We start from the raw sequence: 141,251 nt of genomic DNA, 5'->3' as shown, positions 1-141,251 counted from the left end.
CACCTCCAGCAAGAAGACTTTATATGGTTCCCCTCATTCCTCTACCCATTTCATAAGCATTCTTATTCAAATGATTCACAGCTTTGAGACAGACAAAATGACCTGAGTCTCTATGGGATTTTGGTCAGGAATAGGGTACTATTAAACGGTGTTAAAAAAAAACAGTTCTCGCCAGGCGGTGGTGGCGCACGCCTTTAATCCCAGCACTCGGGAGGCAGAGCCAGGTGGATCTCTGTGAGTTTGAGGCCAGCCTGGACTACCAAGTGAGTCCCAGGAAAGGCGCAAAGCTACACAGAGAAACCCTGTCTCGAAAAACCAAAAAAAAAAAAAAAAAAAAAAACAGTTCTCATGGGTCAGCAAGGTGGCTTAGTGCATAAAGGTGCTTGCCACCAAGCCTGACAACCTGAGTTCAGTCCCTGGAACCTACACCTTTGAAGGAGAGAACCAATTCCTGCAAATTGTCCTCTGACTTCCGTCTGTCTGACTACATAAGCAGGCTGTGTGAAACCCATCATTGTACATCAACCAGGCCTCCCCCACTGGAGTCTTCTCTTAGCTGTTTTGATTTTGGTGTTGACTGTAGTGGGGACTAAACCCAGGGCCTCAGGCTTGCTAGGTATGTGCTCTGCCATGGAGTTAGCTCCCTGGCCTTGTGCACGCTTTCTACCCTGGTCATTGGTAGAACAGGCTGAGCTGCTGGTAGCAACAAAAGAGACAAGAGCAGCTCCAGAGTGGGAATGATGATCCAAGTCGTTCTAGGGGCAAGGGTAGGAAGGGATGTCCGAAAAGCTCAGAGGCTGGGCGGGAATCAGAAACCACAGGCTCCGGTCACCGGAAGAGCTCCAAGGAATTGCTGAGACTCAAAGGCAGAGAGTTCTGACGTCCGGGACCCAAGAACTCTAACACTCACATCCAAGGCCAGCTCAGAAGCAGAGATACCAGTGGATACTGCCCTCCCGTGCTACTGCCCCCCTGTGGCAGCAACCGGTGGGAGCTCAGGGGATGCAATAGCTACTACGTGGAGGGGTTAAAGCCCAGAGCAGAGGACCACCAAGCATGAACACCTAGAACCATCCCTGCTCTCAGTGTAGGGCTCTGAGCCTCGGCCTCTGCCCATCGGGCCTCCAGGCCTTAGGTACTCAAGGGGCCAGGATGGCTAGTCACCTACCCACAATTCCTATCTTCTAGGTAGAACAGAACCCCAGCCGACTCATTTATACCAGCCCATGTGCTTTACCTTATCGAGGATAAGCCCCACTCTGTCTCAGAAATACAGGGTCAGACAGTGAATGAGTGAGTGAATGAATGAATGGATGGATGGAAAGGCAACATCCTGCATCACATAAGCCTTCACAACACAACCTACCACTCAGCCACCCAGCTACCCTGTAATGAGGGAGACCAGGAATGAAGACGCAGGGGTCACAGTGCCCCCCTCTCCCCCCGCCCCATGAGGGGCTCCTGAAAGCCCTTCCAAGATCAGTGAGAATTTTTAAAAAGTGTCACCCCAAATCAAGGCATGGGCAGCGATGGCTGAGTCATAATGGTTATGTGATGGAGGCAGAGACAAATTCTGGGTTCATGAGTCCTTAGATGGTGGGATTGTGATGAGACAAATCACTGTTGCCAGACCCATGGCCAGATGGAAACATGTAGATATTCACAGATCAGCCTCTGCATATCAGTGTCCTGATACAGGACAGAGCGTGGCTCTGCTCCCCTAGGTCCTCCGTTGGGGGCCCTAGATACAAGCACACACCCCATCACAAAGACAGGCCACTTCTCTTATATTACCGGGACCTCACTCTCTAGATGACACCACCGGTCCTGGCAAAGAATGTTTTTCTATCCCAACAGACAGGGGCCAAGCTGAGCAGGATACGGGTGTTCCAAAACATCAAAGCCATGGGTTTCTGGAGTCATCGGGAGGAAGCAGGGAGAGGCCGAGTGCCAGGCAATCTCTCCCAGCCTTTCCTCCTGCTTTATCTCCGGCCAGTGCCAGCATACTCCCCCGAAGTCCCCCACCCCCACTTAGGGATTCAGGATCGCCTCTGGCTTTTCAGATCCCCCCCCTTCCTGTCTCCTGTTTTTACACTAGAGCAGGACAGTCAAGGTCAAGGGTTAGGACAGGCTTTCCCAGCCAAAGGAATTTTCCTAACAAGTGTGGGAACAAGTTTCCAGAAAGTTCCTTCAGAATGTACCCAGGAATGTAGTGAAGGGGGGGACTGTCCCCATCCTGCCCCCCAGGGACCAGTCAACTTCCTGGGCTCCGAATTGTGTTCTCGGACACAAGTGACCACAGTTTTCCTACATACCCAGGACAAGACCACAGACAAAGCAAACATATTGGTGGGACTGGACTCACAGAGGTTTTACCCTCCTGAAAGAAGCCAGCACGCCCTTGGGGGACATTCAGAATCCCTCAGTCCCACCAACTCCAGCTGTCCACTTCCCCTGGCTTGGAGGACAAGATTCAGGAGGGTCAGGGAGAGGCCATTCCTGAGGGGAGGCATCCCGACTTCACAGGGCATCCACCACCTGGGGCAGGGAGAGCATGGGGAGCCCCTCGTGGGCAACATCCCAGAGGAGTTTGCCATATAAGCTCAAGGCTATCCCTCCACACTCTGAAGCTCCAGGTTTAAAGGAGGAGCTGAGTATTTGAAGACCTTGGTCTCCTCAAATCCTACCAGGGTGCGTTAGTCACCGATCCTGGAAGGAATCCCAAGAGCCTCTGGGATACAGCACAGAAAGCTGCAAGGGAATCAGCCCAGGTGGGGAAATTGAGGACACTAGAGGGAAAAGCACGGGGGGGGGGGGGTGCCTAACCATTCAGTACCAAGAATAGAAAAGAAACACAATCCTTCTAGTATTTACGAAGCACCTACTGTATACCAATCCTCACATAGAAAATACAACAGAGATGTAGGAAGGGGAGAGGATCCTACCCCCATCTTCGGAAGGAGTCAAGGAGGACTTCTGGGAGGAGGAGATTTCCAAACTGACCCCAGAGTTCAACTCTCACCCTTGAAAAGAAGTGCCAGGAGCAGGGAATGCCCAGCTGAGCAGTTCTGAGTCACACAGGGCTACCTCCCTTCCCCATCTGGGACACATGGAAAGTTTGTGGTTCTTATGCCTCACCTGCCTGGGGCCTGGCCACTCCTGCCAGACGATTGTCACTTGATAATCCTGAGAGACTTGGGTTTGATTGTTCAGAGTGCCACCATTCCTTCAATTTGTAGTGCATGTGCACACGTGTGTGTACGTGTGTGTGTGTGTGTGTGTGTGTGTGTGTGTGTGTGTGTGTGTTGGGGATGGAACCCAGGGCCCTCGACTTATGCTTTCAATGTTTCTCGTTTGTTTATTCTGCTTTGGGGGAGGTAGGATCTTTCTATGTAACCCAGGCTAGCCTCAAACTTGAAACAATTTTCCTGCCTCAGCTTCTCAGACACAAGGATTACATACCCATACCACAATGGTCTGGCATGTCTGTACTCTGCTTTGCTGTTCTGCTCATCTATCCTGACTTCTCACTCAGTTAGACTTAGGAGCTCATCAGTGTCTCCCTTCCACATGGGATTTAACTTAGAAACAGGTTGTTGATGTGGAATTTCTGTGCTAAGGAACAAGTCTTTGAAGTGGTAATACCTGGGCACATGAACTAGCTTGTGCAAAATCTGTAAGACTGCTAATAGTAAAAATTAGGTCTGACTGAGGATGTAACTACACTGTGGAGCACCTGCGTAGAATCCCTCAGTGAGGGGCTGGGGTGTGGCTCAGTGGTAGAGCACCTGCCTAGAATCCCCCAGTGAGGGGAGGGGGAGCATGACTGAGTTCCGTTCCCAGTACACACAGAACAAGCCAGATGTGAAGGCACATGCTTGTAATCCCAGTGCTAGGAAGTGGAGGACAGGAGGAGCCCAGGGCTCACTGGCCAGCCACCTGAGCCAAATCTGGAACTCTAGGTCTCAGTGAAGAGACTCTGTCTCAAAAACTAAGGTGAGGAAGGATACCTAAGGCTGACCTCTGACTGCCACATGCATGTGCACACACACACACACACACATACACACACACACATACACACACACACACACCACACAATAAAATTAAAAGAAAATAAAATAGGGGCTAATAAGGGCTCAGCCAGTCAAGTGTTTAGTGCAAAAGCCTGGAAACCTGAGTGATCCTTGAACCCATGTAAAGGTGGAAGAAGACAAGAAAAATGGGAACAAAGTCACAAAACCAGAGATGACAAAGAAAAATAATGGGAGGCTTAAACCAATCATATCAATTATATTAGATGCTAATGGTCTAGAAATGAGGTAATGCATATATATGTGTACATGTATGCCTACATAGTAATGAACAGGATTAATATTTAAATTGTAGATCGCATCAACACATCAGCTCTATAGGAGACTTTATTGTATTAGACTTAAAAACCTAAAGCCAAGCCCGGGGCAGTAGTTCCCACACCTGTAATCCTAGCACCTGAGAGGCTGAGGCAGGAGGATCATGTGTTCTAGTAAACACTAGAAATAATGATGTAACTCAGTTGGTAGAAGTTGAGCATACATTGAGTCCTGGGTTTGGTCTCCAGCACCACATAACACAGGTGATGGTGGAGGCCACCATCTCAGCACTCAGGAGGTGGAGGCAGGAGGATCAGGAGTTCAAGGTTATCTATCCCCAGCCACATTGCAAATTTGAGAACAGCAATGGCTACAAGAGACACTGTCTTGATAAATAAAGAAACTTAAAGAAAGGGGAGAAAAAACACACAACTGATGTTGGAGGTCTCAATGGTCCATGTTGTGGACAGAGGATCCGAAAACTAGCAAGAATGCAAAATGGAGCTAGGGAGATGGCTCGGCCAGGAAAGGCACTCGCTGCCAAGCCTAACGACCCAGGTTCGATCCCTGCAACCCACACAGTTTAGCAGAGAACCAAATCCTGTAAATTGTCCACTGACTTCCACAAATACATCATGCACGGCACTCAAGCCCACACACACAAAATAAATTTTAAAATATAATAAAATTGTAAATCCAGGTGTGGTTGTTGCACACCTTTAATCCCAGCATTGGCAAGGCAGAGAAGCAAGTGGATCTCTGCGAATTCAAGACGAGTCTGGGCTACATAATGCTTCCCAGGACAGCCAGGACTGCATAGTGAGACACAGTCTCAAAAAATTAATTAAAAAAGAAAACAACAGGGCTGGAGAGATGGCCCAGTGGTTAAGAGTACTGACTGCTCTTCCAGAGGATCTGGGTTCAATTCCCAGCACCCACATGGCAGTTCACAACTATGTGTAACTCCAGTTCCAGGGGACCTAAGATCCTCATGCAGATATACAAGCAGGCAAAATACCAATGCAGATAAAATAAAAATAGAAAAAGAAAAGAAAAGAACACAAAACGCAATAACCCTGAGCTCTCAGAGCTGCAGAGTGCTCCACCCAAGTGCATGGGGAGGAGTGATGGGGAGGAGTTGCCAAAGCAACACTATGACCAGCCAGAAATCATTATGAATTGAATTGAAAAGGTGTGGAATCATTCAATGCTTTTGGACCATAATGAAGCCAGGCCTGAATAACAAAGATTTCTGGAAAATCGCCAGATATTGCAAAAATTGAACAAAGAAAAATGTCTAATGGATGAAACAAAGATTAAGTCTCCAGAGAGATGGAAAACTTCTTGAGCTGAGTAAAACAAGGCAGAAGAAACCCCCAGCACCAAAATGTGTAGAATATTTCCAAAACAGTAAATTGTGGATTTCAATGTTTCCTTTCAAAAAGAACTAAAGTGCTATTTTGACATTTCACCTTAAGAAGCCTTGAAAAGGATACAGCCCAATACAGCAGAAAGAAGGAAATCATAAAAATAAGAGCAACAGGGGTTGGGGATTTAACTCAGTGGTAGAGCACTTGCCTAGCAAGCACAAGGCCCTGGGTTTGGTCCTCAGCTCCGGAAAAAAGAAAAAAGAAAAAAAAAAAAAAAAAAGACTTGTCATGGTGAATAATTATTTGCCCGGCAGTGGTGGCGAACGCCTTTAATCCCAGCACTCGGGAGGCAGAGCCAGGCGGATCTCTGTGAGTTCGAGGCCAGCCTGGTCTACAGAGTGAGTTCCAGGAAAGGCGCAAAGCTACACAGAGAAACCCTGTCTCAAAGAAAAAAAAATAAGAGCAACAACATTAAATAGAAAAAAAAAAAAAAAAGGGATATGGAGATGGGATGAAACTAGCATGCACTTCCTTGAAAAGACCACTCAAGGAGCTAGAGCAGTGACTGGCTGCCCTTGCGTCCATCCAGTTCCCAGCAGCCACGTGGCAGCCCTCAACCATCTGTAACTCCAGTTCCAGGGGATCCAATGCCCTCTTTTGGCCTCCAAGAGCACTTGGCATGCATGTGGTGCACAGACATATAGGCAAGCAAAACACTTGTACACATAAAATAAACTTTAAAAGGAAAAAACTTATTAGAACTGATAATTTTCCAGACAAGCTGATTAATAACAACAAAAGGGGCTGGAGAGATGGCTCAGAGGTTAAGAGCACTGACTGCTCTTCCAGAGGTCCTGAGTTCAATTCCCAGCAACCACATGGTGGCTCACAACCATCTGTAATGAGATCTGGTGCCCTCTTCTGGCCTGCAGTCATACATGCTGTATACCTAATAAATAAATACATCTTTAAAAAAAAAATAAAAATAACAACAAAAGGCACTAATTATCCATATCAAGAATTAAATATGAGGAGGCGTGTGGAGAGATGCTCAGATGGCCTCCCTCGCTGCTCTTCAGGAGGACTGGAATTTAGTTCCCAACACCCACATCAGGTGGCTCACAACTGCCTTTAACTTTATAGCACCAAGGCATTTGACACCCTCCTCTGGCCTCCACAGACACCGACACCCATATGCATACACACCCACAAACACACACAGTACACATAAATAAAAATAAATAAGTGAAAAAATTTTTTTTTTTTTTTTTTTTTTTTTTTACAGTGAATGAAATTTGAGGCCAGCAAGATGGCTCACTGGGTAAAGGCACTTGGTGCCTGGTAAACCCAAGTGCTAGCCCATAACCTACACAGCTGCTTGGTTTTAACTACTGACTTGACATAGCTTAGAATCACCTGGGGAAAAGTCTCAATGAGGAATTGTCCTGATCAGGTTGGCCTGTGGGTGTGTCAGTGAAGAACTGTCTTGATTTCCCCAATTTAGGCAGGGAAAGACACACCCACTGTGGGTGGTACCAGTCTCTGGGTTTAGGTCAGTGGTTCTCAACCTTCCTAATGCTGTGACCCTTTAATACAGTTCCTCATGTTGTGGTGATCCCCCATCATAGAATTATTTCCATTGCTTCTTCATAACTGTAATTTTGCTACTGTTATGAATAGTAATGTAAATATCTGTTTTCCCATTGTCTTAGATGACCCCTGTGAAAGAGTCATTCAACTCTTCCCAAATGGGTCAAGACCCATGGGTTGGGAACTGCTGGTTTAGATCAATGAGAAGCCAGGTGGCCTGATGGCACAAGCCTTGCATCCTAGTACTTAGCAGGCAAGTTCAGTCTGCTTTACAGTGGAGTTCCAGGCCAGCCAGGACTACATAGTGAGAACCTGTAGCCCCATAAAAACCCAAAAAGAGTAAAGAAAGGTAGCTGAGCATTAAACATGCATGCATTCACTTTCTCTCTGCTCTTGGATGTGATATGATTAGCTGCCCCTCCACATCTGCATACTCACACACGCACACACACACTCACACTCACACACACAGAATACTGAGCAATCACACAATGAGCAATTATTGGAAGGGATGTCCCCACAGAACAGATGACAAGTAGAAAAACACACAAAATATAAAACTGCCACTGCCACATGGCCACACACATCTAAAGACTGTTTTTTAATAGCACAAGAGGGAATGGGGCGTGGGGACGGCGTGGGCGTGGCTCCGTTGGTAAGACGTTAGCTTCAAAAGCACTGGATTCTGAGTATGAATCCCTACTGCCCACGTAAAAAGCTGGGTGTTGCTGGATATGGAGGTTCACAACTTTAAACCCAGTACTCAGAAGGCAGAGGCAGGTGGATCTCTGAGTTCAAGACCAACCTGGTCTACAAATCAAGTGCCAGGACAGCCAAGGCTACACAGAGAAACCAGATCTTCAAAAACAAAAACAAAAACAAACAAACAAGCTGGGTATGACTATGGACACACCTGTAACCCCAGTTCTGGGGCTTGCTAGCTCCAGGGAGAGTGGAATTCATGCCTCTAAAGTAGAGAGTGATGGAGAAGGACACCCTACATCTGTTGGAGAGCACATGTGTATATACACCATAACAAACACACACATGAACAATAAGATTAAATAACACCTGGGGTGGAGGTGGGAAACTTTACAGGGTTTTGTATCTTCTCTCTAGTTCTGAACTTAATTTTTTTTTCTTTTATAGGCATGGATGATTTCATTTGTTTTTCTGTTTTGGTTTGAATTTATGATGTTTTCATAACAGAGTCTCCCTTTGTAGCCCAGGCTGACCTTGAGTTTTCTGGTGGTCCTGCCTCAGCCTTCTGAGTGCCGAGATGACAGGCATGTGCCAAGCCAGGTTCATGAATTATTTTTAAATGTTTTTGGGGGTGCTGGGAAGAAGGTCCAGTCAGTAAATGCTTATGGCTTAAGCATGAGAACCTGAGATCCCCAGCACATCTGTAACCCCAGCACTAAGGAGGCAGAGACAGGCAAATCTCTGGAGCTCAAGAGCCAAAGAGCCTAGTTGAATGGGTAAACTCTGGGTCGAGTGAGAAATCCTGTCACAAAGCAATAAATCAGAGAAACACTAAAAAAGACACCCAACATGGACCTCTGACCTCCACACACAGGTGCACACATCATAGGTACCTGTGTGCATAGGTGCACATGAACACATCACACACACATACTCTACACACACACAAATACAAATTAATTAAATAATTTAAAATATATTTTAAAGTGTTTGGGGAGTTGGCTCCATGGCTAAGAGCACTTACTGCTCTTACAGAGGACCACAGTTCTGTTCCCAGATCCCAGGTTGGGTGGCTCACAACGCCTGAAACTCCAATTCTGGGGGATTCAGCGCCCTCTTCTGGCCTCCAAGGCCACCTTCACTTATGTGGCATACACATGCAGACACATACATAGTTAACAATAGCAACAGAAATAAATCTTTAAAAAAAAAACATTTTTGGTAGGTTATGTTCATTTACCAAGTGCTATTGACTAGTTTGTTTTCAGAAATGGGAGCAGAGCCGAGGCTTTTCACAGCTATAGACCGGGGAACCACTGGACTCTGCCCCTGAGTCCCCCTCCATTCATGATGGATGAACTGTCTTAAACAGAACAAGGTTCATTCTTTTGAGCCAGGCACGGTAGTGCATGTCTGTAGTCCCAGCACTGAAGACCTACAGCAGGAGGATCATAAACTTGAGACCAACCTCAGCTACATAGAAAGACCCTGTTTCCAAGAAATGCACAACATGGACTTGAGATAGTTCAGCAGTTGAGAGTGCTTATTCTTGCACAGGACCTGAGTTTCATTCCCAGCACCCACATCTAGCGACTTACAACTGTTCATAACTGATACCCTCTCCTACCCTCCATGGGCACCATGTATGCATGTGGTACACAGACATGCACACAAGCAAAATACTCATATACATAAAATGAATAAACCTAAAAAATTAAAAACATATAATAATCAATAGTAGTAGTAGTTGCTTTGGGTCAGAGCTAGGTGATTAGAGGAGGCGCCCATGAGAAGTGTTTAACAACACATAGCTCACAAGTGCTCAAAAGCAAGCCTCCGCCTGTACAAGGCTCCTCACATTCTCTTCTGGTCTCCAAGACACTGGGACAAGGGATAGTTAAATGACCTCAGCAATACTCTGGGTGGAGAGATACAGTAAGGAAAGATGGAGCCACTGCCTGGGAGGGAAACAGGATACAGCAATGGATGGACTCATGCCAAGACTCCTGCTGGCCAGCCAACCCAGCCTGAGGAAGAACCCAGAAGAGGAGCTGGGGAACATTGAGGGGTACCATTCACAGAGGAGCCAGTCATGAGGGCCTCTGTCCTCAGAACAGTAGGGCTAGAGAGGTGAGGTAACGTGTGCTTATAACCCATGCACTCTACTGAGGCAGGGTTGTAAGTTTGAGGCCAGCCTGAGATACATAGTATTGCCTACCACAGAGAAAGAGAGAGGGAGAGAGGGAGGGAGGGAGAGAGGGAGGGAGGAAGAGGGAAGAAGGGAAGGAAATATGCTTCTCCCATCAAGCATGTCTGGAGGTGTATTCCTCCATCCATACTGCCAATCAGGCATGCAGATCAGCATGGACCTGGATTACACACACCCACATCACCTGCATGATCAAAGCTACTTGTCTTTAATTTATTTTTATATAGTGTGTGGCTATGTGTATGCCTGTGTGTGTTCATGTATGCATACAGGTGAAATGTGTGTGCCTGGTGCCTGTGAGGCCAGAAGGGCACTGGATATCAGGGGAGTGGAGTTACAGATGGTTACAAACCATCATGTGGGTGCTGGGAATTGAACCAGGGTCTTATGGAAGAGCAACTGGTGCTCTTAACTGTTGAGCCAACTCTTCATTCCCTTGCTGGGATCTAGGGGCTTGAAGATCGGGCTAGGCTGGTTGATCACCAGGCCTCAAAATGGTTATACCTCAGCCAGGCAAAGTGGTACAGGCCTGTAATCCCAGAAGAAAATGAGGCAGGAGAATTGCTGCATATATAAGGCCAATTTGGACTACAATGTGAGAGCTTCTCAAGGCATACACATAACCAGAACTCAACCCCATCTGCCTAGCCTGAAAACTGCCAGTGAACCCCACGGCCACTAACTAGGCTCAGATTCATAACTCCTGAACCACCATCCACGAGAGTTCTTGAGATTGTGAACCTCAAAGAAATAGAAGAAGGGATTCTGGGGCTCAAAGATGAACCCAAGGCCTAACAAAGAAAGGCCAGTCTCAGGTCAACTGTATCACTGGGGATGGAGCCCAGGGCCTCATGAATGGGGGGCAAGTGCTCTACCACTGAGCCACACCCCAGCCCCTCACTGGGGGATTCTAGGCAGGTGCTCCACTGCCGAGCTATGCCCCTAACTCCTCACTGGAGGTATACAGGTAAGAGCTCTACCACTGACTCATGCCCCTATCCCCTAACTGGGTGATTCTAAGCAAGCTTTCTACCATGAAGCCTCATCCCCAGCCCTGCTGCTTCCCATGGTCTTGACAAATCCTGAGACATGGGGACACTGCTTTCTTGGAATTCCAAGGGAGAACTTGAAGCAGCTTTGCCCAGGGAACCTATCAAGGGTGCTGAAGACACTGACCTTCTCCATCTTCTCGAAGTACTCCCGAAGGAACCGCAGTGGCCGGTCCGGCTTGGCAACACAGAGGTGCACGATGCATTCTTTGAGCACCTGCTGGATGCCATGCTTCTGCACGTACATCTCACATCCTTTCAGGGAGTCCTCGTCCTCCGAATGGAAGTATGATGGGGAGGCCATGGTCAGAATTTCTTTTACAGTCCTGTCAAGGAAAAAGTAAAATCAGCTTTAGGAGGTGCTGGGGAAGCCAGACTGTTCTGCTGTTGTGCTTTATAAAGTACACGTGGGCTGGGCCTGGTGGTGCAGGCCTATCATCCCAACTACTCAGAAAACTAGAGTGGGAGGATCATGAGTTCAAGGCTTGCCTGACCAGGACCAGCCTATACAACATAGTGAGAACCTGTCTCAAAGGAAACAGGCTGGGGAATGTGGTTTAGTTGGTGGGTATTTGCCTAGCATGCAGGTTTCATCCCCAGCAGCAAATAAACCCTCTGTGGTGATGTCTGCCTGTAACTCCAACAGGCAGGACTCAGGATGTAGAGGCATGAAGATAAGAAGTTTAAAGCTAGCCTTGGCTACCTAGCAAGTTGGAGGCCAGCCTGGTCTACATAGAACTTTAAGGGGGGGGGCATTGAGAGGGTGGGTGGCTCATTGAATAAAACACTTGTGGCCCATGCATGAGGGCAAGATGTCAGACCTCCAGCACCCACATAAATGCCAGGTGGGCTTGGTGGCCTACAATCCCAGCATGTGGGAGGTGAGCACAAGAGATCCCAGGAGCAAGCTGACTACCTAGTCTGGCTGAATTAGTGAGCTCTGAGTTCAAGGAGGAACCCCGCCTCAATACATAAGGTGGAGAGGGGTCAATGAAGGCACCCAACACCAACCACGGGCCTTCTATACACACACATGCATAATATGCATCTGCGCATGTATGTGAATATGCATATGCATGCATGCACACATATATACACACACAATTTAATTTTTAAAAAAACCCAGAGGGTTGCACATCAGTGGTAGAGGGCCTGCCCAGCGTGTAAAGTGTATTGCTAATGATTAACCCCAGTGAAGGGTATATAACACCAGAAGTTGTGTGTGTCAAAGGTCTTTCTCTGATGAGTGGGTTCATCCCTTCCTTACCTGTTGACAAATTCTTGCAGGGATGGAAAAAGATCAAGTACAATTTGTATACGGTCCGCTCTCCATTTCTGAGACATTTGAGGAGGAATATATCGTCGGTAGTTTGTCGCCCCCACCATGGGAACCATGCTGACGGATGGCTTCATTTTCATCCACCCCCTCCCCCTTTTTAAGGGCACCAATATAGATAGATAGATGTTGTCACGATCTAAGGCCTCAGCAGAGGTAGGTGGGGCGGGAGGGGGGGGAGGTGCTGTCAAAGGATTGGAGTGGCTAGTTTCATGAGGAAAGGAAAGGGGGCAAGGAAAACAATGGAACAGAGCTGGGGGGCTTGGAAGACAGTGACAGAGGCTCGAAGGCTCTAGAACGCGTCAGTGTGTGCCCTGCGCAGAGTTGAGTCACAATGTCCAGGTCACCGCCCTACCCCGCATGGATTGGAGTCACCCAGCCTAAAGGCCTCAGGGTTTGAAAGGACCCCATGCCAATGAGGTACACCTGGCTTCTGCAGGATGGGAATTCTCCCCGCCCCCAACCCCGTGACCCGGCCCCCGGGCCCTGGGCCCACCGGATGAGCAATTGGAGACGCCCCCAGTTCGTGATGGGTGCAGGGCGCCCCAGATCGTGGTGGGTGCAGGATGCCCCCAGACCCTGGCGGTGCAAGCACCCGCCCGACCCTGTCCTGGGCGCTTGCGCAAGGGCCTGGCTCCATATCGGACACCAGCAGCCCCCCACCCCCACCCGGGTGGCCCTGCGGCCCATCCTGCCGCTCCCCAAATCCCTCGTGTCCCAGTGAGTCCCCCAGTTCCCGACGAGACTCAGCTTTGGGTAGGGCCAGGTCCCCCGGCAGACCCCACCCCAGCCTGCGTACCTGTAGATGCGCGGTGCCTGAGGCCAGAGGCAGCTGCGCGCGGGGACGCGGGGACGCGGGGACGGCGAGCGGGTCTCCGCACTGCAGCGGCCCCGCCCTCCGCCCGCCCCCGCTGCGCGCCGCCGGCCGCCAGGCCCCGCGCACCGCGCCCGCGCTGGGTCGCCCACCGACCGCTGCCCTCCCCAGGGCCCGCCCCACTGCTACCTCTGAATGGGGACGACACACCGGAGGCCCGTTGCGCAGGCCCCGAGCTGCCGCCAAGACCTTCTGCCACCCCAACCCTCTCCTCCTAAACTCGCCCAACCTGGCTGGCGCAGCTCCTCTGGGGCCCAGATGCTCTGTTCAGGGCACACCACCCTGCTCTGTCTGAACTGTCACCCTGGAGAGGGGGAAGTAGCATTCAGTGCCTGCCCACTCTAAAGCCGAGGCCTGTAGCAAAAATTAGCCTCCACGCATCCTGTCCTGCGCCATCTGCTCCTGCGGCGACAGAGAGTCCATCTTCTAAGCGATCTAAGCGCAGGAGGAAGGATGTGGCTCACCAGTTGAAGAAGACATCTCCAGTCTTCACTGGCCTGCCTATACTCCCCTGTCCACCACCCATCCCCTGACTCATTTGTCCACACTCACCTGCTCCCCACATCTATTCTTCCATTCACCTGTCCCCTCCCCACCTGTCTACACATGCCTATTTTCCACATCTATTCTTCCATTCATCTGCCCCCTCTCTACATGCACCTGCTCCCCGCATTTGTTCCCCGACTCACCTGTCCACATTTCTGATCCTTCAGCTGCCTGCTACCTCTGGCCACATTCGCCAGGCCACCCTCTCCTGACACACATGCCCTCCACCTTGGCTTGTGCTCTCAGGAGGCAGGGCTGGCTGTGGTCACAGCTCTTCCTTCAAACGTGAAGGCGAACTGGTGCAAAAAGGACTTGCTGGCCTGAAATAGGGCTCTAAAAGTTGGTAGTGTGCTTGCCTAGCATGCACGAAGCTCAGGTTCCCATCACCAGCTCTGCACAAACAGGGCATGGGGGCACACACCGCCATCCCAGCACTTGGATGTTGAGACAGGAGGATTGATCCGCTCAAGGCCATCTTTGCCTACAATAGCAAGTTCGAGGCCAGCCTGGGGCTACACAAGATTCTGTCTTAAATAAAATGAAATCTAAAATTAAACTAGTAATGAAATAAAGCAAGAAGATATAATAAAATGAACAAAAAAGTAATAAAATAAAAAGAAGACGCAGCTCCCACTTCCCCAGTCTTTCCCTCCAGCTTGCCTTCCAGCTCTGTCCACATGACAGTCACACACTTATCGTGGGCACACCTATTAGGAAGGGGCCTTTTTTCAAGAATTGAAGTCCCATAAGTAACTCATGTGCTTCAAACTGCCTAGAGTTGCTAGAGACCAGCAATGGGTGGGGATAGCCTGCTTGCCTTCTACATCACTGCTCATTTCTCTCTCCTGCCCCAGCTCCTCTGGTCTCCTGCAAGGAGCATCGAGCAAAGTCAGCAAAAAAGAGGCATTTTTACTCTGGTATTCAGGTTGTGGAGTTGAATGCCCCAGGGCTGTTCCCTTCCTTCCTTCCTTCTTCTTCTTCTTCTTCTTCTTCTTCTTCTTCTTCTTCTTCTTCTTCTTCTTCTTCTTCTTCTTCTTCTTCTTCTTCTTCTTCTTCTTCTTCTTCTTCTTCTTCTTCTTCTTCTTCTTCTTCTTCTTCTTCTTCTCTCTCTCTCTCTCTCTCTCTCTCTCTCTCTCTCTCTCTCTCTCTCGCTCTTAAAAATACTAACCCAGGCTGGTCTCGAAAGCAGTAAGGATGGCCTTGAACTCCTGACTTTTCCCTCTACCTCTTAGGTGCTGAGTTTATAGACATGCATCACATGCTCAAATAAGGGCTGGGTTTTCTCTACTGGGGACCACCTCCCCCCCCCCCGAGTTTTCTGGAGCTCCTTGTAGAGACTACCCTTTGTGGTGTTCCTTGGGAGAGGAGAGGTGACCCTCTGCAGTAAACCTCAAGAACAGTCCTCAAATCACAAGGCACCCACACCAACAGACTTCTACTGGGGTGCGCCACCTCAGATGTAAGTCCCCTTGGACTGTGAATGTCCCGTCACATACAACAAGAACCTTCTAGGTCAGGGGCTAGCCATCAAGATTTATGAAATCAACCAGAAACTTGGTCCCTGGAGCTTACAGCAATGTCTTCTGCTGTGCCCCACTGTGAAGGCAGCTCCTGCCATCCTCAGATATTTCTGGAATACTCTAGTAACCTATTTCAGGGACCTCAACTTTTTGAGGCTTTCCTCCCAAGGCTGCCTCTGGTCCCCTGGCTGTGGCGCTGGGAAGAGAACCTAGATGGATGCCTGCAGTTCCCTGGCCAGTCACGCTAGCCTACTTGGGGAATTCTGCCAAGGCCCAATCTCAAATAATAAGGTAATTAGATATGCCTTTAGTCCAAGCACTGATAATATAGAGGCAGGTGGATCTCTGTGAGTTGGAGGCCTGGTCTACATGGTGAATTCTAGGCCAGTCAGGGCTACACAGTGAGACACACACACACCCCAAACCTCCACCAGCACCACCACCCCAAAAAAAGTTCATGTGGTAAAACAAGAAACTTGAGCCTGGGTTACATAGGAAGGTCCGCTAACGCGAATCTTAAAAGATCTTATAATTAAAAAAAAAAAACAACACACAGATCCAGATATTGGGGTGAAAGCTGAAAGATCAGAGAAGCAGAGCAAACCACAACCAACCTCACCTCACCAACTCCTCAGCTGATCCTGTTTTCTCAGACTGAAAGCCTCTGAGTCCTCACTGAAAAGGGTCTCAGCTGAACTGCTTTAGTTCCCATTTCCTCACACGTTATATACCTTTCTCCACCTTGCTGTCACTTCCTGGGGTTAAAGGCGTGTGTGCTTCCAGGTACTAGGATTAAGGATGTGTGCCACCATGTCTGGCCTCCATGTCCTAATCTAGTGGCTGGCTCTGTCCTCTGATCCTCAAGGCAAGCTTTATTAGGGTATGCAATATATCACCACAGTCCATAGGAACGCAAAAGAAAAAAGTCACTCAGATAACAGCTGATCTCATTTCTTCACTCTGCATAGTTTTGTAGAGTTCAGAAAGAAAGATGAGTCATTAAACCATGGTCTGCAGAGACTATGGAACACAGCTCTGTGACAAGGGGTCCTGCAGATGACAATGTGCATGTGGACCCCATCTCTGCCCTGAGCTGCTGTGAACAGAGCCTCTCCCAAAGGAGCAGGAAGAGATGATTGACACTCACTGGGCTGAGCCCTTACCTGGACGGTGCTGTGAAATGCTAATGCCAAGTCGGAGGGTGTGAGTGGCGGGGACATGAACTGAGGGGAGGTGCAGAAAACACCCCAAAACCCAGAGACTGAAAGAGAATAACCAGCCATTCCCCCATATAAAGTCTAAACTTTATATTTTTGGCATTGTGATACCGGGAAAGAAATGTGAACCCCATTAAATGGTACTTAAAAAAATATTAACCTCTTCTGGGCTAATAAAATGGGATGCAATATCATTTTGTTTATTTTGATATTTTAAGTATATGTTCCTGAACGTATATGGGTACATGCATGAGGAGGCCAGAGTTGGACCCTGTGTGTCTTTATCACTTTCTACTTTTTTTTAACATGTGTGTCCGCGCGCACGCAAGCATACATGTGGCAAGAGGGCATGTGGAGGTCAGAGAGATCAGTTTTCAGAATTTGGCTGTCTCCTTCCAGGGTCCTAGGGATCAAACCCAGGCTCATACAGCAAACTGGCTTACCCACCGAGCTATCTCCCCAGACCCGTTTTGGATATTCGGAGACAGGGTTTCGCTGTGCAGCCCAATCTAACCATAAACTCAAGATCCTCCTGTGCTCAGTCTCCGGGGCGGCGGGATCGCATCACCATGCCTGGCTCCTGGAGCTCTTTCTCCATGGGAGACAGCAGCAGCATTCTCAGCTCCGGATCAGCTAGCTCGGTGAGTGAGATGGAAGGCCACCGATAACTAGCAATCGGCTTGTTGCTCAGAGCAGTGGTGGTGGCTAGGGAATAGGTGTTATGTGCATTCTGTTAGTAAACCACAGGTTTCTCAGAACCTGAGTCCAAGGCAGTCAAGTGGCTTCTGTTCTACTAACAACTCAGGCCACTCCTTGGGAGTCACCTGATTCTTCTCCAGACACTTAAACAGGATGGTGGGTATGCAAATGAGGCCACTGGAAAGAAGCCCACACTGAGGCAGGAGAATAAGCACATGGGAGTAGGGGGAAGGATACCCTGACACGCCAGGCAGGTCATGTTTCCTATCAGAGCCAAACCCCTAGCCCCTCACTGGGGGATTCTAGGCAGGTGCTCTACCACTGAGCCACACCCCAGCTCCTCACTGGGGGATTCTAGGCAGGTGCTCTACCTCTGAGCCACACCCCCAGCCCCTCACTGGGAGACTCTAGGCAGGTGCTCTACTGTTGAACCATGGCCTCAGTCTCAGGCCTAGCTGGGTGCAGACTTTCTGCAGAAATGTAAACTAGTGAGAAACACTCCTGCAGGAGAGCAGATAAGACTCTGCTGGAGAAGCACTCTTTAGTATTTGAATTTTTTACATTGCCTATTGCATTCATCTGAGAAGTGGAGTCCGCTGAAGACTTCTAGACGTCAATCCTAGCGTACAGTGGCAGGCTTCAAGATAGTCATGAGCCTTTAATCCCAGCACTCCAGAGACAGAGGCAGGTGGATCTCTGAGTTTGAGGCCAGGCTGGTCTACAAAACCCTGTTTCAAAAAACCAAAAATGAAAAAACAAAAAAAACCCAGCCGCCTGAGTCCCCATTGGTCCCAGCCCCCAGCCTCAATCCCAGCCCCCTCACCAAGGGTTCATGCCTTGGGGTTCTTTCCTCTCAATGTGGACAGGACTTGGTTTTATTCTACCAAAGTGGTAAGACATCTACCCTGTGTGGATGGGTCGCTTACATGGGTCCTGATGTTGGTCTGGCTGGTCTCTCTCCCTGGATGGTTTTAAAGATGTCAGCAGCCCTGCTGTGAGCTGGTATACAGAGAGTCGTATGGCAAGGGACTGGGGCAGTCTCCAGCGACAACCAAAAGACAAAGGGCAGATCTAACTACCAGGAAGTGATACAACAATGTATGCGAACCCACCTTTTCTGGTCCAACTTAGGAGAGCACCCTGACCTGGCAGTAACAGGGCCTTCAAAAGATCCTGCCAAGCTATGCCTGGACTTCAGCCTTCCAACACCATGGCATAGGTGCTGCTTCACACCTCTAATTGGTAGTCATATGTTACACAGCTGTAGAGAACCAATTTAAAGGAGGAATCAAGAAGAAAAGCTGCTAGGAATGGAGTCTACCTAGAATCCCCCAGTGAGGGGCTGGAGGTGTGGCTCAGTGGTAGAACAATGACCTAGCATGTGCAAGGTCCTGGGTTCCATCTCCTGCACTGAAAAAAAACTAATAAAAAAAATAGAAATTCAACATATAGTTTGAAAGCAACTAAAAAAGCTATTAACATTAAATGGGATTCCTATGCCCTCCTTCCCCAGATAGAATTCAGGTGAATCAAAAAAAATTTTTTTTTTGTTTTTGTTTTTGTTTTTTCGAGACAGGGTTTCTCTGTGTAGCTTTGCGCCTTTCCTGGAACTCGCTTTGGAGACCAGGCTGGCCTCGAACTCACAGAGATCCGCCTGGCTCTGCCTCCCGAGTGCTGGGATTAAAGGTGTGCGCCACCACCGCCCGGCTGAATCAAAAATTTAAATAATCTTTAAATTATAAAAGTGACAAGATGAAGAAAATTCATAATATTGCACTAAGAATGTCTAAACTTATTACAGAAGTTCCAAGTGTAACACTTGGTAATCTTGTATATTAAAGTAAAAAGTCTTATGCATTAAAAAGGAATTACATCCACCAGGCAGTGATGTCACATGCCCTTAGTCCCAGCACTTGGGAGGCAGAGGCAGGCAGATCTCTGTGAGTTTAAGGCCAGCCTGGTCTACAGAGCAAGTTCTAGTGCAGCTGTTACACAAAGAAACTCTGACCTCCCCCAGAGAGAGGGGAGGAGGGAGGGAGGGAGGGAGGGAGGGAAGGAAGGAAGGAAGGAAGGAAGGAAGGAAGGAAGGAAGGAAGGAAGGAAGGAAGGAAATCACATCCAATCAGAGTATGGTGGCACATGTCTGTAATCTCAGCACTCCAAGGGTGGAGAAAAGGATCACAAGTTTGAGACCAATGTGAGCTAGAGTGAGATCATAAGTTAAAACAAACAAAACCTCCAAACATTCAAAAGACAAAGCAAACAAAACTATGTTGCTAGGCATGATGGCTCATGCCTATAACAGAAATAGAAACAGAAGGAGTGTGCATGCAAGGCCAGCCTGGGTTATATAAGATATTCTCTCTCAAAAGAAATGTTTTTATATACCTACATGTAAAATATACATCATTCAGAGGGGTTATTTCCATAGAAAGATCTTCAGACTTCCTGAACCCAAGAAAAACACTGATGAAATCTGCAAAGACGCCATTTTTAAAAAATATTTTATTTGCCGGGCTGTGGTAGTACATGCCTTTAGTCCCAGCACTCATGAGACAGAGGGAGGAAGATCTCTGAGTTCGAGGCCAGCCTGGTCTACAGAGTAAGTTCCAGGACAGCCAGAGCTACTCAGAGAAACCTTGTCTTAAATGTATTTTTCGTATTTGTATTAGTTATTTGTATTTTCTAAACTGTGTGTGTATTTGTCTGTGTGTGCATGTGCAAGCACACACGTGTGCAGTGCCCACAGAAGCCATATCCCCTGGATCTAGAGTTAACAGGCAGTTGTGAGCTTCCTGATGTGGGGACTGGGGAACTCAAGCCCTCTGCGACAGCAGTATGTGCAGAGACATCATTTTCACCTATTAAATGAGGAAAAAATAATCATTTAAAAACAGGCTGGGAAGATGGATCAGTCAGTACAGTGTTTGCCTTGCAAGCATAAGGATCTGAGTTCACTTAAGAAAAAAAAAAACAAAACACAGACATGGCGACCTGGTGAGAAGATGTCTCAGTACGTAAAGGCACCTGCCTCCAAGCCTAGCCATTTGAGTTTGATCCTTGGCATCCAAGGAGAGAACCGACCCCTGTAAATTGCCCTCTGACCCACACAGACACACCATGGCATGGGTGTACACATATCCAAGAACCTGATGATATGGTTTGGCAAGGGTGTGGGAGGCAGGACTTCATACCTGACATCTTTATGGAAATCAATTTATAAAAACCCTCTTTAAAGTCTGAATGCAAAGCTTGCCTTTTCTAGTGATCCTCATTGATCAGCCATCATGAGTACTACAATGGCTATTGCAGCCCTGCATCTTTTTGCCCATAAGCCAACACAGCCATTTATGTGTTTACATTGCTTTCTTGGCAAGAATTCATAAATCAAGAAACACTGGGTGGGTGCTAAATAACCATGACAAAGCTCGTGAGGTTATTGTACATTATTATGCTGCTGTTAAAAAGATGCAACAGTTCTGCATGAATTAAAATGAAGTCATCTCCAAAGTGTATTTTTTTTTCCTTTTTCTTTTTTGTGAGCTTCAACATTTTGGGATGGGTGATTCATTAAACAGTAGCGTTACATAATCGCCACCACCTACTTCAGGATCATTTTGCCCCCGACCAAGCATGTGCTTCCCCCTGCAGCCATGGTCATCTGCCAGTGTTTCTGTCTCTGTGATGGATTCCTCCATCTGTTCGGGATTGGCACTAGAGCCCGCCAGCTCTGTGGCAGCTTCCCTCCCCTTCAGTCCAGTTACCCACAAAATAACTCAGATATACTAAGCATCCCCACTCCTGGGTGAGTGGCAGCAGCCTTCATCCTACCCAACTTTTCCCGATCTCCATCCTCCCTCCACAAGGCTCTGCAGGAGCCACAGACCTTGCTCTCCCCACTCTACAGAGCCTGTCCTGTCCCCAGTGATCCTGCCTCTCTGTCCATTGTCATCTGTTGTGCGGCTTTACCCAGGGAGATGAACATATGTCTGTCGATTCATTCCAGAGAGGACGCCAATGACAGACAGACCAAACTATTTCATCCAAGTCCACTTCAGTGACTTGGTGGTTTAAATTGGGATTACATGAGCGTGGGCGACTCAGAAGCCGGGACACTATCACTATTACGTCTTAAGAGGATAATCCAAAACTGCCGTCAGCAATCTGTAAGAGCCTATAAATCCTCAGAAGGGGCGGGGCTACACGAGACACTCCCCTTAGCAATAATTGACTGCATATAAATCCTCACAGGGGCGGGCCCTCCTGAGCCCCTCCCTCCCTGCCTCAGGACTGAAAGTTGAGGATCTAGTCTTCTTGTTCAGGTCTCCTGGTAGTCACAATGCGGACAGTTGAAGAACGCAAGGGCTTTGTCAAAGCCAGAGGACAGTGGTCTGTATTGCCCCACCACTGGGCCCTGGACAGACAACTCTCCAAGGCAAGGAGCAGCAGTACTTGCTTTGTTTGGCTCACTGTGGTGGTTTCAATGAAAACGGCCCTCAGACTCAGAGAGTGGCACTATTAGGAGGTGTGGCCTTGTTGGGGTAGGTGTGGCCTTGTTGGGGTAGGTGTGGCCTTGTCGGAGAAGGAATCACTGGGGGTGGGCTTTGAGGTTTCAAATGTTCAAGCCAAGCCCAGTGTCACTCACTCTCTTCCTGCTTCCTGCCAATCTAGACGGAGCACTCTCAGCTACCTCTCCAACAGCATGTCCGCGCCTGCACACTGCACATGCTTCCTGCCATGATGAACGGACTTAACCTCTGAACCTGTAAGCCAGCCCCAGTTAAATGCTTTCCCATGGTCGCTGGGCAGTGGTGGTGCACGCCTTTAATCCCAGCACTTGGGAGGTAGAGGCAGGCAGATCTCTGTGAGGCCAGCCTGGTCTACAGAGTGAGTTCCAGAGGCGCAAAGCTACACAGAGAAACTCTTTCTCGTAAAACCAAAAAAAAAAAAAAAAAAAAATGAGTTGCCATGGTCATGGCGTATCTTCACAGCGATAGATGCTGCAAGTCGCAATAATATGCAGTGGGATTTCAGCTGACTATGACAAGATAATACCTGGAAGTAGCCAAGGGCCTTCCAGAGGTCAAGCTGAGGCTCAAAGAGTCTTGGTGATACTGGCTTTTGATTATCAGCTGTTTCCTGCTATGCATTTCTCATGTGCTATTGTAGCTTTTCCGTCATTCTTTGGGCACTATTTCCCCTCTACTAAAGGAATATTTAGATAACCTTCTGTGCAGTAACACAGCCAGGATCCCTAATTTCAGGCCTTTCTGTCAATATCGTCATTAGCAGCATCCGGCCAGGACCATCTTGGGACAGATGAAAGTATCTTATCAAAGATACCTCTGTGCCGGGCGGTGGTGGCACACGCCTTTAATCCCAGCACTCGGGAGGCAGAGCCAGGCGGATCTCTGTGAGTTCGAGGCCAGCCTGGGCTACCAAGTGAGTTCCAGGAGAGGCGCAAAGCTACACAGAGAAACCCTGTCTCGAAAAACCAAAAAAAAAAAAAAAAAAAAAGATACCTCTGTACTCTCTAAAAACAGGCTTAAGCATCCAGGCTACCTGTTTGAGAAGGCCTGGCGGATGTGCTAATTAAGCTTAACTTTCTCCCTTCCCAAAGTCTTATCTCTAGTTTTAGATCTACCTTTAACTATTAACTCAGAACTAAAGGGTCTTTACTTAGAGGTACATCAAGCTGACTCAGGCTGCCCAGTCACCGAGTACACTCCTCAGCCCTGTCAGAAAGCAGTAACCAAGATAGCTTGGACAGATAAGGGGCCAAGGGAAAATAAGGCAGTTTTATTTTCACTTGTCACTGATAGACAGGTCCTAACACTTTAACTAAACACTTCTAAGAATATAGTTGAGCACATAAAATCCCCTTTGCTCAGATATTAACCAAATTTAGCCCTCTGTTGATTCTATTCCCCATTAGTCACTTCCCTTTTGGGTTGCAGATGATGATGGTTGGCAATTACTGCTCCTTTGTGTGGATCTTATTGCCCCTCCTTTTGACCCTGAGGGAATTCAAGCCTGGTGACCTTGCCTTAGCCAGAGCACTACTATTGCATTGGTATATAACTGTAAACCTCAGAGACTTGGAAGGACGAGACAGAGAAGAGAAAAGATAATGGAAGAACTAGATGGGTAAGAACTGGAGAGGAAGGAACTTGATGGGAAGAACTAGATTGAAGGGCTAGAAGAGAGGACTAGAGGAACAAGATGGAAGATGAGGAAGAGCCAGATGGGGAAGAACAAGATGAGAGAGAAGGAGATGGGAGAGGAGCTAAGATGAGAAAGAACTAGATGGATGAGAACCTAGATGGGGCAGAACTAAGATGAGAGAATTAAGATAGAACTTAGAGGGACAGCAGATAAATGTAGAGAGAAATCAGGCAAGAAAGGAGCTTGACATGAGAGCAGAATAGAAGCTGTGCAGAGAGAGAACTGACTCAGAAGAATAAAGTGTATGGACTAAAGAGTTTCGTGTATGTAAGCTTCATTTCTTATCATCTAAGATTAGATTATCAGCTGGTTGTAGGTTCTTCCCAGACCCTGGGGAAGACTATCGAGGGGATGGACCCCAATAGTCCCCGTTAAATAGAAACCCTAAGACACTCATCTTTCACTCAATCTTAGCTGAACATCTGGAAGTGTCTCCCACAACCCACATAAATATATGTCGCAAAAATATGAAATAAATGAATGAATCTGAGTTAATTTTGCCAAAATCCGTTTACTGGTTGAGATGACATACTTCTTGGAAGACACTTGAAAACCTTCTTTCCTGATTTTTGAGGGTCTTTAAAATATATGCAGCCGGGCGGTGGTGGCGCACGCCTTTAATCCCAGCACTCGGGAGGCAGAGCCAGGCGGATCTCTGTGAGTTCGAGGCCAGCCTGGGCTACCAAGTGAGTCCCAGGAAAGGCACAAAGCTACACAGAGAAACCCTGTCTCGAAAAAGAAAAAAAAGGAAAAAAAAAATTAAAAAAAAAAATAAAATATATGCAATTCAGGGAGTTAAACAGAATAAATTTAGATGGTCTTACTATATTTTGGCTCAAACATAATTTAAAAGTTCCATATTTATGTTAAGATATAAACATAGCTTATATGTGTATATAAGTGTAGGACTGGTGAGATGGTCAGTGGCTAAAATGCTTGCTTCCAAGCCTGATGACTCGAATTTGAACTGACTCCAAGAAGTTGTCCTCTGAACATCAGAAGCATGCTATACCGCACACACACACACACACACACACACACACACACACACACACACACATATTTAAAAAAAGGAGGAGGAGGAGGAGGAGAAAGGAAGGAAGGAAGAGAAAGAAAGAGAAAGAAAGAAAGAAAGAAAGAAAGAAAGAAAGAAAGAAAGAAAGAGGAAAAGAAAAGAAAAGAAAAGAAAAGAAAAGAAAAGAAAAGAAAAGAAAAGAAAAGAAAAGAGGTGTAAATCCAGTGCCGACTCCTAAGTGTTAGAGGCTAGGAGGTCATTAAGACTTCATCAGACTTAGGAGGAAAACATTTGCCCTCCACAAGGCTGTACTACAGCAGCCGAGGGACAGAACAATCTGTCTGTCCTTCTCCTTCTCCTTGTGCCATCCCCTCCTCAGATGGCTGATCTGTCCCACAATGGAACACACATGGCAATTCAGGTGCCCAGTACCAAGTCTGTCATGCTGCCTGCCTCCTGTGAGTAGACTCACTCCTTACTCTTCTGTGCATGGCTCACCTATGAGACGGTGAGCCATCGGTTCCGAAGGTTGACTCATATTCTTCTGTGTGTCAGGTCACATTGTGTCTTTTTACCGACAGACATCTGAGTTGTTTTCATCTTTGGGCTACTGAGAAAATGGGCACAGGGGTGGGCATGCCTATGTGACAGAGCACTAAAGTAGTTTCTGAAGCCCTGGGTTCCATCTCCTAAGACCAAATCAAACAAACAAAAGATGGCTGTGCAGGTATCTGTTCAATTCCCAGGTTTCACTTCAGTTATTCAGAAGTGAGTTGCTAGAGGTCAAGGTGATCCTGTGGTTTTTGGTTTCCTGCATCTGTGAACTGATTACAGTGGTCCAGGGCTGCTAGACAAGAGCCCTAACAATGGTCACAACCCCGGTGCCTATGTTTCCTACTCTGGAGAGGACTTCTTCACAGCAAGCAAAAAACACAAGCAACCTATATCCCAACAGGTGAGCCAACCCACATAGTATGTTCCATTCCTACAGAGGACTGTGATCAATGCAGCCCCAGAGGAAAGCCAGGGCAGGCAGATCCCTCCTCAGCTCCCCAGCTCCCGCCTCCAAAGATGCTGATTTGGACTGCAGAGTAGGAGGCTAAGGGCAGATCCAGCAGGCTGCAGCAGTACTGGAGAGTTCCAGTCAGAAGATGTCTTCCTTGCAACCCCATTCTTTGGGGTTCCGATGCACCTGTTCTGATGGATGTGAAGGGGTTGCCAGGTCTCTTCAACTCAAGGGCTGCAAACGGCTGGGCACACTCTTTCCACTGCAGTCCACAGGTCTGCATGCAGAGAGGACTGTTGCTCGCTACTTTAGCAAGTTATGTAGATCTAACTTATCTCAGTTCCCTTCTATTTCTAATTACCTGGAAGTTTATTCATGTCAATTTCACCAAATGCTGCCAGCATCTATGGAATCATGTTTTTTTCTCCAACTTTTAAATTTAATTTTTTTGTTTTGTTTTTGTTTTTGTTTTTGTTTGAGACAGGGTTTCTCTGTGTAGCTTTGTGCCTTTCCTGGAACTCACTCTGTAGCTCAGGCTGGCCTCGAACTCACAGAGATCCGCCTGGCTCTGTCTCCCGAGTGCTGGGATTAAAGGCATGCGCCACCAACACCCGGCTAACTTTTAAATTCAAAAAAAGTTTTTTTTTTTCCAGTCAGGGTTTCATGGATTACAAACTAGCCTCAAACCTAATTTGTAGCTGAAGATGACCTTGAACTCCTGATCCTCCTGCCTCCATCTCCTAGGTGCTGGGATTACAAGCATACACCAGATTCCTAGTTTAAGTAGTGCTAGAGATGAAACCCATGATTCCATGCATACTCTACCATCTGAGCCACATTCCCAGTCCTGAATTATTTTTACTATTTGCATTCTCGGGATCAATTCAATTTGATTATGTCTTACCCCACCCCCTACTTTTCTTTTTTTTTTTTTCTTTTTCAAGACAAGGTTTCTTTGTATAACAGTCCTGGCTGTCCTGGAACTCAATGCGTAGACCAGGCTGGCCTCGAACTCACAGAGATCCGCCTGCCTCTGCCTCCTGAGTGCTGGGATTAAAGGAGTGCACCACCTCCCGCATGTCCCTTTTTAAAACTTCATTATCTCTCAGTTCAATTTGCTAGTATTTTCTTTAGGATTTTGTCATCTGTGCTCACTTAAAGAGGTCATCAGTACTTCACCTCTCACATCTTGTTACCCTTTGAGATCACAAGTGTGATGCTGTCCTTATGAAACGAATTCAAAGTGTCCCCTTCCAGCTTTCTTGAAAGACTGAAATTGTTCATTAAATGTTTGAACTTTGTGTGTGTGTGTGTGTGTGTGTGTGTGTGTGTGTGTGTTTATATGGGTGCTTTTTTGCTTGCACATATTTCTATGCACCAGTTTTTTTAAAGATGTATTTGTTGCCAGGCGGCAGTGGTGCATGCCTTTGATCTCAGCACTCGAGAGACAGAGGCAAGCGGATCTCTGTGAGTTCGAGGCCAGCCTGGTCTACAGAGCGAGATCCAGGATAGGCACCAAACCAACTCAGAGAAACTCTGTCTCGAAAAAACAAAACAAAACCAAAAAGAGCCGGGTGGTGGTGGCGCACGCCTTTAATCCCAGCACTCGGGAGGCAGAGCCAGGTGAATTTCTGTGAGTTCGAGGCCAGCCTGGGCTACCAAGTGAGTTCCAGGAAAGGCGCAAAGCTACACAGAGAAACCCTGTCTCGAAAAACCAAAAAAACAAAAACAAAAACAAAAACAAAAACAAAAAGAAAGAGAGAGAGATGTATTTATTATGTATAAAGTGTTCTGCCCAAAAGAGGGCACCAGATCTCATTACAGATGGTTGTGAGCCATCATGTGGTTGCTGGGAATTAAACTCAGGACCTCTGGAAGAGAAGCCAGTGCTCTTAACCTCTGAGCCATCTCTCCAGCCCCTGTGTTTGAACTTCCTGTCAGCAAAACCATCTGGGATGGGCCTGGAGAGATGCTCAGTGGTTAAGATCACTGGCTGCTCTTGCAAAGGACCTCGGTTCAGTTCTCAGCACCAACATGCCAGCCCCACAACCACTTGTAACTCCAGTTCCAGGGGATCAGGTACCCTCTTCTAACCTTCAAGGGCATTGCACACATGGTGCACATACGCATATACAGACAAAACATACAAAATAAACCTTTTGTTAAAAATCTGGGGTATGGTTGGGGATTTAGCTCAGTGGTAGAGCGCTTGCTTAGCAAGCGCAAGGCCCTGGGTTCGGTCCTCAACTCAAAAAAAAAAAAAATCTGGGGTATGATCTGCACTCTGAGCATCTTTTAAATTATAAATTCCATTTGTGTTTCTAGTCTTTTTTTTTTCTTTAGACAGTCTCACAATGCAGCTCAGGACACAATAAGGCCAGCGGCAATCCATCCACCTGCCTCAGCCTCTGAGCAGTAGGATCACAGTTGAGCAGCAACACACCTGGTTTCTTGTGTTTCTTGTGGAATTCAGGTCATCAGGGTTGGCAGCAAGCACTTTTACCTGCTGAGCCATCTTTGACGACCCATGTATTTTAATCACTGACACCAGTAGGCTAATTCATACAGAGCGGTATGAAGAGCTGCCCTTAAGATGACATCATGGTGACATGGACAAAAACATTTCTGGTTGTTGCTGGTACAACCAGTCACTCCTGGTTTGTGTGTGTGTGTATCCACACCTATGAAAGTCAGAGAACAACTTTCAGGAGTCAGTTCTTGCTTTCAACCTTGTGAAGGCAGCACCTCTCTGGTCTGTTTCTGTGTTGTGCACTCCACCGTAGCTGGTCCAGGAGTTTCTAGCTGACTCTCCTGTCTCCACCTCCCATTTTATCCCTATGGTTACAGATGCATGGTACCACATCCAGCCTTTTGTGTTAGTTTCAGGGATCCAACTCAAGCCATCAGTTTTGTGTGACAAGTACTTCTGCCCACTGCACCATCTCACCAGCCCCCTCCTGGTTATTTTCGTGCTTCCATGACGCACCTTTCCCATCCTTGCCCGCTGTCCACTACGTTCTTACATTTCAAGTTTCAGCTCGGAGCAGAACATCACACAGCCAGCACTTTCTAGAGTTCTACTTTGTAATGTCTTTGGGACGATCACCACTGTTAGGGGCCACTCTACAAATCACCGTGTTCACGAGTGATGGAGCTGCCTACCAATGTTAGCGTTTGCCCATGTGCAGGATGAAAAGCTCGATTTAACTGCCCTTTAACTATAACTGTAACTATTTTCCATAGGAACAACTACTTGGTGTTAATTGTTTTTTTTTGTTTTTTTTGTTTTTTTAACATTTTTGGGTCAGTGAGGTGGTTCCGCAGGGAAAGGCACCAAACACCAAGCTAGACGGCCCAAGTTCATTCCCCATGACCACAGTGAGAGAACTTAGTCCTGAAAGATGCCCTCTGACCTCCTCACATGCTTGCATGTACACACACACACACACATACACACACACAATTTAAACTTTTTATTAGCATTATACATCTCACTAATTTCTTACATGTACATGGTGTATTCCTATCAAATTCACCAAACTCCATTAGTCTTATACCCCTCCCACTCATCCCCTTCATCACCCCCAGTGTCGACATTTTTGCTTCAATTATCAAATAATTAAGCAATCACATGAAGATGGGGTGCAATTCTGTTGCCAATGACAGAAACTCATTTGAGTGAAGTCTGTACCAGTTTGGCTTATGAACCTGGAGGCTGAAGGGCAAGACATTGCATCAAATGGTCTTCTGGCCAGCAGAATCCTGAAGTAGCATTGACGTTACTTGGCAATAGGCAATGAGCGCTTCTGTTATGGTTTGGACATGCAATGCTCCCCACCCCCTCCTGTTTGAATATTCGGTCCCCAGGTGGGGGTACTATTTGGGGAGCTTCTGCAAACTAGGATGTAGGAATAAGGTGGAAGATCACTAGGGGCACAGGTCCTTGGACCCTTCCTTCTCCTGCCTCTATTTTCTGGTCAACAAAATGGTGAGCAATTTCCTCTACCACATATCTTTGCTGCCACAGTGGTCTTTCTGAATCCATGGATCAAGCACATATACACCCAAACCCCTAAAACCAGGGACCAAAACAGAGACTTTTCCTGTTCCTGTCAAGTTTTTGGTCATAGCAATGAGAACACAGTCATGTATGTGCAAACACATAAGTTGGCCTCTTGTGATTTAAGTGGGGGGGAATGCGGGGGGGAGGGGGATGTCCCCCGGGGGCTCTGATAGTTGAATACTTGGTCCCCAGTTGGTGGGACCATTTGGGCAGGCATAGTAGGAACCTTTCCAGGTAGTAGTGCTGTGAGTAAAACAGACTGCAAAGGCCCAGCTCAAGGGTAACTTTAAAAGTAAAGAAGAATTTCTTTGACAGAGGACATTTCAAGACAGCACAACATTGAATCTGTGGTGTGATTGTAACACTTATGCAGATCTACAATGAAAAAAATGAGTGGTGTAGAAAGAAATACATAATGTATGGTTTCAAATGGAAAAAGACTATTAGGATGCCTAGTGTTACAGACAGGCATTGTCAGGAGATAAGTGGCGTTCGGGAGAGGCCTGATCTGCAGGAGAACAAAGGGAAGGGTGCACTGGGGATGACTCCACCAGCTAAGCTTTCACACTGTGAAAGCTAAAGGCTTTTCTGCTCCTAGAAAGTAATAAAGGGGGCTGGAGAGGTGGCTCAGTGATTACGAGCACTGGCTGCTCTTCCAGAGGTCCCAAGTTCAATTCCCAGCAATCATATGGCGGCTCACAATGAGTTCTGGCGCCCTCTTCTGGCCTGCAGGCAGACATACAGGTAGAACACCATATAATTAACAAATAAATCTTTAAAAAAAAAGTAATAAAGGGCTGGAGAGATGGTTCAGTGGTTAACAGTATTGGATGTTCTTCTAGAGAAACTGGGTTCAATTCCCAGCACCTACATGGCTCACAATCATCCAGTTTCAGAGGATCCAGTGTCCACCTCTGGCCTCCCAGGGCACCAGGCATACCTGTGGCACACAAATATGCATGCAGACAAAACACCCATGCACACATTTTTTTTTTAAGCCATTGCAAATATAATTCAAAGGGGCCAGGGTTCGTCCCAAGCTGGTCATTGAACTTGGCAGTGTCCTCCAGGAGGTGCTCACTTTTGAAGGATGTAAGACTGAAAGGTCATGGATTCTTCCTCTGTGGTTTCAGCCATTCACACTAGGCAGTATGTGGCAGGGAAGTCTTGGTGGGAAGGCCAAGGTCGACTGCCTGGTGAAGCTGCAAACGTGAAACCTATGTTGAGGACCCTAAGATGTTGGGGCTGTCAGAGCCAAGGGCTACCTGACAAAGAGAGATGCAGAAAGAGAATGGAACCAGTCGAGGGGAGAGGTATGCTCCAGGCAGCAAAGCTGGAAGGGCCGGGCCATCTAAGCCCTTGACACCAGACATGGAGCTACAGGATTTGTGTTTGCCCTACCGAGTTCCGGTCTTGCTTTGGTCCAGTATTTCCTCACATTGCCCCAAACCCTCCTCTTTAGAATGGTAATGTATATCCTGTGCCATTATATGTTGGATGTATATAATTTGCCTTTTTATTTATGATTGTCTTGGGTCTCAGAAGAGGCTTTGGACTTAAAAAAAAAGTGTTGAAACTGTGAAAAACTATGGGGACTTTTGAGGTTGAACTAAATACATTTTTGCACTGTGTAGTCATGAGGCCTGTGGACCAGAAAGTGAAATGTGGTGGTATAAGTGAAAGACGTTCCCCCATATGTTCTGGTATTTGAATATCTGGTTCCCTGGTTGTTGGCAGTGTTTGGGGAAGTTTAGAAAGGTGGCCTTGCTGGAAGAGTCTGTTACCAGGGCTGGATCTGAGAGCTAAACACCTTGCCCTATTCACAGTCTGCTCTCTGCCTTGTGATTGCGAAAATGAGCTCTCAGCTTCCTGCTCCTGCCATCATGCCAGCTACTTGTTGCTATGCCTCCCCTCCATGATGGAATCAACCCTCAGGAATCATAAGCTCAAATAAACTCTTCCTTCAATAAGTTGCCTTGGTCACGGTGTTTTATCACAGCAATAGGAAAGTAACTAATAAACCTCTTCTCAGAAAGCCATCAAGGTCCAAGTTTAGGGACTCTTTCCTGGTGACCTTATCTAAGCCCCATCACTTTCCCAGGCTTTACCTCTATCCACCACAGTTGGATCATCCCCACTTCTCCGTACCCTACAATGGGAATTAAACTTCAACATGCGAAACTGGGGGGACATTCAAGTCAAATTCTATCTGCCACAGGTGGTTAGCTGCTACTCTTTAGCCATTCTACTGTGCTCCCCAACTATCTGGAAATCAGTTTTCTCCTGATTGCTTCCACTGTGCCTAGACAACTTCTGGTAGCAACATGTTCTATTGGTTTGTCTTTTTTCCTGAGAATGTCTGATTCCTCCGTCATTCCTGAACAATATTTTGCTTGACAGAGTTCATAGTTAAGTTTTCTTTACAAGCTTGAAGAATTCTATGTCCTTCCTTCTGGCTCCTGTAGCCCCAGAGAAGCAGCCAGATATGGTTGAGACTGCCTCTGAGACTGCCTCTTCTTTACCTGCAACACACCATTTCTCTTTGACAGGCAAGGTTTTTCCTTTTCTTTCATTGCCAAATGGCTAATTAAAGCTAGGTGTGATGGTTCATGTCTGTAATCCTAGCACTTGGAATCGGAGTGGGATTGGCTGAAACTCCAGGACAGTCCAGTGTGAGACCCTGTTTCAAAAGTACAGATAAGGTCAAGTGTACTGGTGCATGCCTTAAACCCCAGCACTCAGGAGGAAGAGGCAGGCAGGTGTCTGAGTTCAAGGCCAGCCTGATCTACAGCTCAAGTTCCAGGTTAGCCTGGCCTACAGAATAACACCCTGTCATACATACTATATATATATATACATATACATATATACACACACACACATAGTACAGATAATAAAGAAAAAGGTTATGATGTACCTTGGTATGGATTTTGGGGGGATTTATCGTATGAGGGCTTACTCAGCCTCTTGAATTTGTGTATTTTATGTCTTTCATTGATTTGAGGGGCATCTTCAGCCAGTACTTCTTGAATGTTTTAGCCCCACAACTCTTATTGTTCTGGGATGCTGATGAAATATGAATTATCCCACAAACCTCTGAGACTCAGGGAGTTTTAATTTTATTTTATTTTATGTGACAGGATCATACCATACAGCCCAGAACCTTCCATCCTTCTGCATCAGCCTCCTCAGTGCTACAATTTCAGGCATGCACCACCAAACTTGGCTTAGGTTCACACTTTGTACTATTTTCTTTGTGTTTCAGATCCAAGCAAGTCCTAGCACTCCATCTCCAGTCTACCACTATGTCCTTCTAATGATGGACAGTGTTATTCTGGTTGTTTTCTCAAATTCTATAATTTCCATTTGGCGCTTTACAATTTCTTTTTTGTTGCTAACTTAATCTTTTTTTTTTTCAATTTTAAACGAGTTTGTAATCACTTCTTCTTGTAATTACTTCTGAAAGCGATTTTCATGGCTGTCGACAAGTCCTTGGCAGATGGCTCATCTTGGCATCCACTTCAGTGAGCAGCCTTTTTACATTCACGTTGTGAATGTTCTTGGAATGATAAGCGGTCTTTTTCAAATGTATGCCGGACATTTAGGTTATTCCGTTTGGAGACTCCTGGTTCTATTTAAATCTTCTACGTTAGCAGGCAGCTGCTAATGCCAGTGTGCGGATGTATGTCACATGAACAGTCTGGCTTGACTCCGTGGCCTCTTGTTCCAATGCTGGCTGTGTCCCCAGAGTCCTTCCCTTGCTCTCCTGGTCTGCTTGGTGCTCTGGTGCTGGTGGGGGCACTCAGTTTCTGCTGGTTCCATCTGCAGGGTTGAAGGTACATCTCTGGGGTCCGCCATCCTGAGGATAAGTGTAATATGTTTCTGTGGGTTTCTGTGCTGATGGGCAGCTCCACAACACTGCCTACGCAGCCTACGCAGTCCCCCACTGGCAACCCTTCTGCAAGCAGGGTCAGACTGCCACTGTCACTGGGGACAGACTGTGAACTGGTACTGGAGTATTGTTCTACGTCTCTCCTGCAACTGGCCAGAGAGAAGGGGTTTTCCAGAAGACTTTCCTGTATCTGTTGGCCACTGTGTGGGCGAGACCTCTCTGGGGCCCTGCTCTAGAAATCTATACCAGAGAAAAAGGAAACCCAGGGACACAGGTCTAGTTCTGAGTCCTGGGCCAGGATATCTTATTTCCAACTCTCAAGTCCTTTCCTCATTGGCTGTTACTTATGGGGTACTTAGGGTGTATTTAGGTGAAGTCATTACTGCTCATAGGACTCCACATGCCATGCCTGCTGGCCCATCCCAACCTTCACAGCAGCCACAGTCATCCTCAAAAGTGTAGATCTGACTGCCCATGCTCCACTTAAAGCATCTTCCTTGGCCCCTGAAGAGAGACAAAGACCCTCCTGGCTGCCCTGCACACCCCTTTGCTCCCTACAGGACACTTCCATTTTTCTCCTCCCCCTCAAAACTCCTCTGGCCACAGACCAGCACCATAAGCTTTAGCTTCCAGGGTAGACCCTCACAGACCTGGATGCTGGAGTATGTGATGAGGCTGGAGGACTGCTTCCCCCAGACTTGATGGCTGCCCAACTCACATTCACAAAGCCTTGTCACAGCTTGCACACTTACCCTAACTCCCCTTCTTACGAGGACAGCAGCTAACTCCAATGCCTCAGTCTTGACATCTGCAAAAATCCTGTCTCCAAACAGTCACATTCTGATGTATTAGGCTTAAGATTTTGACATCTGAATTTGGAGGGACACAATTCAGTACATAACACCTAACACAGGGCCTTTGCTCAGTCAATCCCCTCTCTTTACAACTCTTTTACGTGGTCCCTCACCATATTCAAAACACCCAAGGGTCACCTGTTCACACCAATTTTCTACAAAACTTATGTCACAACCACACAGAAGGGCAAAGTTTGTTATAAAGTCCTACATCACAGGCCTGTTCTCAGATGTGAAGTGCCTGTCTGCCCAGATCTGGAAGCACCCCCCCCCATTCTGCTTACTGGGAAGGCCATGCAGCACTGAGTCGGGCTCAACACCAGCACTTGGAAGTGCCCAGCAGGCAATATCATGCCTGTCCTAAAACCTAAAACCCTCCAGCCAGCGAGGTTACAAGTCTAAACTGAGGGTAGGATCCGAGCACCAGACCCACACCTGCCTTCTCAAGGACCCCGGAGTAACCCAGTAAGGATCATCCACATCTACGCCACTTAAAATAAGCTTAGCTTGAGCTGCCGCCGCCTTAGGACAGATGTGCTCTCACCTGTGTTACCCAGGGGCCAAGGGGAAAGAGGAATGTGAAGGTTCAGACCAGAGGACGCTTAGTCACTCGGGCTGAGTTCCAGACTCAAGAGGAAAGGCCAGCCCCACCCTTCGCCCCGCCCTCCGCCATTTGCCACGCCCCAAAGCCTGCGCCCCACCTACCAGCCCTTGTCTCGGGCCCCTCATTCCTCATCCTTCACCCTACTCAGACCCCCACTCCACCCTCGAGGTTTATGCCCCTTCCCCAAGCCTGCATCCCGCCTACTGACCCTCGTCCGCGGCCCCCATGGTCCATGCCTCTCCCACCTCCCCCTTACCCAACCCACTACCCCCTGCCCCGCCCCCTTCCCTTAGGCCCCTCCCACAGAGGCCCGCGCTCCGCCGGCCGTCTCCTGCAACGCCCCCAAAGCCCACGCCCCGCCTACTTGGTTCCTACTCTTCCCATTACCCCTTACTCCCTTCCCTTTACACCACCCCGTTTCCCAAGAGGCCCGCGCCCCGCCTACCACCCCCTCCTCCCGCCCACTACCCCTTACCCCCAACGCCTCACCCTTCGCCCCTCCTCCCGAGGCCCTCGCCTAGCCCGCTGCCCCTTGCCCCGCCCCCGAGGCTCATGCCCCACCCTCGACCCCTGCACCCAGCCAATTACACTTTCTCTTCGCCTCCTCCCTCCTGCTCCCTACTCCGCCCCCTAAACCCCTTTTCCGCCCACTTCCCCTGGTCCCGCCCCCTGCCCCTTACTCCCTGCCCCTCCCCCCGCACCACTCCTCGGAGTCGCGCGCTCCGCCGCGAGCGTCCCAGTCAGCCGGAAGTCCTGCCGTAAAGCGTGCCGCCACAATCGTACTAGCGCCGGTTCCCTTGGAGACGGGCAACGCGCGCAAGATGGCGATGCCGGCGGAGGCGGAGGCGGCCGCGGACTTCGCGGAGGCGGCGGAGGCTGCGGAACTGAGCCGCGCGCTAGGTCGCCTGCTGCCAGGGCTGGAGGCCGACAGTAAGCTGGGGCGGCGGCGTGCGCTGGAGGCTCTGGAGCACGCACTGGAAGAGACGGTACGGCCCGGCGTGGATTCTGCTGCCTTCCAGGGCCCCTGGGCTCGCCTGCTGCTGCCGCGCCTGTTGCGACTTCTGACCGACCCGGCCGAGGGCTGTCGCGCGCTGGCTGCTCACCTGCTGGACTTAGGCCTGCGCCGCGCCGCGCGGCCCCGGGACGCTCTGCCGCGCCTGTTGCCTGCGCTCACCGCGCGCCTGGCCCGACCTGAGCCCGCGCGGCCGCCGCCGGAGCCCTGCGAAGAGCTGCGCCTTGCCCTCGTGCAGCTGCTCCGTCTGGCCGTGGACCTGGGCGGGGCCGCCCTCGCGCCCCACCTGGACGACGCGGTGCGCGCGCTGCGGGGCACGCTGCTCGACCCCTTCGCCGCGGTGCGCCGCGAAAGTTGCGAGTGCGCAGCCGCTCTGGCGCGAGCCACTCCCGGTAAGCGCCGGATCCCCTTCCGTGGGCACCCAGGTTTCCGGCAACTTACTTAAAGTGAGCTCGGATGATGATGATTTCGTATGGGAAGGGGCACGGGACAAGGTCTCACAATGTAGCCTGGGCTGGCATCAAACTTACTCTGCTTCAGCCTTCTGAGTGCTAGAATCTCAGACGTGTGCCACGCACCCATTTTATGCTCATTTTTATGCAGAAGTCATAGGACCCACGTGGAGAAGGACCACTCAAGTTTATGCACTTGTATTTCTCTACCCCAGTGTCTCCCGTGTCTCTGACTTGGATCACCAGCTTCCTAGATGGAAGGAGGCTGCTTCTCTCCACTTCCTTTTAGTTTATTCCCACCATTCTAAAAGCTCTGCCTGATGAGATCCTTCCGCTTTTTCTTTCTAAGCTAGGATTTGGGGGGAAAAATAATAATAAGAGGCCCTGCCTAGTGCTGATAGTTAAGCTGAAAGTCTGGACGGGAGGGAGCCAACCTTATGAAATATATATACATGTCCACCTCCATGCCTGGAGCATAGGCAGCGCCGGGACCACTGGAGAGGGAATGTGGGAGTTGAGGCTAGCAGAGGCTGGTTTACGAGAGTTCCTAGGAAGATGGCAGGTGTGGTGGTGACCACAGAACTGTATCTGATAACCAGCAGCCTCCCTGTCCCACAGAGCACTTCCACATGCAGTCGGAGTCCCTGATAAGTCCCCTGATGCAGACCATCTCCCACCAGCACTGGAAGGTCCGGGTGGCCGTCATCGAAGCCACAGGCACTGTGATCCAGTTTGGCAACGGGAGTTCCGTGGATGATGTTCTTTCCCACTTTGCTCAAAGACTCTTCGATGATGTCCCTCAGGTAATGGGATTTCTCTGCCTGACAGTCTTGCAACCATGTGCTTTTGTTAGTGGAAGTGTCTTCGCGTGCTCATCCACTGGAAGGATTTCAGTGCAGAGCCAAGGTGGAGGTTGAGTGATGGGGTAATCTGTGCTGGTGGGTTTGGAAAGCCACGGAGGATGCTGGCAGACAGGAGCCCTACAGATGTAGTGGTGTGCTGGCTTTAAGAAGGCAAAGTCCAGCTCACAGGCATGTCTCAGAGCTAAGGCTGTGTGTCTTATGGTAGTATCCCATAAAGAGAGGACTGGGTAAAGGGGGAGCACATGATTCTGTGAGGAGGAGGGACAGTGGCCAGCACCCCCTCAGAGAAACTGAAAGCTGCCCCCATCTTGGCCATCATATCAACCATGTCAATCAGCCAACAGAGTGGCAGGTTGTATCCAGGTGGCAGTGTCCCCGCCCCTGTGAATCAGGCATCCTCTCTCCCCTGCTATAGGTTGTATCCCTTGTGCAGGTGCCCAGCCTACAGTGGATCCATCCTATCCAAGTCCTGCCTCAAGTTCCCAGCTCAGCTTCATGTCTTGTTTTATTTGTATACCCCTCTATGGCATTATAATTCACATGCGTACGATTCACCCATTCACGATGCTTAGTAGGTTTTTTTAATATATACTTTTTAAAAATTTTGTAAAGCATATGATGTTTTGTTTTGGTTTGGTTTTTTGGGAGGTTTTTTATTTGTTTGTTTTTTCCGAGACAGGGTTTCTCTGTGTAGTTTTGATGCCTGTCCTGGATCTCACTCTGTAGACCAGGCTGGCTTCGAACTCATAGAGATCCGCCTGCCTCTGCCTCCCGAGTGCTGGGATTAAAGATGTGCGCCACCACCGCCCGGCAAGCATATAATGTTAAGTTTATTGTTTCAGGGTTGGGATTGTGGCTCAGGTATAGAGCACTTGCTCAGCATGTGCAAGGTGCTGTGTTCCTTCCCTACCACCACACACACAATGTTGTCACAATTGTCGCCACTACCTCAGGTCTCATCATCCCAAACAGAAACCCTGAGCAGCAAGCAGTAGTTCCCCATTTACATCTCCCCAAACCCTGGGGAGGTCTAATCTTTCTGTTCCAAGATTGCTTGCTGTAGATTTCTCATGGAGTCATGTCACATGCCAAACTATCATCACTACAGCCCATGAAACACCCTGGTACCATGGTGACACAGAAGACTGCAGACACGATGTATTACTTGGGGGAGGGGGACACAGTGAATCCACAGGACAGAGCTAGTGGGTGTCACAAGTTCTGGATCAGCAGTCTTCTGACTTGTCAGAGGGGTGGGGCCCAGCCCTGGGCCTAATTGCCTTACACCTGTTTCAGGACTAACACCCTCCACAGCAGGACTCCGAGCCACCCTTCCTAGACTCTTAAGCTTCTCTGTTCTCTTATGGCAGGTCCGGCAGGCAGTGACCTCAGTAGTGGGAGGCTGGCTTCTGAATCTTCGTGACCGATACTCCTTCTTCCACAAACTCACCCCACTGCTGCTCAGCAGCTTCAGTGATGAGATGCCTGAGGTCCGGTAAGTGTCTCACCAGGCAGCTGGGCAGTGTGGGCCTAGTGGTGTTCCCCTACCCCTCTGATTTGGAACAAGAGCTTTTCTCCAGTTACCACAGTGGTGGTTTCTCTGCTCTAGAATTGCCACAAGAAACTGCCCCATCTCCTTGTTATGTGTTTTTGTGGTCCTGTGCCATATGAACTATCTCTGATCACTAAGAGCTCTTTGGAGCTCTTACTTAAATTGGGTCTGTGGGTGGACCCTTGCTGGTATTGTTAGAAGGCTATTCCTGCTAAGTGATGCCTATTGCCTAACCCTATTCCCCAGCCCAGCAGGGATTCCCTGAGGTTTCTGTGGTCAGGATCTTCGTGGAAGGGGGTCTCCTGGCACCCAGGCCTGACTGCCACTCCTGTCTTGCTGTGTTGCAGGCAGACAGCCACCAGCCTCTGGGAGAAGGTCGGCCAGAAGTGGCAGGAGGAGAATGAGGCAGATCTAAAGGACAAGTTGGATTTTGCTCCGCCTCCTCCTCCCCATTACCCTGAACATGGTGAGTGTCCCTGCTAGGGAGACAAGGCAGCAGGAAGGTCCATGGGGGCATCTGTTCTTGGCCCCGAAGAAGGCACTGATATCTGAGGTGCTGCTGAGCTGAGTAGTTGCTGAGTCCCTGTTTGGAGCTCATGGACGGGTCCCTCCTTCCCTGGTGGCAGTGGAGGCCCGTGCTGTGAGCCTCTGCTCTGTCTCTCAGAAGCCGATCTTTTCCCAACTCTGGCCCAGCTCCATCTTAAGGAAGGGGAGGATTTCCCAGATATCTCTTCTGAGCATGTGCAGGGACAGGTAACTGGGCCAGGCCTCTGCAGCACTCCTGAGAGTTTCAAGAGTGGCACCATGGGGCCTTCATCCTTTGACCTAGAAGCAGCTGAGCCTGCAGGTCAGGGATAAGTGGCATTTCTCTTTCTATGTACTTTCTGCACTCAGAGGTAGGGTCTTCTGTTGGCACCTGCTTGTCCTCACATAGTCATGACCCAAGGCCGTGTTTGTGTCTGCCTAGCAAGTTCAGCTGTAAGAAGGTCTTTGCCCACAGCCCAGTCCCTGGCCCCATGGACTTTAAGACCTCCTGTCTTCTCAGGAAAGCGTATCTCTTAAAACCAAGCAGTAGTGCACCCTAAAAAGGACAGAGATGTGCCCAGTGGGAGGCACTGCCCCCCAGCACCCAGGTGGCTTCCTTCCTAGCCCCAGTGGAGGGATCTGGTGGGCTGTGGACACGGTAGTGACCCTGAGGCCACTCCTGAATTCTGTTCTGCTGAGATGCTGAATCCAGGCCTCTTGTTAGCCCCCCCCCCCCGCCCCCCCCAGTCAACTTCTCTGCCCCCAAGGTTCTGCCTTGTCCTCAGAAGCTGGCAGAGGAAAGTTCTCCAGTTCCGGGAAAGGTACAAACAGTAGAATAAGCTCGGTTTGTTACGGTTTGGTAAGTTAGGTTGAGAGCACAGTTTTCCAGATGTGGAACTGAGATGTGAAGGCTGTTTATTTGTTTGATTGATTGGGGTTTTTGTTTGTTTGGTTTGGTTTTGGTTTGGTTTGGTTTTGGTTTTTTTGAGAGAGGGTTTCTCTGTGTAGCTTTGGCGCCTGTCCTAGATCTCCCTCTGTAAACCAGGCTGGCCTTGAACTCACAGAGATCCACCTGCCTCTACCTCCCTTGTGCTGGGATTAAAAGGCGTGCGCCACCACCGCCAGGCAATTGATTCTTTATTGCACACGCACGTGTGTGTGTGTGTGTGTGTGTGTGTGTGTGTGTGTGTGTGACTCAGTTTCAAACTTAGGACCTCACATGTGTGACACCAAGTGTTCTATCACTGAGTTATACCCCCAACCCTTGGTTTCTTTGTGGCAGGGTCTCATTGTGTAGCCCAGGCTGGCCTTGAATTTATGCAGTCCTCCTACCTCAGCCTCTTGAATGCTGAGATTGCAGGTGTGCATCCCTGTATCCAGCATGCATTTATGCTAACTGTTCCTTTGTGGCAGAGGTGCAGCAGGATTCTGAAGGGCTGAAGCGGTTTTTTCCCTCTTGTTCTTTCTGCCTCAAGTTACCTGTGTCCTTTTGCAGAGCTGAGCAGGAAGCTCCCTCCAGCGCTGGAGTCGCAGCCAGGCTCTGAACATGCACTGGTGATGTTCTCTGTGGTGTGAGGGATAGTGTGTCCCCCTGATTAGCTCTGCCCTTGCTCTCGAGGCTCATCCCACACAGTTCACTGGTGGTCTAGCAGTATCGGCAGGATACAGACTGGCCTTGACTGCAACAGATCTTGCTGCCAGGAGCAAGGAAAGTGTGGGAGGCAGTTCTGTCTCAGGAAACTACCACACATGACTAAGTAGGGGCTTGTATGGAGGGACTTGGAGGCATGCTTGCATACACTCTGTCTGCACTGACCAGCTTCCTGTGTTCAAGGTCTGGAAGGAGATCTGGTCTCTGGGTATGTTTTGGATCAAGATGGCTTAGATCTAACAGGGCTTGTTTCTGACAGTAGTTATAGACATCTCAGTGTTCCGGTTCTGAGCGGTGAGAGCAGCTCCTACTCAGAGCTCATTTGTCATCTGAAATCTGAGGCAGAGTAGATTTAGAACTGAGTCATAGTAGTCAGCAACATGGCACTAGGTTTCATGAGTTTTTTGTTTCAGTGTAGGATTAGAATTTTAAACCTTAATTAAAATTTAAAATTTTAGAATTTTGCTGCATTTCAGCCATCAGGTCTTGCCACTAGTACTCAGACCCTCACCCTGGTCCTCCTCGATTGTTGCCCCTCCCAGCCCTGGGCCTGGCCTCTGCCTGCCATCCTGGGACCTATGTTGTCCTTGTCCAAGGGGCCATGTAGCTCCAACCCGCCCTCCTCCATGCTTGTCAGGTGGACATGTGCTTGAGTTGCCTCCACCCTAGGAGGCAACTGAGACAGTGTTCAGAGAAAGAGCAGCTCAGATGAGTAGCTAAGACACGTTAGGTCCTTTCTTCCTGCCAGTGCAGGGGACTCCAGTCCGCCAGGATACACTGCCTGACCGCAGCTGACCCACACAGCCCTACAGTTGACAGTTGCCACACACACCAGTGTCAGCACCCGGATCAAATTTAATCAAGTGCAGGCGTCCCCTTGCCTAGGACAGAAAGGTAGTACCACAGGGTTTACGTTCAACTTACAGACAAATGTTAGTTTCCTTTCACAACCCAGAAGAAGTCTCCACTTTTAGTTTCTGATTTTTAAAGTGTTGTTTTCAGGTTTATTTTTTATTTTACGTGTATGAGTGCTTTGCCTGCATGTGTGCATACTTCACACCTGTGGAGGCCACAGTTGTGAGCCACCTAACATGGGTGCTAAGAACCAAAGTCAATCCTCTGCAAGAGCAGTGAGTGTTCTTACCTGCTGAGCTCTCTCTCCAGCCTCTTGTTTTTATTTTTAACTTTGTATTTGTGTTGGGAGCGTGGATTTGTGAACATAAGTACGATGCCCTTAAAGTCCAGAAGAAGGTGTCATATCATCTGGAGCTGGAGTTAACATCTAATTGTGAACTCTCCAACAAACTCAGGTCCTCTGAAAGAGCAGCAAGCACTCTTAACCACTGACCATCTCTTCGGCACCTAAATCTTCACTTTGACTTCATATCTTTTAGCTTTATTAGTTTCTGTGGGTATGTACAGGATACAGTGCTGTATGTACAGCATTGTAGCACAGGTGGACTTCAGAAACCCAACTTTCTGGAGTTAGTTCTCTCCTTCCATCTTCACGAGGGTTCCGGGGATTGAACTCGGGTCTTCCAGCGTGCATGGCAAAGACCTTTACCACCAAGCCGCCTTGTTGGCCTCAAATCACCAGTTTTAAAATGGAGTGCTATGTGGGCAGCCAGGAAGATTGTGGTTGCCTTGTCTTCAAATCAGTTTTTACTGAACAAAGTGTCCTCCCGGTCCTGCACACCGCCAGTGGCAGGGCCCTGGTGACAACAGGTTCTAGGTTTGGGTGGTACTGCTGGTGGTTTTCCTTTGAAACAGCTTTCTGCTGGAATTGCTTGCCTGTCGTGCCCAAGTGCTGAGGGCAGCATGTCTTCAGAACGGTGGCCCGATGCCAGGAGGACACAGAGTCATTTTCTTTCTTTTCTTTTTCTTTACCAAAAAAAAAAAAAAAAAAAAAAAAGCTGGTCTGGAAATGAGTAGAGTTCCCTTTGAATATGTATCACTGTGCCCGTCCGTCTGTTTCTGCCCTGCCTGCATTCCATCAGGGTGTTTGGAATAGAAACTTGAATGGGAGTGGATGAGGAGAAGCTGGCTGGCAAACTGGCTAGCACCGTGGGAGCTTTTTCCTCTCCTCAAGGGCAGGTCATTCTGCCTTAGCAGCACACAGACAGGCCTTGTAGACAAGAGTAAGGTGTCAGGAGAAGAGGGAAATCACTTTCACAGAAGCCAGGTTTCCCTGATCCCAGAACCCCAGCATCTCTGACCCCTCCGAAAACTGAACTTTGACCTCAGCACCAGCTTCAACCTTCCACCCTGTCTCTCTCCCCAATCCCTCCAGGTGGAATGTTCTTTGCTTCACTGGACCTGACATGACCTTACCTTTTCCATTGGTTTTTGGCAGCTAGATGGATGGCTGCTTGTTGCCAGGGTGTCTGTCTTTGCAGATGTTCATGGCACTCCTGCTGAAGAGTCCATTGTCTCTTAAAGTCTCAGGGCACTTATCACCAGCACCAGAGCAAGCATGGCCCAATTAAGCTTCTTTTTCTGCCTTTTGTCACTGTCATGTTGCAGTTATTTCCTCAGAGAAGATTTATAAACAGTGCTGAGCTCTCTGGGCCTCCAGGCCAACACTTTTGGACTCCGGATTTGAGTAAATGATTGCTCAAACCCCAGGGCCTTCCTCCCTGCTTACCTGTGCTAACATGCTTCTAGACAGAGATACAGGACCACTGACCTCTAGCCTGCCCATAAATCAAGTGGCGGATAATCAAATCTAGGAAGGAATTTAGATGCTGAGAAACAAATATGGCCGGTAGACAGCCAGTGCCAGGACACTTGTAAAGTGGTTGCTGTTTCTCAGGATGTCAGCCATGGTGCTTACCACCTGTCCAAGGTAGACACTAGACAAGAATGCAGCTGGGCCTCCCCAGCAAAGCTGGAGATTATCTAACAACATGGAGAGCTCCAGAGGGAAGCAACCCACATGTGCCCGCTGGGGGAAACAAGGTATACCAGGTAAAGGTAAAATGGCAAGGTAGGCCATCCCTCAGCCAAAAAGGGGAAGGACACAGACATGTGCCACAGCATGAATGGATCCTGTTAAGTGAAAGAAGCCTGTTTACAGAGCAGTCAGTACACACACACACACACACACACACACACACACACACAAAAAAAAAAAAAAAACAAAAAACAAACAAACAAACCTGGAGACACATAGGCACCAGTGTCCTAAATAATACTCTCAGTCCAGCAGAGTTAGTCCTGCCATTTGGGGTGTTGGGAAGTGAGGGGGAGCTTCTGCATTCAAACATCTATAAGGTTGTATAGAAAGTGTTAAGTTACTTGGAGGTACGGCGTGAGAATTAGCTTTGTTTTTTTCTCACTGTTTGAATTTTTTACGTTTTATTTATTTGGGCTGTCGAGATGGCTCGGTAGGTAAAGGTGCCTACTGCCAAGCCTGGCAGCCTGAGTCTCATTCCTGGGCCCACGTGGTGGGGAGAACCGACTCCCACAAGTTCTCTGCTCTCCACGCATTTATGGCATGCACTCAAAAAATAAACAGTTTGGAAGAATTTATTTTGTATTTCACATGTTGTGTGTTGAAAGTACATGCACACAGAAGGCGTGGCACATGTGAGGGTCAAAGGACAACTTTGTGGGGGTGGTTCCAGCCTTCCACTTTGTTTCTGAAGCAGGGTCTGCGGTGTCTGCCGCCGAGTTAGTTACTCCAGTTAGTTGGCCCAGGGGCTTCTGAAGGCGACTCCTCTCCCTGCCCTTCATCTCTCCATAGGAGTGCTTAGATTACAGAAGCATGCCGCCACATATGGCCTTCTTTGTTTTTATTTATTTTTTTTTATTTTTTTATTTTTTTTTTGGTTTTTCGAGACAAGGTTTCTCTGTGTAGCTTTGCGCCTTTTCCTGGAACTCACTTGGTAGCCCAGGCTGGCCTCGAACTCACAGAGATCCGCCTGGCTCTGCCTCCCGAGTGCTGGGATTAAAGGCGTGCGCCACCACCACCCGGCTTTTTTTTTTTTTTTTTTTCCTTTGTTTTTAAACATGGGTTATGGGGATGGAAGTCAGACCATCAGACTTTTGCAAGTGAACAAACCCAGGCGTCAGGCATGCTAGGCAAGTACACTACCAACAGCCATGTTTAGACAGGGCCTGAGTTGCCCGGGCTACCTTGACCTTGTTGGTGGTCCTTCTGCTTCAGCCTCTGAAGCAGCTGCACGACAGGCCTGGGGGAAAAATCAGGCATTTTTAAGGAATGTGTACCCCACTCGTGGGAGAGTAGGTTGGTTAGTCCTGGCTGCATTTGGTGGCTCAGCTTGTGTTTGAGGCCATTAACATACATACGTGCCTTTTGACTCAGTGTTTCCATTTCTTAGCATTATCTAAATTCATCAGTCAGATTTGTGATATTTATATTTACAGATATTTGTTATAGTGATTGTAAGAAAATTAAAGTTGCTGTGCATGGTGGAGTTTGTTAGTCCAGTATTCAAAAAGCTCAGACAGGAGGATTGCTGTGAGTTTGAGGCTAGCCAGGGCTACATAGTTAAACCTTGTCTCAAAAAACACCCCCCATCTCCCCAATAAAGGTAAATGGAAACAACTGGGCCAGTGATTCCCAATACTGGATCCACATGGTGCTGAAATCATTCTGTGGGTTGGGTTCCAATATCCTGGGGCAGTGCAGACCAATGGAATGCTCCTCCATACAGTGGAAGCATCCACATCCATGCTGTCCTGTGTAGCATCCTCTGGCCACATGCTTATCAGGTGCTGAAATGCCATTGGCACAGTGGGGAGCTGAGGTATTTGTTGTGTGTAGACTACTTGCTGACAACTGCACCCACAAGGTGCATAGAGCCAGTGCTGGCTGAGCTGTGCTGGGAAGACTGGGAGTGTCATCCTCTCTGATAGGAAAGCAGGCTAGCCAGGCTTGGTAGAAATGCCTGAAGGCTGAGACAGGAGAGTTTTAAGTGTCCTAGGCTATGGAGTGCATTCAGAGGAAATTTAGTGAAGCCCTACCTCAAAAGAGGGCTGAGGGTATAGCTCAGAGTCACAACGTTCTTCTAGAATCCACCAATAAGGGACTGGACGGGGTATGGTTCAGCAGTAAAATTTGACTAGAATCCACCCTACCAGTGGGGAGCTTGGGGTGTGGCTTAGTAGTAGAGTGCCTGCCTAGCTCCCTATCAGTTATAGAGTGCTTGCTTAATAAATGGGAGGTGTAGGTTCAATCCCCAGCAATACACAGTGTTAAGAAGGTGGAAAAAAAAAAAAGTAATTATAACTTGTGTCCAGAATATACTGAGAACTTTCAGAGCTCAATAAGAAGAACAATTCAAAACTTTTTTTTTTTTTTTTTTTTTTTTTTGAGACAGGGTTTCTCTTGTGTAGCTTTGGAACCTGTCCTGGATCTCACTTTGTAGACCAGACTGGACTTGAACTCACAAAGATTCGCCTGGCTCTGCCTCCCAAGTGCTAGGATTAAAGGCATGTACCACCACCACCAATTAAAAACTTTTAAACAAACAATATTTGGAGAGATATCACCCAGGATGGTAATTTTTAAACAGCACATAAGCCTGTGAAGTGTCATTGGCATTGGGGAAACAGAAATCGGACCTCAGGGAGATGCCACTGTACCCTTCCAGGCTCAGCTAACTTGAAGGCTGGCCATACCATGGCAGGGAAGTTGAATGGTGCAGGTCCTGTAGAAGATAGACAGGTGCTTTTTTTCCTAAGTCAAGCAAGTACCTACAGTATGATCTGACCCCAGTAAACTGTGTACTAGGGGTTCAGCACAATGCCATTTCAAACAGCCCCAAGTCAGAGCTAAGCTCTCAGGAGATGAATGGGGAAACTGCTGTGTCCACTGCCTAGACTCCTCCAGCAGAGTTGGTGTTATTCAAGTCCACCGAGCAAAGATGTTAAGAGAGTACACTAGTCTATAACCAGGTCCATTGGGTGGAGGGGCGGGGAGCCCAGGAGCTAAGTTTACTTCAGGGTTTATGGTGATGGTTTGCAGGTGTGTCCCAGTGTGATTTCTTGTGTGTCATACCTCAGCATAGCCATGAGGAATACTTTATGACCCTCACTTTTCCCCCCTTTTTGTGGGGGGTGGGGTTTTTTGTTTGTTTGGTTGGTTTTTTGCTTTCTCTTTTTGAGATAGAGTCTCATTCTGCAGCCCATGATAACCTGGAACTATATAACCCAGGCTGGTCTAAAACTTGAAGCAATCCTACTGTCTCAGCCCTCCCTCCTGTCTTGAGAACTTTCAATCTGTCAGACTGAAGCTATCTCTGTGGGTTCCCATCTTCTCCCTCTAGAGAGCCGTCCTGGCCTGGGCTGCCGAGAGCTGGTCTTCAGGAACCTCTCCAAGGTGCTTCCTGCCGTCTGTCGTGACATCACCGACTGGGTGGTAGGGACACGGGTAAAGGCCGCACAGCTGTTGCCGGTGCTGCTGCTGCATGCAGAGGACCACATCACGCAGCACCTGGAGATCATCCTCAGAACCCTGCAGCTGGCATGTGCCGACGAGGAGAAGGCTGTGGTCAGCAGTGTGAGTGCCCCATCGTCTTGCAAGTGGCAAAGCTCAGCCCTGTACACATCAGTTCTGTGCTCATCAGCTGCCGCCTGCCCTTCCGCCCCCTCCATATTCAACCACTAGCCTGGCCCTGGTGGGCCATCAAAGCAGACTGTTTGACTTGAGCACACAGGACATGTGCAGAATGTGTACTTTTGTCCAGACCCTGCAGAACTCTGCTTCCAGTGACCAGGCAATCAGCAGTCAGTTTGCTAAGAGACCAGTTTCCTTAACCCAGGCACACTTACTTATGTCATTTCCACACAGAACTCGGAGAAGGGAGCATTGCAGTGTATTCATATGTGTTTGCATATGTATGACCATGTGGTGTGTGCACATTTGTGTGTGAGTACATGTGTAAGTGTATGCATGCTTATAGAAGCCCAAATTTGACATTGGGTATCAACTGCTGTCCAGTTGATTACAGGGCCTCTCACTAAACCAATTCATCTAGTCTTAACTCGCCAGCTCACCCCAGGGATCCCCTTGGCCTGTCTCCTAGGTACTGGAATGGCAGGAGGCCACCACCCCTTCCCTCCTTTTACATGGGTGCTGGGGATCCGAACTCTGGTCCTCAGGCTTGTGCAGCAGGCTCATTCCTTATTCACTGAGCCACCTCCCCAGGTCTTATCATAAAACTTTGAACTGCTGTATCTCTCCATGTGGATTTAGGAAGGAGAGGGGGGGAATGGTGAGAAGCACCATGTGAAGGTGGCTGTGTCCGTGTTTCCTGTGCCTCCCCTGTGTGCTGCCCGTGTCTGCTCCATGGTGCAGATGCAGAGCTGGCCAGAACCACGAGCATCACACCTCCCTCTCCTGCTGCACCCGCCCCCTTCCTGGGCAGCCCTCACTGCTGCCCAGCTCTGTGCTGTCGTCTGGGAGGGAAGTTCATGGAAACAGCAGTGAGGGGCCGTGGGCTGATGCGGCAATGCCCCACATCAGTTCGCGGTTTGGCATCTCGGCCTTGGCCTTGTTGACTTACCCAGGGTGTGGAGGCACTGAGTGTGTGAATGAGAAGCTTAGGCTGCTGGTGTCACAGGAGGCAGGAGAGCCAGACACACCACTTCAGAGCCCTTGGTCTCCTCCAGGTCCTGTACACCGTGCCCTCTGGCAGGTGGGAAGCCCTGTGGGGCAAGCCCAGGCACCACTGGGAGCCCTGGCTGTAGCCTTGTCTCCAAAACTCTGCTTCTCCCTGTCTTCCTTACAGTGTGTAAGAGCCGCGGAGCTCATTGGCACGTTCGTCAACCCAGAAGTGTTTCTGAAACTAATCTTAGCAATGCTGAAGAAGGCGCCCTCTGCCCCTGGCCTCTTGATCCTCTCATCTGTCATCCAGGGCTGCCCCCAGAACACCCTCCAGCCGCACCTCAAGGTCATAGCCACAGAGCTGGCCCAGGAGCACATCTGCCAGGGGTCTGAGAATGTAAGTCTGTGCCTGGAAAGGTTGGCACCAGGACATCCTGGTGCTGGAGAAGGGAGGTAGCCCTGCTGGCCACTCTGTCAGTGTAGCTGCTGATGGTGGCCAACCCGAGGGCAGCAGCACACCCAGGTGCCAGTGGCTTGGACAGTTCGGGGCACATCCGTCTCCCAGGAGACTCCAGTTGGCCTTGCTGCTGTGGGTGGTCATAGGTCAATGGCATGAGTCTGAGGGAGTCTTGGGTCCTGCTCTGGAGACAGAGACTACACATAACATCAAGGTTGGTATGAGCAGCACATCCTCGGGGGTGACCAAGAGCTCATTCTGTCGGTGACACATCAGCACATGAATCCTATGTTTGAAGTAACCATTTGTGACCTGACAGACAGGTTCGCTTTAAACTGAGCCAGAGCAGTCCAGCCCTCAGCTTTACCACTGGGATATGTTCTGGTTGCTTCTGCTGAGGGCAGAATGAAGGTTGCTGTATTGAATTGAGTTAGGCATACCCCCATATCAAGCACCCAGATCCTCTTGTTGGGAGACTTGGTTCTGTTCACTGGCCAGCCAACCTGTTTGGGCCTTGGTGCACCTAGAGATGGTTCAGCTCTGGCAAAGCTGGGCTTGAGGGAGGGACACTGGCTGACAGAAGTCAGCCCTGGTCCTCTGTCCAGCCATTTCTGTCGTTGGAGTGAGAGACCCATGGGTATAGTGCCATACACCTGTCGTCTTAGTTACTTTTCTAATGCTGTGATACAGTACCATGACCAAGGCTGTTTATACTATTATGTTTGGAGGATTATCGTTTCAGAGGGTTAGACATCATGACAGGGAGCACAGCAACAGAAAGGCGTGGCTCCGGAGCAGTAACTGAGAGCTTATGTCTTGAGACAAAACCACAAGTCATAGAGAGCTAACTGGGAGTGGTGTTAGCTTTTGAAGTTTCAAAGCCCACCCCCAGTGACATACTTCCTCCAACAAAGCCACACCTCCTAATCCTTCTCAAATAGGCCCACCAACTGGGGACCAAGTATTGTTGGGATACTAGGTTCTGCTCACTGGCCACAGGTTCAAGAACAGCCTGGGGGTGGGGGGTGGGGGGATACTGTAAGACATTTTATTTTTAGATAACAAAAATAATAAGGGAAACCCATGGAATAGGACTGGAGTCTTGGGAAGGAGTGAGGACAGGCCATGCTTATGGACGAGTCCACATTTCCCAGAACTCAATTCAGAAAAAACACTGCCATGCTTATTCTGTGTTCTGTGGAACCTGTGGAATAGGCATGGTAGAGGAATAATAAAGAATATGAATTTTTGCCTTCCTACAGCCCATGGCAAGTTCTTCACAGGGTCCCACTGGTCACCCAGCCATGGTTCTGTAGCAAATGCACCTGAAGCCAGAGGAGCAAGTATGGGCAGGTTAGCCTTCGGTGCCTACATCAGTCAGAAAGCTGTGGTGTAAGCTGGATGAACACTGCCAGCTAAGCCCTAGCCTCAGCTCCACTCTAGGTACTTTAAAGTGGGTCCAAGACATGCAGTCATTTCAGCATGGGGGTATCACAATCTATGTTCCTGGCACAAAGTTGTTAATGCGAGCTTTAGGGGGTTGTTTTTTGTTGTTGTTTGGTTTGGGTTTTGGGGGTTTTTGGTTTTTTTTTGTTTGTTTGTTTGTTTTTTTTTTTTTTTTTTGAGACAAAAATCTTATATAGTACAGGTTGAAATAACTGCTATGTAGCTGAGTTTGGCCTTGAATTTCTGATTCCCCCTGCCTCTACCTCTTTGATCCTGGGATAACAGGCCTGTGAATGAAAAAAGAAATAAAAGGAGAACATGAGTGCTCCTAAGAGGTTGAGGCTTTTGTTATAGATGTAAGGGAGAGCACAGGCACAGGCAGAGACATCTGAGAGAGTCCAGAATGAACATGACTGCAGACTGAACCAGGTGATGTGGGTCTGGGATCCGGGAGCCAGGAGGCCAAGAGGCCATCGTAGTCAAACTGGCCGGGTTATCTAAGAATCAGAGAAGCTGGGGGAAGGGTAGCCCAGCCAGTCTCTGGACTGGAGAGGGTAGGGTAGGGGCAGGGTATGCCAGCCAGAATGTCTCAGAATGCCGAGAGAAGGTGCACTCTCCCTCACCTCTGGCACTCTCCCCTAGGAAGGCTGAAATTCCACAGGCTTCTTTGTGCATTCATGTCCTTTATCATTCCTCTACCACATCTATCCACAGGTTCCAGAGAGCACAGAACAAATAGGAACAGCATTTTTAAGTTTTAAGATACTAGTGAACATTTCACAAAATATATTCTTTCTTGCGAGGCGGCGGGGGGGAGGGGGGGGGCGGGGGGTTGAGACAGGGTTCTTTTATGTAGCCCTGACTATCCTGGAATTTGCTCTGTAGACCAAGCTGGCCTCAAACTCAAAGAGATCTGCCTACCGCCTCCTCCCAAGTGCCCTGGCTCTGGCTCTCAGAGAATATGCCCCCCCGCCCCGCCCCCCTGGAGCTGAGGACCAAACCCAGGCCCTTGTGCTTGCTAGGCAAGCGCTCTACCACTGAGCTAAATCCCCAACCCCGAGAATATGTTCTTAATCCCTCTGTCGCTTCCCTTCTGGCCCAACTGTGCCCTTCTCCGTGGGTGTGCTCTGGTCGAGGCCTGGTAGCCCTGAAGTGGGCGCAGCGGCTCTTTTGGCTCTCGGTACATGTCCCACACTGGCAGTGGGCTGCGGAGGGGGGGATACTGACTCCCACTGGTCTCTTGCAGAATCTCTACCTGGAGCATCTGCTGCTGTGTGTGCAGGCTCTGCTGTCTGTGTGTCGGGAAGACTGTCGTGCCGTCAGCCTGCAGCTCATGGAGGTGCTGGTGACGATAATGGCAGTCTCAGGTGCTGCGGGCCTTTGGAAGAAGGTAAAGCCGACAGCACCCTGCAGCTACAGTCTTTCCGCAGGAGATGGAGCTGTCTTCTGTCAGTCTCCAGCGTGGGTGAATGCCAGGCCTGGGGCAGGCCTGACTAGCAAAGCTGAAAGAATCAGAGCATTTAGGAGTCACTCACAAAGTGGCCTCAGGTAGTCTCCCCCAACCTACTGACCTGTCTTTTGTCTAGGAGTGAAGGCTGTTCCTGAACCCCCTACCCCCCCAAAAAAATTCTCTTGAGGCTTCAAAGCATTCCTGTGCCGCCAAACGCTGGTGGCCGTCCTGTGTTAATGGCAGCCCAGCATTTGGAGGGTTTTTCTGTCCCCTTGACATGTATTTAAGCTTTAAATTTTTCTTTTTTAATTTTATTTGGGTTTTTTGTTTTGTTTTTGAGACAGACTTATTACATAGCTCAGGCCAGCCTTGAACTTCTGAAGGCAAACTTCCTATCAGAAAATAAGGTGGAGAATGACTGAAGTAGACACTTTATGTCAGCCTGGTCTCCACATGCACATGTGCATACACCCCCACAGATACACACACATACACACACAGTTACCAAACACCACACACACACACACATCACCAAACACCCCATAGACACACACATACACACACACACACACACACACACACACACACGTCACCAAACACCCCATAGACACACACACATACCCACACACCCCACAGACACCAAACACCCCATAGACACACACACATACCCACACACCCCACAGACACCAAACACACACTCACACATCCCTTAACATCCCTGTGGGCCTCAAGCTCATGGGACCAGATGCTGCTGCTTCAGGGTGGAACCAGAGCAGGGCTCTTCACCACCTTCATGGGCCTGCAGGATGCTTAGGTGTCCTGTGGAGCCTGCCAGAAGGAGCCTTTCCCCTCTTTTGTTAGGGACTTTCTCAGTTCAGATTCTTCTCTTTGAAGACAACCTTTGCAGAAGGTATGTGTCATATGTCATCAAGACAGCTTGTCACTGATAGAGCTATAAATTCTAGCAGGGCTGTGCCTGCAGGCCACAGGAAGGAAGCCAAACCCATCAGGTCAGGAACAGAGAGATACGGCCGACTGCCTAGGCCCCTGATGCCGAGGAATGTCAGGACTGCCTAATGTATTAAATCCTAGGAGGTGGCTGCAGCTCTCTCCTTAGCTGCAGCGGGGTCTTTTTACCTTGAGATCTGGTCTCAGTGGGAGAGCTAAGTGGTGGAGCGGGAGGGCAGCCCTGGTTTTATGGTTTTGGAGATTTGGGTAGTTTTGTTGTGTGTGTATAGGATGGAAGCGTAGTTCTGGGATAGGCCCAGGGCCTTGCTATATTAAGTGTGCACTATGTACTGACATGCATTCCCAGCCCCGGTTCCCTTTAGTGTTTTTTGGTGTTTTGTTTCTGTCTGGTCTTTTTTTTGGGGGGGTGGGGGGGGTTGTATTATTTTAGTTGTGTATGTATGTGTGTTTGCATGTGTGTATGAGCACAAGTGCCCTCAAAGGCCAGAGACATTGACTCCCCTAGAACTATAGTAACACATGTTGTGAGCTGCCTGACATGGTGCTGGGAACTGAGCTCAGGACCTCTGTAAGAGCTGTACATGCTCTTAGCTGTTGAGCCATCTCTCTAGCCATGGGTTTTTGTTCTTTAAACAAGGTCTTGCTATATAGCCCAGGCTGACTTTGAACTCTTGATCCTCCTGCCTCAGCCGTCTGTGTGCTGAGTCACCGATAGGACTGTAAATTGTAGCCATTTCTTTTTTTCTTATTTTGTGAGTATGTGCATACAAGTGCGCAGGTCAACTCATGTGCATGGAGGTCAGTGCCATTCCTCTGGCACCATCCACTTGATGAGTCTTTTCTTTCTTCCTTGGTCTTTTATTTTACTCCTTTTTTGTTTTGTTTGTTTTTATAGACTGTGTGGCTTTGGTGGCTGTCCTGGATCTCGCTCTGTATTCCAGGCTGGCCTCTAACTCACAGATCCACCCGCCTCTGCCTTCCAAGTGCTGGGATTAAAGGCGTGTGCCAGCACCGCCCAGCTATTTTACTTTTTTTAAAAGGTTTTTAAATTTGTGTATGTGTACATGAGTGCAGTACCTGCAGAGGACAGAAAGAGCTTCAGATTCCCTGGAGCTAGAGTTATGGGTGGATATGTCCTAAGTTCGAGTCCTCTACGAGAGTAGTATGTGCTCTTAACTGCTGAGCCATCTCTCCAGCCCCAGCTTGTTTTTTGTTTTTGTTTGTGTATTTGACAGTCTTACTGGCTTACCAAATAGGCCAGGCCAGCAAGTCCTAAGGTCAGCACCCCCATCCCACCCCGTCTCTGCCTCTGCATTGCCGAGATTACAGGCATACACCCCCACGCCTGACTTCTTACGTGGGTTCTTGAGATCAAATTCAGGTCTTCATGCTTGCAAATGACTGAGCCACCTGCTCCCCCTCCCCTGCCCCCAACCCAATGTCTTTAAAACTACTTCCCCTTTGTCCGTGTGTGGTCAAGCTCCTGCAGCTCTCAGGACCCAACAAAACACTCATATACACATGTACACGTGTACACACCCATGCACACACACCTGGACCCTGATCTCCTGAGTGGATAGGTTTGTGTCTGTTACTACCTGCTGTACAAACAGCACAGACGAAGGCAAATCCGTGTATGAGAGTGTTGTAGAAGGGCATCAGCCCTGATGTAGACCTGCTGCAGCCCTGCTGCCTGCTCTTTGGGGGGCCTCTGTTTTATAGCACTTGCCTCCTGGTCAAGTGTTTTCTGTTTAGCTGATGGTTCCTTTAGGTCATAGACCTCAAATGACAAGAAAATCTCTAAGAATGTTAACCTTCGCCGGGCGGTGGTGGTGCACGCCTTTAATCCCAGCACTCGGGAGGCAGAGCCAGGCGGATCTCTGTGAGTTCGAGGCCAGCCTGGGCTACCAAGTGAGTTCCAGGAAAGGAGCAAAGCTACACAGAGAAACCCTGTCTCGAAAAACCAAAAAAAAAAAAAAAAAAAAAAAAAAAGAATGTTAACCTTCAAAAAGTAAACTTTAGCCGGGCGGTGGTGGCACACGGCTTTAATCCCAGCACTCGGGAGGCAGAGGCAGACAGATCTCTGTGAGTTTCAGGCCAGCCTGGTCTACAGAGCAAGTTCCAAGAAAGGCGCAAAGCTACACAGAGAAACCCTGTCTCGAAAAACCAAAAAAAAGCAAACTTTAGCCAGGCAGTTGTAGTGCACGCCTTTTAATCCCAGCACTTGAGAGGCAGAGCCAGGCAGATCTCTGTGAATTAAGGGCAGCCTGGTCTACAGGGGGAGATCCAGGACAGGCACCAAAACTACACAGAGAAACCCTGTCTCGAAAAAAACAAACAAACAAAAAAGCAAACTTTAGCTAGGCGGTGGTACATTCCTTTAATCCCAGCACTCCAGAGGCAGAGGCAGACAGATCTGTGAGTTTGAGGCCAGCCTGGTCTACAGAGAAAGTTCCAGGATAGCCAGGGCTACACAGAGAAACCATATCTCGAAAAACCAAAGAATAAATTAATAAATAAAAAGAGGACTCTAGGGGGCCAGTGAGGGGACTCAGCAAGTGAAGTTACACCAAGCCTGACGACCTGAGTGTGATCCTTGGAATCCAAATGGTAGAACAAGAGAACTGACTCCTTCAAATCACTTCTGACTGTCAAACGTGCACCGTGGCATGCATTGTCCACCCCCCCAAAGTAAACCAGCAAATGGAAATGAAAAGAGAAATTGGCCTCTAGAGCTGGTGCTAGATCTCAGTTGGTAGAGTATTTACCTAGTATGATACAGCATAAACTGGGTGTGGTGGCACATATCTACAATTCCTACACCCAGAGGGTAGAGACGGGAGTATTAAGAATTTGAGGAGATCTTTGGCTATATTCTAAGTTTGAGACCAGCCTGGACTACATAAGATCCTTTCTCAAAAACCCTCCTCAAAAAAAGTATTTTTAATTTAAAAATTAGACTAGTCTCAACTTGCGTTTACCTTTTTAGGCCCAGAAGACCATGGACACACTAGCCGAGGTGGAGGACATCCCCAGCAGTCCGGACCTCTACCGCAAGCATGTGGGTGCGCTCCTGGAACGGCTGACGGCCTCGCATGGCGAGTGGACAGTGCACTCGGTGCAGTTGCTGAAGTTCACTGTGGTCCTCACCCAGGCAGGTGAGCCTCAGCTGCACCGTCCTCACCATCCTGAGCCCCAGGACCCGGCCCTGACCCAGGCATAGTTTTTGTTTGTGTGACAGGGTCTGCTGCATGGCTCAGAATGGTCTCAAACGGTTGTGCTGGGATCACATGGCTTCCTTCACAGCTTGTATTCTTCAGATACTTCTGTTTTACAGTAACATTAAGCATCTCCAGCCTCATTGGCATGTGGCCCTGAGTTTCCCCTTGGAGGCTCTCTGGAAGTGAAAAGCATTGCTTTATAATCCTTACTGGGTTTTTATTTTACTTTGTTTTGTTTGTTTGTTTGTTCTTTGTTTTCAAGACAGGGTTTCTCTGTGTAGTTTTGGTGCCTGATCTGCAACTCACAGAGATCGGCCTGGCTCTGCCTCCTAGGCGCTGGGATTAAAAGGTGTGCACCACCACCGCCCGGCCTTACTTTGTTTTTTAACATTCTTTTTTTTTTTTTCCCCGAGACAGGGTTTCTCTGTGTAGCTTTGCACCTTTCCTGGAACTCATTCTGTAGACTAGGCTGGCCTCAAACTCACGGAGATCTGCCTGGCTCTGCCTCCTGAGTGCTAGGATTAAAGGCATGCGCCACCACCGCCCGGCATTTTTTAACATTCTTAATGCCAAGTGGTCCAGCTCCCTTCACAAATCCCACTTGAGGCCCCAGCTCTGGGGAGGAGAGGCTGTAAATACATCAGCAAAGGCCCTTCCCGTGCTCCAGCAGCCCAGCGTGCTCCAGCAGCCCAGCATGGCAGGTGGCACGGTGTCTCTGTGTTTATGCAGAGGGAGTAGTTTGCCGCGGTTGTTTAGAATATGAACAGTTCAGAAGACAGATGGCCCCGCGGGACTGAGGAGACAACTCAGTCAAGGGCTTGTTGCACAAACACGAGGACCTGAGTTCAGTCCCCAGAGCCAGTCACAGAAAGCCAAGTGTGACATGGAGAGATGGCTCAGCAGTTCAGAGCACCTGCTGCTCTTGCAGAGGACATAAACTTGGTTTTTAACACCCACATGGTGGCTCACAACTGCCTGTAACTCCAGTTCCAGGTGATCCAGTGCCCTCTTCTGGCCTCTGCAGGCACCAGACACACACATAGTGCACATACAGACCTTCGAGGTACAATAAAATAAATCTTTTTTTAAAGGCCAGGTGAAGCGTCATGTTCCTGTAATCCTGGCACTAGGGAGGCAGAGACAGGAGGATCTGTGGGGCTTGCTGGCTGGCCCGGCTAGGTGACTCAGGGGGCCCTAGGTGCCATAAGACAGGCTGTCTTGAAAAATGAAGTGAAGAGCCCTTGAAGAAGATGCCTGATGTTGAACTCTGGTTTCCACATGTGCACACCCACACAAAGAAATGACAGCAGAAATGGTGGGCTTGAGCCAGGCATTGGTGGTGCACACCTTTAATCCCAGCACTCAGGAGGCAGAGCCAGGCAGATCTCTGTGAGTTCGAGGCCAGCCTAGTCTACAGAGCAAGATCCAGGACAGGCACCAGAGAGAAACCCTATCTCGAAAAAAAAAAAAAAAGAAAGAAAGAAAGAAAGAAAGAAGAAGAAAGAGATAGGCTCATACAGCAAGCCATCCCACACCCCTGAGAGGTCCTGTTGTGCTGAATGAAGTTGCCTCGGCCTGTGTGTCCACGTTATGGGAAGGTTCTACCACATCCCTCAAGACCCAGAACCCTTCCACCGTTGGCCTGGGTGGGCTGCAGTGAGGCCCTTTGTACTCAGTTTGGCTGTGAACGGTGGCATTATTGTAGTTCTAGTGTGGTCTCCAGCTCTGCCACAATCAATATGGTATGTGCTCTCCTTCCAGGTTGCCCCAGATCCCTCTGGGGGCCATGTCCCACCACCCCCCAGGCCCTCAGCTTCTGGGCCTGTTTGGTGCCAGAGAGATGGGGTATAGGCATGAAAACCTACACATTGGGAGCCTTTGGAGTCTTTCTGCTTTGACTTACTGAGATATAAAGACCAGAAGTACAAGGACTCACTTAGGACAGTAGTTTCTCCCATCCCTGTCAACACTGGTGATAACAGCACTGTGATGGCCTGGCACGCTTGTTGGCATTGACCAGTTACAGGGTAATCCCAAGCCAGGACCAGGGGCAGAAGCAGGAGCTGAGGGTGCAGCTCTATGCCCTGCTTCCAGTCCCCATCCCCCAGAAAAGTTGGACCTGCACTACTATGGAGCACATTTCTCAGGATGGATTTGTTTTGTTTAGAAGACAGGGTCTCATGCAGCCAAGGCTGGCCTCAAACTGGCTGTGTAACAGGATGAGCCTTGAAGTCATCTCCTAAGTGCTGGGATTGTAGGTTTTCACCATCATGCCCACGTTACACAGTGCTGGACTGGAACCCAGGACTCCAAGTGTGCTAGGCAACACTCTTAACCGTGGAGGTATAGCCCCAGCCCCTCACTAGGTAGATCTTTATCTTGGAAGGCAGTTTGCTTCTCACTGAAATGCAGGTGGGAGTGACACCTTCCCTCTCCTGCAACCCCTTTCTTTGTGAATGAAATGATGCTGAGTTTTTATTCTGAGGGCTGGCTCATCAGCTGCAGGGTTCCAGACATCTCTCCTTTGATGTTGACGGAGTCTGAGCAAACCCTGGCAGTTGCCTGTGCTGCTTGGAGCAACCCTCTGGCACTGCCCAGTGCGGGAGGGATCCTGCTTGTCTCGTCAGGCCAGCAGCTGCTTTTCCCATTGTGGTCAAACCTGTTGCCTCCTTAGCCCCATTTCCACTGCACAGACCCTGGACACACAGGAGATTGTGAAACCACATCTTGAGGCAGGAGATTGAGGTGACTTGGCTTGTTGTCCAGTTGTAGAATTAGCAGACTGTGCCTGGGTTTATGCTAAATACAAAGTTCCACTTGGGGCACAGGGCACAGCTGGGAAGTGTTGGGGGACATGTTCCGGCGTGTCAACTGTATGTGACCCACTCCAGAGGCTCTACTGTTCCAGTCACAGGCAGTGAACGCTCAAGTAAGAGGTTGTGACCTGGGGGCTGTGGGGTGAAGGGAGCAGGGTCCCCTCTCTTCTCTTCCATACCGTAAGGCTTGAGCAGATGGTGGGCATGCTTTGACTGATTGTGGTGCATTGTTCAGATATTTCTTGACTTGAGATAGATGTAAGCGTTTGGTAAGGAGGCCTGTGAAGTGCTTGCCTTGCAAGCCTGAGGGCCGTCACCAGGCTCTTGTAAAAAATGCCAGGCATTTTCTTGTTTATTTGAGAAGGGGTTTTTCTGTGTAGCTCGGGCTGTACTAGAACTTGATGTGTAGACCAAGGTGGCCTCAAACTCGGATCCATCTGCTTCTGTCTCCTGAGTGGTGGGATTAAAAGCTACCACACCAGGTAACCCCAGCCCATGGAGATATATTAACAGGCCAGTCAGTCCCTAAGGTTCAGTGGCCAGCCAGGCTAGCCTAATCCTCAAATCTTAGGTCTGTGAGAGACCCTGCCTCTACAAGAAGGTGTATGGCCATGAAGGAGCAATTGGAGGCCAAGGTATTATCTTGAGTTCAGAGCCAGTCTGGGCTATAGAGTAAAATCTTGTGTCAAAAGAAAAAAAGGGCTAGAGAAGTGGCTTGGCCGTTAAGACCTCTCCCAGCACTCAGGAGGCAAAGGCAGGTTGATCTCTTGAATTCGAGGCTAGCCTGGTCTATGTAGTGAGTTCCAGGACAGCTAGGGCTACATAGTAAGACCCTGTCTTGAAAATAACAATAACAAACAAACAAACAAACAAAAAAAAAAAAACCAGAAACTAGAGCTGGAGAGATAGCTCAGTGGTTAAGAATACTGGCTACAGTTCCAAAGATCCTGAGTTCAATTCCCAGCAACCACATGGTGTCTCACAATCATCTATAATGTGATCTAATGCCCTCTTCTGGCATTCAAATATACATGCAGACAGAGCACTAAAAAAAATACATTAAAAAAAAAAACCTTCTCTATGAAGCATAAATATTGTGGGGCATGATGGCACACACCTTTAATCCCAGCACTCAGGAGGCAGAGGCAAGCAGATCTCTGAGTACGAGACCAGCCTGGTCTACAAAGTGAGTTATAGGACAGCTGGAGCTGTTACACAGAGAAATCTGTCTCAAAAGAAAAAAAGGCCTCTTACCACTCTTGCAGAGGTCTGAGGTTGGCTCCTAGCACCCATGTCATGTGGCTCTGAACCACCTGTGACCTCGGCTCCAGGGAGGTCATGGCTTCTGGCCTCCAGATACTGCAGTTATACACACGTATCTTCAGGCACACATGCATGTTATTAAAAATAATGGAGAAAAATTTTTTAAAGAAAGAATTTGGAGGCCGGGCGGTGGTGGCGCACGCTTTAATCCCAGCACTCGGGAGGCAGAGGCAGGTGGATCTCTGTGAGTTCGAGGCCAGCCTGGGCTACAGAGTGAGATCCAGGAAAGGCGCAAAGCTACACAAAGAGACCCTGTCTCAAAAACCAAAAAAAAAAAAAAAAAAAAAAAAAGAAAGAAAGAAAGAAAGAATTTGGAGGTTGTAAAGAGAAGCCAGATTTGTGTCTTGGTCACATGATAAGAGCATTCTGGGGTTAATCTTCTGTTATTGTCCTCAGCAACTGGGAGAGCAGTGTGGAAGGAAGGGGAGCCCCGGCACTGTGGCCTGCAGGGCAACTCTCCCACCACGCCTGCTCCTGCCCCCTGCCCCATCAGAGAAGCCTGGCAAGCCAGCAGCTTGCTGCAGCCCTCCTCTTTTTTCCAGGCCCAGCTGTGGGAGAAGCGCTGCAGCATGTGATTCCCACCCTCAGGACCTGTCTCCAGCCCACCACGGACCCACACATGCGCCTGAAGCTCTTCTCCATCCTGTCCACGATGCTGCTGAGACCTAAGGACACTGTTGACTCTCAGGGGTAGGTCAGTCCTCAAGTCTATGCAGAGCCTACATGAGTGTTGGATGGGTCCCCATCTTCCCATGCTACCCTGGGCAGGGCCCCCGAGGGCTAAGGTGCAGGCTTCTTGGTGGTCTGTATCCCTAGCATCCGCCCTGCTAGGTAAACAGTGGGCTTGGTGAGTGCACCACAGAGACACAGACAGTAAATCAAAGTCACTCTAGGGGAGTCATTAAAATTCCATTGAGTGAGAAAGTTTTAGGGCACATTAACTATTAATGGCTTCTGTATCAGCTGTTCTGTTCTAAAAGCCTTTTGGTACCTTGCAGACCTAACAGACCTGACTGAATTAGCATTGATGGTGAAGGCTTAGGGGTAGCTTTCTGTTATCTCAGAAGAGCTCGGAGGCAGCATTGTAGCCTAAGAGCCTCCAATTTTATGGCTTTGAAGTAAAGGAAAAGTCGAACAAAGAGCTTAGGAAAAGAACAGGCTCTGGGTGGGTGGGTAGCAGCCCAAGACCCAGGAGCTCATCCTGGGAGAGGACCTGTGAGTGTGGCAGAGGATGTAGAAAGTCAGAGCTGCCCTGGAAGAAGACCACACACACACACACACACACACACACACACACACACAGTCTTAAAATACTGCCTTCCTTGCTTCCTTGGGCAGAATATGATTAAAACCATACTGGGACCTCCCAAGCCTTACCACCCATGGCAGCCCTGGGTCTTGAAGATGGAGACCTGAGCACTTTGGCCCCATGTGAGCAGGGGGACCTCTCTTCCCCCACCTCTCCCATCTCCACTAAACAAATCTGTCATCACAAAGTGTGGTCAGTCAGGAAGTCTAAAATTCCCTGTGACTTGGTCATTCTAACCTTTCCTCTTCAGATGCACTCCTAGTGTGGGGCTGGCTGCCAGCCTCTCACACTGCAGGAAATTCTATTTCCTGCTATCTGCAAAAGCCTCAGGGTTGAAAAGGGACCATAAAAAGGTATTAATGAGCATCTTGGCAGCAGGCCACTGAGCAGGCGTATACACAGGAATGGAGTGAGTGCATGGCACCCTAGCTGCTACTGGGCTGTGGCCCTCTCCACATGTAGCCCAGTGTGCTGAGGAACAGCAGCCACCCCTGACCCACAAACACAGCTGCCAGGTTTGGGCCAGGTTCCCAGAGACACACTTCAGACCTCTCAGGGGATGAAGTCAGTCTGGAGAATCTAATTATGCGGATGAGTTACTGAGAAAATTGCTACTGTTTGGGTAGGGATGGCTTGAAAATAGCATTGTCTTAGGGTTTCTATTGTCTTGATGAAATGCCATGACCAAAAGAAATTTGAGGGAGAATGTATTTGGCTTACACTTCCAGGTAACAGTCCATCACTGAGGGTAGTAAGGGCAGGAACTCAAGCAGGGCAGGAACCTGGAGGCAGGAGCTGATGCAGAGACCATGGAGGGGTGCTGCTTACTGGCTTGCTCCTCATGGCTTGCTTGCCTGTTTTCATATAGCACCCAGGACCACCAGCCCAGGGATGGCACCACCCACAGTAGGCTGGGCCCTCCCCCATCAACCACTAATTAAGAAAATGCCTTACAGGTTTGCCTACAGCCAGATCTTATGGGGGCAGTTTTTCAGTTGTGGGCCCTTTCTCTCAGCTGACTCTAGCTGTGTCAAGTTGACACAGAACTAGCCTGCATGAATATCGTTTGGTTTTGATTTGTAGATTACAAAACGATAGAGTGAGAGGTTATCTAGGTGGGGCTCAGTCTGGCAGTGTGAGCCCCTGCTAGGGGTTAGGGTTCCCTACCTAGAGAAGGCAGTGCTCAGAGCAGGCCATAGTGGTGGCACCACAGCAGCCCACCTGGCCCCCTTGGCCTCTCACTCTTGCTTGGGCTTCTGTTAAGAAGCCTGTGAGGGAGCAGGGAGGAGCTACAGAACGCTCTACCCAAGCCACTGCCTCTGCAAGTGGCCTTTGCTTCAGCCCCTTTGGCAGCCTTGGAGTAAAATTTCATGTAAAAATTCTGGACTAGGGGACTAGTTGGAATGATTCAGTGAATAAAGGCATTTGCCTCCAGACCTGCTCACCTGAGTTCAATCCCCGGGCCCCACGTGGTGGAAGAAGGAACCCAACGCCTGTAAATTGCATGTGCACTGTGGCACATGTACCCCACCCCACCCTCACATACAATGAATAAGTAAAGTGTAATGTCAAATTTAAAACTGAAATCACAGATTAGGGCGTAGGAATGTGGCTCTGTGGGTACAGTGCTTCTCTGGCATGCAGGAGGCCTTGGTTCCATCTCCAGCACTGCATTAGCCAGGAGTGGTGGGGCATGCCTGACATTTCAGCACTCAGGAAATGGAGACAGGGATGAGGGTTCAGGCTAGCCCAGATTATATAGCAAGATCTTGTCTCAAAAAACAAAATATTGAGCTGGGGGTGTAGCTCAGTTGGTAGAGTGTTTGCCTAGCATATAGGGTTCAATCCCCAGCACTCTACAAATTGAGTGTGGTGGGATATGCCTGCAGGCTCTCTACTCAGGCAGAGGGATAAGACGTAAGAAAGTAGGTTCGAAAGCAGTGGTGAGGGAAGAACTCCTGAGGAGTTGGTGAACTCTGTCTGCTCTCTGAAGCCGCCCTGAGCAGTCTGTTAGAGAGGGTCTGACAGACAGTCTCCCCGATGGAGCCTCGCATTAGCAAGACCTGGTGGGCATCTTCTGTAGGAGAGTATGAGAGTTCTTGTTTTAGAAGCATTTGTCTTCAAAAAATAAGTAAGCCAGGTAGTGGTGGTGCACGCCTTTAACCACTGCACTCAGGAGGCAGAGGCAACATTGATCTCTATGAGTTCAAGGCCAGCCTGGTCTACAGAGAAAGTTCCAGGACAGCTAAGGCTACACAAAGAAACGCTGTCTTAAAAAAAAAAATTAATAATAATAAAATAAAGGTGGGTGTGGGTGTGTGAATGTGAATGCCGCGTGTGTGCAGGCACCTGAAGAGTTCCTTAGAGGACATTGCATCTCCTATAGCTGAAGATACAGGTGGTTGTGAGCACCTGATGTGGGTGCTGGGAACTGAACTCGGGTTTTCTGAAAGAGCAGCAAGTGTTGTTAGACACAAGCCATGTCTCTAACCCCACGTCATTTCTTTTTCCTTTCTTTGAATGGTGTAGATGGAAGATTCAGTGGTTGGTGAGGAGACAACCATGTGACCCAAATGGCTGATCATAGTGATACAGCACTTGAGCACAGAGCCCCCCAAGCCCACCACTTTACCAGGCCACTTGATAAGGATCATCTTTGGGAGGGGCACAGGATCAGGTCACTAAGGAGTCTTTGCCAGTCCCTGTGGCCCTGGTGCTCTTTTCTTGAACCCTGGAGCACATGAAGAACTGGGATGTCGTCCTCACCTAGCATGCCAAGCTCTTGGATTCTATCCCTAGTCATAAACTAAAGAAATTGAGCTGCGCGGTGGTGGTACACGCCTTTAATCCCAGCACTTGGGAGGCAGAGGCTGGCGGGTCTCTGTGAGTTCGAGGCCAGCCTGGTCTACCAAGTGAGTTCCAGGAAAGGCGCAAAACTACACAGAGAAACCCTGTCTCGAAAAAGGGAAAAAAAAAAGAAAGAAATTGAAATAGCACCGAACCTTTGTGGTTGTTTGAATATAACTAGCCCCTATAAGCTCATAGGGAATGGCATTATTGGGAGGTGTGACCTTGTTGAAGGAAGTGTGTCACTGGGGGGCAGGCTTTGAGGTCTCTTTTGCGTAAGCTTTGCCCAATATCACGGTCTGCTTCCTGTTGCCTTCTGATCAAAATGTAGGCAGCACCATGTCTGCCTGCACGCTACCATGTTCCCTGCCATGATGATAATGGACTAACCTGTGTAACTATAAGCTGACACCTCAGTTAAATGGTTTCCTTTGTAAGAGTTGCCGTGGTCATGGTGTCTCTCACAGCAATAGAAACCCTAACTAGGACAACCTTGGTTGAATATGTGCAAGCCAGGCCATCCTAGTTAGCTTTCCTGGTTCACCTGCTCCCCTTCCTTGCTGGGCTCACAGATCAACCTTCAGAAGAGGCTCCCAACTGTTTCTGGGAATTTCCCCCTGAATTGGTGCTCTTTAGCCCTGGGTCTCCTCATGTGCCTCTAACCTGGCGTCCCTAAACATCAGTTCCATTCCCAAACTGCAACGTGTCCTTCAGAGTTGTCTGTGTGTCCTTCCTCACTTGCCCTCTTATTCCAGACAGTTCCATGGCTACTTGGAGATGGTAGTGAATGACATCCTAGCCCCCAACCTGCAGTGGCATGCAGGAAGGACAGCTGCAGCCATCCGGACGGCTGCCATATCCTGTCTGTGGGCACTCACCAGCAGTGACATCCTATTGGCCAAGCAGGTAAGAACTTCTGGGACCATCCCAGTTGCCTGACCATGTAAGTCCCACGAGACCTTGTAGAGATGTGTCAAGTAGCAGCAGGGGAAATGCTAAGGGGCTGAGACCTGGGGGTCAGGTCGGAGCAGCTAGGTCTCGGTGTCCTGGTTGTCACAGGCACCATCTCCTTGAAGGATCTGGGATCTGGTCCCTGCCTTAGGTTTACAAACTCTTAGTTTCTTGCCCTGTGGCTGTGATAAAACACCCTGACAAAGGCAAATCAGAGGAGAAGGCTTTATTCTGGCTAACAGGTGAGGTTCCAATCCGTCATGGTGGGGAAGCCAAGGCAACAGGAGCTTGAAGCAGCTCGTCACATCCACAGTCGAGAAGCAGATAGTGCATGTGGCAAGTGCCTTTAATCAGGAGATAGAGGCAAGCAGCTCTGAGCTGGAAGCCAGCCTAGGCTATGTAGCCAGTTCCTTCTTTGTGTAAGCTGACTGTGTGCCAGCCAGGGTTATATAGTGAGACAAACAGAAAACAGAAGGCAGTGAATGAATGCACACTGCTGCCCAGCTCACTTTCTCCATTTTAGATTGCCAGGACCACAAGACCAGGGATTGGTCCTGTCCACAATAAAGATGGGTATTTCCATGTCAAATATTCTTTAAGTTTTTTCCCTAATATGTATGTATTAGTACCCAAAACATTATAGACCTTGAGACATTCCCTCTTGCTTGTTTTCTGCTGGATCTTCAAAATCCAATATACTTTACAGCTTCAGTGAATTGTGATGTGATTCTGATTGGCCACTGCCCAGTGCTCCTAGCACATGGCTTGTGGCTGTTGTATTGGACAGTGCTAATGGGGTGGTTAGCAACAGATCTCAGAATCACAACTTGGGTTTGAATCTTGACCCACAACTTAACTTCTCTATGCTCTAGTTGTCTGTCTAAATGCTCCTTTGACCCTTATGGCTAAGGTGAAGAGTAAATGGGACTTGCCAAGTAAAGCCTCAGCACAGTGTCTGATACAGTGGGAGCTGGGCCCCCGTGTGCCAGGCACTGTTACATAATTTACATAGTTCATACCTAGGCAGCTATAGTGTCAGGGCTGAGGAGATGATGTGCCATCCTGAGCACCTGAGTGTGGTTCTCCAGCATCCATGTGTTTTTAAACAAAACAAAACAGGCATAGTCACATGGGTCTGTAACCCTAGCACTGGGAGGGCAGAGACAGAAGTGTGTGTGTGTGTGTGTGTGTGTGTGTGTGTGTGTGTGTGTGTGTGTTGATTCCTGGCCTCTGTAAGCACATGTACACACATACAACTGGACACATTATGTAGCGTGTATTATTAAAGATTGATGCCAGAGCAAGTTCCCACCCAATATTGGTTCAGTGGTCTCCTAAGTCAGTTTCTATCAGATGATCTTCACAAAATTACAAGCTTAGGATTGGGGGTGTCCCTGTCAGTTTCTAGCAGCACACGGACAAACTAGCTGGGGTGGAGGCCAGATCTGCACTGCTGTTAGTATGGCTAGTGAAATAACTGTAGAGAACTGATGCGTTTGCTCCTGCCCAGGAAATGTGCATTTGCAATCCCAAAACTATGACAGTCCTCTCTGCCAGCCACTCACAGTGTGTGAGCGCCCCCTGCTGACAGCAGGAGGTTGTTACCTAACTTTCACATGCTGCTGCACTCCATATGGGTAGGTAGGGTTTGAGGAATTCAGCTGATCAAATTAAAACAGAAGTGATTAAGACGATCTGAGATTCAGAATCAAGATCTGGGCTAGGGAACATTTGTTCATAGAGAATGAAGTATTTCTGATCCTAAGTCAGCGAAGGAACAATTACTGCAGGCAGAACCCTCACTGTGATCCATCCCTTCTGACACGGACCTCCCCAGTGGACCCCCACAGGAGCCCTACTCAAGCTGCTTACAGACCCTTTCAGCCTCCTTTCAATGGCTCATGCCTCCCCGATTCTCTTGTCCTATAAAACCTTCTGTATGCATCTAAATGTGTTTTTCTCTCTCAGGCCTATCCCCCATTACATGCTAGACAGGTGCTCTACCACTGAGCCACACCCCACCCCCTCACTGGGGGATCCTAGGCAGGGCTCTACCACTGAGCCACACCCCAGCCCCTCACTGGGGGATTCTAGGCAGGTGCTCTACCACTGAGCCACACGCCCAGCCCCTCACTGAGGGATTTTAATCAAGTGCTCTGTGGCTAATTTATGCTCCTGACCCTGCTTTTACTTGACACAGTCTCAGTAAGATTCCTCAGCTAGTTTTGAACTTCCTCTGTTGCCCAGGCATACTTTGAACTGTGAATCTTCTGCCTCAGCTTCCAGTGACAGGGCTGCTGTCACTTTGCCCAGCTTTTCCTACTTTGAAAACACAATTCCCTGTCACACCTGCAGCTCCCATCATCTCCTGCCTCTTCTCTCCACCCCTCCTCATCAAGAACTGCCACACTTCACATTTTACTTTAGTAGGGCAAAGGGTTCTTTTGTTTTAGCTGTGTGTCTGTCTGTCTCTGACTGTGTGTCTGTATGTCTGTGTGTTCATGCCAGAAGTCAACTTCTGAATATCTACACTGGCTAGTTTTATGTCAACTTGACACAGCTAAGGTTCTCAAGAAGAAGAAACCACAATTGAGAAAATACTTTCATAAGATCCAGCTGTACGCAGGCAAGCTGCTAGAGCATTTTCTTAATCTGTGATTGATGTGGGAGGCCGGCCCACTGCAGATGGGGACATCCCGAGCTGCTAGTCCTGGCTTCTGCCAGGATGAAAGCAGACTGAGCAAGCCAGGAAGCAGTACTCCTCCATGGCCCCCATGGATTAGCTCCTGCCTCCAGGTTCCCTTCTGTCTCGGCTTCCCTCAATGGATGGTGATTCAGGATAAGCCAAATAAACCCTTTCCTTCCCAAGTTGTTACGGTTATGACGTTTCATCACAGCAGTAGTAAGCCTAACTAAGACAACATCAGAAGTCATGCCTCATGCTGCCCACTTTGTTTTTTGAAGCAGGGTCTCTTACTGGCCTTGCACTGGCCTAGCAGGTCAGCAAGGCTGACTAACCACCAGACCACAGGGACCTTGGTTATTCACTTCCGTAGCACTAGAAATACAGATGTGTATCACCACATCGGGCCTTTACATGTGTGCTGGGGTTGAACTTAGATCCTTGTAAGCACTTTACTGTCTGAGTCCTCTCTTCAGCCCCTCTTGGGTTTTCGGTTGGTTGGTTGGTTGGTTGGTTTGTTGGTTGGTTGGCTGGTTGGTTGGTTTTCCCCTAGAGATGGTTTTCTATAGGCCAGGCTGTCCTAGAACTCACTGTGTAGCTGAGCCTTCCCTTGAAGTGCTGAGATTACAGAGGAGCTGAATTGTCAGTACTTGACGTGGTCTGCTTGCCTTGCATGGCCTAGCCTATCCCTCAGGACTCTCAGCCAATAATAAATAATTCAACGGCCAGCAAGGTGACTCATCAGATAAAGGCATTTGCCAGCAAGCCTGATAGCCTGAGTTTGATCCCCTGGACCCATGTTATGAAAGGAGAGAACTGACTCTTGTAAGTTGTTCTCTTGACATGTCGTCTATATGTGTACTGTAGAACATGTATGCCTCCATATGTACACACATAGAGTAAACAAACTTTTACTGAAAAAAGTAAGAGCTTGGCAGAGATGATGCACACCTTTAATCCCAGCACTTGGAAAGCAGAGGCAAGAAGATCTCTGTGAGTTAAGGCCAGCTTGGTCTACAGAGTAAGTTCCAGGACAGCCATGGCTACACAGAAAAAAAAAACCCTGTCTCAAAAAACCAAAAAAAAAGGAGAGAGAGAGAGAGAGAGAGAGAGAGAGAGAGAGAGAGAGAGAGAGAAGAAAAGAGAAGAGAAGAGAAGGGGAGGGGAGGGGAGGGGAGGGGAGGGGAGGGGAGGGGAGGGGAGAGGAAAGGGAGAGGGAAAGGAGAGGGAGAGGAGAGGGAGAGGGAGAGGAGAGGAGAGGAGAGAGATTTGTGTCTACTTCCGGGCAAAATGTGACAGAGCAGTGCTGGTTGCGGTGTGTTGTAGCCAGGAGTGCCTGGTAAAGAGCACTGACGAGTTCTACGGCATGGGCAGCCCCAGATGTCCTCTCACCCATCGGTGGCTTTCAGGTGCAGGAGGCGCAGGAGACCCTGATGCCACAGGTGCTGGCCACTCTAGAGGATGACTCCCAGACCACACGCCTGGTCTCCTGCCGCATCATTAGCGTGTTCCTCAAGAACTCAGGAGATACCATGGAGCCAGAGAAATTCCTCAGGGTCTATCCTGGTAAGACACTGGGGCACAGGGGTACACAGAGTTACTCAGTAACTTCTTTTGTAGTCAGACATAGAAAATACTTCTTTGACTCCTGATTGGGTTGATGCTGGGTGTCCGTATAATAGTGACAAATAAACCAGTCCTGACTGAGCAGTCAGCACCAGAAGCAAGGAGAACCACTATAGGCATTATTGGAGATGGGTCCAGATCCTGTTTCCAGAGCCACTGGGGTGTAGCCCATAAGGTTGGAGAGCCTCCTCAGAGCGGGAACTCTGTCCAAGTCCCCAGTCCAAAAAAAAAAAAAAGGTGTGGAATAAGGCTCTGCCTTCCGTGTGCTGGAGATAGCAGTCTGCATCGAACCAGGCTGGTGGGACATGATTGGGACAGCCCTACCACCTGTCTAGAACCAGCCTGAGCAGCAAGCAGATTATAGACAGAGATAATGAGGATGTCAGAGCCAACAAGATCCCAGACAGTAGAAAGGGGGAAGAGGTCTGGGGCATCCATTAGGAGCTGGCCAGGGACAGTGCTGAGCAGAGCACTGGGCACACGGGAACAGATACACCCCGAGAAGAACAGTGTGAGGGAGCAGTCACCAGGCAGAACAGCAGGTGTGAGGGAACATGGAGGAAACCGGTGCAGAGGTGATTGATTCTCAGAGTTAGCTTGATAACACAGCTCCCCAAAAACGAGGACATTGTAATGATGATAGATGGTCTTCAGGATAGGTGACACTAGAGAGGTTTGTATTTAAAGTGGTTTAATATTGCCAAGGAGCTAAAATAATAACATCCTTTAGAATCAAGTTAAGATCTGTCCATTCTGGCAGCTCCTCTAATCCCAGCAGGTGAGAGGCAAAGGCAGGGAGAATTGTTGCAAGTCTTAGGCCAGCCTGAACCACATAGAAAACTCCAAGCCAGCCACGGTCTACACAGTGAGACCCCGCCTCAAAACAAACAAGAAAGCCAGGTGTGATAGCACACAACTGTAATCCTAGCACTTTGGAGGTGAAGGCGAGAGGATCAAGAGTTTGAGGCCAACCTTAGCTACATGAGCCCCCATCTCAAAAAAGCAAAACAAAAAGTCCTAGGCTAAGCATGGTGGCGCACAGCTTTAATTCCAGCACTTAGGAGGCAGAAGCAAGCAGATCTGAGTTCGAGGCCAGCCTGATCCGCATAGCAAGGTCTGGGCCAGCCCACTGGGCTTCTAAGCGTCTTGTAGCCAGAGCGTAGGACACTGGCAGGTCCTGGGTATCCCCCATGAGTCAGTCATTCCAGCAGATCTCTGTCCTAATGTCCTCGCAGGAGGCCTTGCACTCGGTGTGTAGAAATTTTTGCATGCCTTCAGTGAGCCAGGGCTAGCCTGCTCATGCCTGCCCTGGCCAACACTCAGCTGCTATCCCACTTGCCCGTTCTCCAGAAGGTTCATGCTGTGCTGTAGCAGTAGGTTCCAGAAATGGCTTTTCACCTCCTTTGGTTGAGATACGTTTAGCCCAGAATGATTTAGAACTCTGTCTAGCCTAACTGGACCTCAGACTTATAGCAGTCCTCCTGCCTCAGTTTACAAAGTGCTGATATTGCAGCTGTGTGCTCACATCTGGCTCCAGAGAGGTTTGTTTTGTGTTGTTTTCCAGGTCATGGGGAAAGCCTATGTTTAATGAAACTGTTACCCACTCACTACTTTAAAGGTTTCTGCCTGTCAGGAAGGCTAGATCTGTTTTTGACAGCACACAGCCTGGTCAAGGAATTCCCACAGAGGCAAACCAAGGCTGGCACAGTTGTCATGTTACTGCTGGCCTCAGGCTCTTCAGCCTGCAGCAGTTGTGAGGAAGGCTCAGCCGCATGGCAGCTGCCGGTGTCTGGTGTGCATCTAGGTCGTCTTGGTGGTCTCAGGACTGTGGAGACTGAACAGCTTCAGGGAAGTGAGGCGCCATCTGTTGAAGATGCTCACTGCTGGAGAGTCTTCCTTTGAGGGGTGGGTTCTCAGGCCCCCAGAGCAAAGGCCATCCACATTGGCAGGTTAAAAGCCCTACTATAAATCTGCATGCCTGGCCTCTCACCTTTCCCCTTCCCACAGAGCTCTTGAAGCGCCTAGATGATGTCTCCAACGACGTGAGGATGGCAGCTGCTTCTGCCTTGCTCACCTGGCTGAAGTGTGTACAGAGCTCCGACGGGAAATCTGCTTATCAGAGCAGCGTTCAGTTCTTGTACAGGGAGTTGCTGGTCCATCTGGATGACCCTGAAAGTGCCATCCAGGACACTGTCCTAGGTGAGCTCTCCAGGGCCCATGGGATACAGCTGCCTCTGGGTTCTGGTACCCTAAGTTACTGAAGCAGAAATTAGTTGAGACCTGGTGTGTGTGTGTATGAGTGTTTGCCTGTGTGTGTGTCACATGCATGCAGTACCCATGGAGACCAGAAGAGGGCATTGGATCCCCTTGAGTCTGAGTTACAGGTACTTGTGAGCTGCCATGAGATACTGAGAATCAAATCCAGGTCCTCTGGAAGAGCAGCCAGTGCACTTGTATTTATTTTGTGTGGGGGGGAGGGCACATGTGCCAGAGCATCATGTGCATGGAGATCAGAGGACAACTTGTATTGGGTTGTTCTCTCCCTCCAGCATGTGGGTTCCAGGGGTGGAACTAAGGATGTCAGACTAGGCAGCAGGCACCTTTACAGTCTCAAAAAATAAAAATAAAATAAAATGAGGTGGAGAATAGTAGAGGAAGAAACTCCAGCATTGGCCTCCATATACATGCACATGCACACACATATATATGCTACATACATATGCACATAGACAAAAAAAAAAAGAATAAAAATAATAGGGCTGAAGAGATGGCTCAGCCATTAAAGGCTAGGCTCAGAACCCAAAATATAAGAGTTCAGTTCCCAGCACCCACAGCTGTCTCTCTCTAACCACCAAAAAAAAAAAAAAAAAGAGAGAGAGAGAAAAATACTTTTGCAAAGGCCTTAGTATGGTACCGGACACTTTGTGGACACTGCTGTTTTAGAAGGAAGAAGACTGGGGCTAGTCATTGCAGGGGGTGAGGGAAGACTGTCCTCACTGCAGCCTCCCCTAGCTTCATTGGCTTAAGTACCTGCTGGAAGAGATGTGCCATTTGTTCCCAATACATAATCAAAGCACCCTGCAAGGCCAGCGAGAGGGCTCGGCAGATAAAGGCACTTGCTATCAAGCATGGGACCTGAGTTCAATTCCCAGACCCACGTGGTAAAAGGAGAGAACTGACTCATAATACTTGCCCCTAGAGTTCCACATGAATGTACACACACACACACACACACACACACACACTTAGGGGGGAAAAAGCAGACACTGTAGACTGTGATGCTTCCAAATAGCCCCTGCACTGCTACATCCTGGGGCATGAGACCTCACCCCTCACCCTCTGAACATTGTGCCCAAGGCTTCAGGAGGGTGGTTTTCAGCCCCGGGGAATCTACCCAGCAGCTCTAAGAAAGCTGCCAGCTCTGTACAGCGTGGGGTGAGGTCCCAGCCCACTGCTGCTGGATCCAGGGTTCTGTGTTCTCTTGTAGAAGTCCTCAAGGAGGGCAGCGTCCTGTTCCCAGATGTGCTGGTTCGGGAGACTGAGGCCGTCGTCCACAAACACCGCTCATCTGCCTACTGTGAGCAGCTGCTGCAGCACATGCAGGCCATGGCTGCTGCTCGGTGACCATGTGCAGCAGCCGTGGAAGGGCCCCAGCTCTCTGAAGGGCACCACGGTTGGCCTGGAGACCTTGCATTTAAGGCAGCCGCGTCCACAGTCCAGGCATCCTTGGGACCCCACCAACCACTAGAGGGTGCACTGGGCAGCAGCCTCTGTCTTTCCGAAGCAGGTTCTGGGATTTTGTGACATGCCTACTATACAGAGACCTCAAAAAGCTAAAATTAAATGCCCCGCCTTTACCAGCTCCCACTAGCTGCCTGAATGGAATGTTTTTTAAGGTTTCCTTCCAAGCCCCAAGGGGTCCTGGCCTGCTTCTGTGCTCACCAAGAACGCTCTTCATGTTGCAGGAAAGCCAAAGAGATTGTAAAAACAACCATCCACTTCCTTTGGGCTCTGTCTCCTCATCCTAGGCTGAAGAGAACGCCCAGTCTTGACTCACCGATGAAGTTTCTCATGATTTTTTGTTTTGTTTTGTTTTTCAACAGTTTCCCTATGTAACCCTGGGTGTCCTGGAGCTCGCTCTGTAGACCAGGCTAGCCTTGAACTCACAGAGATCCGCCTGCCTCTGCCTCCTGAGTGCTGGGATTAAAGGCGTGGGCACTACCACCCTGCTTCTCCCAATTTCAAATAACACTGGAACTTGCGGTGTGGGTGCACCGTCCTGGCATTTCTGTTTCTCAGTATTAGTGATGCCCACGGATAAAGGATAGACTAGGAAACCAGACCTCATCCTTACCACTCGCTTATAGCATTCAGTAACATAGTCATTCCCCCATGTCTTTTCCACCAAGTGCCTAAAATATTTTAAAGTGGATGTTTATCAACAGACAATATTTTTGTTAAGACAATGGGGGGGTGGGGACATTTCCAAAAACTTTTAACATTTCTGCTTTGCCATTTGTGGAATTAAATTATTTATTATAGTTATTTTGTGTGGCCATCTGTGTGATTTGACTGATTACATTGTTACAGACAGCTTCTGTCTCCATATATCAGCCTTAGGGACACTGGCATGGGCTCCATGGTCCCCTCTGGTAGTCACCACTGCCTGTGATGTGCATTCTGACACGAGGTGGTTGGAGTGCCCAACAAGACTGGGTCATCATAAGGATTAGCAGGGCATCCCAGCATGGCCCTGAGTGGGGCTGGGCATCCGGGTGAGTGAAGGTTTGTAAACAGGCGGATTTCTCTTATCTTGATCGCCCAGTCCCAAATAAATACACAGAAGCTTATATTAATTATAAAAGCTTGGCTGATGACTCAGGCTTATTACTAACTAGCTCTTACATTTAAATGAACCCTTTTCTATTAATCTGTTTATTGCCACGTAGTCCGTGACTTACAGGTCCTCTGACATCTTGTTCCTTTGACAGGTCTTCCCAATTCCGCCCCTCTTCCTCCAAGTCCTCAGTTTGATTGCATGCATAACCTTATCCTGCCTTGCCATAGGCCCAAACAGCTTTATTATCAGCCAATGAGAGCAACACGTATTCACAGTGTGTATAAGGACCGTCCCACAGCAAAGGTTGGCCTCAGAGTCCCTGACCCAGTCACTACAGCCTGAAGCTGCATGTCTGTCGTCCCCTCTGCCCTTGCTGCCTGGAGCTCCATTACTCACTTGGGAACTGACCAGTGCTCTCTGCTGTTCCTGAGGGGTCTTAAAGTTCCACCCACCCATCTCTCCCATGACAACAGAAACAGCATCAGCGGCACATGGACACTTGTTACCAGTTCATGAAAGAGACCCAGTCAGACCCACCTAAGTCATGAGCACCAAGCATTTTTTTAAATGATTATTCACTTTTTTATTTTAATGACTACATTCCTTTATCTGAGAGGGCATGGGCTACAGTGTACATGTGGAAGTTTGCCTGAAGGAGTCAATTCTCTCTCCACTGTATGCATCCTGAGGATTGAAATCAGGATGGCAGGGTTGGCAGCAAGCACCTCAACCTGCTGAGCCATCTTTTTGGCCCAAGCACTAGGCATTTTATTTTCTCTATTTATTGTGTGTTACTGAATATAGAACTCAAAACTTTACAAATGTGTTTTACCCCAGAGCCATGCCTCCCAGCTCCTCAATGTAAGATTCTAGGCAGGTGCTCTACCGCTGAGCCACCCCCCAGCCCCTCACTGGGGGATTCTAGGCAGGTGCTCTACCACTGAGCCACACCCCAGCCCCTCACTGGGGGACTCTAGGCAGGTGCTCTACCGCTGAGCCACCCCCCAGCCCCTCATTTAAGGCAGGGGTGTTACTTGCTGAGTCACTCCCTGCAGCTCAGCATCTTTGCAGAAGCATCCACAGTAAGTATTTTAGGCCTCGTGGACCTTCCTGTTCAGCTGTTTCTGGGGCTCCAGCTGCACACTGAGGCCATTGTAGACGAATTGCTCATGGTGTGGGCGTGTTTCCCAGTGCTCCAAACAGAAAGGCTGGGCTTGGATTCTGGGAGGTGAGTCCCAGAGTGGTTAGTTGGTCAGTGGTGATGTTGAGCTGCTTTATTGATCTGAAGTTAGGGTGGGCAATTGGATGAGTATAGGCAGGCGCACACACCGTGGAACCACCTCCGTCAAGGCGGAGCACTTTCTCAAGCCTGTTCTCTGCACCATGGAATTTTATCCAAAAGCACTTTTCCCCACTGAGCCATCTCACCAGCTGCCTCCTTTTGGAGGGAAAATGCTAAGTTGGAAGAGATGCCTCCTGGGGTGGAGGTGAGAAAATGAGGACAGGAGCCCACTTCCTTCTCCATGCCTGCCATGCCCCCCACTTCCTTCTCCATGCCTTGCCTGCCATGCTCCCCACTCACTTCTCCATGTCATGCCCCCCACTTCCTTCTGAAAATCGAAAGCCCTGAGTCAACCACGTGTAAACAAATGGGCTTCTCTTTTGTTTGGTTTTTGTTTTTTGAGACAGGGTTTCTCTGTGTAGCACTGGCTGTCCTGGAACTCTCTCTGTAGACCAGGCCGGTCTTGAACTCAGAGATCTGTTGCCTCTGCCTCTGCCTCCAAGTGCTGGGATTAAAGGCCATCACTCACAAACGGGCTTCTTAGCATGTCAGAGCCAGTGAGATGGCTCAGTGGGGAAAAGCACTTGCCAAGCAAGCCCAGTGGCCGGAGTTCAATCCCCAGAACCCATGTAAAGGTAAAGGAGAGGCCAGCTCCATAGGGGAGTCTGCTGACCTCCACATGTGCAGTAACGTGCCCACACACGATGACACACAGAAAAAATGGATAAAAAGGAAAAGGCTGACAAGATGTCTCAGGAGTAAAGGCACCTGTCACCAAAACTGACAACCTGAGTTCAATCCCTGGACACGTGATAGAAGGGAAAGACTGACTGACTCCACCAAGCTATCCTATGACCTACCCCCTCACACACTGACTGGCATGGGCATGTTCCCCTAACACACAAATAAATGCAATTTAATGTTTTTAAAAAGGAAAAATGTTTGAACTAGTAGCATTGTAAAATTCCTGTAATCCTAGCACTTGGAGATGGAGGCTGGAGGATCAGGAGTTCAAGACCAGCTTTGTAGAACCTTGTCTTTTTTTTTTAAAAAAAAAAAAAAAAAAAAAAAAAAAAAAAGGTTTGGGATTGGGAGAGAAACCTAGCTCCCCCTGGTGGCCAAGGCTGGAACAGCAACAACAACAAAAATTACTGGAGCCCAAATAACTCAGGCTGGGGATGCAACCTCATCATGTTTGCTTAACTTGAGCAAGAACCTTGTTTCCATCCCCAGTACTGCAGAAGAATGGAAAGTAACACACAAGATCATGGCGATGCAAACAAGGCAGGCCTAGCAGTGCAAGCCTTAGACTCACTGGGGACGCGGAGGCAGGTGGGTTAAAAGTTAGAGACCAGCCTGGGATGCAGAGCGAGTTCAAGACCAATCTAGACAATGGTAGACTTTGCCTCAATATAAAGGGTAAAAAGGGCTAGGTGAGCCCAAGAGACAACTGGCAAAACCACTCAAACCTGATGACCTGAGTCAGTCCCCAGGGCCCATGATGAAAGGAAGGTGTCCTCTTACCATCTGTCCGCTTGCACACAGACACACACAATCTAAAATTTTTAAAAAGGGGCAGGGGAGGCTGGAGAGAGGGCTCAGTGGTTGAGAGCATCTGCTGCTCTTGCAGAGGACCTGCTTTTGGTTGCCGGTACCCACATAGAGGCTCACAACCACTCACAATTCCAGTCTCAGTGGGTTGAGTATCTTCTTCCGACCTCCACAGGCACCAGTCACACACATGGTACACATACCTACATGCAGGCAAAACACTCATACACATGTAGTTCAATAGTAGAGCACCTGCCTAGAATCCCCCAGTGAGGGGCTGAAGGTGTGGCTCAGTGGTAGAGCACCTGCCTAGAATCCCCCAATGAGGGGCTGGAGTGTGGCTCAGTGGTAGAGCACCTGCCTAGAATGCCCCAATGAGGGGCTGGGGTGTGGCTCAGTGGTAGAGCACCTGCCTAGAATCCTCCAGTGAGGGGCTGGGGTGTGACTCAGTGGTAGAGCCCTTGACTACCATATGCTACTGGTGAAACTTTGGTTCAATCTCTGCTTCCACCAAGAAGTAAACATTAGCCAGGTGGTGGTGGTGCACACCTTTAATCCCAGCACTCAGGAGACAGAAGCAGGTAGATCTCTGATTTCAAGGCCAGCCTGGTTTACAGAGTGAGTTCCAGGACAACACAGAAAAAAAAAAAAATTTAAAAAAGGTAAACATTAGGGAAACAATCACCGCAGTAGTGACTACAGGAAGAGCTTCTAAGACTACTAAAATGTGGGCAGAAGAGATTATTTACATAGTTTCAATATCTCCCTTAGGATATTTGTTAACAACAAAAGGAGAGATAGTAACTTCTGAGTGGAGAATCTAGGCAGCACACTTCAGCAATGTGTTCACCTGGTGAAACATACCGACTTCATGTCCCCACATATCACTTGCTGACATCACATCACATCTATGGTATTTTGCCCAAAATGTATAACCTCAGTCTAACTGTGGGGAACGTCAAACAAACCAGTCAAATGCCGGGCGTTCTACAGTAGGGCTTTTGGGCTTTTCTAGTTGCTGAGAGACTGTTGTAAGAACGATGGGAACTCAAGGAGACTTGAGAACTCAGGGCAGCATGGGATTCTGGAGTAGCCTGCTCTACTGGCTGGTTTTGTGTGTCAACTTGACACAAGCTAGAGTCATCAGACAGGAAGGAGCCTCAGTTGAGGAAATGCCTCCATGAGATCCAGCTGTAAGGCATTTTTCTCCATTAGTGATCAATGGGGGAGGGCCCAGCCCATGGTAGGAGGTGCCATTCCTGGGCTGGTGGTCCTGGGTAATATAAGAAGGTGAACTGAGCAAGCCATGGGGAGCAAGCCAGTAAGCAGCTTCCCTCCATGACCTCTGCATCAGCTCCTGCCTCCAGGACCCTGCCCTGTTTGAGTGCCTGTCCTGACTTCCTTCAGTGATGAACAGCAATGCTGAAGTGTAAGCCAAATAAACCCTGTCCTCCTCCACTTGCTTTTCGGTCACAATATTTCGTCACAGCAATAGAAACCCTAACTAAGATAGCTGCACCAAGGAAACATGTAAAAACTGGTGCACAGGGCATGGTGGTACAGGTTTGTCCTCTCAGTTTCTCAGGAGGCTGAAACTGGAGGATCACAAAATGAAGGCCAGCCTGGGCTACATATGAGTACAAGACTATTAGCCTGGGCAACGTAGTGAGACCCTTCCTCAAAAAAAGAAGTGCTGGGCGGTAGTGGCGCACACCTTTAATCCCAGCACTGGGAAGGCAGAGCCAGGCGGATCTCTATGAGTTCAGGGCCAGCCTGGTCTACAGAGCAAGATCCAGGACAGGCACCAAAACTACACAGAGAAACCCTGTCTTGAAACACCAAAAACAAAAAAAAAGAAAAGAAAAAGAAATAAAAAGTGAAAATGAGGACTGGAGTGTAGCTCTGAGGCAGAGCACTTGCCTAGCATTACAAGGCCCTGGGTGCCGGGCGGTGGTGGCGCACGCCTTTAATCCCAGCACTCGGGAGGCAGAGCCAGGCGGATCTCTGTGAGTTCGAGGCCAGCCTGGGCTACCAAGTGAGTTCCAGGACAGGCACAAAGCTACACAGAGAAACCCTGTCTCGAAAAACCAAAAAAAAAAAAAAAAAGAAAGAAAAAAAAAAAAAAGGCCCTGGGTTCAGTCCCCAAAAGAAAAAAGGAAAAAGGAAAACAGCCAGGGAGATGGCTCAGCTCAGAAAGTCCCTGTAGCACAGCATGGGGACCTGAGTTCAGGTCTCCAGTACCCACATAAAAGCTAGTGCAGTAGTTCGTCCTTTCCCTGATAGCCCCGGCACTGGGGGGCGGGGTTACAGACAGGAGGATCTCTGAGCTTGCTGGCCAACCAGTCTAGGCAAATCTGTGAGCTCAAGATTTAGTGACAGGCTGTGTCAAAAATAAGATGGAGAGGAGTTAGAGAGATGGCTCAGACTAAGAGTGATGGCTGCCCTTCCAGAGGAATCTGGTTTGGATCCCGGCACCCATGCCGGGCATCTCACACCCTCCTGTGACTCCAGGAGATCTGACACACTCTTCTGGGCTCTGAGGCCACCTGCGCTCACATGTACAAACCCACGTGTAGATGCAGACATATACGTAATTAGAATGTTAAATAATAAAAATCTGTTTTTAAAACGTGGATATTGCCGGGCGGTGGTGGTGCACGCCTTTAATCCCAGCACTCAGGAGACAGAGGAAGGCAGATCTCTGAGTTCGAGGCCAGCCTGGTCTACAGAGAGAGTTCCAGGACAGCCAGGGCTACACAGTAAGGCCTTGTCTCAAAAAAACAAAAAAACAAAAAAAAAAAAGGGAAAAAAATGGATATCAATTAAGATGATATCTGACTTCGACCTCTGGCCTCTATAGACATTCACATTAGGGTATGCGCACGCGTGCACACACACACACACACACACACACACACACACACACACAGGAAGGAAGTCATCAGCTCTGAATTGCATCTGTCTTTGTCAATTGTCCTGTGGCCAAAATTATATTCCTGGTGTCTGTCACTTCTTGTGCCTTGGTTATGTAACATGTTAATATTACAAGAAGCCAAGCAGAATAGATGGGAAGACTCTGTACCAATTTTTGCTATTTTTGTGTTTTAAAAAAATCCTAAACTATTTCAGTGTAGAGTTTAAAATACATACACAGATGGGCGAGAGCGAATAGAACACTCATCTCTCCCCTAAGTGGGTGAGCAAGCAGCGAGCGCAGTTGGGCCTGACCTGGCCCATGTCTCGGGGAAGGGAAGACCCATGTGTGCTCAGGGTAGTGGATCCCTTTGGTGGGATCCCAGCTGCCAGTTCTGTGGGTACCAGCTGAGTTAGAACAAATGCCCTGAGCAAGAGCAAGCTTGGCATGTCAACACTAAGGAGGCTGCCCTGCATGCCTCCATGTGGCTTAGAGGGAGAGAGTGGGAGACCAGCTTGGGTAAGTGTCAAGAGTGGTGTGTTGGGGCTTCAGATGAGGGACACTCACCCCCACCTGCTTCTGTTAACATCTCTTTCCCTTCTCCCTTCCTTCCTTTTTTTTCTTTCCTTGAGAGGATCGCTGTGTAGTCCCAGCTGTCCTGAAACACACTACCTAGACCAGACTGGCCTTGAATTCATACTGACTCTGCCCCCAGCATGCTGGGATTAAAGATGTGCATCACCCCCACCCAGCCATTTGTTAACCTTCCTCAAGGGCCTGTGTCAAAGTGAGTAACACACATTTGTGTCCTACCCCCATCCTCTGCCTCCCCACAACCTCCCAACTCCATACAGACAGCCTTTCCTTTCCATGATCAAAGTCACTTCTTATAGTTAGAACATGTGGAAAGTTTACATTTCAAGGGTGTGGTGATATATTGTGTACCCTAATAAAATTTGCTTGAAGATCAGAGAACAGAACAAGCCACTAGATTAAACATAGATGCCAGGCAGTGGTAGCACACACCTTTAATCCTAGCACTCGGGAGGCAGAGATCCCTCTTGATCTCTGTGAGTTCAAAGCCACCCTGGAATGAGATTGACCCAGTCTAGGAGAGAAACAGAGCCAGGCAGTAGTGGCACACACCTTTAATCCCAACACTTGTGAAGCACACATACCTTTAATCCTGGCACTAAGAAGAAAGTGATGGCTGGGCAGAGAAAGGTATATAAGGCGTGAGGAGACAGGAACTAGAAGCTTTTCAGCTGAAGCTTTTTAGGCTGGAGCCTTTCGAGTGAGGACTCAAGATTTCAGCGAGAGGACTCATGGAGTTGACAAGGTGAGACATGACAGTTGCTTGTTCCTTTGTCTCTCTGATTTCGTGTTATACAAGGGTCCCTGTGTAAATCAATTTCAAAGGCTACAGCTTGACCCAGCATTCAGACCCTCCTCTATAATCCCAGGACTCAGAAGCCCAAGACAAGAAGCTTGCAGTGAGTTCAAGGTCAATTTAAGCTACCTAGGCCTTGTCTCAGAAGAACCCAGAAGATGGCTCAGCAGGGAAAGCACCTGCCACAGAAGTTGGTGGCCTGAGTTCTGATCGGAGGAATCCACAAAAGTGAAGCTCTACTCTGTGGCACTTGTGTAACCTCAGCACTCCTAGGATAATATGAGAGGGAGATCCAGGAGAATCCTCTACAAGCTCACGGGCCAGCTGGCCTGGAGTACTTAGTACAGCAACAACCAATACCCACAGACAAACTAGAAACGAAATATACTGAGGAGCTGATGAGATGGCCTCACGGTCAAAGGCACTTGAACCAAACCTGACGGCCTGCCTTACATCCCAGGGATACACATGGTGGAACAAGGGAACTGACTCCTGAAAATTGTGACCTCCACGTACACACAGTGGCACTAACACACCCATTCACATAGGCTATACCTCTGTCAGAAACATTTTCTGCTTGTGGTTCATTTATTATACAACTAGTAAAGTAACATTTCTCTTCCACTGAAGTGAAATGTCCTAAAATTAATTATTTTACATATTTTTTTCTCTGTGATGTTCTCAAAATAATGTAGTTTGGTTTGTTGCATTCATTCATATTTGTATTTGTTGTTTTGTTTTGTTTGAGACAGTCTCATGTAGTCCAGGCTAGAATCACACTTGCTAGGTAGCTAAGGCTGACCTTGGACTCCTGATTCCCCTGCCTCTGTTAGGGTCCTAGAGTTGTTCCACAAAAGACCACCATCCACGTATGCAATCAACAAGAGCATTTATTATCTCAAGAATAAGAGTTCCAGCATGCTGGGGCCACACATCTGACACAAAGGCAAAACGGCGACCCTGAGAAAAGCTTGCAGGCTCCTTTATAGACAGCTAAAGAAATTCTAAGGTCCTTCTGTCTATGATTGGCTTAAGCAAGTGGCAACTATGTTAGTATATTTCTAATTGGCTAGGGAGGGCTAGCAGGGGCTGGCTAGTTACAGTTTTACCATCTTTGGGCAAGTTTGTTCAAGTTCCAAGGGAGGCGGGTGGGAAGAGGATTTGTCCCTATTTGGTCATTGCCTTGAGTTACTGTAGGGGATGGCCAAGAAGTGACGTGTTCAGTCTCAAGAAACTGAAACTGAGGCCTGATCTCTGACAGAAGACTGAGCAGCCTGTTACGGCGGCGTCTGCTCGGCTCTCTCGCCTCCAGCTCCCAAATGCTAGAGTAATGGGCGTGTGCCATCTTGCCTGGTTTCTGTGGGGCTGGGGATGGAACTCAGGATTTTCTATATGCTAGGCAGGTGCTCTACCAACTGAGCCATATCCCCAGGCCAGGCACATAGTAGGTGTTTGTTTGTTTGCTTGCTTGGTTTTGGAACAGTCTCACTATGTCGCTCTGGCTCTGGCTATCCTGGAACTCACTACATAGACAAGGGTAACCTGGTCTACGAACTCACGGAGCTCCCTCTGCCTCTGCCTTCCAAGTGCTAGAACTAACAGACTGTGCCACCACACTCAGCTATTCATGGGCTTTTAATTTATATTTCCCTTAAGACTGTGGATCCAGCCAGGCGGTGGTGGTGCACGCCTTTAATCCCAGCACTCGGGAGGCAGAGCCAGGCGGATCTCTGTGAGTTCGAGGCCAGCCTGGTCTACAAAGCGAGTTCCAGGAAAGGCGCAAAGCTACACAGAGAAACCCTGTCTCGAAAAACAAAACAAAACAAAACAAAACAAAAAGACTGTGGATCCATCTTAGTCCCTGGACCCTTCCTGCAGGGTCCATGGAGTTCCCTATTTAGAAACCAGTGGTGCCCTGGTTTCTATTTCAGTTTCCCTGCCAAGCCTTTCTCCAGAGTTCAGTATCCAAGCAGACTCTCTTGGGTATCATTCTTGCAAGATGTTGGGACCTCCTTAGGGGCCACACTCAGGAATCAGCTGCTTGGGAAGCCTGTACCTGCTCTGAGAGCCTACGGGGAAGGATGCCCATTCCTCTGCAGAGGAGGACCCAGATCTTGGCTCTTGGGCCGGCGCATCCTGCCAGTTGCCCGAGTGTGAGAGGGCACAGTTGCTTCAGCCCAGAGCTCTGCTTAATCCCTGGGACGCCAGGCATGCCCCTAGCCTCACCCTTCCTCAGTCCCATGCCTATTCTGGGATGTTCTTCCGCCACTCTGCCCACTCGACATTGTACAGCTTCCGGCCTTCCGAAATTTGCCTAAGCCCTGTGGGGTGCTCCCCTCCTCTCTCCACCTACATTATCCACTGTCTTCTCCGCTTCGTGGGCACAGCCTTTTGAAATGGGGATGTTTGCCTAGGACGTTTCTTCTTCCTCTCTGCTGTGCTGACAGGGCACACACTATTAGGTAGAAAAGCAAAAGTCTGACAGAAGTCACAGACTCCACCTGTGTTAAGGATGGACCTCACATGATTACAGGAGCCAGGCATGGTGCCAAATGCCTGTGAGCCTCATGAAGGGGAGACTAGGGCAAGAGGACAGCCTGGGCTACATAAGATCCCATGCAAAATGGAGACCAAAAAGTGCCCAAAAGGAGTTCCTTCTGAGTGGGGAGCTTAAAGTGACTTAATTTATTCCTTTCCTTCCCTTCCTCCCTTCTTTCTTTCTCTTCTTGAAAAAAGAATTTTAGGGGCTGGAGAGGTGGCTCAACATTTAAGGGCACTTGTTGCTCTTTCACGGAACCCAGGCTCAATCCCCAGCCCCCACATGGTGGCTCACAGCTATCCGTGTCTCCATGCTCCTGACCTTCAAGGGCACCAAGCATGTCGTACGGGAGTGCATGCGCCATGGTGCATGTGTGGAGGTCAGAGGACAGCTTGCAGGAATTGGTTCCCTCTTTGCACTGTGTCTCAGGGTCTCAGGGATGGAGCACGGGCTGTCAGACTTAGAAACAAGCTTTTTTTTTTTTTCTCTTCGAGACAGGGTTTCTCTGTGTAGTTTTGGTGTCTGTCCTGGATCTCACTCTGTAGACCAGGCTGGCCTCGAACTCACAGAGATCTGTCTGGCTCTGCCTCCTGAGTGCTGGGATGAGAGGCGTGTGCCACCACAGCCTGGCTATTTTTTTTCTTTGAGACAGGAGTTCCCTATGTAGCTAAAGCTGGCTTTGTAGTCACAGCAATCCTCTTGTCTCAAGCTCCTGAGTGCTATATTATAGCCCTGTACCACTCACCCTGCCCGGCACTGGATCTGGCACAAGGGATGCCAGTGCTTGACCTGTGGGAGGGGCAAAGGTCTTTCGGATCAAGGAGTGGGAGAAACTGGTTTTAACTGAGTGCTGTGAAGAAAACCCCAAGAGGAGAGGGCAAGGTGAGCCCAGGAGTTCAAACCTGGAGGGGTCAAGTTGGGGATGCCAAGAAGATCAGAGAGTGACTAGGAGCCTGTATGGAAGGTAGGGAGGAGCCTGGCGTGGTGGAGAGCCAGGGAGCTGCCCTCAGTGATGTAGCTGCCCAGGTGCTAACGGCACAGAGAACTGAGGCACACCGGTTTCAGACAGTCCTAGGGCCTTGGCCTCTGGAAGCCTACTGCAGCAGCAGCTTGGTTAGCAAGAGCTCTGGCCAGGGGCTGGGGGAGGCCAGGTACCCTTTCAGAGGTTTGCCAAACAGAGAAATAAGGAAGTCGGCAGGGCTTGTTCTGTTTCTGGGACGCAAACCTTTTGTTGTTGTTGTAGCCTCATGAATTTTCTTTCATTTCATGTGTATGAGTGTTGGGCCTGCGTGTATATCTGTGCACCACCGTGTGCTTGCTGTCTGCAGAAGTCAGAAGAGGGCGTCAGGTCCCCTGGAACTGGAGTTACGGATGGTTGGGAGCTGCCATGTGGGTGCTGGGAATTGAACTGGGTTCTTCACAAGTGCTCTTAACTTCTGAGCCACGCTTCTCGTTCTTGCTTGTTTTTTTGAAATTTGTATGTGTGTGTATGTGTGTGTGTGTGTGTGTGTGTGTGTGTGTGTGTATGAATTTATTTTATTACTTTGTGTCTGTGAGTGTTTTGCCTCCATGTACATTTGTGCACCACGTGAGTGCCTGGTACCTGCTGAGATGAGATGCAGGTATCCAGATCCCCTAGGACTGGACTTAACAGATGATTGTGTGCCGCAATGTGGGAGCTGGGAATTGAGTCCAGGTCCTCTGCAAGAGCAAGAGCTTTTATACCAGTGAGCCATATTTACTTTGTCCCTCTGGCTAGCCTGGAATTCACTGTGTAGACTAGGCTACCCTCCAAGTTTCAACAATTCTATTGCCTCTACCTCTCCAGTGCTAGCAATACAGGCATGCACCATGACACTCAGCTCAAGTGCAATCCTTCTACAAAGAATCGGGGGGCCCCTACGTGTTCCTCTGTGGGTTTTATCAACACAAAATCAAAACACTTTTACAACATATTGGTGGAGCTGAGTAGAGTGGTACATGCCTTTAATCCCAGCACTCAGGTGGCTGAGGAGGCAGGCAGATCTCTGAGTTCAAGTCTGAGTTTGAGGCCAGCCTGGTCTACATAGTGAGTCCCAGGCCAGCTAAGGCAACATAGCAAGGCCTTGTCTCAAAACCCAAAACATAATATAATATAATATAATATAATATAATATAATATAATATAATATAATATAATATAATATAATACAATACAATACAATATAATATAATATAATATAATATAATATAGTGGTGAAAACAGATAAGAGGGTTATGGCAAAGTGGGGACATCTCTATTACAGGCCTCAAATGTTATCTGGTGACATTCTTAAGCTTTGGATTGGGTGGAAGCCAGGGGTCTGTTAGTCCATTTCAAAAGGATTTACCTAATAACTGTAGGATGTTAGGTCAAATACAGAGGTGAGTAAGAAATGTCTATTAAGGGGCTAAAGAAAGCACGGGATGATTTGGGTATGGATCTGCAACATCCCAACTCTCTGATCATGGAAGTTCTAGTCAGCCTTGTAGAATCAACATAAGTGTGACTTTTTTCTTTAAACTTCGGTTTGCAGTTTGCTAATGTGTCACGATGGGTTCATACCTGTAGTTCCAGCTACTGGAAGGCTAAGGTAGGAGGCTCACCCGTTCAGGGCCTGCCTGGGATTCAGAGTGAGTTCTAGGCCAGCCGAGTAACCTAGAGAGACCCTGTCTCAAAATAAAAAGTGAAAAGAGAGAGTTCTGTGGCTATAGCTCCCTGGCAAAGGGACCAACCTAGAATCCTCCAGCCTGTGAGACAGCTTAGCAGGTAGAGGTGTACAAGCCTAGGAAGCAATCAGCTCCTTTTTGTTTGTGGCTTTGTTTTGTTTTGAAACTGGATCTCAGTCTGAAGTCCTGGCCATCCTGGAACTCATTACACAGAGCAGGCTAGCATGGAACTCAGAGTTCTGCCTGCCTCTACCTCCGACTGCTAGGAGTAAAGAGTGTGCTACCGTGCCCTGGATGAATCAGTTCAACTGGAATTCTCGTAAAGGTAGGAGAGAAACAAGTCCAACAAGGGTAATGGTAAAAAAAAAAAAAAAAATTTAAAAACGAGAATAGGATGTGTCTCTGTAGTGGGGCACTTGCCTAAAATCGCCGCTGATCCTCCTAATTCCTCCACCCAAGTCCTGGGATTAGAGACGTGTGCACCATCACACCTGGTTTGTGGAGTATTGGGAAGGGAACCCAGAACTTCTACCCTCCCTCTACCCAATGCTCAGACCCACTTTTTTGTAATTTTGTTTTGCGTTGAAGAGCAGGAAAAAAAAAAAAAAGAGGGCGGGAGTGTGGCTTACACCTATCAAGGGCTTATGGGAGACCCTGTGTTCCATCCCTAGCACAGCAAACAAAGAAAGCCCCTTGTCAGTCAAGATTATTGGCAGGTGGGTTTTGTGTGACTTTTGCTCTGGGTGCTAAGAAGGATGGAACTCAGGACCCTGCTGTTCCTCCGTAACCACCAGTCTGTGTGGGGTTCCACTGTCGAGGCTAGGCTCCTCTCAACTGACTTGTTGCTGTGCCCCTCCCTGCCACACCCAGAACCACACTGGGACTAGGAAACGCCCTAGACCTCTGCAGGGAACCACCAAGGGCAAGAGAGAAAGAAAAAAAAAAAAACCAAAAAAAAAAAAAAAGCAAACCAACCACTTCCTTTGCGGTACCTCCTGCCCCAGCCAGCCAGCAGGGAAGTCCAATTGCTTCCTTAAGAGAAAGGGCTATCCTGGGCTAGCTGACCTTCCTTTCAGGTCTCTGCCCGCCCAGCTTTCTGATCCCCTTGCAGCGCTGCCTCCGGAGGCTGCAAGCCTCCAGCTTGGGTTTCTCAGCCTCCTTGCTATTGGAGTCAGGTTCTGTTTACAACTGAAATACTGATCTGGTGCCAACGTGGAGGTGTGAGCTCAGAGGGACTACCCTCACCAGTCAGCAGTGTTGGGCTAGGAGAAGCTACTCACAGGCTGCTGCTCTTCAAAGCAAAACAAAATTACAAAAAAGTGGGCCTGAGCATTGAGTAGAGGGAGGGTAGAAGTTCTGGGTTCCCTTCCCAATACTCCATAAACCAGGCGTGATGGTGTACACATCTCTAATCCCAGGACTTGGGTGGAGGAATTAGGAGGATCAGAAGTTCAGAGTTATCCTTAGCTTCATAGCAAGTTCAAGGCTAGCCTGTGCTGCATGAGACCCTGTCTCAAAAAAAAAAAAAAAAGTTGGTTTTGGCTATGGCTACAGTTATGGCAGCAGGAAGTGGCAACAGGGGACATCCACTATTGCATGTCACACGGATGCTGGATAGCAGGGTCCTGGGGGCTATAATTATTACAGCTCTTTCTGGTGTTATTTTGCCTTTCTGAAACGAGAGCTTGTGTAGCAGAGGCTGGTCTTGAACTCCTGACCCTCTTGCCTCTACCTCCCAAAGGCTGGGATTCCCAGTGTGTGGTCTATTATAGCTCTCATATACACCTAAGAAGTTGGGATTCCTCTGTCCCCCTGGAAGCAGCTGGGGTTGTAGTTTCTTAGGAGGGTCTGGGAGCTGGGATTCTATAATCCTCCACAGCCAGAATGATAGCTCCCAGCTTGTGGTGTCAGGGACCCTTGGCCCTACCGGCTTGGCAGCTCTCTGGAACATTTCCTGCTACTGTGGCCTGTGGGTTCCCTTCTTTGGTCACTGCAGGCTTCTGTCTTTCGGCCTCTGCTCCCCACCCGTCCTTTTCCTTCCTGCCCTGGCTGCACCTTGCCCTGCGGTTCAGGTGCCTCTTAATGTTGCAGCTTCTGTCATAGTTACAGGCGGTTTGTAGCAGCTTCTGCCAGTTTCTGTAGCCATGCTGCCCACTCTGCTGCCTCAGGGGCTCAGTGCATTGCCAAGCTCTCTTGTCGCCACCGCCGATGCCACTCCACTGCTTCTGCTTCCACCACTCGTCTTCACGCTCACCCCATACTATATACAGCAGACGAGAAAGGACCAGTGGGAACAGCTTTTTACTGGGTCTACTGCGGCATCACTGGACATGGTAACACAGGACCATGTCCTAGGCGGGCCTGCCACGTGGGTCCTACAGCCTACTTACGTGGCCAGAGGAAGGGTATTTGCACCAATCACAGGAAACCGCTCATGCAAATGAAGATTGGTGTTTGGACCAAGCGCGGCACTGCCGTTAGCACCCGTCTCCAGGTCTCACTAAACTGCCCGGGCTGGCTTTGAATCTGGGATTCTCCTGCTTCAGCCTCCCAGATTGCTGGGATGACAGGCCCCAGCCACCAGATGCAGCTGCTAATAAAGAGCCAGAATTGGCTGGTGGTATAGAGCTAGCAGAGTGTCTGCCTAGCATGCCCAGTGCCCTGAGATTTTTTTGTTTTGTTTTGTTTTTCGAGACAGGGTTTCTCTGTGTAGCTTTGCGCCTTTCATGGATCTCGCTTTAGAGACCAGGCTGGCCTCGAACTCACAAAGATCCGCCTGTCTCTGCCTCTCTAGTGCTGGGATTAAAGGCTGCACCACCCCACCGGCCGGCTCAATGCCCTGAGATTAATCACCGGCAGTGCTTAAATTTAGGGTAGCAGAATATCCCTTTAGTTTCAGCACTTCAGGCTAAAGGATGAGGAGTTCGTATCAAATTTAAGGCCAGCCTGGGGTATATAAGACTCTTGTCTCAAAAAAAAACAGAAAAATAAGCTAATTAAAAAAAAATAAAAGAACAAAAAAATTGCCAGTTGTGGTGGCTTACTTACACTTGTAATCTCAGGACTTGGGAGGTAGAGGCAGAAGGAGGAGGATCATGAAGCCAGTCTGGACTACAGTGTTGATTCCCTATTTGATAATAATAATAATAATAATAATAATAAGGCCAGGTGTGGTGGTGGTATATGCAGGTGAATCTCTGTAAATTGAAGGCCAGCATAGTCTACACAGCAACTTCCAGGGCAGCCGGGCTACATAGACCCTGTCAAAAAAAAAAAAAAAGAAAAAAAAGAAAAAACAAAAACAAAAACAAAAACAAAACAAAAATCCTGGGCTAGAGTTAATAGCATTTACTGCTCTTGCAGAGGACCCACAGTGAGTTCCCAGCATCCACAGGGTGACTCACAGCCATATGTAACTCAAGTTCTAGGGGATCTGATGCCCTCTTCTGACCTGTGTGGGTACCAGGCACACACATAATGCACACACACAATGCAAACAAACACACACATAAAATATGAGTAAAAATAAAACAAGCCAAATTAAAAAAAAAGACAAAACTAAGCCAAATCTTCCACACAGACTCCTGCCTCTGAATGCACAAGTGTTTCTTTTATAACAGCGTCTACTGACAAAACCCAGATGTCCAGCGGCTGGCCTAGGGCTCAGCTCTGGCCTGTGGAGCCAGCCAGCTGCCCTGCCAAACCCACCCACTTTACTAGTAGTGGACTTAAATGCTTGCCACAAATATCCTTGTGGCCTGAAATCCTCCAATGTCTATTACTTACAGAGAAGTCCCTCAACTTACCAATGGAACACATCAACACGTTGTCAAACACTTGCCATATAAGGAGGCAAGTGTATGCAGCATGGATGACTATCAACAGCCAGCAGCAGGCTGGATGTGCCGGTGCATGCCTGTAATCCCAGCACTGGGACAGAACATGAGACATTTCAAGACAGCCTGGGCAACAGACTGAGGCCTTGTGTATGTGTCGATGTGTGTGTGTGCACACGTGTGTGCACTAGTGCCATTCCTCAGGAACCATCCGCCTTGTTTTCTGAGACAGGATCTCTCACTGGGTTGGTGCTGACCAAGTAAGTTAAATTGGTGGGCAGCAAGTCCCAGAGATCCCGGTCTCCATCTCCAGTCATAGGACTGATTACAAGCACACAGTGCTAGACTTTTGTTTTTCCAAGTCAGGGTTTCTCTGTGTAACAGCCCTAGCTGTCCTGGAACTCACTTTGTAGACCAAGATGGCTTCAAACTCAACTGAGATTGGCCTGCCTCTGCCTCCCGAGTGCTGGGATTAAAGGCGTGCGCCACCGCCCGGCTTAGACTTTTTTTTTTTAATTTGGATTCTGGGGTTGAACTCAGGCCCCGGATGCTTTCACTGCCAGCACTTTACTGATCCACCTCCCCAGTTCAAGACTGTTAACTTGAAAAAAAAGTGTAAAAGCTAGCCAGGCATGGTGGTGCAAGTCTTTAGTCCCAAACAGAGGCAGGCAGATCTGCATAGCGAGTTCCAGGACAACCAGGACTACATGGAGAGACCCTGTCAAACAAAAAACAAAAATAATAAATAGAAGTGTAAAAGCCAAGGGTTGGAAAGATGACTAAGCCGTTAAGAGCACTTGCAGCTGGGGAGGGGGCGGGGGCGGGAAGAGCACTTGCTGATCATTCAGAGGATTGGGGTTTGGTTGCCAGCATCCACTTTTGGCACCTAGCAACCTACAGCTTCAGGGGACCCGGGGCCTTTGCAGGCGCGCGCGCGCGCGCACACACACACACACACACACACATTTAAAAAAAAATAGTAGAAGCCAGCTGTGCTGGCACTTAGTAGTAATCTCAGTGCTTGGTAGGACAAGGCAGGAGGATTGCTGCGAATTGGAAGTCAGTCTGGGCTACACAGTGAATTCCAGGCCACAGTGAGACCCAGTCTAAAAGAGGAAAAAGCAAGTGGGGCGTGGTGGTGCACGCCTTTAATTCCAGCACGCCGCCGTAGGCAGAGGCAGGCTGATCTACGTAGCAAGTTTCAGGCCAGTCAAGGTTACAGAGTGAAATCTTATCTATAAACAAAACAAATGCAATGAACAGTATTTGCAAAACTGCGCAAGAGGGCCCCCCGGCAGGCGAACTCCCAAGGGCAGGGCGTCGGGGGCTTCCTCCAAACACTGCACCTAGGCAGCAGAGGAGAGGAGGTGCCCGGGAGCCCACCGCATCTTCATCAGGAGTCGGGTCTTCTGGGTCCACTGAAGCGCTGCCTGGAACTCAGCGCGGACGCCTCCGCGGAGAATCCTGATCCTAACGTTACTCAAGAGGCTTCTCCTCTCTCTAGGCGCGGCCCCTCCTGTCCCGGCGCGCCTGCCCCGCCCACTGACGCCATACGTCCCGCCCTTTTCCCCGCCCCTTGCGGGCCAGTCGCCTTCCGATTGGTTTTGAATTTCAGCAGACGCGCCTGGGATTGACGGACGTTTGCGTCACTCTCTCCTCGATCCCGGCGCGGCGCGCGATTGGCTGTGGCTGTGGAGAGTCTTAGGTACCCGGCCTGGGCGGCGCGGACGAGGCCTGAGGCGGCGGCGCGAGGCAGGTGAGCTGCGGCGAGCGGGCTGGGCAAGAGCGGGAGTGGGCGGGGGTACGGGGGGCCAGCGCGGTAACGCTGCGGGCACTGGGGGACTGTCTGAGGACCGGCGGGATGTAGGTGGCAGGGACGGATCGAAGTGGGAACCGTCAACCGGCCACGACGCGCGCGACGCCTTGCGCGCTGCCAGGCCGCGCGCCCGGGCGCCCCGAGTCTGGTGTCCCGTGTGCCTTGGCACTCTGGTCCCACCTTGCCCCGGACCCCTGGCGTGTTGGGTTCCGGGGTCTTCTGCTACCCGTCGCGGCGCGCAGGCGCAAGCGCCATCCCGGGGGCGCGCCCTGTCGGGGCGCAGGTGCTGCAGGTGCGGGGAGGGGCGCGGGCCGAGTAGCGAGTGCCTGGCCTGGGCACCCTACACCTGCTGGTTATCCGGAGCCAGTTGCCTTTGCCCCCAGCCCGGCGCGCAGGACAGTACCAGGCTGGCCCGCTGGAGCTTTGTTGGATGCAGCCTTTCGGGGACCCGCGGGCATCAGCTAGGGGAACTTTGCTGCTCCCCGCTCAGTGGTGTGAAGTGCAGTCCTTCGACGTGCGCTTCGCGCCTCCGGGACAGATTCCTAATTAGATAACTGTGGCATTTTAACTTGACTGACTGTTGCACGTTTTAGATCTCTCTAGAACTCTTCTCCCTTCTGAGCCCCAGCCTCATGTTCTTTTTCTTTCCTTTCGTCTCCCTCCTCCCTCCTTTTTTTGATTTTTTTTTTTTTTACGAGACAGGTTCTCACTATGTAGTTTTATGAAAGATCCGCCTGCGTCTGTTTCCTGGGTGCTGGGGTTAAAGGCGTGCGCCACTAAACTGGGCATTGTCTATCTGTCTGTCTGTCTATCTATCAATCAGTCAGTCATCTATCTATGGATCGGGCCTCAGGTAGCCCAGGCTGACCTAGAACTTGCTATATAGAAGAAAATGACCTTGAGCTCCTACCCCTGCCCCCACCTCCCAGTGCACAACCGCCCTGGTCAATGGTGCTAGGGATGGGGCTGGAACCCAGGGCTTCCATGAGCATAGTCACAGTACCTTCTGGCTCTTCTATGGCTCCTGTTTTCCTTGGTCAGGCACGGCGCCTGGGTCACTTTTTTTTTTAATTTATCGAGACAGGGTTTCTCTTTGTAGCAGTTCTGGCTGTCCTGGAACTTGCTTTGTAGACCAGGCTGGCCTCACAGAGATCCACCTGCCTCTGCCTCCCCAATGCTGGGATTACAGGCATGCACCACAACTGCCTGGTTGGGTCACTCTTACAGTGTGCAGGTTATGGTGCTCTGCCCAGACTGTGGGTGACATGCTTGAACCCTTGCTCCAATCACGTGAGGGTCTGAGAGGACTCTTCTGCGTCACCTTTTAGTCCTTTTGTTTGTTTGTTTGTTTGTTTTTGTTTTGGCCAGGTCTTTTGTAGCTCAGCCAGACCCAGAGTTGAAACCCAGATCCTTGTGCTGTGTGTGTGTTGTGAAAATTTCCATTTTAAACTGTATACAGTGTTATGCAACCATCACCATTATCTTCTAGTTCCAGCTTTTCATCACCCTAAGGGAAACCCAGTACCCACCAAGCAGCCCCTCCCGTTTTCCTCCTCCCTGTCCGTTAGCCTCAGCTCTGCTTACAGCCTGTAGATTTGCCTGTTCTGGATATCTTATTTAAGGTTCGTCCATACTGTGAAGCATGTGCCTCTATTCTATTACTTTCTGTGGCTGACTAGTTTTCTTACTGTGTGGACCTATTAAGTCTTTAAAAAATAATTTGCCTGTGTATGTTTGCTGAGGTTAAAAGGACAACTTGCTGGAATCAGTTGTCTTCTTCACCTGTGTAAGTCAAGTTTGGTAGCAAACAGGTCTGCCACCTGAGCCATCTCAAAGGCTCTGTTAAATCTTGTTTATCCACATCATTGGACATTTGGATTGTTTCCACCTGTTGGGTTATTTATCCAGTGTTGCTGGGATCATGGGAACAAGTTTGTACTTGAACATGTTTCCAAATGTGTGCATGTATGCTTTCCTGTAGGCCCAAGGTTGATGATGCTGGGTGACTATCTCAGTCATAGTCTACCTTTGTTTTTTGTTTGTTTTCTTCAAGACAGGGTCTCACTATGTAGCTCTGGCTGTCCTGGTTCTGTAGACTAGGCTGGCCTCAGACACAAAGATTTGCCCGTCTCTGCCTCCCAAGTTCTGGGATTAAAGGCGTTGCAGCATCATGCCCAGCTACCTTATTTTTTGAAACAGTGCCTCTCACTGGGACCCAAGGCTCACCAATTTGGAATAGACTGACTGGTCAACAAGCTCCAGAGATCCTCCTGTCTCTGCCTCCCTGATGCTAGGATTACACTTGCAGGCTGCTGTGCCCAGTTTTGTTCTGTGGGTCCTGGGGTCAGACTCAGGTCTTCATGCTTGTGTTTCCAACTCTGTACTGGCTGGGCCATGACTCCAGCCCCTGAGCACCTGTTTTTAATTCTTAGAATATAGATCTCAGAGTAGAATTGCTAGATCACATGGTAATTCTATGTTTAACTTTGTGGGGAGCATCCAGACTGTTTTTCCACAACGGCTGCATGTTTTACACTCCCACCCACAATGTGGGAGAGGCCCACTTTCTCCACATCTTTGCTAATACTTGTTTTCCTTCCGTCCCTCCGCCCACCCACTTACCCCTCATTCAGTGGCTGTGAAGTATATCTTTGGCTTTGGTCTGCATTTCCCAGATGACACAAGTGATGTGTGTGGATTGTTGCTTCAGGTCTATTTCTCTGTAGACCAGGTTGGCCTGGAATTCACGTCCACCTGCCTCTGCTTCCCAAGTGCTGGGATTAAAGATGTTGGTCCACCATGCCTAGCCTTTCTCTGTCTTTTAATTAGGTTGTCTTGTTGAGTTGTAGAAGTTGTTTATACATTCTGGACATATATGACTTGCAATACCACCCACCTCTGTCTCTGTCTCTCTTGGAGACAGGATCTGATTATAAATCTCATTCTGGTTTCAAACTCGTGGTCCTCCTGCCTCAGCCTCCTGGTTTGCTGATGTTTGCTACCATGATTTGCTTCACCTTTTCCCCCTCCCCCAATTTTGTTTGTGTGTGATATGTATGAGCATGCATGTGTATGTGGAAGTCAGAGAACTTTGTGGAGTGAGTTCTCTTCTTCCAATTTAGGTGGGTCTTGGGGATTGAACTCTGGGCTTCAGGCTCATGCTATAAGTGCTTTAGCCACTGAACCCTCTTGCCAGCCATGGCCATCTTCTCCCCCGTTCCCCGAACAGAGTATCTCTGTGTAGCATTGGCTGCCCTGTAGACCAGGCTGGCCTCAAACTCACAGAGATCCATCTGTCTCTACCTCCTGAGTGCTGGGATTAAAGGTGTGGGCCACCACCAACTGGCCATGGCCATGGCCATCCTTTTGATAAAGTGTTTTTGTTGTTGTTTGGAAATAGGGTCTCACTAGATGGCCTAGAACTCACTCATATGTAGACCGGGCTACCTCAAACTTAAGAGATCCACCTGCCCCTGCCTCTTGAGTATTTTTAATGCTCAAAGTGAGAATCCAGTTTATCTGCTTTTTTCTTAGGGGGGCATGTTTCTTTCTTTTTTTTTTTTTTTTTTTTTTTTTTTGGTTTTTCGAGACAGGGTTTCTCTGTGTAGCTTTGCGCCTTTCCTGGAACTCACTTGGTAGCCCAGGCTGGCCTCGAACTCACAGAGATCCGCCTGGCTCTGCCTCCCGAGTGCTGGGATTAAAGGCGTGCGCCACCACCGCCCGGCTTTTTTTTTTTTGTTTGTTTGTTTGTTTTTCAAGACAGAGTTTACTCTGTGTAGTTTTTTTTTTTTTTTTTTAAGATTTTATTTATTTATCATGTATACAGTGAGTGTTCAGCCTGCAGGCCAGAAGAGGGCACCATATCTCATTACAGATGGTTGTGAGCCACCATGTGGTTGCTGGGAATTGAACTCAGGACCTGTGGAAGAACAGCCAGTGCTCTTAACCTCTGAGCCATCTCTCCAGCCCCCTCTGTGTAGTTTTGGAGCCTGTCCTAGATCTCACTCTATAAACTAGGCTGGCCTCGAACTCACAAAGATCCGCCTGGCTCTGCCTCCGAGTGCTGGGATTAAAGGCGTGTGCCACCACCACCTGGCTTTTTTTGTTTGTTTGTTTTGTTTTGTTTTTTTTTCGAGACAGGGTTTCTTTCTGTGTAGTTTTGTGCCTTTCCTGGATCTTGCTCTGTAAACCAGTCTGGCCTTGGACTCACAGAGATCCACATGCCTCTGCCTCCCGAGTGCTGGGATTAAAGGCGTGCACCACCACCGCCCGGTGGGGGCATGTTTCTTTAGGTCACAAAGACTTGTCTGTATGTGTTCTTTTGAAAGTTTTGATAGTTTTGTGGTTGTATTTATGTCTTTGATCTGTTGTGAGTTCATTGTGGGTTATGATGTTTGAGGGTCTGACTTCATTGTTCCCATGGAAGTTCAACTGTTCTAGCACCATTTGCTAAAAGGAATCGCTTCCCTTGTCAGTTGGCGTCAGATGTAAGGTTTACCTTTGACCCTGTATGCCATTCTGTTGGAGTACGTCTGCCCATACGCCAGTAACACTTTGGCTTGCATTTTGAAGACGTGATTCCCAAGCTCTGTTCCTTTTTCCAGACTTACTTGCTCTCTGGAATCTTCTGCAGTTCAGTGTAAATGAGGGATGGCGGGGCTGGAGAGATGGCTCAGTGCTTGAAAGCAGTGGCTGCTCTTCCAGGGGACCAGGGTTCAATTCCCAGCACCCACATGGCAGCTCACAGCTGTCTGTAACTCCAATTCTAGGGGATCTGATACCCTTACACAGACATACATACAGGCAAAACACTAATCACTGCTCATAAAATAAAAATAAGTTATTTTTTAAAATGAGGAATGTTTTCTCCAGGTTTGCAGAAAGGGCCTTTGGGGTATTGACAAGGGCCACAGTGCATTTGTGCAGCATTGCTTTTCAGGACAGTGAGTCTTTCTGTTCTTTGTGGGCCTTTTTACATTTCCTTGTAGCTTTTAGTACCCAGGTTCTGCCCTTGGGTAGTTAAATTAATACCTAAGGCTTTGCTTTTTTTTTTTTTTTTTTTTTTTTTTTTTGCCTCTGATGCTGTTGTGGAATTCTCAATTCCGTTTGACCTTGCTCATTGCTAGCGTGTGGAAGTACAGCTGGCCTTGTGTGGCTGTGTACCCTGCAGCTTTGCTGAATTTACCAGCCATCATTCTGGGTTGTGCTTTAGGATGTTCTGCATATGAAGTCTAGTTGGCTGAGAGTAGAGGTTGCCTACTGTTACTGCCTTTCCGGTCTGCACACCTTTCCCTCACTTTCCTTGAGTAATTGCTCTGGCTCGAACTTCAGGACAGTGTCAGATAACACTGCCGCCTGTCCTCTTCTTTCTCGATCTTAGGGAGCACCCTGTCTTTTCACCTCTGGGTGTGATGTTGACTGTGGGCTTTTCATGGATGCCTGTTTGGAGTGTTGAGGACCTCGTTTGTTGAAAAACTGTTTGGACAGCCTTTAGTCCAGACTGACCTGGCTATGTGACTGAGGACAACCCTTAACTTCTGCTCTTCCTGTCTCTACCTCCCGAGTGATGGGTTTACATTTGCACCATCTCACCTTGTTTATGCAGTGCTGGGAATGGAACCCAGGGCTCTGGGCATGAGAAGTATGCATTGTACTAGCTGAGCCACACCCACACACTTTTAAATTTATTTACTTGTTTTTGTTTTGTTTTGTTTTTTGAGACAGGGTTCCCCTGTGTAACAAACAGCCCTAGCCGTCCTAGAACTTGCTTTGTAGACTAGGCTGACCTCGAACTCACAGGGATCCACCTGGTTCTGTCTCCCCAGTGCTGGGATTAAAGGCATGTGCCACCACCACCCTGCTATTTTTTATTTTCTTAATTTTGCAAGGTGAGGTCTGCTTTGTAGCTCAGACTTGGAGTTCTACTTTCCAAGAACTGGGAATACAGACGTGAGCCACCATACCTAGCTTAATGAGTGCATGAAGGGTGTGGGGATTCTCCAGTGCACTTCCTGTACCCACTGCTATGGTCATGTGGTTTTGCTTGAGGGCATCTCCAACAGACTTCCACCTCCAGGCTCTTCCTTTCCCTGACACCTTCACTTCCAGGTGTTAAATGATTACCACTTGTTCTTGAGTCTTTGGGGTTCTTGATGAAAACCGGGTGCCTTCTGGCATTCTTCATTGCAAAAGCTCTCTGGGCCTTTTCTGGCTCAAGTTGGCTCTCATTCATCTGGGTTCCAAAAGTTCCTTTCCGTTTGGCTCTTCCTTTCTGTTCCATGCATACTTGCCTTTCCATGGAATCTGACATCTGTGTTCAACACTTTATTTATTCTGTGTGTAGGTGTAGTGCCATAGCACCCATTTGGAGAGTAGAGGACAGCTTGCCTGAGTCCGTTCTTTCCTTGCACCTGGTTCCTGGGATCCAACTCAGGTCGGTAGGCTTTGTGGCAAGTGCCTTTGCCTACTGAACCATCTTGCTGGCCCTGTGCTCATCTGTCATAGGGACAAGCTGGCTGGAGCTTACTGAGTGACCTATTTCCAGAGAACCTGGGTATTTAATGGAGTATGCTTCACCCTTCTGGGTTTGTGAGTCTCTAGTACTCTCCTAGATACTCTGCTCCTTTTGGGGTCACATCCCATAAACCAGGCCAGTCTGCATTTTCTCCCAGTAAACAACGGTGCATTTTTAGAAGTCAGCCTCAGGCCTCTTGCCCTGCCTTAAAGGTCTCAAGTGAGGCAAGATAGTCCCAGGGACTGGCAGGATGCCTCCCAGGGCATTTATCCCTTAGGCTGCTGCTCCTGAGTGCCTGGAGAAGGGAGTGCCCTGTTGCTCTGGTGAATGCTCAAGGGGCTGGTCCTGTACACTGGCTGGAGGGTTGCCATGCACCTTCTTGATTGAAAACGTGCTCTTGTTTTCTCCTCCCTACTCCCCAAATTTGGAACTCACTGCCATTCTGGACCGCCTGCTCCACTAGATTTTCCGATGGCGAATCTGAGAACGCTACTCTGCATCTGAAACCTTCACGGGTGACAGAGGAGCAGCTCTCACTGCAGTGCTGGGTCTGATGGGCTCTGCTCATCAAGCAACACGGTCTGTGCTGGTCAGGCGGGCGCTCCCCATTCTTTGGGAGGTGTGGGTCATAGGTTGGAGACAAGATCTCTGTGACAGATGCCTTTTGACCTCTGCAGAATTAAGCTGCAGGTCACAGACAAGCGGTGAGAAAGGACTTCTGGAGCAGTGGTTCCCCAGCAGGGAAAGGATTCCCTCAGGCGCGAGGTTTCAGAGTGCCCCTGTCTGCCTGCCCTGCTGCTGCTGCTGCTTTCTGCTGCTTTGTTGGTTTTCAGGATTGGGTGTTGAACCCAGGTCCCTACACATGCCTGTTTAGTGCTGTCACTGAGCTGTGCCTGGTTGTAGTCATTTATTTTTTAAATACATTTTGAGATAGGGTCTTGCTAAGTTGCTCAGGCTTGCTGAGTATCATGTAGTACAGGCAGGCTTTGAACTTGAGATCTTCCTGTCTCAGCCTTTCAAGTAGCTGGGATTACAGACCTGTCCCACCACACACTGTTATATAGTACTGTTGTTTTTTAATTTATTTATTTGTTTGTTTATTGTTTTTTTTGAGACAGGGTCTCCCTTTATAATCCTGGCTGGGCTAGAACTTTCTGTGTAGACCAAGCTGACCCGGAACTCAGATCCACCTGCCTTCTGGGGGATGGGATTACAGGTGTGCACCACCATGCCTGGCTTTCATTTGTTTTTTTTTCAAAGTAGAGTCTGACTTTGCAGCCCAGGCAGGCCTCTAATTCCCTATGCTCCTACCTCAGCCATCCCAATGCTTAGTTACAAGTATGCCCTACCAAATCTGGCCTAAAATGCGTGCGTGCGTGCGTGCGTGCGTGCGTTTAATTAAAGCTGATTTTTTTTTCAATAGGTACGGCAGAATTATTTGTTTTTGAGGCAAGAAGGATCTTGCTATGTAGCCACGTGGGCTTGGAACTCACAATCCTCCTGCGTCAGCCTCTGTAGTTGTAGGTTAGGCTTAGCAGAAATTTGATTTTACAGAAGTTACTCTGGGATATTCTCAGCTGTAGAGCCCTTCCCTAGCCTATCAAATGCCCTGGGTTTCATCTTTTGCACTGTAAAAAAGAAACCAAAGAAACACATTTTTCCAAGTATTTTTCTTGACAGTGGACATAGTCATTGAACCTGCTGGGTAACACCTGGCTGCTGTGTAGAGCCAAGCTCTGGGTGATGGTGAATCAGTGAGGTGGAGGTGGAACATGTGGGTATAGGATGCATGTGCTGTGTCTGTGTGGTTGTGCTTCTCTGGTTCTTCAGGAAGGTCCTATAGGGGCGGATCAAGTGAAGTGGGGGAGCACCCACTCTTAGTCAGGGTGTGATGGGGTTTCAGTGTACCACTGAGGGATAAGGCCTATGACAGATGGTGCTTCCTGGGAAGCTGGAGGAGGGCCTAGCATCCTGTACTCCCCACGCCCTTGGATTGTAGTGGGACGGACTCTCAGACCTGAGTCTCTGGGGTTTGACCTCAGATGGTGTGGAAAGTGATTTTAAGACATGCTGTGGTCCTTGTGATTTTTGGCCAAAGCTGCAGTGTGGCTTGTATGGGTATACTTTATTGACAGTGCCAGGAGGTGCCAACCTCAACTACAGCATCCTCCACCGTCCCAGACATGGAAAGAGGTACTGCCATCAGTTTTTCTTTCTTTCTGTTTGTTTTTGTTTTTGTTTTTGTTTTTGTTTTTTTTGTTTTTTTGGTTTTTTTTTTTTTTTTGGTTTTTCGAGACAGGGTTTCTCTGTGTAGTTTTGTTGCCTGTCTTGGATCTTGCTCTGTAGCCCAGGCTAGCCTCAAACTCACAGAGATCTGCCTGCCTCTGCCTCCTGAGTGCTGGGATTAAAGGTGTGCGCCACCACTGCCTGGCAAAATTTTATTTATTTCATGTACAGTGGTGTGCATTTGCCTGAGTGTGTGTCTGTGCGATCCTACAGAACTGGAGTTACAGACAGTTGTGAGCTGCCATGTGGGTTCTGGGAATTGAACCAGGGTCCTCTGTAAGAGCAGCCAGTGCTCTTAACCACTGAGCCATCTCTCCAGCACTGCCATCAGTTTTTAAGTTTGCCTATTAGAGAGTTTTTGAGACTAAGTGCTTTGTTATTTTTCACGTAGGGTTTCATCACTGTGGGTGCAGATCAAATCTCTTGTGTGGCCAGTAGCCTCAGGCCCAACCCAGGCAGCTGTCCTCAGCTGTGACCCCCAGCAGGGACCAGAGGAAAGATTGTGCTTGTTTTATTTGAGAACCGCAGTTCTGTTCTGTGTTTTAGGTTTGTGTTGTTTGCATGAAGCTACATTTAATTTATTCCTGAAAATTTCCTGCTGTGTTTTCTGTTTTGCTGTGAAATAAGTACAGGCATTCTAGGTGACAAAGATTTGGTGATGGGGTGGAAGGACTGAGACTCGCTTTGGACCAAAGCATTCAGACAAGAATTTTGTATTTTCATCCTCGGTGTATGTGGGTCTCGTAAGAGGAGAGTGGTGTGGAGCGAGAATCAGTGTGGCTGAAGGATCCTGCAGTGATATGCCTGCTTATGAAACCCCTTCTAGGGCTGGTGGCATGGCTCAGGGGTAGAGCCTTTGCCTGGCATGTGAAGGCCCTGGGTTCTATCCTTGGTATTAGAAAAGAAACACAAACAGTAAACACGTCCTTAGACTGGCACCAGAGCTTGCACTGGACCATTTCCTTCTCTGGCCTGTGTTCTCCTGGGCAGCTTAAGCACAGGGCAAAGGCAGGCCTGGTCTGGATGGCTTGGAAGGCAGAGATTCTCCTGTGTCAGCGTTGTCTGGAGCCTGGCTCTCCACCGTATGTTCTCCGTGGGCCAGTGTGTTAGGCTAGTGCCCTGGAGCTTGCACTCAGCACCAAGTTGACTTCCAGCAAATCCTTTTAGAGGCCAGGACACTTGTGAGGAGCGCGGTATCATGTCAGTGGTGACACAGGTTCAGTTAGCCTGAAAGGCTGGAGGAGTGACAGGACCTCTGGTAGCCAACAGGCTCTTTTCCGGGTTTGCTGGTGCTGTGGAAAACGGTTGCATTTCTTCTTCACTTACGGTTTTGCTGCCCTTCAGCCCATAGGTGCAGATCGTGTCCCATCAGTCAGTCCCACAGACTGAGGCCCCGCAGAGCAGACTCTTCAGGGTGTAGCCAGGAGGCAGACTCTGGTCAGCAGTGAGGGGGCCTTGGTGATAGAACAGTGTGGATATGCTAAGCCTGTTCTTGGACACCACAAGGAGGAGTAGCAGATTACATTTGGCCTGTAGGTGGTGGCATGAGCTTGTGAGGGTCCAGGTGTGGCTGAGCCATCCATGCTGATCAGTGGACTTTTGTCTTTTGTTCAGGGCAGGGTTGAGTTAATCTTTCATCTCTGGGATTGCTGGCCTAGGAGGAAGCAAATCTTTTTTCAAAATTTATTTTTAAACTTCCCCATTCATTTATTGTTTCTTTCTGTGTGTATGAGGGAGACAGACACAGAAGGGAGACCCTCATCTGGTGGTATGCATGTGTGGAGGTCGGAGAATGACTTGGGGAGTCACTTCTCAGTTCTACCATGTGGGGCCCAGGGATTTGAACTCAGCTTATTAGGCTTGGCTCCAAGTGCTTTGACCTGCTGAGCCATTTTACTAGCCCATTCTCTCTCTTTCTCTCTCTCTCTCTCTCTCTCTCTCACTCACTCACACTCACTCACAAGCTGTGAGCTTGAACCATTCTCTTTTTTAACTTAAACACAGCTTATATTCCAACAAAGTAATTGCAGCTAACATTGCAGTGTGTGTCTGTCAGGCTCTATCTTATGTGCAGAATCCATTCTGTCCTCTCTGTTTTGGTTTTATGACATCGTCTTACTCTATCTACATAGCCCAGGCCGGCCTTGAATTCACAATCCTGCCTCAGCACTCCATTGAGTGCAGGTGTGTGCCAAAGAGTAAATTTTTTTCATTTACTTTTATTTTACTTATTTATTTTTTGTGCGTTAGTGTTTTGCCTGTGTGTATGTCTGTGTGAGGGTGTTGGGTCCCCGGAATTGGAGTTACAGACAGTTGTGAGCTGCCATGTGGGTACTGGGAATTGAACCCAGGTCCTCAGAAAGAGCAACCAATGCTCTTAACCACTGAGCCATCTCTCCAGCCCCAAGTAAAATAAAATTTAATGGTAACTGTTGTCCTGTAATTTAGATCTGCAGTGAGCTTGAGAAGGAGTGGGCTGTTCTCCTGTCTGCAAATTTTGTGCAGCACCTCCAGAGCCTTGGACGAATTTGGCCTCTTGTTCTTTGGAGAATATATGTGTGTGCATGCTCATGTATGTGAACCTGGCTGTGCAGTCATGTTTTCTGGGGTGATTGCCTGGATCATTAGTAGACGACAGGACTGGTGAGTTTGGGCCCAGGGCAGGTGGTTAGTGTCCTCACTAAGCAGTATTGGTAAACAGGGAGAATGATGATCTGTACACAGCTTTGTTTGGTAGGCTTTCTCTGGAGAATGTGATCCCAGGGCTTTCTGGATTCAAGAGGCATCAGGTTTGCGGGGGAGCAGGAGGAGGGATGAGAGGGGGATCTGTGATCTGTGGTTGGTATGTAAAATGAATAAAAAAATTTCTTAAAACAAGCATCAGGTTTAATGGGGGAGAGGAGGTGTCAGGGACTGTCAAGCCTGATGTTACAGTTGCTGCTTCCTCCTGCCCCAGACTTGGCTGCCTGGACTCAGCTTGTGTTCACACTGGTATTCTGTGTTCATCAAACACCTTTTCAGAGCCCAGCATCCTCAGCTGCGGGTCTCCTGCTCCCTTCTGTGGACCTTCTAGCCTTGGATGGGAAGCTGCCATGTGGCCCCTGGTTGTCTTTGTTCTTGCAGATTTGTGCTGAGAGCAAGTTAGGTCTCCTTAGATGGTGGCATGGGATGTTCTACTGACTGGGAACTGAGATGAACTATGCAGTGGCCAGGGTGTGCAGTGGATATGTGGGCTCCTCCGTCCTGGAGCTTTCATCTGGCTTCATGGGTGAGAGCATGCTGAGGTATTTCTCCAGATGGAAACACATATGTAGTTCCTTACATGTCCCTGTTCCCCAGCTTTGGGAACCAAGTCTTGGCTGTGTGAGACTTGGTTGTCCCACATAGGTGGTGTGAGTGGAATGACAGGGTGAGTCTCCCTCTACTGTTACCCCCAGTGATCCCTGTCTTCTATCCTCTTTAGGGCTTGCAAGCATTAGCCGTTGGATTTTGACATTGCTTTGCATGTCCTGGGGGTTGAGCCAGGCCAAAAACGCCCCATCCACCAGGGTGTTCAGACTGCCATTGTAGAGAACTTGGTGGCTTTGGGCTCAGGCTTGACCCTGCCAAATAATGCATTTGCCAGAAGACTGGACAGTGGAAAGTCCCTTTCGAGAATGAAGGTGGGAAGTTTGATTTTGATGTTAATAACGGGATGACAAGAAGTAGTTAAACACCTGTCCTGAAGAATGGAAATAGGAGTGGTTACTGATGCTGTCACTCAGCCCAGAATGTTCCGGTCACCTGGTCAGAATCCATTATTACATTCTACCAGGGTGGGGCCCTGTTGTTGGTGGGGGGCTGGGAGGCAGTGTGCGTGAGGCCCCGGAACCAGCCAGGAGGTTGGAGCTAGTGAGGCGTCGTCAAGTTCTGTGCCTTGACATTCTCCTTTGGGTCTGTTCAAGTGCTCTAAACTTACAATGAGGGGGATGGAGCAGCTGAGCAGGTATCAGGCATTATTGGGTTCAGCAGTTAGTGTTGTCTGCAGAAGGTTGTCCACATGTATGTCCCCTCCCCTGCCCGGAGTGTGACTGGCAGGCTGAAGTGTTTTCTCACACTTAGGTGTGCTGTGAGGTTCTTAGATCTGCTGGGTGTGGTAGCAAGTGCCTACTGTCCTAGCTGCTCAGGAAGCTGAGACAGGAAGATTGCTTGAGCCATGAGGTGGAAGACACCATGAGATTTCTTTTCTAGAGAGAGGGAAGGAGGGAGAGAGCGAGAGAGGAGCGAGAGAGGAGCGAGAGAGGAGCGAGAGAGAGCGAGAGAGCGAGAGAGCGAGAGAGCGAGAGAGCGAGAGAGCGAGAGAGAGAGAGAGAGAGAGAGAGAGAGAGAGAGAGAGAGAGAGAGAGAATCAGTGTTGTCGTAGCACACAGTTTCATATCCTAGGCTGGCCTAGAACTCCTGATCCGCCTGCCTGTGTCTCCCAGATGTTGGGGTGATAGGCATGTGTCACCATAGAGATACCATACAGATATGGTAGCCCTTATGAGTGTCTTATTTTTAAAGGAATATTTGGGCTGTTTTAAGGAAAATAGTGTTAGGACTGGAGTGATGGCTCAGTGGGTAAGAACACTTCCTGCTCCTGCAGAGGACCCAGGTTCACTTACCAGCACCCACAGCCATCTGTGACTACAGTTCCAGGGGATACAATACCCTCTTCTGGCTTCTGTGAGGACCAGTCATGCACAGGGTACGCATACATATATGCAGGCAAAGCACTCATACTCATAAAAAAAGTAAATCTTTAAACAGGAAGGAAAATGATGTGATGAAAGTGCTTTAACTTGGCTTATAGCTTTCATTCATATATAATTTTTTTGTTCGGGATATTACTATTTTCCATTTTATTTTCTTCTCTTTTATTTATTTGGTTTTAACTCTATTTTATGAGACAGAATTGTGCTTTGTAGCCCAGCAGGCTTCAAAATGGCAGTGTTCCTCTTGTCTCCACCCCCTGAGTCTGGAGTTACAGACTTGAACCACCATACCTGGCTTTCTTAGTTCTGGTTGATTGGTTGGTTAGTTGGTTTGGCTTGGTTTTGTGTCCCTCTTAAAAAAACAAACAGGCTGGAAAGATGGCTCAGAGGTTAAGAGCATTAGCTGCTCTTCCAGAGGACTAGGGTTCAATTCCCAGCACCCACATGGCAGCTCACAACTGTCTATAACTCCAGTTTCAGGGGACACAACACCCATGGTAAAACACTAATGGAAAATTTAGAACAATCTAAACAAACAAAAAACCACAACACTTTAGGTTTGTTTTGTTTTGTTTTTCCAAGACAGGGTTTCTCTGTGTAGCTCTGAGTGTCCTGGACCTTGCTCTGTAGACCAGGCTGGCTTTGAACTCAGAGATCTGCCTGCCTCTGCCTCCTGAGTGCTGGAATTAAAGGCATACACCACCACTGCCTAGACAGGGTTTTACCTGTAGATCAGGCTGGCCTGGAATTCACAGCACTCCTCCTGCCTCAGAGGGCCAGGGTTGCAGGTATCAGCCACTGCTGCGGTTCCCTAGATTTTTCTTTTCTTTCTTTTTTTTTTTTTGTTCCCCCGGAGCTGAGGACTGAACCCAGGACCTTGCACTTGCTAGGCAAGGCTCTACTACTGAGCTAAATACCATTGAGCTAAATCCTCAACCCCTCCCTAATAATCAATGGGTTATGATTCCCATTACTATGAGGAGTTGTTTCATTTTGTTTTATTTTTCTGGGTGGAGCCTGGGACCTTGCGAATGGTCGGTGTGCGGTCTGAAGCACAGTCCCACTGATCTGCCTCCCACCTTTATGAGGACTTCGAGTACATTGCATTAAATGTGTATGTGCTTGCACACATGTACCTTTAGCCAGAGGAAGATTTGAGTCATTGTAAAGAAGCAAAGATGAGAACCTGAGAAACAGTGAGCTCACCACAGTTTTATGTTTGCCTAAGGGAGGGAAGGTATAAAAGTCTCCAACCTCTGCTTATCCCTCCTGTTCTTTGCTGCTGGGCTTTCTCTCTGGTTTGGTTCTGAGATGCTCGTGCAAACCTCAGCTTTGCAGCAAAGGACGGCGGTGCTGCTCTCTGACTGTGGGATCAAAACTTAGTCATCTTTTTCTCAATGCTAGTCCTTACTCCAGAAGACTGAGGGCATACCACACCTTCAAGAAATGGAAAGTCACAGGCCCTCGTATGGTGGCACACACCTTTAACCCCAGCACTCAGGTAGCAGAGGCAGGGGTATCTTTGTGAGTCTGAGGGCAGTCTGGTCTACACAGTGAGTTCCAGAACTACATAGAGAGACCTCAAAAATTAAAATAAAATAAAAAAAAAACGTTTTAGCCAGATGTGGTGGCTTATACCATTAATCCACTTGGGAGGCAGAGACAGCAGATCTTTGTGAGTTCAAGGCCAGCCTGGTCTACAAAGTGAGTTCCAGGACAGCCAGGGCTCTGTTACACAGAGAAACCTTGTCTCGATGAACAAACAAAACAAAAACAAAAACAAAAAAAGAAGAAAGAAATGGAAAGTCGTATTTCAACATTTCTTTTCTCCCCTCCCCCCACCCCCAGACAGGGTTTCTGTGTATAACAGTCCTGGCTGGCCTGGATCTCACTCTGTAGCCCAGGCTGGCCTGAACTCCCAGAGATCCGTCTGCCTCTGCCTCCCAAGTGCTGGGATTAAAGGCGTGCGCCACCACTGCCCAGCCGTATTTCAACATTTCAAAAAAGGGCTCTGGAGTCACTGTCAGGTTTTCTTGGAAAGTGCCTGGTTAATGTCATTATAAGCTGGCCCAAGATTTCTCTTGCTGGTTTTTATTTCTAGTGACGTTCTCACTTGTAGACTATGCTGGCTTCAAACTCCCTAGTGCTAGGATTATTACCGTGCCTCGCCCGCTTGTTATCTTTTGGTTTTGGTTGTGTGTGTGCGCGTGTGTGTGTGTGTGTGTGTGTGTGTGGGGGTGGGGGTGTTATATAGTGTGTGTGCGCAAGTGTAGAAGTGTGGAGGTCAGAGGATAGCCACAAGTGTTGTTCCTTGTTTTCCACCTTTTTTGAGACAGTGGTTGTGTCTGCCAGGCTGGCTGACTCTTCTGGGAATTCTCCTGTCTTCCCTCCTGTCTCACCATCAGCACACTCGGATTACAGATGCACTTCTGTGTCTGGCGTTATGTGGGTTCTGGAATCCAACCCTGGTGGGTATGCTTGTGTGGCCGGAGTTTCGTTTTTATGTGCACATTTGGAGCTGACACGTGACAGAAGCTTTGACTTGGGACCGAGAAAAACTGTCATGTGTTACAATCAAAGTGGGGCTGCCAGTCCTGTCTCTGGACTCCTACTAACCCTTTAATACCTAGTCCTCTTCTGTTCCCTCTGCAGCATGGTCTGAGGTGGTGAACATGGACTTTTCTCGGCTACATACATACACTCCACCCCAGTGTGTGCCGGAGAACACCGGCTACACCTACGCACTCAGGTGAGTGAGTGAGTGCCCCGTCAGGGTGCAGCACCGCAAGGCCTCAGAGCACACAGCTGTGTGTTGATGTGACAGTCACACGGCGTTGAGCCCTCCACAACCTAGTGGGCGTGGAGGCTGTGAGTGGCTCCTAGAGCTGTGGGCTTCTGAGTCACCTCTTGCAGTGACTCAGGTGTTAGTCACTTAAAGTGACTCACCGTTTCAGGCTCCACCCTGTGGCCATGATTGGGAGCAAGCCTGTGAGTGTGACTAGTGGTTTGTCAGCAGTTTGGGCATCCCCTGAGAGACCCTGGTCTAGGGGCTGCCTTTGGAAGGCCCAGTTCCAGGAGCATGCTCTAGACAGCGTGTTCTTGTTCTTTGGGTCCTTTGAGCCTCAGTAACTGCTTGCTGCTCTGTCCCTTTCCAGTTTGCCAAATGGAAAGGGTGATTGCAGGGGGCCTCACTCTAAGCTCTGGTGTGTGCCGAGGAGAATCAGTTGTACTGCTGGGTTAGGGCATGACTGGCAGGTAGGAAAACTTGGGTACCTGGCAAGATGTAGGAGGCATATGGGATGTATGTGCCGAGTCATTGTCCAGTGGCTTCACCTGTAAGGGTGACGCCACAAGAAAACCTAAAGGAGATCAGGAAATAGCTAAAGAAAATACTGTGTGTGTGTGTGTGTGTGTGTGTGTGTGTGTGTGTGTGTGTGTATACACACATGTTTGTATATATGTGGGCATAGTTGTGTGCAGGAGTATATATGTGGAGGCCAGAGGTAGACAGTGGGTATTTTCCTTGTCATAGTTGTGTGCAGGTGTGTGTATGTGTGTGTGTGTGGAGGCCAGAGGTAAACAGTGGTTATCTTCCTTGTTTGCTCTTACCTTTTACATTGATGCAGACAGTCCACCAGTTTGGCTAGTCTAGTAGCCTCTTTGTCCCTGGGATCTCCGCCTCCTGAGCACTGGGATTATAGACAGGTTTCCATGCCTTTCTCATGCTGCCTTGGCAAGCACTTTTCTTCGAAATCATCTCCCCGGCCTCAAGAAGATGCTTTTGGACAGCAGTGGTCAGTTGTGACGTGTGACGATTCTGCTTTCCATTTCCATCCTCAGTCTAGTTGCACTTGCAAGGGATACTTGCTGGGCTCAGTTTATGTTTTGAGATAGTTGTCCCCATGTAGCCCAGGCTAGCCTCAAACTCCCTATGATGTTTTAGCCTGGAGTCTGTAGTATGTCAGAAGTAAATGCATGGCTATCTCAGGTGACTTCTCTGAGCCTATCTGGGAACATAGAAACAGTTATTCTTAGTGACTTATTTTTAGCCTTTATGACCTATTTTAAGTACAGTGTTACTCCATGTGTCCAGGGAAGCCTGTGCTTGGCTGCGGTGAAGTTTGCAGCCTTTGTTCAGTTAGGCTTGTGGGGCCTGTGGACAGGTGGTATGGAGGAAAGGTGGCAAGGTGGTGACGTGTTAGGTGTGTAGACGGGGGTCCAACAGGATTTTAATCCACAGAGCTGTGCTTAAAGTATATAGGGCTGAGTAGGCCAGACCTGTCCTGGAATACAGAGGTGGGTGAGTGAGAGCCATTAGTGATATTCCCAGCTTTAGTCAGATCATGGGGTAGACAGGATTGACAAGTCAGGAGACTCATGTGACTGGGTCTGAGCCAGTTACCAATGGGTAGTAACTGGGCCCCAAAAAGTAAGTGAGATTGCCATAGGCCACGGACAGCATGGCCCAGACAGGAGAGCAGAGCAGGATTGGAACTGCAGAGCTGGATTGATGGAGATGAAGGGAAGACCCAGTGGGTGACAGTCAGCCTAGGCACAGCCATGGCACAGGGAGCATGTGGGTACAGTTCCAGGCTTCTGGTCCCAGCTTCTCTGAAAACTTGTCATGGTCCTCAGCCAGATGCTCAGTGTGGCAAGAGGCCGAGCAGCTGCACCCTGCTGTCCTCTGGTACACCTGCTAGCCCATTCCAGTGTGGTTCAGCAGCTTTCACGTCTCAATTCTTAGCTATTGCAGTGACTGAGTGTCTAGACACTCATGGGTTTAAGTGAAACGTCTTTCTCTTGGAAAATGCATGCACTGTGAGAACTTGGAGGGAATGGAGAAGTTAGTGTGCTGCTACCAGCTCCATCCTGCAGTGACATTGGCTCCCTCATGCCTAGTTTTGGTGGGATGTAGTGACACAGGCCTTTAACCTCAGCACCCAAGACAGATGGACCTCTGGACCTTTGAGTCCAGCCTGGTCTACATAGAGAATTAAAAAAAGAAAAAAAGTTTCCCAGATCCGTCTCCTTTTGTTTATAGTGAGCTTTTGTGTCAACCCAAACAGGATCCTCACCCTGTGTTTCAATAGCTTCTTTCTTGAGTCTACCCATATTTCCTGTGATGTGGTATTAGGTCTACAAGTTTGAGCACTTACTGTTTGTATATAATACATGTCCAGGTTTCCATATTTGTGTGCCCACGTGTGTGTGTGTGTGTGTGTGTGTGTGTGTGTGTGTGTGTGTGTTCAGGCCAGATATCAACCTCAGGTGTCTCTACCTTGTTTTTTGAGACAGGATCTGAACCTGGGGCTCACTGGTTCAGCGAGGCTGGCAGGGATCTGCCTGTTGTCTCCCCAGTGCTGGAGTTACCATCACAGGCGACCCACACTTGTGTGTGTGTGTGTGTGTGTGTGTGTGTGTGTGTGTGTGTGTGTGTGTAGGGGGGGTGCTAGGGATTGAACTCAAGTCCTTTCACTTGTATTTCAAGCACTTTGCTGGTTTCTCTCTGGAGCTACTGTTTTTGTTTTTTTCTCAGAGAGCATCTCACTAGCCTGGCACTGAAGTCCAGTTACGCATCACCATACTGGCTTTTTTCACTGGCATGGCTCCATGCCCAGTGCTGTGATGAAGTCTTGTGTCATAGTCTAGAGAGACTTGAGGCTCCTCTTGAAGATTTGAAATGGCTTGTGTTGTCCCTTGACCCACCTGTTGTCAGCCCAGTCAGCTGCTCACAAGGGTCATGGCAGCTGTTGATGGCCTTTGCCTCCCTCAGAGAGGAAGCCTCTCCCAGAAGTCCCGAGGCTTGGAGCTGTTTGCTCTGCAAGCAGTCACTGCTTTTCCTCCTCTGGCAGGAGGGAGGCTGCCTACAGGATGAGAGGTGGCTGGAGTGAGCCAGCCTCAGTGTGCCGGGGAGCCAGGAGTCTGCAGCAGGCCAAGTATAGTGGAAAGCCAAGCATGGTGAGACTGAACATTGTCAGTGAGTCACCTGCTTAAAGCCAGGGCCCTCAGGGAGTAGCTGGTCTGGTGGAGTGCAGCATGATAGGGCCAAGTGTGCTTGTTGTTTTCCATTTGGGCCCTGCTGAGAGTCTGGATGCTGTAGTAAGACCTAAGAGAGAATCTAAGGTGTGGAGAGTGGAAGAAGTGACTAAGAAGGAAAGGTCCCTGGAGGTTGGGAGGGACTCAGTACAGGGCAGAGGACATGGCTGCAGGATCCTCCAGGAAGGAAGGGTGTGTGTCAGGCTTCCTTCTTTGAGGAGCCGTGTGTGTGTGTGTGTGTGTGTGTGTGTGTGTGTGTGTGTGTGTGTGTGTCACGCGCAATTGCTATTCAAGAGAGCAGAGGCAGTTGGTTAGAGACTTGCCTGGGCTACAAAGTGAATTCTGGGGTCTGTGGAGATGGCTTAGTTGGTTAATTCATGTGTTATCACCAAGCCCAGTGAACTAACTCCTATCCCTGGACCCAAATGGTAGGAAGAAAGAACTGTCCCTCATAAATTGTCCTCTGACCTGCACATGCAAACCGTGTGTGTGTGTGAAATGTTCATCACATAACCTGAGGCGTCATTTCGTATCCAGACCATAGTAAGCAGTGTGAGTGGGGCAGTTTCTGTTTCTTTTAGCCTGCAGGGGTAGGCCTCACTTCTGGCTAGGCGGTTTTGGCCCTTTGCAGACAGAGTGGCAGCAGACAGCCACAGGGTCAGATGCACCCTGAGCTGTGAGGATCCCTTACCCAGCAGCTAGAGTCTTGAGGGTGTTTGTGGGTGGAAGGATGGGAAGCAGAGATGGTACATAGTTCTATGATATCTTAGTTCTGTTGCTATGAAGAGACACCATGACCAAAGTAACTCTTATAAACAAAAGCATTTAATTGGGGCTTCTTAAAATTTCAGAGGTTGCCTGGCAGTGGTGCGCACACCTTTAATCCCAGCACTCGGGAGGCAGAGGCAGGCAGATCTCTGTGAGTTCGAGGCCAGCATGGTCTACAGAGTGAGATCCAGGAAAGGCACAAAGCTACACAGAGGGGCTGGAGAGATGGCTCAGAGGTTAAGAGCACTAGCTGCTGTTCCAGAGGCCCTGAGTTCAATTCCCAGCAACAACATGGTGGCTCACAACCATCTAGGATGAGATCTGGTGCGCTCTTCTGGCGTGTAGGCATACATGCCAAACACTGAATACATAATAAATAAATAAAGAAAAAAAAAGTTCTTAAAAAAAAAAAAAGCTACACAGAGAAACCCTGTCTCGAAAAAGAAAAAACAAAAAAATAAAAACAAAAAAATTTCAGAGGTTTAGTCCATTATCATCATGTCAGGAGTAAGGCAGCACACATGCAGACATGGCTCTGGAGAAGTAGCTGAGAGTTCTTCATCCTGATCTGAAGGCAGTGGGCAGAGGCACCCCGGGCCTGGTGTGGGCTTTGAAACTGCAAAGCCCATCCCCAGTAACACACTGCCTCCAACAAGGCCACATCTACTCCGACAAAGCTACATCTCCTAATCCTTCTCAAATAGTTCCACTATTTGACTAAGCATTCCAGTATATGAGCCTATAGAGACCTTTTTTTTTTTTTTTGGTTTTTCGAGACAGGGTTTCTCTGTGTAGCTTTGTACCTTTCCTGGAACTCACTTGGTAGCCCAGGCTGGCCTCAAACTCAGAGATCCACCTGGCTCTGCCTCCCGAGAGAGACCATTCTTTTTATTTTGTTTTGTTTTGTTGTTTTTTGAGACAGGATTTCACTCTGTAGCCCAGGCTGTCCTCGAACTCACAGAGATCCTCTTGCCTCTGCCTCCTGAGTGCTGGGATTAAAGGCTGCCCTGCTTTGGAGCCCATTCTTATTCAAACCACCACAGTGCTGGGCCATATCTGTAAATCAATTCTGATGTGCAATGTAATCTTTGTAAACTAAAGCCATAATTGTGTGTAGTACCCTGTCAGATGGAAGCTATCTAATTTTAGGGTTCACTGAAATTGGCCTGGCAAATTTTGTCATTGAGCACCTTGCTGTCAGCTCTTATCTCGTCATGACTTGGCCTTTTTGCTGGTGCACCCTGTCTCAAGCATCTTTGATGTCCTAAAGGCCTTGCCTGCTGAAGCCACTTGTACTGCCTTCTGAGTGGTCTGACCAGTGCCACTACGAGGCTGGCTTGGTGTCCGACCTGTGTGATCTTACTTCACCCGTACCTTGAGGCCACAGAGCCTGTATTAGCAGGGCAGGACGCTGGAAAGCCACTAACTGGCTCCTGGCTGCTGGGGTTGCCTGTGGAGCAGTTCTCCCCAAGGCACCTGTCATTTGTCTACTCTGTGTCTCCTTTCACCAGCTGGCGTCACTCTCTGCCTCTTCTCCCAGGGTGCCTCCTGCTCCCCTGTTGTCACCCTTACCATGTGCAGCTTCTTTTCCAGGGTGACCGGGTTACTTGTGTCTTGATGAAGAGGGGTGCTGCTAATGGGGTGAGCATAGCCTTATCCTCAGGGTACCTGAGAGGGGAACCAGCTGGCTTCTGGCCTGAACAAACTGGGTACCACACAGAATAGCTATTGCACTGATTGACAGTTGTGAAGGAGGCACTGGAAGTGACAGTCTTTGCCATGGCTCAGAAAGATTTTCTGTTCATCTAGCTTCAGTGTATGAAATGTGTGTTCTGCGGCTTTCCATTTTCTTCTCAAGAGCACATTGCTGATCTCACTTCCAGTCCCTGTGGTGTCACTGTCTTAGTGGCCCCATCAGGATTCTAGGAGTCTTGGCCTGCCCTAAATGACTGTTCTCGGACAAAGTTTCAGGCCTATGCTCCTGGGGTCTGCAGGTGAAGGGGGTTGGCGAAGGCCCATGCACAGCTGCTTGATTGACTGATGATGCCTGTCCTTGCAATGCAATGAAGTTATCACACAGGAGTGTTATGGCTCCTGGCCTGGCAACCATTGCTTCCTCCAGCCTTGTCTCTCTCCAGTTCTAGTTATTCTTCGGATGCTCTGGATTTTGAGACTGAGCACAGGTTGGAACCTGTATTTGATTCTCCAAGGATGTCCCGCCGCAGCTTGCGCCTGGTCACAACAGCAGCGTATAGCAGTGGGGACAGCCAGGCTGTTGACTTGCACGTCAGCACCAGCAGGGCCACCCCCTCCAAGGAGAAAGAAACCAGGTGAGCACTATGTGGCTTGTCTTCACAGCTGTCAAACCAAGCTCTTTCCCTGGAATTGTGTGCGCACACATATGTTGACACTCAGATCTGCCCTGTGAGCTGACTGAAATTGTTCTGGAGTGCTCAAAGTATCTGTTGTCTACCCACAGAGTGGAGCTGGTATGCTAACGTGCCTGAGATGGTAATATGGATGAACTTCTTCTCATGGTCACAGGCATAAGCTTTCTCATCCTGGGATGAGCTGAGCTTCAGTGGCCTACCAAATGTGGAGGGTCGGCAGCTGCAGTGCTGCCGATCAGTCATGGCTGACTCAAGCCTGTGTGGACTTGTGTGAGCTATGTACCTGTGTGCATACACTTGGAAGGCCTAGTGGGTTTCGTCTCTCTACCTTCGATGCTCTGTCTTCACTGTAGCCAACAGCCAAAGTTCCCACCATCTGTGCCTTACTGAATAGACACTGAATAGAGAAAGTGATACCTAAAAGTCCTGGCTGTCCCAGAACTCGCTTTGTAGACCAGGATGGCCTCAAACTCACAGAGATCCACCTGCCCCTTGAGCCTTGGGATTAAAGGTGTGTACCACCATGCCTGGCAGAAGTGACATTGTTTAGTTTATTTTGCTCATATAAGAATTGCATTACCCTCAAGGAGGCACGAGATTGCTGGCACATTGTTCACACTCCATGGGGCCCTATGGTAGTGTACCTTGCCCAGAGACCTGCAGGCTGTCGCATAAAATGTCAAAATGTCAGACTATTCAGTTGTGACAGCTGACTCCCAAACACAGTTTTCTGTAGGGCCACCCAGAGGTGCTTAGGTGCCCAGAAGCTTTAGTCCCCCAGACAAGAGAACAGACTGGTGCCTTTCACCACACCAGCTTCCTAGAGGTGGTAGTTTGGTGCTTTGCCTACGTGTACCCACTCACATCACTTTATGCAAGATGCTTACAGGACATTTGGATTTTTGTTGTGTTTGTTTAGAGACAAAGTCTCACTGTAACCGGGGCTGGCTGGAACTCACAGAGATCTGCCTGCCTCTGTCTCCTGGTTGCTGAGATTAAAGGCGTGTGCCACCACATCCAGCTGTCATTTGGTTTTGGGCTCCTTGTGTTGTGTGTGAGAGTACAGGCAGAAGTTCCTTCAAGTTAACCGGTGCCTCTTGCTGTGCTTGGCAACTCTGTGCTAGCTGCAGAAGCAGTAAGGCTGCTGGCGTGGGTGCTCTTACTTATTCAGGAAAGGGAGTGGCATGGTTAGATATATAAGCTGCAGCATTCGTTATAGCTTTTAAGTAATTTTTACTTTCAGGTTATTTCAAGTTTGAGCCAATATTGGATTGTTGGGCCCAGAATAGCCTGAAATTATTTTTGTGTTTACAGTTTTAGAACAAGTTCTTGGACTCCAGCTAAAAAAATTCCTTTTTTTTTTTTTTTTTTTTTTAAGATTAATGGATGTTTAGGTTATAGCAGGCAAGGCATAAGAAAATGGCTTGTTTTAAAATGCTGTATGTGCTCTCAGGCACAAATTTTGTGTTAGTAAAATCTAGTGATTGTATATTTTCTAAGGAAAGTCTAAAAACGCATTTCTTACTTCTTTGTAGGACAGTCAGACAGCGCAGAAGTGCAAGCAAGCCAGCTTTTAGTATCAACCACCTGTCAGGGAAGGGAGTGTCCTCCAGCGCCAGCCATGACAGCTCTTGCAGCCTGCGGAATGCCACGGTGCTTCGGCATCCTGTGCTAGATGAGTCTCTGATTCGCGAGCAGACCAAAGTGGACCACTTCTGGGGTTAGTAACCACACACTCAACATCCTCATCCCCGGCATGGCTGTGTCTGCAGTTGATCTGGGAGGGGGCAGAGGCTGGCCTACAAATGGTTTGCCACCAGTGAGGTTAGGCTCTTTGCAGGCCCCTGGGGGCATGTGGATGCTGCCTTCATCTGCTTCCTCAGTGGCTTAGGTGAGGTGTGATTATTAATTGCTCACTGCAACAGGACTGATTAAATGAACAGGCAGCAACCCTTTAACTACTTTCTTTCTTTTTTTTTTTTTTTTTTCCTTCCGAGACAGGGTTTCTCTGTGTAGCTTTGCGCCTTTCCTGGAACTCGCTTTGGAGACTAGGCTGGCCTCGAACTCACAGAGATCCACCTGCCTCTGCCTCCCGAGTGCTGGGATTAAAGGCATGCGCCACCACTGCCCGGCCCAGCCACTTTCAATATGGGACACTTAAATGTGGTGTAAAATTCCTGGTATGTTCTAGAAAACTCAGAAGCAACTAGACAGTAAAGATATTTTTGAGTCATTAGAAAATGCTTGTTGGCCAGGCGGTGGTGGCGCACACCTTTAATCCCAGCACTCAGGAGGCAGAGCCAGGCGGATCTCTGTGAGTTCAAGGCCAGCCTGGTCTACAGAGTGAGTTCCAGGAAAGGCGCAAAGCTACACAGAGAAGCCCTGTCTCGAAAAAAAAAAAAAAAAAAAAGAAAGAAAGAAAGAAAATGCTTGTTACAGGCTGGGCATGGCTATGTATTCCTATAATCCAAACACCCAGAATGTGGAGACAGGAGAATCAGGAGTTGAAGCCAATCCTAAGCTACATAAGGAGTTCAAGGCCAACCCGAGCTCCATAAAAGACCCCTTCTAAAACAAAGGACTTGCTGTGAAGCAGTCAGTGCTGGAAGGCAAGAGACTGTGCCCCGACTCAGAGACAGGGCCATCTGCACCCTTAAGGTGACCTGTGCCATGTCACCAAGGCTGAGCACCCAGACACAGCTCCTCTGCTAAGAGCCATAGAGCTGCCTGCTGAGTTCAGTGTATGTTCTGGCTGCTCTGCTGAGGGAGTTAGAAGAGCCAGCTTAGTTCTAGAAGTCCTGAGCTCTTGGCTTGGGATGCCTCTGCTTTGCTCAGCCATGGAGCAATCTCAGGCCCAGGGCCATAGATGCTGTAAGTTAAAAGCCTGGAAGTTCCACATAGCTGTCTAGTTCTTCCCTTTTGTCTGTCCTTGTGGGCCAGAATGTTCTGGAATGCAGGGCTCTTCCCATTGCCACCGCCTTTGGGTGACAAGAGGTTCGAGGAATCTTAGAAACAGACCCCAGCAATGCCACAGCATAGCACTGGCCTGTCACCTGGCATAGTTGTGGTGGCATTGGTTGTATTTCACAGTGTAATTTGTGTGTATGTGTTTCAGGTCTTGACGATGATGGCGACCTTAAAGGTAATTACTTTGGTACTTTGTATATTTTTCAAACCAGAAGCCATGGCTGGGTAATCTGCAGATAGTGATTAATAGTTTTTATTTGCCGTTTGAAAAACCTCAGGTGGAAATAAAGCTGCCACTCAGGGAAACGGTGAACTGGCAGCTGAGGTGACAGCCAGCAATGGATACACCTGCCGTGACTGCAGGATGCTCTCGGCGCGCACTGATGCACTCACGGCCCAGTCTGCCACCCATGGGACCACCTCGAGGGTTTACTCCAGAGACAGAACTCTAAAACAGCGTAAGTCTCCTGCCTCCGTAGTTGGTAAAAGGGTCTTCCCAGCTCTTTCTCTTCTTGTAACTCTGACTCTGGGGCAGGGACGTGGCTCATGGTAGAGTGTTGGCCAGCATGCACCTTGGGTTCCATCCCTAGCACAGGCCCTGGTGCCTTGCACTATTTCCCTTACAGAGATGAACTCAGAGTTATTCTTGCAGAGCTAAATAGACCTGAATTAGCTCTGTCCTACTTGTCCCTTCCCAGCCTGTGGTTCTGTGGTTAGTATTTTTATACCTGGAAGTAGTTCAGATTTGGTAAATTTGGACTTGACATGAGCAAAAGAAAGTTCCTACTTCTGTGGCTTCCAGTTTGGGTGCTTCTCTGTGTCACTCCAGTGCAGCCCAGATGCCTGGGTGGCTGTAGCACCAGTTGATGCTGCTGAGAGTGGGGTCTCTGGTGTGATGGTATAAGACAGGCGGCTCTGGGAGGGTAACTTGAGCCTGGCATCTTGGCGATTGGCATCATTGGACATGACATAGATGGTGCCAGCATCCTGACCTTCTTACCTGATGTAGAGGTCATCACAAGTAGCTGAGCAGGCAGGCTGTTTTGGACTGCCCAAACTTCCTCCTGGGCCACATTGAGAGTGGCCACAGACTCTTCTGGCATGATGCTAGGCCTTCCCCACCGTGAGTGCCAGGAAGGCCAGAGCAGCACTAAGAATTCAGTTCTTATTGCTTATGTCCAGTTTCTTCTGTTTGCACAGTCCTTTTCGTGTGTCCAAGGCTTCGTCTGCTGTGGTATTGTCAGCACTTTAACCTGACTGTCACAAAGTAAGAATCATAGAAAGGGACTGGAGAGGTGGCTGGATCAAGTGTCGCTGCTTTTCCTCCTCTTGTCTGTGAGTGTGAGAGCCACAGTGAGCTTGGTGCCTCCCTCTCGCCTTCATTACAGAGCTCCCTGAGCCAGGGCTCATCCCAATGCTCCCAACCACCAGCTTCCTTTACACAGCTGAGCTCCTGATACCTGCTAGCAGGGCAGGGCTGGGACCGTACAGGTACCCCCACTACCACACTGCCCTGGAGTTTTGCTGCACTGTGCCAGTCAGCACCAGGTGGTGCTGGAGTGGGCTTCTTAGCTCAGCCCTCCAGTAGCTTCTGCTTAACAAACCAACACTTGTAACAGAAAGACAACTGCCAGGTGTCTGCAGGTGAAGTGTACCGCCCAGCAGTTCAACAAGGCATGCAGCTGTGCCTGGGTGTCTGTGCTTAGCCATAGCCCAGGCTGTGCAGCTTTAAGAGTTTGTATGCTAATTGAGGTTATCTTGATGCCTGTGCTGTGTGTTGTTTCAGTGTAAACATATCCTTCCAGCTACCTTTGATAAAGGCTGCCCTGCCTTGCTATCCCCTGCAACAGATACGAGTTCCTTCCCTTCTTTTCCTCTTTGGTCCTGGAGATTGAGCCCAAGGCCCTTACACGTGCCAAACACATGGCTCTGCCACCTGCCTCCAACCTTGGAACCCTCCTACTCTTGCCAACTCAACATTTTTCTTTTGCTCACATCTTGCCAGCATGATGAGTGTTTGATTATCTAGGAAACTGACATGCATGCCTCTAGCTAAACCTCTACAGTTCCTCTAGCCTGTGAAGGGCATGTGCACAGGTGGCTGTGGAGCCGCTTGACTGTGGGGCTGACTGCTCAGGTTTGTGATTTTTTAGTACAACATTCCATTGGAAAATAGCCCCTTCACTATCCTCTTGGAAAAAAAAATAAGATTAATAATAAGATTTATTATTATTTTGTGTGTATTATGTGTATGGATGTTTTGCCTGCATATATGTGTGTGCACCGTGTGTTGTGCAGTGCCCTGCAGAGGTCAAAGGAGGTTGAATCCCCTGACACTGGAATTAAGGATGGCCGGCCATAAGCTGCCATATGGGTGCTGGGAACTGTTCTGGATCCTCTAGAAGGGCTCCTCCCACCAACCTGTCTCTCCAGCCCTCTTCTGAAAATGTTAAAGCTCTAGGATTTTCTTTCAAATCCTGCGACCCAGACTTCACTGATTCATGCTGGTCTCCTACTCAAGCTCTGAACATGCTAGGTATTTCTGGGCTTGGGAGTACATGGAAGAAGTGCTTTGTGGTCTATGGGTCTCCAGCACTCCACAGATGTCTATGGAATGGACAGCACCAATGTACCCACTTTACTCCATACTCCATGAGGAAACTTTTCCAAGAACACGAAGACATGGCTTGTAGTTCTTCCCTCCACATGGTAGGCTCACAGAAAAGTTCTTCTGGAGCCCAGCCATGGTGGGAGCCAGGGAGTTTTCAGTGTGTGCCTCCATGGCTCTGCATCCTCACAGGGGGAGACCTGCAGTGCTCACCCACTGTGCCAGAGCCTGAGACCTCACTTATGGAGGGGCCACCACTGTGCGTCTTCTACAGCTCTCACCAGCTCACTGGTGGATGCTCTTCTCAGGTGGTCTCTTCCCAGGTGTCTAGTTTAAAAATGCTTTGCAACTTGGCTTTTAAAAATAATAATAATAATAATAATAACAGTTTGGCCAACTGGTTCATTGGGTGAACAATCCTGTGGGAAGAAATGACGTGTCTTCATGGTTTTCCACTAGGCGGTGTATCCTTTTACCTGGATAGGACTCTATGGCTGGCCAAGTACACCTCCTCATCCTTTGCATCATTCGTAGTTCAACTTTTTCAAGTGGTTTTAATGAAGCTCAGTTTTGAATCAGAAACTTACAAATTGAAAGGCTATGAATCCAGAGCTTATGAATCACAAAGCTATGAGACAAAGAGCCATGGGTCAGAAGGTATTTAAATATTTTTTCTTCTTTCTCCACCGAATCATGCTTTCAAGGTGGAGGAAGCCCTGCTTCTTCTGAGGCTCTTCACTGTGTCTCCTGCGGTCTCCATGCTGCTCTCTCGTGGCTGCTTTCCGGGGGTCTTCTTCCTGTGGGAGCTTGTCAAGTGTTGATGTGTGCAGTTTGGTGCCCTGAAAATTGGTCAGGATTTAGGTTTTAGAAGTTTATTATTATTGTGTGTACAGGTACTCATGGAGATCAGAGGACAGCTTTGTGAAGTTGTTTTTCTCCTTCAGACTCAAGGGCCAAGTGCTTTACCTGCCGAGCCATCTCACTGGCCCAAATTCAATATTTTCAAAGTCAAAAGTTCAGTTTTTTGAAAAGTAGCAGTTGGGGCTGGAGGGCTATCTCAGCAGTTAAGAGCGCTTGTCACTCCTGTGGAGAACCTGAGTTGGGTTCCCAGCACCCACACTGGAGGCTTCTACCCTCTTGTAACTCCAGTACCAGAGGATCTGACACCCTCTTTGGTTTCTGGGTATACTTGCACGAATGTGTGTTTTACCCCCCCCCCCCCCACACACACGTAGTTAAAAATCAATTCAAATAAAAAGTTAATGAACTCAACTTTTGACTTTTGCTTAGTAAGCAAACCAGTTCATTTGCATGCTGTTTAGAATCACACTTCCGAAACCTTGTAGGCAAGCCAGCCTTCACCTGTCATTGCTGATGCACATTAACAATCTGAAGCTTTCCAATCTTCATGTTGCCCATGCAACCTATGTGGTGGGAGCCATCAGCATCTCTGACACTCTGGGGCCTGGTCTCTGGTCACACTGACTTTATAGGGCATCTGGCACTCAAGCTGGCTGTGAACTTTCTCAGCCCCTTCTACATGTGTTGCAGCCCATCTCGGTCACTGTGGGAGGATGACTGCCGGAGAACTTTCCAGAGTGGACGGGGAGTCCCTGTGTGAGTACAGCTTCCTCTTTCAAGGTGGTGCTGGTCTTGGAGGGCCCCAGCCCCATTGTGATACTGGGGCTTCAGCCATACAGAATGAACAGCCCACCATAGCTTATTGCTTCACTGGCCAGCATGGCTAGTCTGCCTGCCAGCAACCCTCAGTACTGGAAATGAATCATCTCCAGACCATGCCTGCTGTGATTTGGGGTGATAGTTTCCTAGGTTCTTGAACATTCTGTGCAGTATTCTAATTGAGGTTTGCGTATTAACCTGTCACTCCACTCCTTGTCACCACACCACAGGTGATGACTGTAAGGGGAAGAAGTACCTTGAGACACACACAGCCACCCACTTGCAACTGCCCCAGCCACACAGGGTGGCAGGGGCCATGGGGCGCCTCTGCACCTACACAGGTTATGCCTTGTACCTTGTTCTGTGTGTTTGTTCTTGTCAAAAGTGCTGCTGTGTTTGTTTGGTTTATTTGTGATGCCTACAAAGCACTATAGAAAGTGACAGGAGAAGAACAGCTGTGGTTTATAATACAGAGAACCAGCTGGGTGTGTTGGTGCACTCTAGGAGCTGAGGCAGGAGGACTGCACTTAAGGCCAGCCTAGGACATTTGGAGAGACCCTGTCTCGGTAGCAGTGGTGAAAAAATGTACACAGACTCCCTTGGAGTGCTTTGTAAACTTAGCATGGGCGTGTTGACACTGGTGTTGGCACGAGCTCTTGCAGCACTGCCCAGGCCCAGGCAGTACCTGCAGAGGGCGTGCTTTCCAGGCCATGCCTGTAACCTTCCACGGACCCTTTGGGGACACCTCTAGGTCAACTGACTTTTGATTTTGTTTGTTTTTTAAGCTGAGCTTCAGAAATAGTTGTCTCAGCTGGAGACAGAGGCAGGAGAATCCTACCACAAGTTTGTGGTCAGCCTGCTATACATAGTGAGTTCCAAGCCAGCCAGAGCGATATAGTGAAATCCTATCTCAAAAGATCCTCCCGACAAACAATTGTCTCGTGAATAAAATAAACACAAAGCAGTATGCCATTTAAAACAATCTTTGGGCTAGAGAGATGGCTCCGTAGTTAAGACCCTGGCTGCTGCTCTTTCAGAGGACTGATTCCTGCATCTAGGTTGTGGCTCACAACTGTCTAGTTCAGGGGATCCAACACTCTATTGTGGTCTTCACAGGTACCAGGCACACATGTGCATAGACAAACATGTAGGCAAAACTGTTATACTCACAAGAGAAACATTTATTTTTAATCGTCTTCAGCCACACTCTCTTGTTATATGCTGTGTTGACCTAACTTAATGGCTATGGGTTTAACGTGTAGATATTATGTTAATGTAAGGGTAAGAGCCAGCAATCACTCTTGAAAAAATGAAGCAAAGTTGATTAAAAAAAAAAAAAGTGTGGTTGCTAACACGCTCAAGAGGCTGAGATAGGATGATCGCTTGAGGCCAGCCTGGCAACATAAAAAGACCTTGTCTCAAAAAATGGGAGCCAGCAAGAGGGAGGGGTAGGTTTTCTGCTCTATGTAAGGAAAGGTTGGGTGACCGTTTGTTTTGTGCTTGTCCAGTGATGCTGTAGAACTTCAGTCATCTTAAAAGACTATCTTCCCACTGTGGATTCTGCAGGCACTACCCACCTACATTTATGAGAACCTTCTAGACCCTCTGATAGGGTGTGGTGAAGAGTTACCCGCCTCTCTGTTAAGAATCTGCGGATAGCTGAGTGTGGTGGCACACACTTTAATCCCAGCACTTGGGAAATTGTGATGTAGAAGCAAGTAGATCCCTTGTGAATTTGAGGCTAGCCTGGTCTACATAATGAGTTCCAGGACAGCCAGGACTACATAATGAGACCCTATCTCAACACCAGCCCCAGCACCCCAAAACCAAACCAAACCAAACCACACCACGGTTAGCCAGGTATGATGGCTCATGCACTTGGGAGGCTAGAAGTTTGTCATCTTTGCCTGTATGGCGAGTTCAAAGCCAGGCTGGGATACAGGCGACCTCGTTTCAAAACAAAGAATGTATGTAAGGGAGTCTGAGGACAGCAAGGTTTCTCAAGGAAACTTGAGTATCCTCCTGGGACACAGGAGGGAGTTTGGGCAAAGTATCCTGACAGCCTTGCTCTCTGTACTGTATGTGCTGACCCTGCAGTCTGTCTGACAGTGCCCTCTGCCCTGTCTTCTCTGCCACAGGTGACCTCTTGGTTCAAGCACTACACAGGACCAGAGCTGCTGGGTGGTCTGTGGCTGAGGCCATGTGGTCGATGCTCTGGCTGGCTGTCACTGCTCCAGGTGGTTATGTGACTCTGTGTTAGTGCTCTCAAAAGTTTGGGGCAGCCATAGACAGTGTACCAGGTTGGAGTTTCGTGTTAGGTTCCCAGTGTGACATGCTTGTCGCTGCTTCAGGTGCATGGCTTCTTGTTTATCACGTGTTGGGTGTGTGGGCCTTAGGTCTCATAATCCACTGAGCTGCATGGACTGGGGCTTCCCTTCGTTTCATCCTGTGTGTTCTCCTGCCCTGCTGACGAGTGTTACAGGGCCTTTGTCCCTCCAGCAAACATGCCTGTGTCTTCCCAGAAGCATCCATGTAGGAGCAGCTTTGAAAGCATGTTTCCTCAGAACACTTGCTCTCTTCTCTCATAGGGAAGGCAGCCTCTGGAATCTTCTGGTGGCTAGGGAGTGGATGGTACCAATTTGTTACTTTGATGTCTTGGCTGAATGTGTTTCTTCTTACCAGGTAAGAAACTGTCAGTGTGAAGTTCTCATGTCGGTATTGGGGTTCCTGTGTCAAGGTCAGCATGCCTTGTCAGCATGTCTGCATGGGGTGGTGAACAGCTGTTCTTTACCCGTTGTGGGCAGCTCTGTAAAGGCCCAGCTTACATCTGCAGTGTCTGCATCAATACATTTTTACAGGTTTTACAACAGACCTTCATATTTTCATTTTTCAAATTAACAGAGGTGGAGAAGGCTGCTGCCATTGTTAAGCACACTGGATGTATGTAAAGTGTCCAGCTGGAGGGCCCAGTCAGATCCTGTGCCTGTGCCCTAGTGCAGTTCTATGGGCACCAGCTCACCACAGTGGGTGCTAGCCCCAGAACAGGGCCTCAGGCCTCTGGGTCTTTCTTGTGGTACCAGATAGCACCTCTCAGATTGCTAGCAAGCTGTGTATGAAGGGCCTCCTGTGGGTGTGGCCAAGCCTTGTAGATAAAACTTTAGCAGGGTGTTTGGTGTGTACACAAGCAGGGGCAGAATGGCACTCCACCTCTGTCTTTCCAAAGTTAACGGTTTCCTTTCTATTCTTAGGTGCCTTCGAAATATTTGCAAGGTTTTTGTCTTGCTCCTTCCACTCCTACTCTTACTAGGTAAGATGTGGCATGGTGACCCTCAGAGACCAGCACATGCCCACGCTGACAGTGTGGGGACAGTATCTGAATATGTTGGGGCACCTGTACATGTGCACACAGCTATCTTCTTTCCTCAGGTGCTGGTCTCTCCCTGTGGGGTCAGGGCAACTTCCTTTCACTCCTACCAGTGCTGAACTGGACGGCCATGCAGCCAGCACAGAGGGTGGGCGAGCCTGAGAGTGTGCACAGACCTGACCCTCTTCCCCCAAGCCCACCTCTGAAGGTAACCAGCAAGAAAGGTCTTGGTACCATAAGCATGTGCTCTTTAGAGCTTTTCATGCTACTTGTGAACAGTAGTCTTGGACCCTGCCTGGGGGGGGGGGGGGATATTTTTGAGACAGGCTTTTACTTTGTAGACTAGACTGGCCTAGAACTCACAGAAATCTACCTGTCTCTACCTCCCAAGTATTGGGATTAAAGGCATGCACCATGCATGGTCCTAAAATTGTAAAAAACGCAAACAAAATAACACCACAAGTTTTATAGCTTTTCAGATGTTCTAAATTAGTTCAAATAATGCAGAATTATGTATTCTGTTACTCAGTTATGAGTATGAATGAATAGCATTTCTTTGCACGACATGAGAGTGGAAAGAAAGACATACAGCCCAGTGCTGGAATGTCCCTTTGGACTTTTTGACTATGGTCTCCTGGTTTCATCTCAGGTTGATTATGAGGCTTCCCAGTGGCCTCAGGAGAGTGACATGGGACAGAAGGTAGCCTCTTTGAGTGCGCAGTGTCACAACCACGACGAGAGACTTGCAGAGCTGACGGTCCTGCTTCAGAAGCTCCAGATGCGGGTGGACCAAGTGGATGATGGCAGGGAAGGGCTGTCCCTGTGGGTCAAGGATGTAGTTGGACAGCACCTGCAGGAGATGGGCACCACAGAACCGCTTGGTGCTAAGGTAAAGCCCAGAAACTCCTTCAGTAGCCAGTGTGCACATTGCTCCCAGCCTATGTGGTGACTCTTACTGGTACACTTCTAGCCACTGTGATAAAACACCTCATGGCACAAATGAGGCAGAGAAGAAGGGACCAGAACAAGATCTGCCCTTTGGGCGCATCCCTGGTGTCATACTACCTCTGACAAAGCCCTTCAAACATTGTTGCTACCACCGCCCAGTGGTATCAGCAGGTGACAAGTCTGTCTGTGACCTGCTCTATGGGTAGGTTGGAGCCCTCCTGATCCAGTGATCGGGTGATCTCAGTGATTGGGTCCACCAGGCTGAGGACCAAGCCTTCAACACAAGCCTTTTGAGGTGACACTTGTTATCTATAGTATAACAGAAATAAAAATTTTGTTTTGTTTTTTTGTTTTTACTTTTGGTGTGGTACTGGGGATGGGATTAATCCTAGGCCTCGTGCATGCTAGGCAAGTGCTTACACTTAGCCTATGGAAAGAAATCTCACTTGATGCTTTTGTTGAATGTGGCCTCACTGAGCCCAGAAAAGTTGGGCTAGAGCTCAAAATCTTCCTGCCTCAGCCTTCTGAAGGCTAGGGTGACAGCCCTGCACCACCATGCTGGCCCTGGTCACCTTCTGAATAAGTAACCTAGTCACATGATGAGACTTTATTGTGAATAGTGCTTCTGAATGATGCCAGTGAGTATGGACATACCATGTATCTTGTGTGGGTAAGAAATGATAGAGGGGAATGAATGTGTCCTGAGTCTTTATCCGTAGGGGTTTTATTTTAGAACTGTGAAGATCACAGTACCCAGTGAATCTGTGAGTAGATATGAGTAGGTTTACTTCTTATGTAGAGGTCACAAAACAAACTGTGTGATTGCGCTTGGGTTTGAGACCTCCAGCCAGGGCTAGATAGGGGCGTGGCTAGGGGCTGACACCTCTAAAGATGCCGCCTTCCCTGTACCTGCAGTAAGAATTACTGGCTGCCCTAGTGGCCTGTGTGTGCTGCTGAACTCTCTTAGCTGTTTGTTCTGCACTTTCATTCTCAGACTGACTTCATGACTTTCCACCATGACCATGAAGTGCGTCTCTCCAACTTGGAAGATATTCTTAGAAAATTGACAGAAAAATCTGAGGTATTTATTCTTTGGTTGTGTGGTTGGTTGGTTTGTTTGCTGGGTGCACACGTGTGGGAGTGCATGCACCAAGATAAAGGAGGGCGTTAGGGATGCTGCCCTTACTCTGCCTTTGTCCTTTGAGACAAGGTCTTTCACTGAGCCTTCTTTCTCTACTACTCACAGCACTAGGGTTACTGACTGTGTACACACTCAGCTTTTTACATGAATGCTGGGGTTTTGAATTCAGGTCCTTATGCTTGCACAGCAAATGCCTTTACTTATTGAACCCTCTCCCCAGCCCTAAGATGTTTGTTCTTGCCTTTATAATTGGAGTGCCTCACCCCCTACCCCCCAAAAAAGCAAACTGTGCATGTATGCATGCCTTGGGGTGGGTGTGGGTATGATGCACTTGTGCCTGGCTGTGGGGATGGAACCCAGGGCCTTATACTTGCTAGGCAAGAGCAAATGCATGCCACAGTACATGTGGAAGTCAGAGGACAGCTTATCGGAGTCATTTCTCACCTTTCACTCTGTGTGTCCTGGCATTGAACTCAGATCATCAAACTTGGCACAAGTGCCTTCTCCCACTGAGCACTTTCACTGTCCCCCAGACCAGTTTTTAAGAAAGGTCAACTGGCAGTCAATATTCTCCAAAGCTGTGGCCAGGGGCTACGTTGTTTCAAGGTATTGCTTTTGATCTATACAACTGGAAGAGCTGTGCCTTGTGGTTTTATTTTCTGGGCATTTCAGCTCTGTTGCTTAACTGCTTGACCCATGAGCCTGACAGAGCAGAAGTGGCTGTGTGCGGGCTTCAAAATCCAGTCACACCCTGCTCATGAATCCCTATGAGCCCCTGGTATAACTCAGCCTCCATCAAAGAGCGTGCACAGAGCATGCTTTACATAAAATCACTGTGGGTGGGAGAGTCTCACTTGTGTGCTGGTAAACTGGGTCTTGATGTGGGTCTGCAGTGTAGACCATGTGACTCTTGGGGACAGGACTTAGCGTTCTTAGGGCACAGCATGGCAGATGCTTGCGTGATCACTGAACTGAACTAAAGCATTATTTTACTGAGTAGGAGGTAAGCAGAATAGTTCTTGGGCTCTTGGGACCAGCTCCTACTTCCTGATTGTTAGTGTCAGGAGAGTTCAGCTGAGCAGGAAGAGGGGCCTCAACCTGTCAGGAGACCCAGAATGTACCTGACCTGAGTCAGGAGGAAGCCCAGCCATACTCACCTTGATGCCTTTGCCCAGGCATTCAGAAGCTGAGACTCATCCTTCAATATGTGAAGTTTTAAGTTACTGAAACATGGTTTATAATCAAGGCGCAACTGTTTACAAAGTCTCCCCTACTTCCCAGGCTATCCAGAAGGAGCTGGAAGAAAGCAAGCTGAGAGCAGGCAGGTAGGTGACCTCAGGAGCTCTGAGTTTTTCTCCCATGGTTTTTTGCTAGTATGGAACATGGTGACCAACTATTTACTGGCTGCTAAGGTTCAAATTGTCACTTGCTACCTAAAATTACCAGCTTTCAGGTATGTTTTTGGGTATCCTCTCGGGACAATGCAAGGGACAGAGTCCCTGAGGAACTTGGGACTGTCTTTCTTCAGGCAGTGTATAGCTCGGCCCCTGCTTGGCCATGGGGAGCCACCCATGTCCTTGGGGGACTCCCTCTTTGGTGCCCAGCAGCCATGCATCTTGTGGCTGCCAAGCTGTCTGCACCTGAAGCTGCTGGTCCTTGTACCACTGCAAAGCTCTGGTCCCTCAGCAGTTGTGCTTGTTCCCACTTCCGCTAGCTTGCCCCTCGTCCCCAGCATTGTATCTTATCTGCACATTCTGCCTTCGTGTGTACTAACCTGTGTGTACTAACCTGTGTGTACTAACCTGTGTGTACTAACCTGTGTGTACTAACATGTGTGTGTGTGTGTGTGTGTGTGTGTGTGTGTGTGTATGTGTATGTGTATGTGTGTGTGTGTAGTTCCTGTGCTGGGTGTGGCTGGGTAGCAGCTTTTGTTGGCTAATGGGCCCTCTGCATGTGGGGTGGTGTAGCTGGAGTTTTCTCTCCGGGTCCTGCCAAGACCTGGCAGTCCGACAGCCCACTTAAAAAATAAACACACAGACACTTATATTATTTAAACTGTTTGGCCTAATGGCTCAGGCTTCGTGTTAACTGTTCTTACATCTTAAATTAACCCATTTCTGTTAATCTATACTTTGCCACGTGGCTCGTGGCTTATTGGTACCTTACATCTTCCTTGTCATGGCGGCGGCTGGTAGTGTCTCTCTGCCTCAGCCTTCCACTTCCCAGAATTCTCTTCTCTGCTTGTCCCACCTGTACTTCCTGCCTGGCTACTGGCCAATCAGTGTTTTATTTATTAACCAATCAGAGCAACACATTTGACATACACAACATCCCACAGCCGGGTGGGGTGGGAGGGAGTGTGGTGCACATTGCTCTTCCCAGGCCTGGTTTCAGTGAATACTGACTCGGCATGTGAATGTATAGATCCAGAACATATATCTGGAGATCCCTCTTCAGCTAGGCCTATTAGCATTCCTTGCAAAGCTGTGGTCATGGGTAGCTCATAGCCACTTCCCAAGGCCAGTCACTTATTATACCCTGATCTTATCTTCAGTTCCACTGTCTATCCCATGAGCATGGAACTGCAGATTCAGCCTCAGGGCTGTGGATAGACATCAGCTTCATTTCTGGTCTTATTTGTAATTTTGAGGACATAGACGTGCTGCTTTATTTAGGGTTGAGGCCTCCCCTGAGTGCATCTGGGCCCTGACCCCTGTCCCCTCCCTGGTTGATGGCTTCCAGCAGGGCTGAAGAGCAGCCCCTCCTAGACCGTGTGCAGCACCTAGAACTGGAATTGAACCTGCTGAAGTCACAGCTGTCGGACTGGCAGCATCTGAGGAGCAGCTGTGAGCAGGTAAGTGCCTGTGTTAAGAGACTTCTGCCTGAAGGAAGCTCTCACCTGACTATGTCAAGATGGTTCTCTGTGTCTGTGGCTGTCCTGAAAACTTTTTTTTTTTTTACATTTTTTATGTGTGTGTCTGCATGTACAGACAGGTACAGGGACATGAACAGAGACCAGAAGAAGCCATCAGATGTCACTTTCCCATTATTTTAAGCCCATTCCCTCGGAGACAGGGTCTCAATTCTTGAGGCTGGATCTAGTGTCTTGGCGTAACTGGAAACCAGCTAGATCTAGAAGTCCTCTTCTGTCTGCTTCCCTCAGAGCTGAGGTTACAGGCATTTGTGGGAATGTGGCTTGTCATGTGATGAGATCTGTGTTCCAGTCCTCATGAAGAGCTCTTCACCACTGAGCTATCTCTCCAGCCCCACCTTTAAAAGAATTGCATTTTAAATATTTCATTTATTGTGCATGTGACTGTGCAGGCACATGTATGTCATAAGGATGTAAGAATGTGCTGGGCCATGGTGGCACATGCCTTTAATCCCAGCACGCAGGAAGCAGAGGCAGGCGGATCTCTGAGTTCCAGGAACCCTGTCTTGGGGGGAAAACAAAAAAAGCAAAAGAATGTAAGAATATGGAGATCAGAAGACAACTTGGAAAAGTTGGTTCTCCTTCTACCATATAGGTCCTCAGGATCAGATTCAGGAGGTCAGGTCTAGAGGCAGGCATCTTCACCTACTGAGCCATCTCTCTCTCTCTCTCTCTCTCTCTCTCTCTCTCTCTCTCTCTCTCTCTCTCTCTCTCTCTCTCTCATTATATTTTAAGAGTTTGTCTATTTTTGTGGTGCTGGGCATGAACCCAGAGTCCAACACAGGCTGTGCAAATGCTCTGACCAAACTTCACCCATCCATACTTGGAGGTTGTAAATATTTTCAAGTCAGCCCCAATCCCAACAGCATAGCACAGTCACACCCGAGCTCCGTGCATGACTCTTCCTGATGACACAGTACAACTGACACGTTGGGAATTATTTGAGAGTGGTATGCGTATGTATGTGTGTGTGTGTGTGCGTGTGCGTGTGCGTATGCGTATGCGTATGCACATGCACACGTCTGTCTCCCAGTGTCCATAGAAGGCCCCAACTATGCTTGACTACTTGCCCATCTGTGTCATAAAATGTCACAGATGTTGCATGGCCCACCTCCTTGGGTATTCTGAGAATTCAGACATCTTGTTGGCACGAGTCCTCATGAGCCACGTTCAGACCATAGATTAGAAAATTGATCTGTGACGTTTGATAAATTATCTGAGTATAAACAACTCCCAGAGCAGTATATAGTATGACCCAGTCAGCCTCCTCTCTGGCTACACCTCAGGCTGTTTATAAGGAACAGTGAGGACACGGGGGCTCATGCCTCAGCTGTGGAGCTGTGTGGAGTAGACTCCCCAGGGGTCAGAAAACCCACATCCCCTTTCTGTAGTTCCCCGTGTAAATGGCCTTCATGCAGCACTCTAGGCCACTCCAGTGGCTTGGGAAGAGTCCTTAAATTTAGTATGAAGGGGACAGTTGTGCCACAGTTGTTGCCTGTCTTGCAGAGATGTACTTCTGGAGGCTGTGTTGGAGCAGTGTGCTGTAGTGCTGCACACTTACCCCAGTCTTTGCTCACCAGGCCGATGCCCGCATCCAGGAGACTGTGAAACTCATGTTCTCTGAGGATCAGCACGACAGCTCCCTCGAGTGGCTATTGCAGAAGCTTTCTTCTCGGTTCGTGAGCAAGGATGAGGTGCAGGTGCTTTTGCAGGACCTTGAGCTGAAAGTGCTGCAGAATATCACGCACCACATCACAGTGACAGGACAGCCGCCGACATCTGAGGTCGTCATGTCTGCCATGAACGAGGCAGGGATTTCAGGAATCACGGAAGCGGTGAGTAAACAGGTTCAGCCTCCACCATAGACACGTGGTTACCGGGGTGTCAGTGTTCTGACATGATGCACTGCTGATGTTGTCACTTGGAAGCACTCCTTAGCTTTGCACTCACTGAATCCTTTTGTCCCAAGGGCTCCCATATGCCAATTTGTGGTTACACAGCTTCCAGCTGTACTCAGCTTCCCTTAGTTGCCACGCCCCAGCCCTGAAGTCCAACTTTCCCTCCCATCCCCACCCCCCCACTGATGGTGACAGTGCCCCAGACACCCTGCCTCTGATACTTGCTATGAGCTGTCGTACCCTAGTGATGAGGATCTGGCCCCATCCCACCCATTTACTGTCCATGGCTGAAGTGTAGCATGCTTATGTTCCCTAAGCATAGGCATACGAGGTCCCTGGCCTTTGCTTGCATCATTAACCCTCATTCTTCTGTCTTCCGGGTTACCAGCAAGTGCACGTCATTGTGAACAATGCTCTGAAGCTGTACTCCCAAGACAAGACCGGGATGGTGGACTTTGCTCTGGAGTCTGGAGGTGAGTAATCAACAGAAGAGTTAACTATGAGCATGAAAGACCAGGCCAGGAATTTGGGTGGGCCTACAGGACATTGTCACACTTTTTTTTTCTCCCAAGATAGAGTTTCTCTGTGTAGCCCTGGCTGTCCTGGAACTCGCCACCACCACAGGCTACTTGACACACTTTTTTGTTTTTTGTTTTATTTTTATTTTTCGACACAGTGTTTCTCTGTGTAGTTTTGGTGCTTTTCCTGGATCTCGCTCTGTAGACCAGGCTGGCCTTGAACTCATAGAGATCTGCCTGACTCTGCCTCCCGAGTGCTGGTATTAAAGGCGTGGGCCACCTCCGCCCAGCCTTGACACAATTTTAATATGACAATAGAATATTACTCTGGATGAGTAATGCTCATTCTTTCTGGGAAGTTGCCCATTGGGGTATGTGTATGTATGTGTAAGCTCCATGTTTATTGAGCATGCCCAGGCCTAGCCCCAAGTGTTAGGACTAAGGGTTGATTGCTGAGGCTGAATGCATAGCAGGACAGGAGCTGCCTTGCTTCCACAAAGCATGGTCTGTCGTGGTAGGGAAGTCACAACCACAGGGCCCTCACATGTGCAGTGGGTTTGAGATTGTACACCTGGGTGAGGCCTGTGAGCCCTTTCTGGAAAGGTGAGAATGTGGACACCACTGGGGGGTGTGGGGCAGCTCAGCAGCTTCTGCTACACAAGCCATGCAGAAGTGACTTTCTGAACTTGTAGAAATTAGGAATTGCAGGTGACATGCAGACTGACACATCTCCTAAAGAATGAGCAGTTTTTAAACTCCCAGAGGACTGTGGTGGGCCTAGTCCAGTGGAGACATTGTGTCCCAACTTGAACAGCCTGTGATATGGATGGTCATGAGCCTGGCTGCCATCACTGCTGGGCCATCACATCATCTGAATCTCAGTGTGGCATGAGCCTACTATTTAGTGTGGGAATAGCCAGTTTCTTAGGGCTGGATGGAGTTAGCAGGGTTACTCATGTTTCTCAAGGAGCCCCTGGTCTAAATGACTTCCCAAAAAACAAAAAACAAAAACCTGATTTTAGTTTTATACTGTAAACTGAAGTGACATCAGAAATTATATTTAGAGCAGAGGCATAGAATGACATTTTAGCCATGCTGTTTGGGTTGGCAGCTGCCACTTGTTCTGGGATCGTGTTGGAGCTTGTGGATTTGTGTCACCAGCTTAAACCCCCTGAGGCCCCAAGAGGTTGCCCCAACAGCTGTTCTTAGACTAGAGGAGGATGTTTAAGAAGTTGGCCAGTGTCCAGAAGCTTAGGTCTTTATCTGCAGCATCAAAGCCCTGCTCTCTGCCTGTTTGAGTGTCCCTGCCCCGTTTGTGCATGTCACAGATGGTACTGAAGCTTGACTGTAAGAGATGGATTGCATCTGCTCTGAGGGCTGGGGCCTGCTCTGTGTCTCTGTGAGACTTAATTCTTTTCCCCTTGTTTTTATGTCTTATATATACTTTATGAGTGTTTTGCCTGTATATATGTATGTGTGTAACACATTACCTAGTGACTGGAGAGCAGAAGAGGGCATCCAGTCTCCTGGAACTGGAATTACGAATGGTTATGAGCCACTTTGTGGGTGCTGGGAACAGAACCCGGGTCCTCTACAAGAGCAACAAGTATATTTTAACTACTGAGCCATTTCTCCAGCACTGACTTCTCAGTTCTTATTTCTTGTTAGCATTAACATCCTGTCTGCCTGCTCCCCTGAAAGGGCAGAATGTTCGTCCCCTAACTAGTCACTCCTGCTCCCACTGCTCTTTGGCTAGTGGGCATTTGTTACAGCATTTCCTCCTGTTGACCAGTTAGTAGCTTCTGGAAGTTACCTGCCCCTAACACCAGTGCTGTGGGACTCTTGACCCTTACTCAGGAAATATGAACAAAGCTTTGAGAGCCACCATCCCTAGTAGTCACACATTCAGACACTGTTGTGAAGGGATAAAATGAACTGATGTCAAAGACAACTGCCGAATAAAACGTTGAGTGCTCGGTGTAGTGGATGGCTTGGCTTAGCTGCCGAGCTAAGACAAAAGGAACGAGGATGCTGGGTGTTTATGCTGTGAGGTTGTGCTGAGTTGTTTTTGTTTTGTTTTGTTTTGTTTTGTTTTGGTTTGGTTTGGTTTTTGGAGACAGGGTTTCTCTGTGTAGTTTTGGAGCCTGTCCTGGATCTCACTCTGTAGACCAGGCTGGCCTCAAACTCACAGAAATCTGCCTGGCTCTGCCTCCTGAGTGCTGGGATTAAAGGTATGTGCCACTGCCACCTGTGTGCTGAGTTCTTGATGTATGTTCAGCCTGATCCTAGTACATCCTGTGCTAGCCCCAGAGGCATAGAGATGATGATGATATATGTGTGTGTGTGTGTTACTCTAGAATTTTATGGGTATGAGTAGTTTTTCCTGCATACATGTCTTTCTACAGTGTCTAGTGTCCACGGAGGTCAGAAGAGAGCAGTTGGGTCCCCTGGAACTGGAGTTACAGATAGTTGTGAGCCACCATGTAGGTGCTGTACCCAAGTCAGCAAGTTCTAAAGCACAGAGCCATCTACTAATTTTTGTGTTTTTATGTGTCAGCTAAAAAATAAATGCAGGGACTGGGAAGATGGCTTAGTGGTAAAGTGAGGACCAGAATTTGGACCTGAAAACCCACATAAATTCTGGATAAGCATAGCAGTCCTATAATTTCATTGGTTGGAAGGCAGAGACAGGTTGCCCAGAGCAAGTGAGACTAACCAAAATCTGTGAATTCTGGGTTCAGTTGAAAGATTCTGCCTCGATGAATAAGGTAATGGATGACCAAAGACAGCCATTGTCAACCTTTGGCTTCTAACCCATACCTGCACTCACAGATGAAACGAGAAAAAAAGAATCCGGTTTTTAACCAAAAGTGTAGGGCTGACCTTAGAGTTCAAGGTTCTTTTTGCAAGTAAAGCAGATGCTGTTAAAAGCACTTTGGTGGGGGAGTGCTGGGGGCTGGAGGATGGCTCAGTAGTTAAAAGCATTGGCTGCTCTTCCAGAGGACCTGGGTTTGATTCCCAGCACCCATATGGTGGCTCACAACCATCTGCAACTCCAATTCCAGAGGATCCAAAGCCCTTTTTTTTGCCTCTGTGGGCATCAGGCATGCATGTGGTGCACAGACATACATGCAAGCAAAACATCCAGACACATAAAATAAATTTTAAAATAAAAGCACTGTTGGGGGCTGGAAAGATGGCTCAGCAGTTAAGAGCACTGGCTGCTCTTCCAGAGGACCCAGGTTCAATTCCTAGCACCAACATGGCAGCTCACAACTGTCTGTAACTCCAGTTCCAGGGGATCTTGCACCCTCACACAGACATACATGCACATCAAAGTAAATAAGTCTTTAAAAAAAAAAAAAGTGCTATTGGCCTCTAGTTCTGACTTCCCAGCATGTTGCCATAAGGTGTAACCCAAATGTCCCTGTGTTCTAGGTGGCAGCATCCTGAGCACTCGGTGCTCCGAGACCTATGAGACCAAGACGGCACTGCTGAGCCTGTTTGGGATCCCACTGTGGTACTTCTCGCAGTCACCTCGTGTGGTGATCCAGGTGAGCTGCTGTCCACAGGGCCTTGCATCTTAGGCTACTCTGCATTTCTCAGCCCCTCATGAAGGGAAAACAGGCACACAGAATTGGTATGACCCAAGTTCTCCTCTGGCACTGACATGCACTGCTGGGTTGTGCCATGTGCCAAGCAGCCTCTCCATCCAATTTGAGACCCAGGTGGTGGGAGGCTTCCTGGTCCCACTGTGAGACTCTACAGAGAGGGGAGCTGGAAGGGAGCATCATAGGAGGGCCACAGGGACCATCCTGGTTGCTTTCTGCCTGTGCTGTCATGAGCCCTAGCAGACTGGGAGCAGCCACCATGTCCCCAGGCCTGGGGCATCTGCCCTGTCTGCACTGCTGCTTCCCCGGAGCCTGCCTCACAGGTGAAAGGAAAAACTTGAATAGTCTGGTGCACTCCCCTGCTTCAGCGCGCTGCCTTGTGTTCACATTTTGAAGCAGTTTTCAGTGCTTTTCTGTGAAGCCCCCAATGGGTCTCTTTGACCTGCGTACACAGGCCCAGCCTTGGCAAATTCAGGAAGTGGAGTGTTGTCAGCAGACCTGAGACAGGACCCCCCGGTGTAGGAACCCACCCTGCTTTCAGAGAATCTTCTAGCTCAGCCTGGACTCCAGCTCCCTATTAATTACAAATGACCTTGAATTCCTGATCCTAGGAATCTCCCTATCTGTGGCTTGGTGTCCACAGTCATCTGTGGCCCAAAAGTTAAATGGAAAATGCCAGAAAATCCCCAAATTCAGGAAAGTGTGTCATAATGTATGGCAATGAAAGAATATTATACCAAGGTTTGAAACTGGGGAAAACTAAGGTATCTGTCACCTTGAAATAAGTCCAGCAAGTAGTGTTGACAAGTGACTGTGTGTGGCCTGGTAATCGTCATCACTGCAGGCTAGTCTGAAATGCTCCCTGCCCTAGGCTTTGAGGCTTGACTGGCAGACACTGGGCTTTGTGTGTCCCATTCACCTGGACATAGGCGATGTTGTAATTTCTGAGTTTTTTCAAAAACTGGGAAGATAGGATTTTCATCTTTTCATTTGTGCCTGTGGAGAATTAGAAGGCATCATAGGTGTGCCTGGTAGACAGCATGGTCTAGAGAGGCCTCTGTACTATCCACTCCACCCTGCTGCTGTCCTTTCGGCTTTTTTGGAAGACTGGTTGTATAGGCACAAGGGTACACAGTTGGGCATCTCAGCCATCAACCCCCTCTGCTTTTCCTGGAACCTGTGCCCCAGTCCTGTGATCCAGACTTGATTCTGGTGACAAGCCCTGTCCTGAGCCACCTGGGGCTTAGGTGGTTCAATACCAAAGGCTGCCTTGGATAGACAATGCTCAGGTCTTCACTGTTTGCCAAGATGCTGGACAGGGCCACCCACTCTCAGGACCACTTGCATTTTTGGTGGCGGGCAAGGCTTCAGGGAGAGGAGCAGCTCAAGACTTCTGCCTTCACAGCTTTGGTTTCCTTGGCTGTGAGACCCAGGGTCAGGCAGAGTGACTTGGACACACAGAGGCTTCTGGTTTGCTCATGGTGTTTGTGAAATCACTTTATTCTTACAGTGGTTGAACTTGTCCCAGCCTGAGTTGTACTATTTTCTTTCCTAGCCCGACATCTACCCAGGGAATTGCTGGGCATTCAAAGGCTCCCAGGGATATCTGGTGGTGCGGTTGTCCATGAGGATCTACCCAACCATGTTCACCATGGAGCACATTCCAAAGACGCTGTCACCCGCTGGTAACATCTCCAGTGCCCCCAGAGACTTCGCAGTCTATGTGAGTGACTGCTGGCATCCTGGAAGCAGCCTTCTCCTCTCTACCCTTAGAGGCGTTTCATTTATCCAGAGGCATAATTTTGTAGTTAACATCTGCTTATTGCCTGTGAAGCCTTTTCCCATTATAAAGTCCTTCATATTTTCTCTGATATAGAACCCATCATTTTAAGCATACTTCCCACACTTCCAACTTTGCTCTAGCTTACCTGCTGCTCTCATCCTGCTTATATCCCTTACTTGGAGCACCCAGAATCTACAGTTCTCATGAGGGTATCTGTGCTTTGGGGGTTCTGAGCATGATCATGGCCATCTCAAGCTGGCCCTCTGTGTGGCTGTGTGCATGTTTCCCTAATGGGAGTAACCACAGCTGTCCTTGGATGGTTGTGGGTTCTAGGAAGCCAGTGACAGTGTACCCCTCCAGGAGGGCCTCAGTAGGCCTCTCTTAGGGGAGGTGGCCTGTCACTCAGGACAGCAGGGCTAGAGTAGTGTGACTCTTGTTATCTCTGCTATAACACATGGTCATTGCAGGGACTGGAAACAGAGTATCAGGAAGAGGGGCAGCCTCTGGGACGGTTTACCTATGACCAGGAAGGAGACTCACTCCAAATGTTCCACACACTGGTAAGCACAAGGATCCTGCCTCCCTCATTCATGTCTTTGTGGGGCCTGGCATATGGAGAGGGTGGTGAGGATTAGCCATGGCCTAGCTCTGTGCCTCAGTAAAAGGTCAAACACAGCAGCCAGCCTGTGCTGTCAACACTTGTGCCCTGAATCCTAACTACTTGCTAGGCTTATTTGGGGTATGGTTGCATCTTATTACATATCCCACAGGGGCAAGGGATTGGTCGGGGGTGGTGTATGGGGGTCTGACTGCTGATGCAAAGTAACTTATTCCCTCAACTTCAGGAAAGGCCTGACCAAGCCTTCCAGATAGTAGAGCTCCGGGTCCTGTCCAACTGGGGCCACCCTGAGTACACCTGCCTCTACCGCTTCCGAGTCCACGGAGAACCTGTCCAGTAGAGCACTCCAGCCTTGTTTGTACATGTCTGTATATACCAAGACGCCATAACACTGGAACCCTTTGGGGAAGAGAGCACATGAGCATAGGAACCTGTCACCCTTCAATAAATGTGTGATGGACGTGAGGACATGTTGAGTCCTGAGGCTGTGCGTGTGTGCTCAGGGCCCACAAGCCTGGTGGGCTCTGTGGATTCATTTGAATGTATGATTCTTAGACACTCCCTTTGATTTGGGGAATTTGCTTCAGTGGATAAAGTCAGAAAGCAGAGAAACTGGCAGGTTCCAGGCTGCTGACATGTGGAGGCCGAAAGCTCTGCACTGGCTGTCCTCTGGATGTCAGGAAGGCAGAAGTCCCATCTGCTAGACCCATGCATTTCTTTCAGGGAAAACTGTTGCTCCATCATCATCTGACCCCTTCCAGGTTCCCTGGTGGGGAGAGGCTAGGTATGTCCTGGGCTGTCTGCTCTCTGCTGGGACCTACCATTCCCCAGAGGAGTGGATCAGGCTTTTGTTGAGGGTATGACCCAAAAGGGCAGTGGGGTACATGCACTATGAATGGCACTCTTGGGTCTCAGCTGGGCTATTCCTGGTGGGATTCATTCACAGTACGGACAAGAACCTCTTGAGATGTCAACCTCTGGTGCCCTCAAGCTGTGTTAGGCTCTGCTGAAGGGGGAACACTAAAATGCCACCCTATCAGGTGGTGCTGATGACTGTCACTCTTGGTCTTTCCCACAGCAGCACTTTCTGCTGCTCTAGGGTTTGCCTCTGCACCATTATTGGCCCTTCTCACCTGACTCAAGTTTGGTTATAATTAATATTTAATATTAGACTATTTTATGAGCAGACTTTATAACTGATACTTCATCTGGACACTTGAAGTGTTCAGATGTTTTACATAAAGAATTGTTAAGTTTCATTGGTTAGACAGCCTTGGCAGAACATAAGCTCACTTGCTGGGGCTCCGAGTTGGGATTTAGTGCACATTGCAGGCAATCCTTGAGAAAGTAGCCCAAAGCAGCATGTCCCACTCCATAGGGTTAGAGCCACTGCCTGTGTGGCCAGGTTGGGTGATGTGCACACATTTTGCATACTGCAGGTTACACGCAGAAACAGAATTTCCTATATGAAACTAAATTTGGGACTTGGGGTGGAAATATTTTGAATATTTATTTTTAAAGATGCAAGATAGGACTTTGTGCAATGTATTTTTGTAAATGCTTTTCAGAACACTTGTCTTTGGTAGTGCTTACACTACCACCAAATTAAGATGCTATCGAGATGTTTAAATAAAAGAGTTATAATTTTTAAAAGTGCATGTGCTATTTCAAGTGAATAATAAAAGTGTGTATTTCTTTTCTCAGCTTGTCTTGTCTCTGCCCATGTGGGTGGGGAGGGATTGTGTGCTCT

The 141,251-nt window shown here is 48.7% G+C and overlaps 3 protein-coding genes and 2 long non-coding RNA genes across 21 annotated transcripts in view; 2 read left to right on the top strand and 3 right to left on the bottom strand.

Moving 5' to 3' along the window:
- The window catches only part of Prkar1b (protein kinase cAMP-dependent type I regulatory subunit beta), a 111,229-nt gene extending 98,387 nt beyond the window's left edge, over window positions 1-12,842 (bottom strand). The window contains exons 1-2 of the mRNA XM_059248961.1: window positions 12,540-12,842; window positions 11,400-11,598 (exon numbers count right to left, since the gene is read on the bottom strand). Coding sequence (XP_059104944.1) covers window positions 11,400-11,598; window positions 12,540-12,691 — 351 coding nt within the window. The 5' untranslated portion in view covers window positions 12,692-12,842. The remainder of the gene's footprint in view (window positions 1-11,399; window positions 11,599-12,539) is intronic.
- Window positions 12,843-32,881: 20,039 nt separating this feature from the next.
- LOC131898684 (uncharacterized) lies at window positions 32,882-35,378 on the bottom strand. The gene is made up of 3 exons (XR_009375993.1): window positions 35,064-35,378; window positions 34,418-34,534; window positions 32,882-33,632 (listed from the first exon to the last, which is right to left on the bottom strand). It is a non-coding gene; the product is annotated as an uncharacterized LOC131898684 (long non-coding RNA).
- Window positions 35,379-35,640: 262 nt separating this feature from the next.
- Window positions 35,641-73,716, top strand: Dnaaf5 (dynein axonemal assembly factor 5). 4 transcript variants are annotated; one of them, XM_059249904.1, is made up of 13 exons: window positions 35,641-36,527; window positions 37,206-37,390; window positions 38,821-38,945; window positions 39,350-39,468; window positions 47,472-47,704; window positions 48,936-49,148; window positions 51,901-52,044; window positions 56,063-56,231; window positions 60,976-61,123; window positions 65,345-65,495; window positions 69,633-69,789; window positions 71,857-72,048; window positions 73,337-73,716. In XM_059249904.1, the coding sequence occupies exons 1-13, from the start codon at window positions 35,945-35,947 to the stop codon at window positions 73,471-73,473; spliced, it is 2,556 nt and encodes an 851-aa protein (XP_059105887.1). In that variant the 5' UTR covers window positions 35,641-35,944; the 3' UTR covers window positions 73,474-73,716. The 4 variants fall into 4 exon arrangements, with proteins under 4 accessions (XP_059105887.1, XP_059105890.1, XP_059105889.1 ...); XM_059249907.1 differs by lacking the exons at window positions 35,641-36,527; window positions 37,206-37,390 and adding an exon at window positions 38,415-38,574; XM_059249906.1 differs by lacking the exons at window positions 35,641-36,527; window positions 37,206-37,390 and adding an exon at window positions 38,415-38,608.
- Window positions 73,717-92,528: 18,812 nt separating this feature from the next.
- Window positions 92,529-139,969, top strand: Sun1 (Sad1 and UNC84 domain containing 1). 14 transcript variants are annotated; one of them, XM_059249632.1, is made up of 23 exons: window positions 92,529-92,645; window positions 108,891-108,987; window positions 115,181-115,372; window positions 116,968-117,152; window positions 118,548-118,574; window positions 118,678-118,857; window positions 121,467-121,664; window positions 122,559-122,624; window positions 122,918-123,028; window positions 124,826-124,924; window positions 125,276-125,369; window positions 125,936-125,994; window positions 126,114-126,259; window positions 126,701-126,940; window positions 127,994-128,080; window positions 129,422-129,465; window positions 130,883-130,994; window positions 132,653-132,907; window positions 133,359-133,443; window positions 136,927-137,042; window positions 138,655-138,822; window positions 139,350-139,442; window positions 139,728-139,969. In XM_059249632.1, exons 2-23 carry the CDS (start codon window positions 108,911-108,913, stop codon window positions 139,839-139,841), a joined length of 2,748 nt encoding a protein of 915 aa, XP_059105615.1. In that variant the 5' UTR covers window positions 92,529-92,645; window positions 108,891-108,910; the 3' UTR covers window positions 139,842-139,969. The 14 variants fall into 14 exon arrangements, with proteins under 14 accessions (XP_059105615.1, XP_059105605.1, XP_059105603.1 ...); XM_059249620.1 differs by lacking the exon at window positions 92,529-92,645 and adding an exon at window positions 105,330-105,490 and having other exon boundaries at window positions 130,886-130,994; XM_059249619.1 differs by lacking the exon at window positions 92,529-92,645 and adding an exon at window positions 105,330-105,490.
- On the bottom strand, window positions 102,203-110,106 carry LOC131898453 (uncharacterized). Its single transcript, XR_009375928.1, has 2 exons — window positions 109,848-110,106; window positions 102,203-103,159 (listed from the first exon to the last, which is right to left on the bottom strand). It is a non-coding gene; the product is annotated as an uncharacterized LOC131898453 (long non-coding RNA).
- Window positions 139,970-141,251: the final 1,282 nt, after the last annotated feature.

Source organism: Peromyscus eremicus, chromosome 23 (assembly GCF_949786415.1).
Source record: "Peromyscus eremicus chromosome 23, PerEre_H2_v1, whole genome shotgun sequence".
NCBI lineage: Eukaryota > Metazoa > Chordata > Mammalia > Rodentia > Cricetidae > Peromyscus > Peromyscus eremicus.
The sequence above is the reverse complement of the archived record's forward strand: the minus strand, read 5'-3'. Positions and strand labels throughout refer to the sequence as shown.

Coding starts and splice junctions, on each gene's coding strand:
- Dnaaf5 (XM_059249904.1), top strand. CDS start 35,945: ATGGCGATGCCGGCGGAGGCGGAGGCGGCCGCGGACTTCGCGGAGGCG. Junction 37,391..38,820: donor TCTTCGATGATGTCCCTCAG/GTAATGGGATTT, acceptor CTCTTATGGCAG/GTCCGGCAGGCAGTGACCTC. Junction 72,049..73,336: donor CATCCAGGACACTGTCCTAG/GTGAGCTCTCCA, acceptor GTTCTCTTGTAG/AAGTCCTCAAGGAGGGCAGC.
- Sun1 (XM_059249632.1), top strand. CDS start 108,911: ATGGACTTTTCTCGGCTACATACATACACTCCACCCCAGTGTGTGCCG. Junction 121,665..122,558: donor AAAGAGCCATGGGTCAGAAG/GTATTTAAATAT, acceptor CATGTGTTGCAG/CCCATCTCGGTCACTGTGGG. Junction 125,995..126,113: donor TCCACTCCTACTCTTACTAG/GTAAGATGTGGC, acceptor TTCTTTCCTCAG/GTGCTGGTCTCTCCCTGTGG.